Genomic DNA, 144179 nt, shown 5'->3' with positions numbered 1-144179 from the left:
ATATGGTCACCTTATCTTTGATAAAGGAGGCCAGAATATACAGTGGAGAAAAGACAGCCTCGTCAGTAAGTGGTGATGGGAAAACTGGACAGCTACATGTAAAAGAATGAAATTAGAACACTTCCTAACACCATACACAAAAATAAACTCAAAATGGATTAAAGACCTAAATGTAAGGCCTGAAACTTTAAAACTCTTAGAGGAAAACATAGGCAGAACACTCTATGACATAAATCACAGCAAGATCCTTTTTGACCCACCTGCTAGAGAAATGGAAATAAAAACAAAAATAAACAAATGGGACCTAATGAAACTTAAAAGCTTTTGCACAGTCATGGAAACGGTAAACAAGACAAAAAGACAACCCTCAGAATGGGAGAAAATATTTGCAAAACGAAACACTTGACAAAGGATTAATCTCCAAAGTATACAAGTAGTTCATGCAGCTCAATATCAAAAAAACAAACAACCCAATCCAAAAATGGGCAGAAGATCTAATTAGACATTTCTCCAAAGAAGATATACAGATTGCCAACAAACACATGAAAGGATCCTCAACATCACTAATCATTAGAGAATTGCAAATCAAAACTACAATGAGGTATCACCTCACACCAGTCAGAATGGCCATTATCAAAAAATCTACAAACAATTAATGCTGGTGAAGGTGTGGCTAGAAGGGAACACTCTTGCACTGTTGGTGGGAATGTAAATTGATACAGCCACTATGGAGAACAGTATGGAGGTTCCTTAAAAAACTAAAATAGAACTACCATACAACCCAGCAATCCCACCATTGGGCATATACCCTGAGCAAACCATAATTCAAAAAGAGTCATGTACCACAATGTTCATTGCAGCTCTATTTACAATAGCCAGGACATGGGAGCAACCTAAGTGTCCATTGACAGATGAATGGATAAAGAAGATGTGGCACATATATACAATGGAATACTACTCAGCCATAAAGTAAATGAAATTGAGTTATTTTTAGTGAGGTGGATAGACCTAGAGTGTGTCATACAGAGTGAAGTAAGTCAGAAAGGGAAAAACAAATACTGTATGCTAACACGTATATATTGGATCTAAAAAAAAAAAAGGTTATGAAGAACCTAGTGGCAGGACAGGAATAAAGATGCAGACGTGTAGAATGTACTTGAGGACACTGGGTGGGGAAAGTGTAGGCTGGGACAAAGTGAGAGAGTAGCATTGATATATATACACTACCAAATGTAAAATAGATAGCTAGTAGAAGCAGCTACATAGCACAGGGAGATCAGCTCGGTGCTTTGTGACCACTTAGAGGGGTGGGATAGGGAGGTGGGAGGGAGATGCAAGAGGGAGGGGATATGGGGATATATCTATACATATAGGTGATTCATTTTGTTATACAGCAGAAACTAACACAGTATTTTAAGGCAATCATACTTCAATAAACATGTTTTTTTAAAAAAAAAGAACCTACTGTATAGCACAGGGAACTCTGCTCAGTACTCTGAAAAGCTGCTTTTTATGACTTTACACGTCTGGTTGAGTGAATAGGCTTTTATTAGGGTCTTGGTCTCAGTGGGTAGTACCATATCAACAAAGATATACTAATATATGTCTTTGAAATTTTTTGCTAGACTTTGTAATGGCCCTGTAACTATGCTTCTTCTCCAAGCCTTGCCTCCCTATAAATGTAGCTTCTTCAAAGATGCAGAATGCTGTTTCTAAAACAGGTTTGGTAGTTTCACTCCTGTGTTGAGCTTTCATCATCTTGTATAGCAAAGACAATTCTTTACAATTTGGTCTTCACTCACTTCTTTGATCTCAATGTTTGCTGCTGTTCCCTTACATGAATCCTGCATTCTAGCCATGCATAAATCTTTTTTACTTTAGAATATATTTTTGTTTTTACTTTTTACTTTGGAATAAAATTAGATTTACAGAAACTTTGCGAAGATTGAGTAGAATTTAAATATACCCCCACCAGCTTTTCCTATACTTAGCATCTTACACTACCGTGGTATATCTGTCAAAACTAAGAAACAAATATTGTTACATTACTGATAAACTTTATGCTTCATGTATAGATTTGCAGCAGCTTCTCCATTAATGTCCTTTTTATCTTCTAGGGTCCCATCGAGGATACCGCATTGCATTTAATCATAACATCTCCTTAGTCTCCTCTGGTAAGTAACCATTTCTCAGATTTTTCTCATTTTTATGACCTTGAGAATTTTGAGGAGTACTGGTATTCTGTAGAATGTCTGTCAATTTGGGTTTGTTTGATGTTTTTCCTCATGGTTAGACTGGAGTTATAGGGTTTTGTAAAGAATACCACAGAGGTGACAAGCCCTGCTCATCACATCATATCAAGGGGAACATACTATCAACATAACTTATCACTGTGATGTTAACCTGGACCTCTTGCTTAAGGTAGCGTTTGTCAGGTTTCTTCACTGTAAAGTTACTAATGTCCTCTTTCTATACTCTGTTCTTTGCAAGTGAGTCACTAAGTCAGCCTACACTCAAGGGTGAGGGAAAGATTAAGCTCCACCTCCTGGAGGCAACAGTATACCATTTATTATTTGGAATTCCTCTGTAAAGGCAATTTATCTTCTTTCCCTTATTTATTTATTTATTTGTTTATTTGTTTGTTTGTTTATTGGCTTAGTCAATAAAGTATTTATATCAGCATGATCTTATGAATATTCAGCTTCTACTTTGGATTATAATCCAATACTACATTATTTATTTTATTGCTCAGTGTGTTCCAGCTTTGGCCACTGGGAGCTTGAAATCGTTGGCTCAAACTTTCGAATAGCTGGATTAATAAAGACTGGCGTTTTACCAGTAATGAAACCAGCTCAGGCCTGCCTAAGCCAAAAAAGAAATTTGTTAGACATAGGAGCATCCCCAGAACCTTTGAGCTAGAATACACCTAGGTCTCTGAAAGACTGAAATGGATATTTAGAAGGCAGTCAGAACCCCTACTTCTCCCTTCTACTTTATTCGCCATGTCTAATTCATTTTTTTCTCCCTTTGCAACCTCAGACCACATGGTGGGACACAGCTGCTACTACAGAGCTACTGACTTCATGTGTTTAAGTTACAGTTACATAAGGAGAGTGATATGCCTTTTTTAAGGCCCCACATCAAATTATTTGGAAAAGAAATTGTATTGCCTAACTTAGTTTAAATGTGCACTTTTGGTCCAAGAAGCTGTGGCCGGGAGTATGGTGTGGGTCATGAAGTCCAAACTTGTCTCTAGGGATCCACACCTGTGTCAGTGTCATAGATTAGGCAGGCCTTTCCTAAGTAAGGGTGTATTGTTTTGAGCTTTCCAGGCACCAATAAAGGGTCCACTGTAAACATATGTGGCCTTAGAATGCTGCTTCCTCTACCTTAAATTCACTTTTACCTTTGATTTGCACAGAAGGCTCCCATCAATCATTAGTTCTAGGATATCATCTCTGTCCAACTATTTCTCATAGTTATACTCATGTGATCACCTACAAAATTTTATTATTAATAAATATATTTATTATTTATTATACAGTACCTATGTACATATTTTTTCTCAAGATTCTAAGCCTCTTGAGGAAGCTTTCATGTGTAGTTCATTTTAACATCTCTAAGACCTAATATAGCCTTTAGAATATTATAGGTTCAATAAATGGTTTTTGAATGAATAAATGACCAAGTATTAGTAAGATATGTATTAAACTATGGTAAGGCTGAAGACACTGAAACTAAAGTGCAAAATTAATGAGCTTTAGTTAAAAATATATTAATATTTGCTGATAAAACAGTTAAAGAGACAATTTTCTCTCTACCACTCCTCACAAAGAAACCTTAGAAAATAGGATGCCTTAAAAGAAAACCGCAGCTCTTCAGTAATGGGAAGAATTGGGAAGATTCAAAGGCAAGTGAGTGGAACACATTTTTAAGAGACAAGTGGAAGTGAAAGAAAGTAAAAAACAGAGTATTAATTTGCAGGGCCCAATTCAATCAGCAAGAAAAGATTTCTCGAATGTATTTGTAGGAGACATATGGTAAAGAGAAAATTGGTTTGCTGAAAAATGAGAATGGGGAATTAGAGACATAGGCTAAGCAAAGGGAAATTTGTTCAACAGCTGTATTTTGCTTTGGTCTTTACAGATCTAAGAGGAGTTAAGGGATCACTTAGAATAGAAACTGTTGCTCTTCTTTTAAAGTAGACAAGCCACAGCTGAGGGCGGATAAATGTCTAAGAAGAGGGCAGTTGAAAGAAACACATTCAAACTCTACCAAGTCTGTCTAGACTCATTGAATTCATGATGGTGGCCCTCATCTCAGGCACTCATCCTTGGTCTTATCTGGTTTCTTGACTTTTCAGTCACCTATCAATAATCCACTGTGGTTTTAGGAACCCCACTTGGAATTCTCAACCTGCTGTATTTTACCTAGGACCATAATGTTGTACTGGAAAGAGTACAGACTGATGAGTTAGAGGAACTGAAATTCTAGCCTTGAGTTGGAGATAGGAATTTGGATTACAGTAGCATGTCATTTTATGTTAAAACATTGACAGTAGAAAAGGTTAGCTAACAAATCTTAGGTAGTAAAATGAGCAATAGGCCAAGGGAGAATTAAGGGGAATACTGGCACTTTAGGATCAGGAAGAGGGAGAGGGCATCAAAGTAAGGAGATTAGAAAAGAATGGTTTGGGACATAAGAGGAGAATAAGAATGTGTTATCACAGACAAAGAGGGACGAGAGAGTCTCAAGTAAGAGAAAGTATTCAACAGAATCAAATGCTGTAAAAGGATTAGGTGAATTCATTTTTAAAAGGTCCATTATATTGAATACTGTTATATCCATTTTGAGGGTATTATTTTGGGTTATCTTTTTTATGAGACCCATGACTTTGCTTTGATTTTATTTTTATTTTTATTGAAACAACCTATTTTTCCAAGACCCAGACAACAATATTTTTGGTGTGGAGTTGCTCTGATAACATTACCTTATATTCTTAATTGTTGTAACGTATTTTTGCTACTTTAATTTTCCTTAATATCACTACCAACCACTTCTTAAGAAGATAAGCTGGTGCTGTTTATATTATGATTCTATTCCCCATCCCTACTCCAGAAACCATTATTGGTGGTGATTTTGTTTTCTAGGAGGATGACTTTTGAACTAGGGAAGAAATTTGGATTTTGAATAGAGAAAAGTCTCAATTTAAATCTCAGTTCTGTCATTTCACATTTGCATGTTCTTGGTCATGGCATTTAATCTATCAGAGGCTTATTTTTCTCATTTGTACACCTATAAAAGGCATCTAATATCTATGTCATAGAATGCTTTTGAAGATATATGTGAACATAAGTTTACAACTGAAAATATTACTTTCTTTGTTGTAGTGTAAATTTATTTAATTATGTTCAGTTCAAATGAGATGTCTTTTGAACAGATTAATTTTCTCTAGGTTAAAAGGTAAGGTTCAGCCTGTGGTTCTAGAGGAAGTCAAAGTCTTTTCATATTCTTACATTAGCCCAGGGCAGTCGTGTAGTGAAACACTTGTCTTGGGCAAATACCAGCTTATGGTCATCTTCTCATTTTGTGCATGGTCTCTAGGGGAATACCACAGATAAAATTTTGTATTTCCAATTACACTTACATGAATACCTTAGGCGCCTCCAATTAAGCAGTCTCTTCTTTCACAGTTTGTCTACTGAAAACACTGAACACCAGAAATTGAAATGTCTTTGAATTGTCATTTCTCCAAGATTCCCTAGAAACAGTACATGGAAGGGGTTGTTCAGGCACATAAATATGACCTGATTTCCATTGCCTCAGGCTTTGCTTTCACCGTCTATCACTGACTATCAGAATAAACTTGTCCATCATCTTCTTCAAGAGAGGGAACGTCAAAAAACATGTGCTTCAGGCAGCACCTTGATTATATTAATACATACCTGAGCCTTAATCACTGACTTCCTAACTCCATATTCACACCAGATCAGAATGTTGACTGTGGTGAGGAATGAATTTCTTTATTTTACAGCTTCAGATTTGGCAACCTATTACCTGCAGGACTGCAAGTTCCTTTATAGTAATATCTCCTACAGAAAACCTTCTCTGACCTAATTACTCATCTCTGCTCCTCTCCCACCCAGAAAACTTGGTTAGTGCCTTTGCATCTCTTGGCATACCTTATCAAGGCACTTATGCATCCATTGTACTTCATATGTTTCCATGACTCTCCCTTTGCTAGCCTTGAGAGAAGGTGTTGCCTTTTTAACCTATGTCTATATCCCTATGTCCAAAATTCCTATGATGGAGGAATTAAATATCATTAAATATCAGTTGGATGACTCAGCAAATGGACTGAGTCTTTATTTGACTTCTGATCCTATGATATTTAATATTTCTATGATTCCACAAATTCTCTTTTTTGATCCAGACATCAACAGAAATACTTCACCCTCAATCTGTTGGTTCAACGGTAACCTTCTTTTTTCCTGTTTTCAGCATACATTGAAAACACATGCTCATTTTCATATTACTCTGAAACCTTTTTAGGATACTTGTGCTGGAAACATTAAGGGGTTTGTCAAGCTTCTAAAATAATTCACTTGGGAACGGGATATCTGAAGGTTGAAGATCAAGATCAAATATTATCTTCTTTTAAGAAATTTTCTTGACTTTCCAAGGAATGTTAGACCCCTAGAACTTGATTCATTCCCTCTTATAGAACTCAACTTGTCATGGTTTCATGTATCCATTTATAGGGAAGACACAGACTGGGAGCTCCCTCAAGACAATATCTTTGTTTCTCACTCATTTTTTGTTCCTTATGCCTGGTTGAGTATCATTTTCTAAAACTTTGCACACATTTTTCCCTCTGAATAGAACACTCTCTTCAAAACCCTCTACCATTGCCACCTCCTATCCTATTCCAGTATCAATACAAACACACATACTTCTCTGGGTAACCCCTAAATATCCTTTAAATTTCAGCTTTTACCTACTTTCAAAAATGTCCTATGGCTGCCCCCACCTCTCACTCCACATGGTTGTATTTATCGTATTGTTTTTAAATGGTTCACTTTATTTTCCATACTAACCTGCAAGCTCTTTAAGGTCAAGAACTGTGTCTTGTTCTCCTTTTTGTGTCCCATGTCCAGTCTAAGCCTGAACATAGTAAGTGATGAGCACAAATATTTTAAAAATAAGTGTACCACTCTGCCAGTCTTCTGCGCAAGTATCTAATCAATTATTGGCCAAGTAGTAAATCCTTCATTCACTTTGCATACTGGTGCTCTTCTCATACCTATACCTAAACTTCATTAAGTGAGCTCATTCCTATGGAGATTTCTGGAAAGGCTTTATAGATATTATTTGGGATTACAGTTCAGTGAGTAACAACAGTGAGTAACATGACAGTTACATGTTATATGACTATTATTGATCGGATTTCAAGAGAAAGTCCATTAACCCTAGCATTTCCTTTGGTGGAAGAGCTGCTTTGTAGATTGGTCTTTCTGTGGTGGAATGAGATGGCTCAGAAATTTAGTTCCAGAAAGTACATGTAAAAAAGTGAAATTGTAAAGTGCAAAGCAGGCTGGGTCTACTGTCTCAGTGATTCTTCTGGTGACAGCCAGAGGTGACTAAGGGCCTCCTGAGAATTATGAAATATAATCTGTGATATGAGCGGAAGCTTTGAAAGAACAATTATAAGTGTTTCTTATTTTCTGTTTCCTTATAATCAAGCATTCCACCAAACAACTCAAACCAAGGTGCCATTATGTTCAGTTGCTGATTGATTATTATTGTTTAGATGAGACCTTCAGGGCATATATTAGGTAGTGGTTGTTCAAAATTGGGAACTAAGAAGCATTGTTGACTCAGTGTAGTTGTGAGTGAATGTACTTTCCATGACACATTTTCTATGCCTGCTTACCTTAAGCTCTCCCCTTTTATTCCTTCCTTCCTCCCTCCTGCACTTTATTCTTCCTTTTCACCTATCTTTGTTGAGTTTCTATTATATGTAGGCCTTTGACTTAAATAAATGAGCAATTTCAACATAGCTCAAAAATTTTGACAAAGATATGTACAGAATATCTGAGGATGAGAAAATAATTCAATCCATCTGAGGAGAGATCAACAACATCCCTCACCAAAAAACCCACATACAAACAAACAAAACCAAGGCTTCTTAGTGGACGTGATCAAATAGTAGTTCACTAGGGTTAAAGAAATAGGACATCTCAGGAAGGAATCACGTTTCTCTAGAGGGAATCACAGAGGTTTTCAAGGAGAGTATAGATCTGTGCTATCCAATATGGTGGCCAAAAAGCACATGTGGTTATTTAAATTTAAATGAATTAATATTAAATTAAATTTAAAAATTACTTTCTCGGTTACACAAGCCACTTTCTAAATGCTCCATATCTACATGGCTGTCATATTGAACAATGTACATAGACAGCATTTCTAACATCACAGAAAATTCTGTCAGCGCTAAATTTTAATAATTGTGTTAGGGGAAGAGGGTGCATTTTGGAGGAATGACTCATAATTCAGTTAGCTTAGTGAGAAAGAAAATAAGATAAATTATAATAATTAAATTAATAGCTATCATTGATTAAATACCTACTGTGTTTCATATTGCTTATATCTGATACTCATAGGTATTACTCTTATAAAAGTGGAGACTGAAGTTTGGAGAAGTACCTTTTCCAAGGTCACTTAGCTACTGAATGGTTTAAAGCAGAAGACAAAGGAGAATGGATATCTAAGAAGTTTGGATTGTGTACATTAGACTGTGGGGCACAAATGAATGTTCTAAGCAAGAAAGTGATATGATGGGAGCTACACTTGAAGAAAAGTATTCCTGATTGATGGATGATGTATTTTTGGTCAGTGGAATAGCTTTCATCAGATGTCTGAGGTTAAACCTCAGAGTATTTTAGAGTTCAGTGAGTTCTCTATAAAACCCAGCCTTGGAGTATCTCCCTTTGCCTAGGTTTTATCAAAAGAAAAGCTGGGTGGGCATAGCAGGAAAATGTTGTAGATTATCACAAAGGCAGGAGTGTTTTTTAAGGTACAAACAACTCATGTCTAAGAAAATGTAGTCATCCAAGACATTGATGTTTGTAAAATTATTCATGTAAAATGTTATTCAGGCATACTTCATTTTATTGTGCTTTGCTTTATTGTACTTCACAGATAGTGCGTTTTTTAAAAATTGAAATTTTACGACAATCTTGCATCGAACAAGCTTATCGGAGCCATTTTTCCAAGAGCATTGGCTCGCTGTGTGTCTCTGTACCACATTTTGGTGGTAATTCTCACATATTTCTAACTTCTAAATTATTACTATATTTTTTTATGGTGATCTGTGATCAGTGATCTTTTTTTTTTTTAATTTCTTTTTTATTTATTTATTTTTGGCGGTGTTGGGTCTTTGTTTCTGTGCGAGGGCTTTCTCTAGTTGCAGCAAGTGGGGGCCACTCTTCATCGCGGTGCGCAGCCTCTCACTATCGCGGCCTCTCTCGTTGCGGGGCACAGGCTCCAGACGCGCAGGCTCAGTAGTTGTGGCTCACGGGCCCAGTTGCTCCGTGGCATGTGGGATCTTCCCAGACCAGGGCTCGAACCCGTGTCCCCTGCATTGGCAGGCAGACTCTCAACCACTGCGCCACCAGGGAAGCCCCGATCAGTGATCTTTGATGTTACTATTGCAAAAAATTATAATACACTGAAGGCTCAGAAGAGGGTTAGCATTTTTTAGCAATTCTCATTTTTTAATTAAGGTATAGACATTGTTTTTTTAGACATAATGCAATTGCACACTTAATGATTTCAGTATAGTATAAACATGACTTTTATATGCCCTGGGAAATCAAAAAATTCATGTGACTCTACTTATTGCGATACTCACTTTATTGCAGTGGTCTGGAACTGAACATCCAATATCTCCGAGATATGCCTGTATATTTATAATTATCATATCCATATCCACACACTCACACCCACACACCTCCATTTATACACACACACACACACACACACACACATACACATACATTCTCATAACAGTCACTACTGTTGAAAAACAGAGGTTTTATTTTAACATGTAAATTCAGTGGAGCTTTAGTATTCTTAGTTTTATCTTTTCAATAATTATTCAACAAATGTTAATGAAAACCTACTGTAGTAGGTACTAGAGATGCAATGACAATTTAGTTTATGATCTAGTAGAAGATACGGAAAAGAAATCATGTAATTACAGTGCTTGATGAGTGCTACCATGACAATTTGTTCCCTTGCTGAAGCACAAACCTGAATGCTGAGCTGTGAATTACTAAGATAGTGAATGATGTTAGTCTGTCACATCCCAATGCAGCTGGGTTGTTCTCTCCTTATATACTTATAAATTCTCCTAAGGTTGTAAAAATGTTTTATTTATGAAATATTGCTGACAAGGGAGAGATAAAACTTTAGTAAATGTAGAAAACTGTAGTTAAAATTTGAAGCGATGCCAGGGAACTCATTACTCAACAGAAATATAATTTGAGGTAAAGAAGAGAACCTGAAAAATAATCCATTTATAAATTTAGGAGTTCACAAAGTTTCCAGGGTATAAGTATGATGACTACCAAGACAGTGTCCAGGGTCTACTGTAAGAAAGGCAAATAAACAGCCACTCTTTTTTATCTTCTAAAAACAAGTCACCCATGAGATCACAGTAGAAAAACTTTAATGAAGTTGATGGATTTTACTCTTGAGGGTGTCCAGGCAGTATTGGCCTAAAATATACTACAGTGCCTGACGATTTCTTTTCTGAGTTTTGCCAGCTATTTGGATATTTAGCCAAAGAAGTGGGTACAGGTACCTTCTGATAGTATTCATTGAATTTTTGAGGATATTGTTACAAAGCAATAATAAATTGAAATACATTTTTAGTACAATTAATAACTCTTGCTCTGATTCTGCTATTCACATATTACGTAAGATTCTGGTAAAGCCAGTACCTACTGTTAGATCAACCCTTCTGCAAATAACAAGTACTAACTCTGGAAAAAATTTAAAACAAGAAAAAGAAAAAGATATGTAGGAACTTGAGAACAACCCAAAGCAGACACATACCAGAGCAGTATCTGCCCTTGGAAGAAAGGGACAGCCTTGGACGAATTTCACATTTTTTATGGCTATTCTCCTGAGAGCATGCCTCATTGTGTGTCATGTGGGAACAACAAAAACCTAGTCTTACTTGCTTCAGGAACCAGAAGACAGAGTTCAGGGCCATCACAGTTACTAGGAAGTGAGGGAGAATCCTGGAAAGGAGAGAACCAGAGAGTAGAGACCACAGTTTGGTGTATAGACACTGCACAAATCTCTATCTGACCCCTGAAGCAGATACATGTAAAGCAGACTACAAAAACCCTAGTTAACTCTAAAAGCACAATGGCCTACAAAAAAAAGAAGACAAAGTTTGCAGTTTGAGTCCAGCCAGGTTAGTTGGCTGCTAAGACACAAGCACACACACGTGCACACACACACACACGCACGCAACAACACTCTTCAGAGACTATAACAGAAAAGTCTTACAACATATTATTCATAATTCCAGAATACAATCTGAAATCACCTGACATTTTAAAAGGTAGTAAGACATGGTTTATTCTGAAGAGAAAAAAACCAACTAGTCAATACTCTGAGATGACACAGATATTGTGATTAGCAAAGATTTCAAAATAGGAGTTCCAGAAAGAGAGGAGAGAGAGGATGGGACAGAAACAATATCTGAAGAAACAACAGTTGATAATTTCTTATATTTGATGAAAGGCATAGGAGAAGCTCAATGAATCTATCATGATAAATAAAAAACTGATGAAAATAAAATGTAAAGAAAACATTTCGAAAACAACTGGAGAAGAAAAATTACACATAACATGCAGGGGAACAATGAATCAAATGATGACTGACTTCTCATCAGAAACAATGGATGCCATAAGACAGTAGGAAACTATCTTTAACTGACTGGGAGAAAGGAAAATAATAAAGATCAACCTAGACTATATCATTGATAATATTCTTCATGAATAAAAGCAAATAAATACGTTTTCAGATAAAAAAAAGACTAAGAGAATTTGTTGTCATTAGTCCAGCACTAAAAGAAATGTTAAAGGAATGTCTTCAGGAGAATTATGAAAGGAGAATTATGCTGAACTGTTGGCCTATGAAATATATAAATGTAATATATACAAAAGCTATAACATAAAGGATGAGGAGGTTGTAAATAAAACTATATGTTAGAAGTTTTCTAAATTTGATGTAAAATGACACAAAATTAACTCTAAATAAAATGTGAAAAGTTAAGGATGAATAATCTCTAGAGCAATCATTACAGAATAATGCAAATAAGTATAGCTAAAGTCAACAGATAAGTTAAAATTCTAAAAAAAAATTAAATAAGGCAACAAAGCAATAAAAGTGGGAAAATAACAGCAACAAAGAAAACAGAGAAAATAAATAGAAAATCATGAGTAAATCAAACCATACCAAAATACATTGAGTGCAACAATGGGCTAAACACACCAATAAAATGGCAGGGATTATCAGAGTAGGTAAAAAAGCAAGACCTAACTATATGCTATCCACAAGAAATACACTTTAAACACAGAGATACATACAATAGGTTAAAGTAAATGGAAGGAAAAAGATATATACCTTGAAAACAGTAAGCTTAAGAAGGCTAAAGTGGCTATATTACTACCACATCCAGTAGACTCGAAATAAAGTGTATTACCAGAGATCAAGGGAGGTATATCATAATGATAAAAGAGAATTCATGTCAGGAAGATGTAACAGTTGTAAAAGTGTATGCGCCTTACAACAGAACTTTGAAATGCATGAAGCAAACATTTTCAGAATTAAGAAAAACAGACAATTTTCGCAATCATTATTAGATATTGTAACACCCTGTCCTCAGCAGTTGATGGAATAATTATACCAAAATAATCAGTGGTCCATACACCAAAATGGACCTTATGACAGGCCATAAAAAGTCTCAATACGTTTAAAAATATATAGATACCACAAAATAAATTACATCAGTAACAAAAAGATATTCCAAAAATCCCTAAGTATTGGCATATTAACCAGTGTACTTATAAATAACTCATGGATTAAAGAAGAAATCACAAGGGAAATTACAAAATAGTTTGAACTGAATGGTAGTAAAAATACAGTATATCAAGTTCTGTGGTATGTAACTAATCAGGCTTTAGAGGGAATTTTAAATTTAAATGCTTATGTTAGCAATTTGGAGAGAAATCTATAGTTTTAAATGCTATGTGCCTTAAAAAGATCTATAATAAAAGACCTAAAGTTCCACCTTAAGCTAGGAAAAAAAGGGCAAAGTAAATTCCAAATAGGTAGGGAGAAGGAAATAATAAGGGTAAGAGCAGAAATAATGAAATATAAAACACATAATGTATATGTATAACTGAATCACGTTGCTGTACACCTGAAACTAACACAACATTGTAAGTCAACTATAGTCCAATATAAAATATAAATTTAAAAAAGAAGTAAAATAAAAACAGTTGAGATTAAAAACCCACAATAGATAAAATAAAGTTGAATCTTCTGCATGGTTAAAATTTAACCATGCAATCCTGCTGGCACTAGAATCTGGGAAGAGAAGCTTTCTAGGCTCCCAGAATCTGTGGACCAGAGAGCTTAGAAGGGCAGAAATGGTGCTGAGTACAGACAGATACATATATCCAGAGAACAGCCATTTCAGTGACCAACTCCAGACTGGTACACACTCAAGCAGCTCAGGGACTCTCTTTTGAAATTTATAATTTCTTCAGCTTCTAGTGCTTTCTTAGGCACATAGAAATCAGTGACTACTTAATTAATGAATGGTGAGATAATAATAAGGAGGGTTATTTCCATCAAATTCTCTTGGATATGTCTTTCTGGGTTAAAGGAACAAAAGTCATGGGCCTGGGAACCAGTGTGTGTGCGTGTGTGTGTGTGTGTGTGGCTTTAACTGATTATGGGTTTCAAACTTTGAACTTCTGTTCTCTCCTAATGTTCTTGCCTTAACAGTGGTTGATATAATTTAACAGGAGATGTGACATTTCTATTACCAAGAAATGTTAAGTAGAAAGATATTCTAGGAAATAGACTCTCCATAGGTAATCAAAATTACATGAAGCCTGATGTCCAAGTTGCTAATTATATAATTATTATGAAATATAATTTGATTCAAATATATTACTTTGTAATGGGAAAATACAGTCTTATTAAGTTTCAGACAGTAAAATCTTCCTACTTTTTAAGATGATGTATCCATGGAACAGTCATTTGTAACAATTTTCATTATGACTTTTTCATTTTCCAGAAAGCTTCTCACCACAAAATAATAGGTTTTCAGTTTCATCAGGGAAAGATTTCAATTGTAATAGGACATGTGTTATGTTGTATAAGTTGGGGACATTGAGAGAAAGCAAAGTGACATGTGCTTTCAGCCTTAAAAAAATTATTGGTCAGAATGCTTAACATGAGATCTATCATCTTAACAAATCTTTAAGTGTATAATACAATATTGTTAATTATAGGTACAATGTAGTACAGCAGATTTCTAGAACTTACTCATCTTCCATAATTGAGACTTCATGCTTTTGATTAGCAACTCCTCATTTCTCCCCTCCTCCAATGACACTGGCCTTAGCAATAATTTCATTTGATATAACACCGAAAACATAGGCAACAAAATCCAAAATAGACAAGTGGGACTACTTCAAACTGAAAAGCTTCTTCACAGCAGCCTATGGAATGGGAGAAAGGGCAGCCTATGGAATGGGAGAAAATATTAGCAAACCATATATAAGATAAAGGATTAATTTCCAAAAAATATAGGGAACTATTACAACTCAATCCAAAAAAATAACCTGATTTTAAAATGGGCTAAATGCTTGAATATACATTTACCCAAAGAAGATGTATTGTCAACAGGTTCATGGAAAGATGCTCAACATAACTAATCACCAGGGAAATGCAAATCAAGACCACAATGAGATATAACCTCATACCTGTTAGGATGACTATTATCAACCAAAAAAAATACAACAAGTATTGGTGAGGTTTTGGAGAAATCGGAACCCTTGTACCTTGCTGGTAGAAAAGCGAAATGGTCCAGTTGTGGTGGAAAACAGTAAGGAGGTTCCTCAAAACATTAAAAATAGAACTACAATATTTTTCAGGCTTTTAAAAAATTTAACATTTCATTTTAAGATAATTATAAATTCACAGTTGTATGCAATAATATAGAGAGTTCCTATGTACCCTTACTCAGTTTCCCCCAGTGGTAACAACTTGCAAAACTGTACTATCATATCACAACCAGTATATTGGCATTGGTATGGTCAAGAGACAGAATACTTTCATCACTACAGGGATTCCTCATGTTGCTGTTTTATAGCCAGATTTACTTCTCTTGAGCCCTCCATCCTTTTAAACACTGGTAACCACTTTCATCATTTCTGTAACTTTGTCATTTCAAGAATTATATAAATGGATTAATACAGTATGTAACCTTTTGGGATTAGCTTTTTCACTCAGCATAATTCACTGGAAATTCTTCCAGGTTGTATATGTCAATAGTTAATTTCTTTTCACTGCTGAGTAGTATTCCACGGTATGGATATACCGCTGTTTAATCAGTCACCCATTGAAGGACACCTGAGTTTTTTCCATTTGGGGGCTATTATAAATAAAGCTGCTTTAAACATTTATGGACAGGTTTTTGTGTGAAGATAATTCTTAATTCCTATGGGATAGATTCCCAGGGATGTAATTTCTGGTTTATATGGTACTTGCATATTTAGGTTTTTAAGAAACTGTCAAACTGTATTCTAGGATGGCTAAACTATTTCATATTCTCATCAACAGTGGCTCAATAATCCAGTTTCTCTGCATCCCACGAATGTTTGTTGTTGTCACTGTTTTTTGGTTTAGCTCTTCTGATATTTACATAGTGCCATTTCATTTTGGTTTGACTTTGCATTTTTTTAATGGCTAATCATGTTGAACATCTTTCATGTGCTTATTTGCTATCTGCATGTTCTCTTTTTTGAAATGTCTGTACATGTCATTTGCCCATTTTCTAATCTGACATTTTTTTTACTGTTGAGTTTTGAGTGTTCTTTATATATTCTAGATTTTATCCTTTTTAAATATGTGGTTTGCAAATATTTTCTCCCAGTCAGTAACTTGTATTTTAAGCTTCTTAACAGACTCTCTCACAGAGCAAAAGAGTTTAATTTTAATGATGTTCAGTTTTTCATTTCCTTTTATAGATCGTACTTTTGGTGTGAAGCATAAGAATTCTTTGTCTAGCACTTCGTACCTAGCACTAAATCTTGACGATTTTCTTGTATTTTTTTCTATAAGTTTTATTTTTATGTTTTCCATTTATGGTTATGCTACATTTTGAGTTAATATTTAGATAAGGCTGGAGATTTATACAAAAGCCTATTTCATCCTCGCACAAGTAGAGATTCAATTTCACACTTTAAAGAACACATGAGAAGATGGAAGGAAGATGACAGTGCTTACCTAGGGAGCACAGCATCATGCAGAAAACACAGGCCCTGGCTTTTTGATTATACAACTTAAGGTTCTATGGTTAATGTAAGATTCATATAAAATTTCTTGCTTTTCAGGCTTTTTTGAGCATCAAATATATAACTGATGAAAGAGATTTGTCAGTTGCACAGTTAGTGTAAATTTAAATTATTTTCATGACTGGGTGCAGCAGATCACAAGAAGGAAAGCTGGAATGGGGTGAAGAGTATAGGCTGTATAGAGGTTACAGTTTATTTTGCATTTTTATCTATCTCTCCATATTGCAGAAATCTGTGTTCCTCATCCACCTAGTATCTGGCTCTGTATATTTGAAAACAAGATAATAGACATTTTTTTGGAAATTTTTTCCTGCTTGTTCTGGCAGTTTCCTAGATAATCTTAATATGCACCATCAAAGGAGAGCTGATCAATGGCTAACTGTCTGCTTACATTTCCCAATACCTGAAAAGAAGGGACAAAGTGTAATTCCTATTCTTTGGGTGTCAGTAGTAGGCAAAATAATGCCCCTTCCCTAAAGATACCTATACCCTAATCCTTGAAACTTAGAATATATTACATTACATGGCAAGTGGGGATTAGGGTTGCTAATCAGCTGACCTTAAACTAAAGTGATTAGCCTGGGTTAGCTAGTTGTGCCCAGTGTCATCACAGGCATCCTTTAAAGTGGAAGATGCTATACCGCTGGATGTGCAAAGGGGCCACCCTTAAAAGCTGAAAAAGACAATGAAATGGATTCTCCCCTTGGGCCTCAAGAAGGAATTCAGCCTTGCCAACATACTGATTTTAGCCCAGTGGGACCCATTTTGGACTTCATGCTTCCAGAGCCATAAGATAATGAATGTGTGTTGTTTTATGTAACTAAGTTTATGTTAATTTGTTATGACAACAATAGGAAAGTAACTCAAAGTAAAATTATTAAGTAAATAAAATTGATATATTTTTTTATTTCCATTAACTCCCAGAGCACTTTATCTATCCCTGTCTCTATCTACCTTTGGTTTCTTTTGCTTAGTGATGGATCTCCAGCACCTGATAGAGTGCATAGCACTTAGTAGATGCACAAAAATATGCTGATTGTGTGCATGGATACACAAACATCTTCCTCTCATTTTAATTAAATTCAACATAGATTTTATTTATTTATTTTTATTTAGTTGAGCTAAGTTGATTTACAACTTCATATTAGTTTCAGGTGTAAAACATAGTGATTCAAAATTTTTATAAATTATACTCCATTTAAAGTTATAAAATATTGGTTCCATTCCCTATGCTGTACAATATATCCTTGTAGCTTACTTATTTTTTACATAGTAGTTGGTATCTCTTAATCCCCTACCTTTATCTCACCCCTTCCCCTTTCCTTCTCCCTTCTGGTAACCACAAGTTTGTGCTCTATATCTGTGAGTCTGTTTCCATTTTGTTTTATTTATTTGTTTTATTTTTTAGATTCCACATGTAAGTGATAACATACAGTATTTGTCTTTGTCTGACTTATTTCACTAAGCACAGTACCCTCCAGGTCCATCTATGTTGTTGAAAATGGCAAAATTTTATTCTTTTTTATGACTGAGTAATACTCTATTATGTATGGGTGTGTGTGTGTATACCACATCTTCTTTATCCATTCATCTGTTGATGGACACTTAGAGTGCTTCCATATCTTGGCAATTCTAAATGATGTGGCTATGAACATTGGGTTACACTTATCTTTTTTAATTAGTGTTTTTGTATTTTTTCGGTTATATGCTCAGGAGTAGAAGTCCTGCCTCATATTGTAGTTCTATCTTCAGCTTTCTGAGAAACCTCCACTGTTTTCCACAGTGGCTGCACCAATTTACATTTCCACCAACAGTATAGGAAGGCTCCCTTTTCTCCACATTCTCACTAAAATTTGTTATTTGTGTTTTTTTCATGGTAGCCATTCTGACAGGTGTGAAGTGATATCATGATTTCGATTTGCATTTCCCTGATGATTAGCAATGTTGATCATCTTTTCATGAGCCTGTCAGCCATCTGCATTTCCTCTTTGGGAAAATGTCTATTCAGTTATTCTGTACATTTTTTAATTGGGTTGTTTTTTTGATGTTGAGTTGTATGAACTTCTTATATATGTTGGATATTAACCCCTTATCAGTCATATCATTTGCAAATATTTTCTCCCATTCAGTAGATTGTCTTTTCGTTTTATGGTTTCCTTTGCTATGCAAAAGCTTTTAAGTTTAATTAGGTCTCATTTGTTTATTTTTGCTCTTATTTCCCGTTTTAGAAGACAGATCTAAAAAATATTGCTATGATTTATGTCAGAGTGCTCTGCCTATGTTTTCCTCTAGGAGTTTTATGGCTTTTGGTCCTACATTTAAGTCTTTAATCCATTTTGAGTTTTTGTATATGGTGTTAGAGAATGTTACAGAAAGAGAAATTAAGTAAACAATCCCATTTACCATTGCATTGAAAAGAATAAAATATCTAGGAATAAACTTACCTATGGAAGTGAAAGACTTGCCCTTGGAAAACTATGACACTGATGAAAGAAATTGAAGATGATACAAACAGATGGAAAGATACACCATGCTCTTGTATTGGAAGAATTAATATTGTTAAAATGACTTACTACCCAAGGCAATCTACAGATTCAATGCAATCCCTAGGAAAATACCAATGACCTTTTTTACAGAAGTACAGTAAGTCCCTTAGGTACGAACGAGTTTTGTTCTGAGAGCACATTCATAAGTCCAATTTGTTTGTATGTCCAAGTTAGCCTAGATACCCAACTAACACAATTGACTCTATAGTTCTGTACTGTAATAGGTTTATAATACTTTTCACACAAATAATACATTAAAAGCAAACACAAAAAATAAAGAAAACATTTTTAATCTTACACTACGGTACCTTGAAAAGTACAATAGTACAGTACAACTGCTGGCATACAGGGGCTGCCATCAAATGAACAGGCAAGAAGAGTTACTGACTGGAGGAGGGAGAGGAGGTAGGAAATGGTAGAGCTGAAGGATAATCAGCAATAGGAGATAGAGGACAAGCTGCAATTTCACTCATGCCTGACATTGATGGCACATGTTCTGGTTCCTTACTGGATTCAATTCTATCTACCCTCTTTAAAAAATGATCCAGTGATGCATGTTCACATCTTTGAAAATTTGCAACTTGAAGGTTCGTATGTAGGGGACTTAATGTAGAACAAATAATTCTAAAAGTTGTATGGAAACACAAAAGACCTCAAATAGCCAAAGTAATATTGAAAAAGAAGAACAGAGCTGGAGGAATCACACTCCCTGACTTCAGACTATACTACAAATCTACAGTCATCAAAAGAGTATGGTACTGGCGCAAAAACAGAAATATAGATCAATTGAACAGGATAGAAAGCCCAGAACTAAACCCATGCACCTATGTTCAATTAATCTATGACAAAGGAGGCAAGAATATACACTGGAGAAAAGATAGTCTCTTCAATAAGTGGTGCTGGGAAAACTGGACAGCTACATGTAAAAATGAAATTAGAACATTTTCTCATATGGTGTAAAGAAATAAACTCTTCCCATTTTTAAATTAGCTTGTTTTTTTTTGATATTGAGTTGTATGAAGTATTTATGTATTTTGGATATTAAACTCTTATTGGTAACATCATTTGCAAATATTTTCTCCCATTCAGTAGGCTGTCTTTTCATTTTGTCAATGGTTTCCTTTGCTTTGCAAAAGCTTTTAAATTCAATTAGGTCCCATTTTAAAAAATTTTTGCTTTTGTCTCCTTTGTGTCAGGAGACAGATCCAAAAAAATTATTGCTATGACTTATGTCAAAAAGTATTCTGCCTATGTTTTCTTCTAGGAACTTTATAGTTTCCAGTCTTAAATTTAGGTCTTGAATCCATCTTGGGTTTATTTTTGTATATGGTTTGAAAAATATGCATTGGGTAAATAGAATAAGTGAATTTTTTTTCTGTCCAGAAGAGAAGAGTTCTGCAAAGCTTTTGAGTAGAAGTGGCATAGGAGATGAATTCTGAAGGATAATTATGTGGCTTTCATGTAGTATCAGGGGCTTCTAGGTAGAAGGAATAGCATATGCAAAGGCACAAATATGTGAAACTATAAGGCATCTTCAGGAAACAGCTGGTTGTTCAATGTGGGTGTGTGAATATATGTGTGAGGGGAAAAAGACATTAGAGAGGTTTGTGAATAAGCTTGAATTCTGCATAAATTGGATTTTATATTGAAGGCAGTATAGAGGGAGTAATTGCAACATGAAAAGAGATGTGACCAGTTTATTATTTTAGAAATGTAACACTGACCACCATGTGGAGGATGAATTGGATGGAGGCCAAAAGGTGGTTAGAAGGTTGTCACCATAGTCAGGACTCCATGTGATGAGGGCTGAACTGAACAGTCACAAGATTGTGATAGTTTTGCAAGTCGTTTTAGCAGTACGTGTGAGAGTTAAATTGATGACTGATTGGTTTGGGTGGAAGGTGGTAAGGGAAATGGAGATATCAAATATATTCTGAATTGGAGTGGCCTGGCAGATATTAGTCTTGGGATGTATGATACACCCAAGAGAAAGAAGAGTTTGAAGGATCAATGAAAATTAATGTTGGAGATGCTTAGATTGACAACAAGACATGCAGGTAAAGTATGGAGGAGGTAGCTGGATTTTAGGAAAGGTATTAAATCTAGGAATATGGATATGAAAATCTCAGTTATTATTATATTATTGTCTTCTGATTCCATAGTAATATGTAGAAGGTGAGAAGCCTTTGCAATTAGATAGACTTGATCCTAGACCCCAGACATATCACTCATTACTAGGATGAACATAGGCAAATCACACTCACTTTCTTATCTGTTAATTGTTTCTTAGATTCACACATTTTTAATGCTAGGTTTGAGTTGAAGTTGTAGGCAATGCCAAAGTTCATGTTCTTTTCATCATGACATGTTACCTCCCGCTCTTCAAATAAATCCATTCTAACAATTCTAAGGAGCAATCTCCTTGTACACATATAGCATTGTGGAATCTTCTTAAAGGAGTTTGATTTTTGGCAAAAATCTGGCCAAGTACTGTCTAACGCAGCAAATGGCAGGGAGTGCTGCATTTAAGCAGTGCTGTTGTAGCTCAAAGAGGAAGGGAAGGATTTTGGCAATGGTAGGTCTCTAGCTGGGCCTTGGAGAAAGGACAGGATTTGGGTATATGAAAAGGGGAGGTACAGCTTCTGGGTGGGAGTGTCAGTTTAGTCAGATATGAAGTGGATCTTACGTTATCAAGGTTCCAGTTACGGACAATTTGATGCTTTGCAGCTAGTCTTGACTTAAACAAGTCATGGATGGAAAGATCATTGTTTTGTGGTGTTTTCCTCAGGCATATGAAATATATTGTATGCTTGAACATATAGTGTTAACCTTTACCTAGTTCTCAGAAGAAGTTTTCAGATGGTAATAATAAATATTACAAGTACAGGAGGCATTTTCAGTACAACAAATAACATTTCATGTAATATCCAAAAGGATGAAGAAATACAAAGATTTGCACTGATGCTTTAAAAAAATCATATACCTACAAAAAGGACAAAATTAAGTTTTTAGCAGAAAAACTGCAGGGAAAAAAAAAGAAATTAGAGCAAATTGAGGACAATACAACCAAAGTTGCTTCCTATAGTCATTAGAGGTGTGTATAGAAAAAACTATTTCACAGAGATAAGGAAATGGCCTTAGTGTTTTCTGATAGAATCATCCAAATCTATTTAGTTTTTATGGCCAGATAAAGTTTCTGACCTTATAGGAGACTTCAAAGACAGATAAGTGGGTAGATAAAACACCACAATGGAATTTAATTAAAGCCATAATGAACATTGGTTTTGTGTTATCTAGGTGAATTTTCAGTCTCTTGAAATTTGTGTAACATTGGGAGATTTCACTGTAGTCAAGTTCATGCATTTGGCTGTGAGATACTTGCTGATGGTCTGTTCAAGGAACAAAGGAAACATTTAGGTCCACTTATATGTGAAGGTCTTTTTGTTCTTTGAGACCATAGTGGTGAAAAATGAGCTAGAGACAGGTTTACAGAGTCACAAAGGCTGAAAATCATAAGACAGTAGTCTTTTTATAATAACTATAATTTATTGAGTATTTATTATGTGCCAGGAGTATTATATTCATTAACTCATTTATCCTTCATAATAATCCTATGAGGTAAGTAGAGACTATTGTTAACTCTATTTTTCAATGGAGAAACTGAGGTCTAGAGTAGTAATAGCTTATCTAAGTTCACACAACTAGTGGGTGGCAGAGCTGAGACTTTAATCCAAGTTTGGATGACTTGGTAACATGAGCTCTTAACCACTCTGTTATACTGGTCTTAAATTCTATGCTAGATATTATCTAGTTCCATTTGGTAGGCAGCAGTGGAGTAGAGGATAGAGCACTGGCTATAGAGCCATAAGACCTGTACTCAAATTCTAGTTTTGCTATTTGCCAGTTGTGTAACTGTGAGATGCACTGGACCCCATGTCCAAGATGGCTCAAACCCTCGTCTGGTGACTAATGCTGACTCTTACCTGGGAGCTCAAGTAGGGCTTATGCATATGCCTTTTACTTCAAAGATGGTAATTTCTTCCTGAAATGTGAATTCCCCCTGTTCTGTTTGTCAAACTTCTATTTATTCCCTAAAACCTATGTCCTAAGCCTTCATTCCAGAACCATCAGGTTGACTTGATCTCACCATCCTTGTGTTCCTTGAATAAGCTGTTCATGTCTCTGTTAGAGACTCTGATATTGTAGGAATTGAATTAGAGGTCAGTCTACCTCAGTAGACTGTAATCTCAAGTATTAAAACTAAAACTTTGCTTTTTTGCTTCTTCAGAGATTAGGCAGTGTCTCCATAGTAGGTGTCTAATAAATGCTGATGAATGAATGCTATTAGGTCAGGCTTCCACTATAGTATTTTAAATGGTCAAGAGTTTATTTGTATAACAGTTACTGTTTATCCAAGTAAAATCACTTGGTTAGAGAGTGAGTCAAAACACTACAAAATTACCTCATTAAAGCAGAATGGGACTTTATAAGTCTCTTATATTTTACTTTTTCCATTAAGGGACATATTGACGATAATACCATTTATTTGCTTGCATAAACCTATGAAAGCTTAAGAATTATTCCAAATTCACATTATTTTCTTTATCAGAGAGATGCAGCTATATGAATAAGATAAGGCAGCTCAGTAGAATCTCTTATATCAAATATCAAATAGGAGTTGTAAGAATTATTATAGTTAATTAACTATTTTAGAGACAATAGTGTTTTTCTTTAGCCCCCAAATATTTCCTTAAATATACACCTAATAACTGATTCACCATTCATTCATTCATTACAAAAACATTTATTGGACACCTATTTATGTATGTACTAAATCATGAGGGTAGAGATTAAAATTGAATAACACTAATTATTTTCAAAAACACACTGTGGTAATGATTAGTAACCAAATATGTAAAGAAATAGTGGAAAAGTAGGAGATAAATGAAATAACGGAAGTAGGTAGTATAAATGAAATAAATGAATAAATAAATAAATAAATAAATAGAAGACACGGTTGTTTGAATGTTTAAGGGGATGCTTCAGAGAGGATGAAATACTTGAGCTGTGTCTTGAAAAATGAGTAGCGACTACTAGAAAAAATAAGGTTGGAGAGGAACAAGAACATCCCAAAGAGAGTAGACAGCAAGGAGAGACATTGAATCATAGACAAGCTGCTCACGGCACCGCATCTTTAATTTGGGAAGCCATAGGAAGTTTGGGGGAAGGAGAGTGCCATGAGGGCCCCCTCATTCCCCTTAATGGGGGAAGGTCGTTTACAGACGCAATACAGATATATTATGGAAAAACGATCATCGGAGAAACCAGAGCAAGGGGAACAAATTGGAGGTTATTGAGATATTTTAGGGCCATGCGAATGGGGGATATGAATCCAGGCAGGATCTGTGGGAATGGTGAAGTAAGCTTAGGTAACAGATATAGCAAAATGGAATCTTTGCGATTTGTTATCAGACTGTAGAGTGACATGAGAGGGAGTGGGATAAATAGCATACTCTGTGTTAACCTATGAATCTTGGTGATTAGGGAGATAGTAGTGGTATTAGCATAGATTCAACAGGAAGAACAGGGAGAAAGTAAAGATAAGTTCTCTTTTAGAAAGCATGTTTGGGACACACATCAGGAGCCATGATTCTACTGCTGCCAGAGATGTTCCACAGCTTCGCTGAGAGACCAACACTTCCTACCTCCTGCATCCAAACATGCAACATCTTTGGAAACTGGTCCATGAATTTTAGGTAAACCCAGATGTTATGCCAGTAGGAGTATATTACAATAGGAATTGACATTTTATCTTTAACTGACATACCATGGCAGCAAATAACATAATTTGCATTCTGGTAGTGAAGCCAAACCAGTACTGATTTGGAGACAGTAGTTCGGGATCTCTATCTGGACACACAGTCTTTGCTCATACAAATGAGCACAAATGTAGCAGGCAATCTTTAGCGACTAATAATGCCTCCTTTCAAATTCTGAGCAGAGTTTGTTTGCTTGTTCATTGTTTGCTTCTTCACTGAATTTGGCATGTTGCATGGCATTACAACCCCCATTCCAGCTGCAGGAGAATCAAAGCACAGTTAATCAAGTAGAAAATTTACATTCAGGTTCACAAAATAAATCCAAACAGATAGACAAACAAACAAAAACACTGCTATACATGTACCAGGATTTGAAGAAAATGTTTCTCTCCTGGGCTGGAGTGAACTGGCATTGTCCTCCCTTGTATTACTCTGTTAAAAAAACAATAGCACTAAAAAACCAAAAACGAAACCCCACAACTTTACAATGTTATTTCCTAGTATTATAATAACGTAATAAATATGTCTTAATTGTTGAGACTGATAATAGCAATTATAATTTAAATATATACAAATCTACCTTTATGCCATGCTAGGAAATGGCTGCTGAATTTCCCAGTGGTCCCCATCTGGAATCATTGATAATCCCCCCTGCAAATCCGGCTTATCTTGTTCTTGAACTGGTCCTGATCAGTGTGGAGGTAGCTTTTTAGTTGCTCAGCAGCCTCAGACCTTTCTTATGATAGAATATGCAGTTATGGTATTACCCAGAGTTTTGGTAACAGAAGTTTCAAGGGACAAGATCAGAGTGACAAGGAAAGTTGGTTGAGTCCTCATCCTGCCACGCCCTGCACGTTACCTGCTGCCTTGGCTGCTCTGCCTAGCACTCCTTGGGGAGTGTCCCCTGCCTTCCCCACATAGGCATGGCTATGGCTATGGAAATTAGAGCTGAGCCCCAGAGCTGGAGCTGCCTGTGCTTCAGAATCAACCCTGGTTTTCTCCCCACCATCTACTTCGAAGCTCCTCTCATGTGGCTTTGGGTCCTGACAGTGTTTGCCCACCCTATTTGGGATGATGACGCAATTTGTTACCCTTAGAAGTAATGATCGTCTCTTGACTCTACTTTGCTGCTGAGGGCAGTGCCCTGACCTAATTACCACCTGGCCAGGTCTGTGGAGCCTCACTCCCTGATTCACAAAAATGAAGAGCAGCCATACAGAGTCCCTCTCTACCGAGCCCCAGAGTCAAGGATGCCTGTCTTCCTCGTGAGATCTCCCTCTTTCAGGACCTTGGACTCTGCTCTCAAATCATTTCCCTTCTCTCCCCAGTCTGTGTTATGAATGTCTGATACCCTATAAACAAGACACTGTTGCCCATTTACTCTGTCATCAGTTCTGATTTTCTGTGTATAATCAGTTAATTAGATGTAATGCAAAGAGCATTATTCTTTGTAGTCAGAAATACCTGAGTTAAAATTCTAGAATTTTATTTTATATATCCTTGGAAGAATTCTTTGTCTTATCTGAGTAGCAACTTCCTCAACTGTTAAGTGGAAAAATAATATTTCTAGACTAGACCAGCTGGCAGATCATTTTCCCTGAATGACCATATCCTTCACTGGATAAAATAATTGAGCTTATGAGTTGTTTGGTACCATATAGGTCCAGTCTTATTTCCCAATTGTTTACGTACCTCTTTTTCAAACTAAAGTAACAATCCTAGATCTCAGAATTGGAAAGACCTTTAAAGAATATTGCAATTCAAAAGCAATTCAATATGTGACTCCTAGCTTCAGCATCTCTACCAAATGTCTGTCAGCCTTCATGGAAACACTCCCATCATCAGGAAACTCATTGCTTGCAATTTGGAAAGTATTTTTTCATAATGAGTCAAAATCTGCCTCCCTGATTGTAAAATTTTTCTTATTTTTATTTATATTGTTTTTATTAGTTTATTTTAAAAACTCATTTCCATCTAGTTTTTTACTTCTTTTTGTTCATTATATGTGCATTATGCAAACCTAGCTTGGGAATAGAGTTCCCCCCAGAAATCACTCTTGATTGCCTGTTGAGTTTGCTATTTGTATTTTTCACTTTAATAACTATGTGAATCATTCTCAGGGGAGTGGGAAAAAAATCACAAAACCTATGTTTTAAATATTCAGTATACAAAACCATCTGCTATACCCAGAAGAGACAGGATTGATGGATAGGACATAGGGAATTACTCTTTCATAAATGAATCCCCAAAGATTAGACTTCCAACGAGCAAACCACCTTCTCTGCTGATTCCTGATGGGACCTGGCAAGTTTGTATTGCCACAACTATGAGAGCTGAGGGATTTGTTAGGTAGTCATAGAACTTGTCAATCAAAATCTAATACAAATGGTTGATCTTATAGAGAAGGAAAAGGAAAGAGGATAACATTAATAGAATCTTAAAACTCTAGAATATTACATTAGGTATCAGTTATTGGGGTCCAAGTTTAATTTATATATACATAAGCTTTAAAAACAAGTTTTGGTCTCTGCTCTTGGATACTTTCCCCGGCAGGGAACTAATCTCACATATGTAAGTAGATTCACTGCTGAATAACTCTCATTACACGAAAGTTTATCTTTTGTTGAAATGTCATGTAGCTCTCTCTGCTTTCTAGTTTTTAGATCTATTTCTTTATACTAAGACATTCATTCATTCATGCATTATGTATTTTTTTCCTTGAACAAAGTATTTGTAAAGTTCCTGTTCTGTCCAAAGCCCCTCCTAAGCCCTAAGGATGCAATAGTAAACAACATAATAATGGTTTATGCTGAGATAGGACTTAGAATATATCGGCTGAAATTAATAGTGATGGCAAAATCACATAATAGGTATAAAGTTTCATATTGTAATAAGTGCTATTAAGTAAAACAACAGGGGTTTTTTTTTGATTTTTAAAAACAACTTTATTGTAATATAATTGCTTTACAATGTTGTGTTAGTTTCTGCTTTATAACAAAGTGAATCAGCTATACGTATACATGTGTCCCTATATCTCCTCCCTGTTATGTCTCCCTCCCACCCTCCCTATCCCACCCCTCTATTTGGTCACAAAGCACCGAGCTGAGCTGATCTCCCTGTGCTCTGCGACTGCTTCCCACTAGCTATCTATTTTACATTTAGTAGTATATATAAGTCCATGCGACTCCCTCACTTCGTCCCAGCTTAACCTTCCCCCTTCCCGTGTCCTCAAGTCCATTCTCTACACCTGCATCTTTATTCCTGTCCTGCCCCTAGGTTCTTCAGAACCTTTTTTTTAATTTATTAGATTCTATATGTGTTAGCATATGGTATTCATTTTTCTCTTTCTGACTTACTTCGCTCTTTATGACAGACTCTAGGTCCATCCACCTCACTACAAATAACTCAATTTCATTTCTTTTTATGGCTGAGTAATATTCCATTGTATATATGTGCCACATCTTCTTTATCCATTCATCTGTTGATGGACACTTAGGTTGCTTTCATGTCCTGGCTATTGTAAATAGAGCTGCAATGAACATGATGGTACATGACTCTTTTTGAATTATGGTTTTTTCAGGGTATATGCCCAGTAGTGGGATTGCTGGGTCGTATGATAGTTCTATTTTTAGTTTTTTAAGGAACCTCCATACTGTTCTCCATAGTGGCTGTATCAATTTACATTCCCACCAACAGTGCAAGAGGGTTCCCTTTTCTCCACACCCTCTCCAGCATTTATTGTTTGTAAATTTTTGATGATGGCCATTCTGACTGGTGTGAGCTGATACCTCATGGAAGTTTTGATTTGCATTTCTTTAATGATTAGTGATGTTGAGCATTCCTTCATGTGTTTGTTGGCAATCTGTGTATCTTCTTTGGAGAAATGTCTAGGTCTTCTGCCCATTTTTGGACTGGGTTGTTTGTTTTTGTGACATTGAGCTGTGTGAGCTGCTTGTATATTTTGGAGATTAATCCTTTATCAGTTGCTTCATTTGCAAATATTTTCTCCCATTCTGAGGGTTGTCTGTTTGTCTTGTTTATGGTTTCCTCTGCTGTGCAAAATCTTTGAAGTTTCATTAGGTCACATTTGTTTATTTCTGTTTTTATTTCCATTTCTCTAGGAGGCGGGTCAAAAGGATCTTGCTGTGATTTATGTCATAGAGTGTTCTGCTTATGTTTTCCTCTAAGAGTTTTAGTGTCTGGCCTTACATTTAGGTCTTTAATCCATTTTGAGTTTATTTTTGTGTATCGTGTTAGGGAATGTTCTAATTTCATTCTTTTACATGTAGTTGTCCAGTTCTCCCAGCACCACTTATTGAAGACACTGTCTTTTCTCCATTGTATATTCTTGCCTCCTTTATCAAAGATAAGTTGACCATATGTGTGTGGCTTTATCTCTGGGCTTTCTATCCTGTTCCATTGATTTATATTTCTGTTTTTGTGCCAGTACCATACTGTATTGATTACTGTAGCTTTGTAGTATAGTCTGAAGTCAGGGAGCCTGATTCTTCCAGCTTCGTTTTTGTTTCTCAAGATTGCTTTGGCTATTCAGGGTCTTTTGTGTTTCCATACAAATGGTGAAATTTTTTGTTCTAATTCTGTGAAAAATGCCTTTGGTAGTTTGATAGGGATTGCACTGAATCTGTACATTGCTGTGGGTAGCATAGTCATTTTCACAATGCTGATTCTTCCAATCCAAGCACATGGTATATTTCTCCATCTGTTTGTATCATGTTTAATTTCTTTCATCAGTGTCTTACAGTTTTCTGCACACAGGTCTTTTGTCTCCTTAGGTAGGTTTATTCCTAGGTATTTTATTCTTTTTGTTGCATGGGAAATGGGAGTGTTTCCTTAATTTCCCTTTCAGATTTTCATCATTAGTGTATAGGAATGCAAGAGATTTCTGTGCTTTAACTTTGTATTCCTGCTACTCTACCAAATTCATTGATTAGCTCTAATAGTTTTCTGGTAACATCTTTCAGATTCTCTATGTATAGTGTCATGTCATCTGCAAACAGTGACAATGTTACTTCTTCTTTTCCGATTTGGATTCCTTTTATTTCTTTTTCTTCTCTGATTGCTGTGGCTAAAACTTCCAAAACTATGTTGAATAATAGTGGTAAGCGTGAGCAACCTTGTCTTGTTCCTGATCTTAGTGGAAATGGTTTCAGTTTTTCACCATTGAGAATGATGTTGGCTATGGGTTTGTCATATATGGCCTTTAATATGTCCAGGTAAGTTCCCTCTATGCCTACTTTCTGGAGGTTCTTTTTTATCATAAATGGGTGTTGAAAATTGTCAAAAGGTTTTTCTGCATCTATTGAGATGATAACATGGTTTTTCTCCTTTAATTTGTTAATATGGTTTATCACATGGATTGATTTGCATATATTGAAGAATCCTTGCATTCCTGGGATAAACCCCACTTGATCATGGTGTATGTTCCCTTTAATGTGCTATTGGATTCTCTTTGTTAGTATTTTGTTGAGGATTTTTGCATCTAGGTTCATCAGTGATATTGGCCTTTCTTTGTGACATCTCTGTCTGGTTTAGGTATCAGGGTGATGGTGGATTCATAGAATGAGTTTGGGGGTGTTCCTCCTTCTACTATATTTTGGAAGAGTTTGAGAAGGATAGCTGTTAGCTCTTCTCTAAATGTTTGATAGAATTCGCCTGTGAAGCCATCTGGTACTAGGCTTTTGTTTGTTGGAGATTTTTAATCACAGTCTCAATTTCAGAGCTTGTGGTTGGTCTGTTTATATTTCTATTTCTTCCTGGTTCAGTCTCGGAAGGTTGTGCTTTTCTAAGAATTTGTCCATTTCTTCCAGGTTGTCCATTTTATTGGCATATAGTTGCTTGTAGTAATCTCTCATGAACCTCTGTATCTCTGTAGTGTCAGCTGTTACTACTCCTTTTTCATTTCTAATTCTATTGATTTCAGTCTTCTCCCTTTTTTTCTTGATGAGTCTGGCTAATGGTTTATCAATTTGCTTTATCTTCTCAAAGAACCAGCTTTCAGTTTTATTGATCTTTGCTATTTGTTCCTTTATTTCTCTTTCATTTATTTCTGATCTGATCTTTATGATTTCTTTCCTTATGCTAATTTGGGTTTTTTTTTGTTGTTCTTCTTCTTCTTTCTCTAATTGCTGTAGGTGTAAGGTTAGGTTGTTTATGTGAGATGTTTCTTGTTTCTTGAGGCAGGATTGTATTGCTATAAACTTCCCTCTTAGAACTGCTTTTGCTGCATCCCATAGGTTTTGGGTCGTCATGCTTTCATTGTCATTTGTTTCTAGGTATTTTTCAATTTCCTCTTTGATTTTTCAGCAATCTCTTTGTTATTAAGTAGGGTATTGTTTAGCCTCCATGTGTTTGTATTTTTTGCAGATTTTTTCCTGTAATTGATATCTTGTCTCATAGCACTGTGCTCCGAAATGATACTGGATCCGATTTCAGTTTTCTGAAATTTACCAAGGCTTGATTTGTGAACCAAGATATGATCTATCCTGAAAAACGTTCCATGAGCACTTGAGAAGAAAGTGTATTCTGTTGTTTTTGGATGGAATGTCCGTAAATATCATATGTCCATCTTGTTTAATGTGTCATTTAAAGCTTGTATTTCCTTATTTATTTTCATTTTGGTTGATCTGTCCATTGGTGAAAGTGGGGTGTTAAAGTCCCCTACTATGATTGTGTTACTGTCGATTTTCCCTTTTATGGCTGTTAGCATTTGCCTTATGTATTGAGGTGTTCCTGTGTTGGGTGCATAAATATTTACAATTGTTATATCTTCTTCTTGGATTAATCCCTTGATCATTATGTACTGTCCTTCTTTGTCTCTTGTAATAGTCTTTGTTTTAAAGTCTATTTTGTCTGATATGAGAATCGCTACTCCAGCTGTCTTTTGATTTCCATTTGCATGGAATATCTTTTTCCATCCCCTCACTTTCAGTCTGTATGTGTCCCTAGGTTTGAAGTGGGTCTCTTGTAGACAGCATATATATGGGTCTTGTTTTTGTATCCATTCAGCCAGTCTATGTCTTTTGGTTGGAGCATTTAAACTGTTTACATTTAAGGTAATTATTGATATGTATGTTCCTATTACCATTCTCTTAATTGTTTTGGGTTTGTTATTGTAGGTCTTTTCCTTCTCTTGTGTTTCCTGCCTAGAGAAGTTCCTTTAGCATTTTTGTAAAGCTGGTTTGGTGGTGCTGAATTCTCTTAGCTTTTGCTTGTCTGTAAAGGTTTTAATTTCTCTATTGAATCTGAGTGAGATCCTTGCTGGGTAGAGTAATCTTGGTTATAGGTTCTTCCCTTTCATCACTTTAAGTATATCCTGCCACTCCCTTCTGGCTTGCAGAGTTTCTGCTGAAAGTTCAGCTGTTAGCCCTATGGGGTTTCCCTTGTATGTTATTTGTTGTTTTTCCCTTGCTGCTTTTAATATTTTTTCTTTGGTTTTAATTTTTGATAGTTTGATTAATATGTGTCTTGGCGTGTTTCTCCTTGGATTTATTCTGTATGGGACTCTCTGTGCTTCCTGGACTTGATTATTTCCTTTCCCATATTAGGAAAGTTTTCAACTACAATCTCTTCAAATATTTTCTCAGTCCCTTTCTTTTTCTCTTCTTCTTCTGGGACCCCTATAATTCAAATGTTGATGCATTGAATGTTCTCCCAGAGGCCTCTGAGACTGTCCTCAGTTCTTTTCATTCTTTTTTCTTTATTCTGCTCGGCAGTAGTTATTGCCACTATTTTATCTTCCAGGTCACTTATTCTTTCTTCTGCCTCAGTTATTCTGCTCTTGATTCCTTCTAGAGAATTTTTAATTTCATTTATTGTGTTGTTCATCATTGTTTGTTTGTGCTTTAGTTCTTCTAGGCCCTTGTTAAACGTTTCTTGTATTTTCTCCATTGTATTTCCAAGATTTTGGATCATCTTTACTATCATTACTCTGAATTCTTTTTCAGCTAAACTGCCTATTTCCTCTTCATTTGTTAGGTCTTGTGTGTTTTTACCTTGCTTCTTCATCTGCTGTGTGTTTCCCTGTCTTCTCATTTTGCTTAAGTTACTGTGTTTGGGGTCTCCCTTTTGCAGGCTGAATGTTCATAGTTCCCATTGTTTTGATGTCTGTCCCCAGTATGTAATGTTGGTTCAGTGCTTTGTGTAGGCCTCCTGGTGGAGGGGACTGGTTCCTGTGTTCTGGTGGGTGGGGCTGGACCTTGTCTTTCTGGGGGGCAGAGCCGCATCTGGTGGTGTGTTTTGGGGTGTCTGTGAACTTAGTATGAATTTAGGTAGCCTCTCTGTTAATGGGTGGGGTTGTGTTCCTGTCTTACTAGTTGTTTGACATAGGGTGTCCAGCACTGTAGTTTGCTTGTCGTTGAGTGGAGCTGTGTCTTAGGGTTGAAATGGAGATCTCTTGGAGAGCTTTCGCTGGTTTATATTATGTGGAGCTGGGAGGTCTCTGGTGGACCAATGTCCTGAACTCACCTCTCCCACCTCAGAGGCACTGGCCTGACACCTGGCCAGAGCACCGAGACCCTGTCAGTCACATCACTCAGAAAAAAAGGGAGAAAAAAAGAAAGAAAGAAAAAATAAAATAAAATAAATATATTAAAATAAAAAGTAATTATTAAAAATAAAAACAGTTAAAAAGTAGTAAAAAAAAAAAAATAGAAAGAAGAGAGCAAGCAAACCAAAAAACAAATCCACCAGTGATAACAAGTGCTAAAAACTATACTAAAAACAAAAAAAAAAAAAAAAGGAAAGACAGAACCCTAGGACAAATGGTAAAAGCAGAGCTATACAGACAAAATCACAGAAAGGAGCATACACAAACACACTGACAAAAAGAGAAATAGGAAAAAAATGTATATATCTATATATGTATTTAAAAAAAGTAGGAAGAGAGCAACCAAATCAGTAAACAAATCTACCAATGATAATAAACTCTAAATACTAAACTAAGATGACCATAAAGCCAGGAACAAATTAGATGCAGAAAGCAAACCCCAAGTCTACAGTTGCTCCCAAAGTCCACCATCTCAATTTTGGGATGATTCGTTGTCTATTCAGGTATTCCACAGATGCAGGTACATCACGTTGATTGTGGAGCTTTAATCCGCTGCTTCTTAGGCTGCTGGGAGAAATTTCCCTTTCTCTTCTTTGTTTGCACAGCTCCTGGGGTTCAGCTTTGGATTTGGACCTGCCTCTGCGTGTAGGTCGCCTGAGGGCGTCTGTTCTTCACTCAGACAGGACGGGGTTAAAGGAGCAGCTGATTTGGGGGCTCTGGCTCACTCAGGCCGGGGGGAGGGAGGGGCATGGATGCGGGGCGAGCCTGCGGCGGCAGAGGCCGGCGTGATGTTGCAACAGCCTGAGGCACGCCGTGTGTTCTCCCGGGGAAGTTGTCCATGGATCATGGGACCCTGGCAGTGGCGGGCTGCACAGGCTCCTGGGAGGGGAGGTGTGGATAGTGACCTGTGCTCACACACAGGCTTCTTGGTGGCAGCAGCAGCAGCCTTAGCGTCTCATGCCCGTCTCTGGGGTCCGCGCTGATAGCCGCAGCTCGCTCCCGTCTCTGAAGCTCATTTAGGCGGTGGTCTGAATCCCCTTGCCTCACTCACCCCAAAACAATGGTCTCTTGTCTCTTAGGCAGTTCCAGACCTTTTCCCAGACTCCCTCCCGGCTCGCCGTGGTGCACTAGCCCCCTTCAGGCTGTGTTCACTCCGCCAACCCCAGTCCTCTCCCTGGGATCCGACCAAAGCCCGAGCCTCAGCTCCCAGCCCCGGCCGCCCCAGCGGGTGAGCAGACAAGCCTCTCGGGCTGGTGAGTGCTGCTCGGCGCCGAGCCTCCGTGCGGGAATCTCTCCGCTTTGCCCTCCGCACCCCTGTGGCTGCGCTCTCCTCCGTGGCTCCGAAGCTCCCCCCCTCTGCCACCCGCAGTCTCCGCCCATGAAGGGGCTTCCTAGTGTGTGGAAACCTTTCCTCCTTCACAGCTCCCTCCCAGAGGTGCAGGTCCCGTCCCTATTCTTTTGTCTCTGTTTTCTCTTTTTTCTTTTGCCCTACCCAGGTACGTGGGGAGTTTCTTGCCTTTTGGGAAGTCTGAGGTCTTCTGCCAAGTCTGAGGTCTTCTGCCAGCATTCAGTAGGTGTTCTGTAGGAGTTGTTCCACATGTAGTTGTATTTCTGATGTATTTTTGGGGAGGAAGGTGATCTCCACGTCGTACTCCTCCGCCATCTTGAAGGTCTCCCCCCACCAGGTGTCAACAACAGGGGTTTTAAGAGATCATATAAAAGAGCAAACTGACCAATTCTGGCGTTAGTAGTAGTCATTGAGGTGTTGCAGGTGGGCAGGACACTTCCGGAAGAAATGATATTTAAATTGGGAAGTGAAGAGTGAATTGTTCTTAACGAAGAGAGAGGTAGGAGTACTGATAATGAAGAGCTCTTCTGGACAGGCAGTGATCTGTGAGAAGAGTTTGAATTGGGCAAGATGAGGGCAATATTAGGGCTAGGATAATCACCCTGCCCCACGACGGTGCACTGCTACCCTCTCTTAAATCTTCTTGGTTTACATATCTTTGGGTCCTTGAGCCATTTCTCACATGACATGAAATCCAGAATTCTCACCCCTCTTTCTGTTCCCCTTTGGCCATGCTCCAGCTTGTCTTTGTCTCCTTTCCATGTGTCCCTAACAACACAGCAGCAAAGAAGTCATGTAAGTTTGTCAGGAGAAAAATCAATGCCTGTGAATCCCAAACTGAGGATGGAGGAAGGTACAGCTGAAATCCTACAAAAAATATCAGGCAAGCCAAGATTTATTGGAGTGACCCCAGAAATCCTGCTGGGCTGGTGAGACAGGTGCTATCCCCTAAGCTTCTCTACTTCCCCTCCTCATATCAATAATATTTTAAAAGGTGATAAAGGAGCAAAGCTGATGGATTTAGAATCAGTCTTCAAATGACTTTGGCCAACATAAATAGCATTTTGATGTAGGACAAAAGAGAGACAGAACAAAACAGCTCTTTTATCTATTTCTACAAGCTCTACATTATAACAATATCTTTTCTGGTATTTCATCTCTTTTCTCTCAACCTGAAGTTCCTTGGGGCCTGTTTCTCTTCAAAAATAGTTTTCACCCTAGGCTGGAAAATGTCACCGTTGGCGATGGATTCTCCCAGGTAGACGAAGTGCCAGGCGGCTCCCAAAGAGTTCCAGAGGCTTTAGCCTAAAGGATAAAAGGCAATATCTGAAGCGGAGAGAGTTGATCTGTAAATAAATTTGACTGGCATTAAGTATTTAATGTGGTGCTTGGCTCCATGAGGGCAGATCATTAAATGCATAATGGCACAGTACCCATTCGGGCTTTACTGTCAGTCTGACAAGCCCCAACCAGGCTGCATGGCATTAAACTGTAAGTGACAAGTTCTGATAGACCTGTCAGTTTGAGATGGTTTGCTTTAAAGGAAACAGAAAGGGCTGCAGATTCTTTTATTGAAAAAGTAATATTCAGTTGGAGAAGAGAGGGTAGGGAGTATGATATAGTCCAAGGCATAGCGCTTTGGAATCAAACAGACCTTGTTTTGAGTTAGTGGCCCTGTCACTTACTGCTGTATGTTCATTGAGAAAATTCCTTCACCTCTCTGAGTCTCAATTCACTAATGAGTAAAATGGCAATAATGTATATTTCAGGCTTGCTTTAGGTAAGGTTCCCCAGGAAAAAAATCTCTGGGATAGAGATTTATATTCAGGTCATTTATTGGGGAATATTTTTTGGGAAAATAGCTACAGTGGAGTAAGGGAAGGGGGATTGGGCTAAGAGAGAAGTTAGATATTCTTCTTTTCTTCCTTTAACTATCTGCAGTGATAGCCATTAATATGAATTTATAGTTCAGTATTTTTTGTTCATATGAAAAGCAATTATTAAACACATCTATAGAAACCTAGAACTGTCCTGGAAACAGAATCTAAGGTGGAACTTTGAGTGCAAGTGGCTTACTGGGGAATGGTCTTAGGTATATCACCTGTAGAGGCATAAGAGAAGCAGGATTGGTCAGAGCAAGAGACTGATCTGCAGTGTAGTTGCAACAGAGGCCTCAGCTGATCCCAGGAAATGCTGTCACACAAAGATGGCGTTTCATTGGTGTCTCACATTGGAGCAAGGGATCTGGGTCTTTGTTCAACTGCATCGGCAGGTCACTGGATCTGGACTGCCTTTGAGGGTGTAACTCTGGGTAAGGCCGCTCCCTTGAGACAAGTGTAATTTCTAGGGAGGGACTCAGCTGTGAGCTGTAAGCAGACATGTTTGGTAGCCAGGGAGTGAATGCCTTGGTTCTGAATATTTCTACTCCTTGCACCACTTGCATCCACTTGCTTCCTGTAATAAGCTTACACCATCTAGAAACAGCTTTTTCTAGATTCTGTTTGGTCACTTCCTGGGGTACCCAAGGTCCTTACTAGAGGAAGGTTGGTGGAATGAAATATAGCCCCTGCTGCTGCAGATACTCTTCAGGCTACAACTGATAGTCATCATTTTTTCCCCATGACTATCATTCTAGATTTCCTTACCCTTCAGTTAGCATTTCTGCTGATGGTATCTCCCAGACCTTCATCTCTGAGGAATTTTGAGCTCCTGATTATCATGTCTTATTCAGATTATGGCTTCTTCACTTGTTGATGTGCTAACAAAATTGGGCAGAAGACTACGAAGAGGAATTTCACTTGATCACTTGGGTGTCCAATGTATTATTTTCTCCCACATTGTTTAACAGCAGACTTACTTCCTTCTGAATATCAGTGTTAATTATCCCTTCCAGGATGGTAGTTTCCCTTTCTTGATTCCTGAGTCCAACGTGACTGGGTGGTAGCTATAGATAAAGTTTAATGAGGTGAATTTTCCTCTTGGAACCAGGACCTATAGATCCACAGAAACTAGAAGTGCAGGAATGGTCAGTACACATTTACCAGTAGATTACTAGGAATGACCACTTCTGATCCCATCTTTTGTCTCCCAGACCTATATATTCTACTTATTAGGGGTATAGCACTGTATAATAAATATTGGTTTAGGGTATATTCTGCATCCTAAAGGATAGAGTCCCATTATTTCAAAGCTGTGACCTCAACCACACCTTCAAAAGGCTGTTATCTTGCTTGGCCAGGCAGACAGCTTCAGCGTGTATGGCATATGATAGAACCAGTGGATCCATTGGAACTCAGTGGAGTCTTCTACCATGCCTCTTTTGATGTAAAGTGAATCCTTAGTATGATGTGATGTTATGCAAAATCCTGTTGTTGTTAGATCACTTACATATTACATGTGAGCCCTTGAATAGAAGTACTGGCTGAGACACTCTAGGCAAGAAAGGCATACTTATACCCCTCATATGTTTTGATTCTAGTTATAGTGAATTTCTGCTTAGTCCACTTTAGAAGGAGCCCAGTATAATAAATTTGTGACAGAGTGGTCAGTCTCCTCGAGACATGTAGCCATATTGGGGATTCAGCATTAGTTGGTTGATGGCGGTCTGGATGTTTGAAAGGGTTAATTGCATGATTAGCCTTGGCAAGTGAGAGTCTTGGATCTATGGCTTGTCTTTATCCCTGATACTATGCTTACTCTAATCCTGACACCGTCAGTCCATAGAGACTGGCTGATGTCTACTGGCCATAGTTATTCTGTCACCTTGAATAAGGCATAAAGAAGGGTCAGTGAATTTGATGATAGATGAATTGAAAGTATTTACTATGAAGAATAAAGGGAAAAGATTGAAAAAATATCAGACAATACTAAGTAGTCTATCATACATACATACAATTAAAATTGTGGAGGAGGAGATAGAGAGTGGAACAGAAAAGTATTTGAAGAAATAATAATTTTAAAAATGACCAAATATGGTGAAAACATACAATGCCAAAAAGCTCAGCAAAAGGAAAGCAGGAAAAATCAAAACAAATCCCACCTATGCACTTCGTAGTCAAACTGCTGAAAACCAACAATAAAGAGAAAATCTTGAAAGCTGCCAAGAACAATATCATGTTACGGATGGGAAACAGTGATTGAAATGATATTTACTCTCCCTCAGAAACCATGGGGGTCAGAAGAAAATAGATGGCATTTTTTAGAGTGCTGAAAGAAAACATTATAAGCCAATAATTCTATATTCAGTGAAAATATCCTTCACAAATGAGAATGACATAAAGACATTTTCAAATTAAAACGTTTGAGAGACTTTGTTGCCAGCAGATTTTCACTGTGAGAAATGCTAAAGAAAGTTTCAGGATGAAGAGTAATGGTACCACATGGAATTTTTTCTTTACTAGAAGTAACAAAGAACTGTGTGGGTAAATAAGAAAAATATTTTTTTCTTAATTATTTGAAAGGCATATTTAAAGCAGAAGTTGTGAGTTTATAACGTATGTAGATATATATTTATATACATATATGTATGTGTATCACAGCAGCACATAACATGGGGTAGTGGAACCAAGATTCTTACATTCTATGTTAAGTGAAGCCACATTAAATTGATCGTGATAAGTTAATGATGCATGTAGCTAAAAAAGCCAATAGATAGGTTGAAATTAAAAACTGAAAATATTGTATTAACATAAAAGAAAGCTAAAATTAGGAGCAGATGAACACACAGGACAAAAAGAAAACAAATAAATTGAAACATTGTTAATTATCTTAAATGTAAATTGACTAAATCAGGGGTTGCCTATGGGCCAAATCTGGCCTATTTTTATATGGCCCATGAGTTAATAATGGATTTAAAAGTTTCAAATGTTCAAAAAATATCAAAAGATAATAATATTTTGTGATAGAAGAAAATTATGTAAAATTTAAACTTTAAAATTTCAGTATTCCTAACTAAAGTTTTACTGGAACACAGCTATACTCATTAATTTACATATTGCCTAGACTGCTTCCATGTTAAAATGGCAGAATTGAGTAATTATGATATAGAGATTATATGAAATGTGGAACATGAAATATTTACTATCTAGCTGTTTATAGAAAAACAGCTGTTTGCTGACCCCTGGACCAAACAGTCAGATAAAAGGGGAGAGATTATCAGACTAGATTGATAGAAAAAACACAACCATATGCTATTTGCAAAAGACACACATTTAATAAAAAGAAATAGGCTGGGCTTCCCTGGTGGCGCAGTGGTTGAGAATCTGCCTGCCAATGCAGGGGACACGGGTTCGAGCCCTGGTCTGGGAAGATCCCACATGCCGCGGAGCGACTAGGCCCGTGAGCCACAGTTACTGAGCCTGCGCATCTGGAGTCTGTGCTCCGCAACAAGAGAGGCCGCGATAATAAGAGGCCCACGCACCGCGATGAAGAGTGGCCCCCACTTGCCGCAACTAGAGAAAGCCCTCGCACAGAAACGAAGATCCAACACAGCCATAAATAAATAAATTAATTAATTAAAAAAAAAGAAAGAAAGAAATAGGCTGAAATTAAAAGGACAGAAAAAATATTATACAAAAAAAAAATCCCATAAGTAGGCTAGAGTAGATATATTCAAATCAAACACAATAGAATTCAAGACAAGAAATACTTTTAAAGAGTGATATTTTATAATAATAAGTGGAGTATTTAATCAAGAAGACCTATTACAATAAATAAATATTTATGTACCTAATAACAGTTTTAAAAACCTGGAGCAAAAATGTACAGAATTCAAAGGGAAAAATAGATAAAGCTATAAAAATAGATAAATCTGTAGAAATAGTTATTCCATGAGTAACTGACAGAACAGTTGGTCCCTACATAATTGACAGAGCAATTAGTCAAATATTAACTAAGAATATAGAAAATCTTAATAATCCTATTAAACAGCTTGACCTAATTGATGTTTATAGATCACTACAGTCAAAGAAAGCAGAGCACACATTCTTTTCAGGTCCACACAAAAACTTCACAAAAATAATCCATGTAAAGGACCATAAAATAAGTTTTAAGACATGTAAAATATTGAGAGCATATAGAATATATTACCAAAACACAAAAGAATTAAGTTAGAAATCAATAACAATAAGATACGTTAAAACAATAATGCATATGAAACACCTAAATATTTAAAATTAACAACATACTCATAAATAACAAAGTTTAAATATAAAAATCACAAGGAAAATTAAAAGATATTGATGTAAATGATAAGGAAAATGTAAAAATTTATGGAATACAGCCTAATTTGTGCTGAGTAAAATTTATAACTTTAAATGCTTATATTAGAAAATAAGTGCTTAAACAAACAATGATATAATTTTCCATCTAAGTTAATGGAAAACATTAGGCCCAAGTAAGTAAAGATAAGAAAATGCAATAAATATAAGAGCAGAAATCAATGAAATAAAAACACACAAAGGTAAAGAAAATTAATAAAACCCAAATTTAGTTCACTGAAAAAATAAAAAATCAATAAAAATCCCTCACAAAGTGATTAGGAATGAAAGGGAAACATCAGGGTTGCCAACGTCAGGAATGAAAGAGGGAGTTACTTTAGAGATCCTACCAACTTTAAAAGATAAAAACTTAGTCAACTTCAACGAAGTGTTTATATTTCTGGAAAAACACAACTCACCAGAGTTTATACAAGATAAAATAGACAGTATGAATTAAAGAAATTATTTATCAGAAACCATGACATAAAGAAAGTGTCAGGTGTAAATGTCTTCACTGGGCAATTCTATACAACATGTGAGGAATCAAAAACAGCAATATTACAAATATTCTTTCAGGAAAATAGTAGGAAGGAAAAAGTCTCAACTTGTTTTTTTTAAATCTCAGGAGTATTTATTTATTTATTTATTTATTTATTTATGGCTGTGTTGGGTCTTCGTTTCTGTGCGAGGGCTTTCTCCAGTTGTGGCAAGCGGGGGCCACTCTTCATCACCGTGTGCTGGCCTCTCACTATCGTGGCCTCTCTTGTTGTGGAGCACAGGCTCCAGACGCGCAGGCTCAGTAATTGTGGCTCACAGGCCCAGCTGCTCCGCGGCATGTGGGATCTTCCCAGACCAGGGCTCGAACCCGTGTCCCCTGCATTGGCAGGCAGATTCTCAACCACTGCACCACCAGGGAAGCCCTCTCGACTTGTTTTTTAAGGCCATCATAATTGTCATACCAAAACCTTAAAAATACATTAAAAGAAGAAGTGTTTTTATAGAAAAATACTTCTTATAAATATAGATGAAAAGATCCATAGTAGAATGTTAACAACTTGCATTCAATAACCTATCATGGCCAAGGGAAACTTATCTTGGGAACGCAAGTCTGATTTATCATTTGGAAATTAGTCAGTGTAACATACTGTATTAACAAAAGAGGCAGAAAAAAATATGATCATTTTACTAGATGCAGAAAGGGTATTTAACAAAATTCAATGCCTATTTTGATGAAAACTCTAGGCAATCTAGAAATACCAGAAAACTTTCTCAGTCTAGTAAGGGACATCTAGACGTAAAACAAACAAATAAAAACTATTCTTTATACTTAACAGTGAAATACTGAACACTTTATCCCAGAGATACTTTCAAGGCAAGAGGTTTTCACCATTCCTATTCAACATTGTACTGGAGGCCTAACCATTATAATAAGGCAAGATAAAAAGGCCAAAATATTAACAAGGAAAAAGGAAAACTATCTCTATTCAGAAATGACATAATTTTTTTGTAGAAAATCCTGAAGGAATACAAAACAACTACAAGTCCTGAAAAGTAAATTTAGCAAGTTTTATAGATATGAGGTTATTATAAAAAATATATTTCTGTGTACTTGTAACAATAACTTGGAAAACAAAATTTTTAAAAATCCATTTAATGTAGCATTTAATGGAAAGAAATAGATGACTATTTATATGTTTAATTGATTTTAAATGAAGAGTTGAAAGCAATTCAATGGGGAAAATATCAACAATTGATGCAGTAACAGCTAGATGGCCATAAGGAAAAGGATGTGAACTTCAAACCCTATCTCACAGGAAATAAAAATTTATTTGAGACCAAAAGTTAAAACTATAAAACTTCCAGAAAGAAACATAACTCCTATGATTCAATACCAAAAACACAATCATCCCAATTACCAAAAAAAAAAAAAAAAAAAGTGTTAAAGACTTCACATTTCACAAAGGATGATCTATAAACACCATTAATCTCATCAAAAAATGTGCTCAATATTTTGTCATCCAGGATACATGAATTAAAATCACAAAGAAATATCTCTACATACCCACCAAAATGTCTAAATTTTAAAAACTTGCAATACCAAATGTTGAAGAGTAAGGAAAACTCTCCTCCCTGTTGCTAGGAGTATCAAATTGTACAGCCACTTGGGATAAATGTTTGGCAGTTTTTAAAAAATAAAGTTAAGCATACACTTTCTCTTTGCCTTAGCAATTCTGTTCCTAGGTGCTAATCAAGAGAGAGAAAAAAATGTCCAAAAGATTTTTACAAGAATATACATAGCAATGTTATTAATAATAACTCCAAAGTGGAAACATGTCCATCAACAGGAAAACTGAAAAATACCTCGTAGTGTATTCACAACATGGAATAGTACTCAGCAATGGAAAAGAAAAAAATCACACAACAATCTCATAGGCATTATGCTGAGGAAATCATACCACACACAAAAGAACACATACTCTTTGATTTTATTTACATAGTGCAGGCAGAACTAAGATATGGTGGAAGAAAAATTTTAAAAGCTGTTGTGTCTGCAGTGGTAACAAACTCTTTTTTCTTGCTGCCTCACTTTTATTTGTACAGAATTGATAAGAAGAAGGCTGTAGGACATAAGGCATTGCTAGTGTGCTGAAACTATGATAAATTGGAACCTATATTACCTGATGCCTGCATGGTATTACTGTTTACAGAGTGTCTTTAGTTAACAGCAAAACTATTAATAAATTGCCACTTGTTTCAATTACAGGTGGTTGGAATGATAAATTTTGATAACCTAGAGCCACATGGTCTGTAGGTGTGGTCAGATATTAAGAATAAGAATGAATAGAGAAACCTGATTGTTCAAATGTACTCTTTAAATTTGATTATTTTCACTAAGTCACACTGCTTTCTAGATAGGATGGGCATCTTTGTTTATATCTTTCTCATTGTTGAAGTCATGCTCTAATAAATTAAGTGGATTAAATTATGTGTTGTGAGCAGAGGAGGAACTCTTTCACTCAGAATATTACTTAGTGTACAATAGGACTAAGTGAGGGGGGAAGCAACTATCATTTGTTAGTCCTACTGTGTGCCAGGTTCTCATGTGTGTTCTCAAATTACCTTGTCCCATCTAATTCCCATAGCCACCTTGTGAAATTAAAAAAAAAATTACATTTAATTTAATGTGGACACAAGAGCCTTTAAACTTATTAGTATAACCTCAAGAATGTTTTATTCAAACTCAGTTCTATCCATATCTGAAATCTTATCCTTATCTCTCATCACTGTACTTTCTTCATATTTTGTGCAGTATTTATAAACTGTGATATTTTTTTCTTTTTCATTATTAGAAAACATGGCACCACAGCACAGATGCAATGCTTAGCTGGTCGTATTTGCAAATAGGCCTAACTTCATAAGTTGGTTGAGTGGGCATGAATTACAAGACACAAATAGATAATATTATTTTCCTTGGTTACTCTGCTATGGTTTAAGAACATTTTTATTTTGATAAACTCTGATCTCTTGCTCTCTTTCTCTCTCTCTCCCCCCTTATTTTGCTTCAGTCTGTTTATTTATTGAGCAAACTTTCTTTTGAGTGCCTACTCTTGACAGGAATTGTTCCAGGCACTGGGACTTCAGTGATGAAGAAAACAGACAAGGCTGATGCTTTCATGTAGCTTGTACTCTGTTGAGGGGATATGGAAAATAAGTAAATAAACAAATAAATAAATGCATTTTTAAGTTCTGATAAGTTTTAAGGAAAAAATGCTATAGATGACCACATAGTGGAGATGTGGGATTGGGGGCAGCTTCCTTAGTCTGGATGAACAGTTTTTCTGGGGAATAAAGTTTGAATTGAGACCTGAATGATAAGTGAGATTAATGATGCAGAGATCAGTCTGTTCCAGACTCTGGGAGAAGCAAGTGCAAATGTCTTGTGGTAGGAGTGAATGTGTCGAGGAATCCTTTGAAGCCCAATGTGACTGGAGCCCATTGCAGGGGGAGAATTGATAAGAGGTGAGATCAGGAATATAGGAAACATACAAATCATTGCTTGGAAGCATTGGAGTGCTTTAAGCATGTGGGTAACATCAGCTGATTTACTTACTTGAAAACATTCCTCTAGTTATTGAAAAGCATGAGTAAGGAGAACAACTTAGGAGATTACTGACATAGTCCAGGTAGAAGATAATCATGGCTTTAGCTAATGTTGTTGAAATCCAAAATGGAGTTCAACACATTTTAGAAGTAGAACTGACAGCCCTTGCTGATGATTGGAACAAAGAAAGTATATTTTCTAAATCATGGACCACAATTATTTAATATCATTTAATTTAATAAATAGTGACTAAAGGTCTAGTCTGTACTAAATGTCTCCCGTTTGAGTTGGTGTTCTAGAAGAAAAATGGCACACTCCCCCCGCCTAAAAAATCGCGAGACTTCACTTCAGACTTACTGACTTAATCTCAGAGTTATTGAATTTCAGGGGTAAACCTGAGAATCTGAATTTAAAGTAGTATGAGAGTCACTGGTGTAGCCAAAGATGCACCTGTTTTCCCAATGTAGAAGTGGAAAAGAAAATTAGAAATTGCAGCTCAGTTAGAATTGTCCTCCCAAGAGTGAGACAAGCCTAGAGGAGAGAGTAATTAGATTGAAGAATGAGTACTTATATTAAGACTAAATACTTGCAGAGACTGTACTTAGGTTGAAGGCCAAATACAGAGTGGAACAAAAAGAGCTCTATGCAAAGTAATTTGAGAAAGAGTTACTCATATCAAGAGGCAGATACTGGGGGAGAGCAGCCAGATTACACTTGAAAAGAAAATAGCATGTGTCACGTTTACAGAGCAAGAAAAATAAAGGAAAGGGAAAAGAGGGAATGTTAAGAAGAATTGGGAAAATTGTAGACTGAATTCCCGAGTGGATTGTGTGGTTCAGGAAATAATATAGTAATTGGGAATATAAATGTTACTATTATTTTTGGTGACCAAAATTTGCTAAGCATGAGGAGATAATAGTTTAAGTAGTCATATCAAACTGAATGGCTCTTAATGATTATTTTTATAACTTGGGCAAGACTGATTGTAAGGCGTAATGGAAAGGGTACTGATTCAGGAAAAGGATTTTTGGGGGCTGGAAAAAATGGTTAGGTCTCAGTACCTTGTGCAGTTCTAAAATGAACAGTAAAATTGGGCTGAGTTCTGCTTAAGTTGCTGTATTAAACAGGAGTTCTGAAGGGGGACAATGCTTTTGAAAGGAAACAAATAACTTATTTGGTGGATTATTTGTTGGATTGCTGTAGGGTGGGTGGTTAAAGCTTGGACAGTGACAGACCCCTAGAAAAAAAAATAATAAAAGACCAAAATTGAGAGGAGGAGTTTCTGTTTCTGGTAATTACAGAGTAACTTGTATTTGATTAATTTCATGCACACAATAATTATAAACACTCAGTTAAAATTTATTCTAAAAATGCTATTTGAAAGCATTGGAGAGCAACCTAAAGTAGGTTGTGATGGCTCTTATGATTCTAACATCCATATTGAAGTGCAAAAAAAAGCAAAAACCAAAAGCTAAAATAGCCAAAATCATCATGAAAAACAGCAAAGAACTCAAATTATCTAAGATATAATATAAATCTACAGTAATCAAGACCCTGTTATACTGGCATGAAGATATATATTTAGATTAGTGGTATAGATTTTAGTTTACAGAACATACTTGTACATAGTTTGAGCCAGCTAGGATCATGGAAAATATGCAGAGCTCACAGCAACCAGGTTTTGGGAACTCAAAAAATGGATGCAGTTTCTATCAACCACCTTGTAGACTGAAGCAAGATGCTCACTCATGAACCTCACAGAATACTTAACCTGCAGATCCCCCAAATAGCCCACATATGTCCCCAGCACTCCACATACTACTTCCTCCAGGAATCAGCAGCCTGCGTGCACCCCTGTAGATAGGCAAGCCTCTGCAGATCACACATAAGCAGATGTAGATAGCTGGCTTGATTCTGCTGGATTAGGAAAAGGCACATAACCCTGAACACTTTAGGGTAATGCCCTAAGAAAAATAAACAGGAGGCTCTCAGCCTCTGGCCTGACTTATGGAATTGAGAGAAGGCATACAAACCTAAAACTTCCCCAAACAAAAGGAATAGAGTGGGTACATCCATAAAAACATCTGTGAGATGCCTAGAATTTCTAGTTGGGCTGACTGGTAAAGGCCTTTTTCTTCTGGAGCCAGTCAAGGTTTGAGGAGGTAACAACTTCTTTATATGCAAAGAGAGCAACTTAAAACTTCAAGGAACATGAAAAATCAGGGAAGCATGCCAGCACCAAAAGAACACAATTTCCCAGCAACTTAGCCCAAATAAATGGAGATCTATGAATTGCCTGACAAAAAATTCAAAATAATTTGTTTAAAGAAGCTCAGCAAACTACAAGAGAGCACAGATGGACAACTCAATGAAATCAGAAAGACAATACATGAACAAAACAAGAAGTTCAAAAAAAAATAGAAATCATAAAGAACAAAGCAGAAATCCTGGAGCTGAAGAATACAATGAATTAAATTAAAAATTCAGTAGAGGGCTTCAACAGCAGACTCAATCAAGCCGAAGAAAAGATCTATAAACTCAAGAACTCAAGGATAGCTCATTTGAAATTATCCAGTCCCAGGAGAAAAAGAGCAAAAAGAATGCTTAAGAGTGAAGAAAGCCTACGTGATTTATAGGATACCAACAAGGCAAATAATTTACACATTATGGAAGTCTGAGAAGGTGAGGAGAGAGAGAAAGGGGCAGAAAGTTTATTTAAAGAAATAATGGCTGAAAACTTACCAAATTGTGGGAGGGATATAGACATCTAGGTTCACAAAGCTCAAGGTCCTTAAACAGATTCAACCTAAAGAAGGTTACACTGAGACACATTATAATCAAATTCTCAAAAGTCAAAGACAAAGAATCTTGGGAACAACAAGGGAAAGGCAATTTCACATAGAAGGGAGCACTCATAAGGCTGTCAGTCGGATTTCTCAGCAGAAGTTTTGTAGTCGGGGAGAGAGTGGGATGGTATATTCAAAGTGCTGAAAGAAGAAAAAAAACCCTGCCAACCAAGAATACTATACAAGGCAAAGTTGTCCTTCACAAATGAAGAAGAGACAAAGACTTTCACAGAAAAACAAAAGCTGAGAGAGTTCATCACCACTTGACTTGCTTTACAAGAAATGCTAAACAGAGTTCTTTAAGTTGAAACAAAAGGACACTATTGAGTAAGATGAAAACACATGAAAGTGTAAAACTCACTGGTAAAGTTATATCAAAATTTTGAATACTGTTATGGTGGTATGTAAATCACTTTAAACTCTACTATAAAGTAAAAGGAGGGAAGTATTAAAAGTAACTATAGCTACTATAGAATGCTATACTATTTGTTGATAGAAACAAAATATAGAAAGATGTAAACTTTGACATTAATAAGATAAAATGTGTTGGTAGGTAAATGTGTAATTTTTCAGTGAGGAAAAGTAAAATGTTAAATTTTGATGCAACTGAAGTTAAGCAATTATCAGGTTAAAATAGACTGTTATAACTACAAAAGGTTTTATGCAAGCCTCATGGCAACCACAAAAAACTAACTTTTAACAGCTACACAAAAGGTAAGGAGAAAGGAATCAAAGCATACCTATACAAAAAAATCATTAAATCACAAAGGAAGAGAACAGAAAGGAATAAAAGTATAAAGGAACCACAAAACAGAAAAACAATGAACAAAATTGCAAGAGTAAATCCCTACATATCAATAATTACTTTAAAATTAAATGGATTAAATTCTCCAGTCAAAGTTATAACGGATTAAAACAAAGAAGATCCAATAGTATACTGCCTACAAGAGATTCACTTTAGTTTTAAGGACACACATAGGCTGAAAGTGAGGGGATGGAAAAAGATACTCCATGCACATAACCAAAAGAGAGCAGGAATAGCTACTTACCCCAGACAAAATAAACTTTAAGTCAAAAACAGTCACATGAGACAAAAAAGGTCATTATGTAATCCAAAAGGAGTCAATTCATTAAGAGGATATAACAATTATAAATATACATGTACTCAACATCATAGTACCTAAATATATTAAACAAATATTGATAGAGCTGAAGGGAGAAATAGACAGCAATACAATAATAGTAGGGTACTTTAATACCTCACTTTCTATAATGGATATCTCGTCATGACAGAAAATCAGTAAGGAAACAGTGGACTCAGATAACACCACAGATGAAACGAATCTAACTGACACACACAGAACATTCCATTTGATAGTAACACCAGTACACATTCTTCTCAAGTGCTCATGGAGCATTCTCCAGGATACATCATATGTTGACCACAAAACAAGTCTTAACAAATTTAAGAAGATTGAAATCATGCCAAGTATTTTTTTCTGACCACAATGGTATGAAACTAGAAACCCATAACAGAAAGAAAGTTGGAAAATTCATAAGTATATGAAAATTAAATAATATACTCCTAAGCAACCAAAGGGTCCAAGAAAAATCAAAATGGAAATCAAAAAATATTTGAGACAAATGAAAATGGAAATACAACATGCCAAATCTTATGGGATGCAGCAAAAACACTTCTAAGAGAGAAGTTTATGGTGATAAATGCCTCCATTAGGAAAAAAGAAAGCTCTCAAATAAACAACCTATTTACACCTCAAGTAACAACGACAACAAAAAAGAACAAACTAGACTCAAAGTTAGCAAAATAAATGAAATAATAAAGACTGGAGTAGAATAAGTAAAATGGAGACTAAGAAAGCAATAGAAAAGATCAACAGAATGAAGAGTTAGTGTTTTAAAAAGATAAACTACATTGACAAACCTGTAGCTAGACTAAGAACAAAAAGACTCAAATAAATAAAATTATAAACAAAAGCAGAGACTTACAGCTGATGCCACAGAAATACAAAGGATCATAAGTGACTATTGTCAGTAATTGTATGTCAACAAACTGGATAACCTAGAGGAAAGAAAAATTTCTAGAAAGTTGCAACCTACAAAGACTGAATCATGAAGAAACAGAAACTCTCAATAGACCAATAACAAATACGGAGATTGAAGCAGTAAATAAAAACTTTTCCATAAAGAAAAGTCCAAGAACAGATGGCTTCACTGGTGAATTTCATCCAACATTTAAAGAAGAATTAATACCAAACCTTCTCATACTCTTCCAAAATATTGAAGAGAAGGGAACATTTCCAAATTTTATGTGGACAGCATACCCTGATACCAAAGCCAGACAAGAGTACTATAAGAAAAGAAAATTGTAGGCCAATATGCCAGATGAACATAGATGCAAATATCCCCAACAAAATGCTAGCAATCCAAATTCAACAGAATGTTAAAAGGACCATACACCATGATCAAGTGGGATTTATCCCTGAAATGCAGAACAGTTCCCATAGGCAAGTCAATCAATGTGATATACGACACTGGATAAAAATCATACAATTATCAGAATAGATGCAGAAAAAGCATCTGACAAAATATAACATCACTTCATTACAAAAAAATCTAAATAAATTATGTATTGAAAGAATGTACCTCAACATAGTAAAGGCCATATGACAAGCCAGTAACTAACATCATACTCAGTGGTGAGACACTAAAAGTTTTCCTGTAAGACCAGGAATAAGCAAGGATGTCTGCTCTCACCATTTCTATTCAACATAGTACTAGAAGTCTTAGCCAGAACAATTAGGCAAAAAAAGAGAAATAAAAGATATCCAGATCAGAAAGGAAGAAGTAAAATTGTCTCTTTTTGCAAATGTCCTGATAATATGTATAGAAAACACTGTAGATTCCACCAAAAAACTATTAGAACTAATAAACAAATTCAGTAAAGTTGCAGGATGTAAAATCAACATACAAAAACTTGCTATGTTTCTGTACACTAACAGTCAACTATTTGAAAAAGAAATTAAGAAAGTAACCCCATTTACAATAGCATTAAAGTCAGTGAAATACTTATGAATAAATTTAACTAAAGAGTTGAAAAATGAGGAGGAGCTTCAAGATGGCGGAAGAGTAAGATGTGGAGATCACCTTCCTCCCCACAAATACATCAGAAATACATCTGCATGTGGAACAATTCCTACAGAACACCTACTGAACACTGGCAGAAGACGTCAGACCTCCCAAAAGGCAAGAAACTCCCCACATACCTGGGTAGGGCAAAAGAAAAAGGAAAAAACAGAGACAAAAGAATAGGGATGGGACCTGCACCAGTGGGAGGGAGCTGTGAAGGAGGAAAGGTTTCCACACACTAGGAAGGCCCTTCGCGGGCAGAGACTGCAGGTGGCGGGGGGGGAAGCTTCGGAGCCACGGAGCAGAGCGCAGCCACAGGGGTGCGGAGGGCAAAGTGGAGAGATTGCGGCACAGAGGATCAGTGCTGACCAGCATTCACCAGCCCGAAAGGCTTGTCTGCTCACCCGCTGGGGCGGGCGGGGTCTGGGAGCTGAGGCTCGGGCTTCGGAAGTCAGATCCCAGGGAGAGGACTGGGGTTGGCTGCGTGAACACAGCCTGAGAGGGGCTAGTGCACCACAGCTAACCAGGAGGGAGTCCAGGAAAAAGTCTGGACCTGCCTAAGAGGCAAAAGACCATTGTTTCGGGGTGCGTGAGGAGAGGGGATTCAGAGCACTGCATAAATGAGCTTCACAGACGGGCGTGAGCCGCGGCTATCAGTGCAGACCCCAGAGACGGGCATGAGACGCTAAGGCTGCTGCTGCCGCCACCAAGAAGCCTGTGTGCAAGCACAGGTCACTCTCCACACCTCCCCTCCCGGGAGCCTGTGCAGTCCACCACTGCCAGGGTCCCATGATCCAGGAAAAACTTCCCCAGGAGAACACACGTTGCGCTTCAGGCTGGTGCAACGTCACGCCGGCCTCTGCCGCCGCAGGCTCACCCCTCACTCCGTACCCCTCCCTCATCCCGGCCTGAGTGAGCCAGAGCCACCGAAGCAGCTGCTCCTTTAACCCCGTCCTATCTGAGTGAAGAACAGACGCCCTCAGGCAACCTACACGCAGAGGCAGGTCCAAATCCAAAGTTGAACCTCAGGAGCTGTGTGAACAAAGAGGAGAAAGGGAAATTACTCCCAGCAGCCTCAGAAGCAGCGAATTAAAGCTCCACAATCAACTTGATGTACCCTGCATCTGTAGAATACCTGAAGAGACAACGAATCACCCCAAATTAAGGAGGTGGACTTTTGGAGCAATGATATATATATATTATTTTCCCTTTTTCTCTTTTTGTGAGTGTGTATGTGTATGCTTCTGTGTGTGATTTTGTCTGTACAGATTTGCTTTTACCATTTGTCCTAGGGTTCTGTCTGTCCATTGTTTTTTTTCTTTAGCATAGTTTTTAGCACTTGTTATCATTGGTGGATTTGAGTTTTGGTTTGCTTGCACTCTTCTTTCTTTCTTTTTTTTATTACTTTAAAAAAAAATTTTTTTTTTAAATTTATTTATATTTATTTTTGGCTGTGTTGGGTCTTCGTTTCTGTGCGAGGGCTTTCTCCAGCTGTGGAGAGCGGGGGCCACTCCTCATCGCGGTGCGTGGGCCTTTCACTGTTGTGGCCTCTCCCGTTGCGGAGCACAGGCTCCAGACGCACAGCTCAGTAGTTGTGGCTCACGGGCTTAGTTGCTCCGCGGCATGTGGAATCTTCCCAGACCAGGGCTTGAACCCGTGTTCCCTGCATTGGCAGGCAGATTCTTAACCACTGAGCCACCAGGGAAGCCCTAAAAAAATTTTTTTTAATAATTATTTTTTATTTTAATAACTTTATTTTATTTTACTTTATTTTATTTTATTAAATTTTATTTTATCTTCTTCTTTCTTTCTTTCTTTTTTTCTCCCTTTTATTCTCAACTGTGTGGATGACAGGCTCTTGGTGCTCCAGCCAGGTGTCAGGGAAGTGCCTCAGGGTGGGAGAGCCAAGTTCAGGACACTGGTCCACAAGAGGCCTCCCAGCTCAGCGCAATATCAAATGGTGAAAATCTCCCAGAGACCTCCATCTCAACGACAACACCCAGCTCCTCTCAACGACCGGCAAGCTACAGTGCTGGACACCCTATGCCAAACAACTAGCAAGACAGGAACACAACCCCATCCATTAGCACAGGGGCTGCCTAAAATCATCATAAGGCCACAGACACCCCAGAACACACCACCAGACATGGACCTGCCCACCAGAAAGACAAGATCCAGCCTCATCCACCAGAACACAGGCACTAGTCCCCTCCACCAGGAAGCCTACACAACCCACTGAACCAACCTTAGCCACTAGGGACAGATACCAAAAACAACAGGAACTATGAACCTGCAGCCTGTGAAAAGGAGACCCCAAACACAGTAAGATAAGCAAAATGAGAAGACAGAAAAACACACAGCAGATGAAGGAGCAAGGTAAAAACACACCAGACCTAACAAATGAAGAGGAAATAGGCAGTCTACCTGAAAAATAATTCAGAATAATGATAGTAAAGATGATGCAAAATCTTGGAAATAGAATAGACAAAATGCAAGAAACATTTAACAAGGACATAGAAGAACTACAGAGGAACCAAGCAACGATGAAAAACACAATAAATGAAATTAAAAATACTCTAGAAGGGATGAATAGCAGAATAACTGAAGCAGAAGAACGGATAAGTGACCTGGAAGATAAAATGGTGGAAATAACTACTGCAGAGCAGAATAAAGAAAAAAGAATGAAAAGAACTGAGGACAGTCTCAGAGACCTCTGGGACAACATTAAACGCACCAACATTCGAATTATAGGGGTCCCAGAAGAAGAAGAGAAAAAGAAAGGGACTGAGAAAATATTTGAAGAGATTATAGTTGAAAACTTCCCTAATATGGGAAAGTAAATAGTTAATCAAGTCCAGGAAGCACAGAGAGTCCCATCCAGGATAAATCCAAGGAGAAACAAGCCAAGACACATATTAATCAAACTATCAAAAATTAAATATAAAGAAAACATATTAAAAGCAGCAAGGGAGGGCTTCCCTGGTGGCGCAGTGGTTGGGAGTCTGCCTGCTAGTGCAGGGGGCGCGGGTTCGAGCCCTGGTCTGGGAGGATCCCACGTGCCGCGGAGCGGCTGGGCCTGTGGGCCACAATTGCTGAGCCTGCGCGTCTGGAGCCTGTGCCCCGCAACGGGAGGGGCCGCGGTGGTGAGAGGCCCACGCACCGCGATGAAGAGCGGTCCCCGCACCGCGATGAAGAGTGGCCCCCACTTGCCGCAGCTGGAGAAAGCCCTCGCACGAACCGAAGACCCAACACAGCCAAAAATAAATAAATAAATAAATAAATAAATAAATAAAGTAGCTATAAAATTAAAAAAAAAAAAAAAAAAAAAAAAGCAGCAAGGGAAAAACAACAAATAACACCCAAGGGAATCTCCATAAGGTTAACAGCTGATCTTTCTGCAGAAACTCTGTAAGCCAGAAGGGTGTGGCAGGACATATTTAAAGTGATGAAGGAGAAAAACCTACAACCAAGATTACTCTACCCAGCAAGGATCTCATTCAGATTTGATAGAGAAATTAAAACCTTTACAGACAAGCAAAAGCTAAGAGAATTCAGCACCACAAAAGCAGCTTTACAACAAATGTTAAAGGAACTTCTCTAGGCAGGAAACACAAGAGAAGGAAAAGACCTACAATAACAAACCCAAAACAATTAAGAAAATGGTAATAGTATCATACATACATATCGATAATTACCTTAAATGTAAATGGATTAAATGCTCTAACCAAAAGACATAGACTGGCTGAATGGATACAAAAACAAGACCTGTATATATGTTGTCTACAAGAGACCCACTTCAGACCTAGGGACACATACAGACTGAAAGTGAGGGGATGGAAAAAGATACTCCATGCAAATGGAAATCAAAAGAAAGCTGGAGTAGCAATTCTCATATCAGACAAAATGGACTTTAAAACAAAGACTATTACAAGAGACAAAGAAGGACACTACATAATGATTAAGGGATCAATCCAAGAAGAAGATATAACAATTGTAAATATTTATGCACCCAACATAGGAGCACCTCAATACATAAGGCAAATACTAACAGCCATAAACGGGGAAATCGACAGTAACACAATCATAGTAGGGGACTTTAACACCCCACTTTCCCCAATGGACAGATCATCCAAAATGAAAATAAATAAGGAAACACAAGCTTTAAATGATACATTAAACAAGAAGGACTTAATTGATATTTATAGGACACTCCATCCAAGAACTATAATTATATTATAATATTATATTATATATATATTAATATATATTAAAAATATATATATAGTTTAAATATATATATTATAATATATAATTAATATAGTTTTAATATAGTTTTATATAATATAGAATTATATTATTATATATAATTTATAATTATATTATTTATAATTGAATGCAAAATCATAGTAGTTTAGTCAAAATATGGCAGAATTAATCATAAGTAGAATTGCATAAAACAAACTATTAAAACTTATCTTTCAGGTAAGGATATAATGATCCTTTATGTATGCTCAGAGATGTAGTAGAAAATGAAGACCATCAGAAAGTGTGACTATGTGGATGAAGCTAAATTGAAGTTTAAAATATATATGTGTGTATATACACACACACACACACACACACACACACACACACACACATATGGAATTGAACTACTTTGGAAAAAAGCATACATATTGGGAGGAAGATAACTGGCATTATGTTCTAAGATTCTTATCTAAATTAGATTATATTTTAATATATCAATAATGTGTGTTCCAAACTCTAGGGTAAAAACTAAAATAATTAAAAATGCTTATATATCTCTTCTATAATATGATGGAAGATGAATGAAATTATAATTCAAAGTGAGGAAAAAAGGAGAAAGAAAACCATAAAATAGGAGTAATGAATAGAAAGAAAATACTAGTTTGATGGTATATTTAAAGATAAGTACACTGGTAATTTTTTATTTGAAAATGATTTATTAATGGGTATTAAAAGCAAAGATGTTCACAACTGGATTAAAAAGAAAAACAACAAAAATAAAAACAATTGGCTGCTTACTAAAAAACCTACCTTACATAGCTTGTAGGTCATTTAAAGTAGAAATAAGAGAATAGTTTCAACTGAATGATGATGAAAACACTCTTAATCAAAAACTTATAGGGTGAAAGTAAAATAAAACTTATAGGGGGATTTTAAAATGCATATATAATGAAATGAAAAAGGTTGAGAATCAATTATCTACTCATTGTAAGGAATTATCAAAAGGATAATAAAAATCCAAAAAAGCCAAAAAAAAAGAAAAAGAAAAAGAAAAAGCATTAATTAAGTGAAACTGAAAACAGACATTTAGTACAGAAGATTAACCAAATCTGAAGTTGATTCTTTGAGTAGACCAAAATAAATTATTAACCTTTGGCAAAGAAGAATTAATAAATAAAGAAGAGAAGGTATAAATAATATCAGGAATTAAAAGTGGACATCAGTACAGAAAAATGAATATTACTACAGAAGTGATAGGCATTAAGATAATAATTAGATATTATGAATAGATTATTATATGCAGATAAAATTCATATAAACTGAGTAAATTCTGAGGAAAGCACAGTTCTTCAAACTGACATAAATTTACAAAAAAAAACCCAAGTCTGGATAATCCTATAAATATTAAATAAATTATTCCTATAATTAGAAAATTTTTCACTAGGAAAATTCCAGCCCTTATGAATGCATGAAACTGTGGTTTTAGAAATCAGGATAGTGGTGTTTTGGGCAGAAAAAAATGAGGTATAAGTTGGAAGAGAGAATTAGGGGCCATCTGGACTGCTGGTAATGTTCTATTTCCTGAGTTGTATAGTAATTACATGACTGTGTTACTTTGTGATAATTCCATCATGATTTGATACTTGCCTTTATGTAATTTACATTTCAATAAAAAAGGTTCCATAAGGAACATGAATATGCTCATGTCAACAATATGTAGTGTATATAGATACATTCATATCTAAAAGCTATAGTTAGCACCTTAATGTGGGTATCCAGTGGTGAGAGAGGAAATGCGTATGGAAAACTGGAATTTAAGAACAAAAAAAAAACAGAAAAAAACAATTTAAAGGTCATACTGAGAACAATGGTTATAATATGCCATAAATTATGGACTATGAGTAACTTTATATCTGCAGTCAAAAAAAAGAAAGCAGGGAATAATCTCCCCAGGTAAATCAGGAAATGTGTGAACATCTCTTCCAGGAATGATGTTCTGACATTTTTATAGCATGGTCCTTAACATGATCCTTAAAACTAGTTGGGATGGATGAGTCACGAAATATATTAGTTTAGATTAAATGATGGTAGATCACCACTTCAGTTCATATCATGTCACCCAGGAAGCAAGCACATTTGTGCCTCAAAAATCTCATGAGTCTTCTCATGTACATGGCACCTAATAGGTACAGCACTCACTTGTGAGTTTTTGAGCACCTCTGGAAAGTAATTGCTGTAAATCAATTACAGATGCAGGTAAATATGTCAGATATAGGCAGCTCCAGTTTTTGAACTGCCTTTTTTTTTTTTTTTTAAATCTTGGAAAAGGCAGCTGTCATTGTCTTAGTGTTTGTATCTATAAAGTTAATGGTGATATGAGGGGGTTAGATCAGTATCTCTTAACATTTGTATCACTTTTCCAACCCCATAGTTTGAAAGAATATCCCTGTAGGATGAAATATATTAATTAGTAATTATTTACATTTATATCAACCATAGCATAAATTTTTACATATTGCCACTGCAAGTTTTTTTAATTTTTAAAATTTATTTATTTATTTATCTATCTATCTATCTATCTATCTTGGCTGTGTTGGGTCTTTGTTACTGCGCTCGGGCTTTCTCTAGTTGTGGTGATCGGGGGCTACTCTTCGTTGTGGTGCGTGGGCTTCCCATTGCAGTGGCTTCTCTTGTTGCGGAGCACGGGCTCTAGGCGTGCGGGCTTCAGTAGTTGAAGCGTGCGGGCTCAGTAGTTGTGGGATGCGGGCTTAGTAGTTGTGGCACATGGGCTTAGTTGCTCTGTGGCATGTGGGATCTTCCCGGACCAAGGATCAAACCTCTGTCCCCTGCATTGGCAGGTGGATTCTTAACCACTGCACCACAAGGGAAGTCCTGTCACTGTAAGTTGATATAAATTTACCTTGATTTTTTTTTAGACTTATGGACTTTAGATGAAGTAAATATACTACTTTCATGATTTCTTTTGAAAATTTGAAAATTACTTCCAGAATACTAGTACTAACAAAGGATCACTAGAAATATGGGACTACAACACTGGAAACCAGTGGACTAATTTGTATCTGAAATATTTCTAATTTTAAGAATTTATGAATCTTGTGTTCTCACTATGAGTGAAAATTTTCAGAATGCAAAAATTTGGTTGAAGAGAGCTATGAATCTTATGTGTCATTATAAGTCTCCATAGTCATTGTACAAAAACAATGTAAATGTTTTACTATACCGGTATTTAGATAGATAGATAGCAGTGTATACCCTTGCAGTATTATAGATTTTAGAGATGAATGCAAAGTTTATAACTCAGGAGAATGATTTTGCTGGTATTACATTTTCCAAAGTAACATTTGTATAATTATTTAGCCAAATGCAGTGTATGTTTAGCAATTCAGAAACATGTTGAAGTAGGCAAGAGGAAATGAATGACTTGGCTGGCTTTCAGTATAGCAAAAGAAATAGAAAGGGCAATGTCTGTAAGGTTTGATTTTGGTTTAACTAGGTTATGTTGAAAAATTGTCATTCAGTCAACTACTTCATGCAGGTAGATGCAATTTTCAGCTGTATTACAAGGGTCCCTGGTGCACTTTTTACCTAATCTGCCATAGATTGAACTTCAACAACTTGCTGACTAACTGAATACCAAAGATTAAAAAAAAATACCTTTTGAGTTTTTCTCAGGCATGTTTTCTATGGTGATTTAGAAAAAAAGTATGTTGTACCCCCAGAGAGACACAGAGTACAAAATAGTCTATCAAGAAAATATAATATATATAAAAAGTTCAGGATCAGAAAGAGGACATGGGTTTCAATGACATGTTGGCACACACCAGTTGCATGAACTTGGGGAAATGATCACTCTTTCTCAGCCTCATATTCTTCAGAAAAAAATGGAGGGGGTAATAAAGTGGGCACTCTCTTAATGGACCTCCACTTAAGTAACTTATTCAGTTAACCATCTATCTCCATATCCTCTGTAAAACACACTAATTGATGACCAAACCCTCTCAACTCATGGTGCTGGTTCACCACTTTCTAGCATGTCCATACATTTATTTGCTGCAAGAAAAGGGAGGTAAGGGGATAAATTAGGAGTATAGGATTAACAGATACATATTACTATATATAAAATAGGTAAACAAAAAGGATTCACTATATAGCACAGGAAACTATATTCAACATCTTGTAATAAGCTATAATGGAAAATAATCTGAAAAAAATATATATGTATCTGAATCTCTTTGCTGTACTCCTGAAACTAATATAATATTGTAAATCAACTATACTTCAATAATAAAAAAAAATTAAAATCACTGGAACATCAAAAAGCAGATGGAACCAGGAAAAGAGTTTACTATTGGAAAACTTCAGCAACAGTTAAGAACTATGAGTTTGTGGCTTTTTTTCCCCTGAGTAATACACAGTCTCTTGATAATGGCAGCAGAAAACCACAGCCCAATCAGCTTGAGGGGACAAGGGCAGAGATCAGGGCTGGATGATGCCCTAGAAATAAGACAAATATAGAAGGAGGGGGAAAAAACCCATATCTGTGTTGCCCAATATCATAGCTGCAATAATAGTGGCTAAACTAAAAGGTTAGCCCGGCCTGTTCTATTTTTTCATAAATTCCGTTTCATTTGTCTGTGATTATTCAGAATATAGTCTCATATGTAAGATTTCTTCTTCAGTTCTACAGAGATGATTACAGAGACCATTTAATTGCAATAACCTTAATGTCTTCATTAAAATTTTGTTATATTCTAGTCAAATATTCCTGTGTTTTCTAGTTATTAATGTTTTTAGGCTGTCAAGTTCCCATGGGATCTGTGGAAAACATTTAATGAAGATGTAACTGTTCCAGAATATGTTAATTTTTACTTTCTTAAGTGTTTATTAGCGTAGATCTTCTGTTAAATCCCTCCCACCTTTTTTTTTTTTTTTTTTTTCTGAAGTGTTAAATTGTTTTGTTTTCATTATCTGGTAGGAAGTGTCATTTTTTGGTTTACAACTTAAAATTTTATCTGGGCACTCCCTAGGAAATGGTGCCACACCTAGGAATAAAAAAGGAACAAAGAAAGGGAATCCTTCTCTTCTGCTGTTTGCACTGGGAGAATTATTTCAATACTCTAATACATTACTTGAAATATGTTCCACATATAGAAAAGAAAGTTTCATGGGCAACTACACTGGGACACAGTGACTATAACACTCTCCCTTTTAATATTTCTAATGTACATATTGAAGCTCTGAGAAGAACCCTACTAAGAAATTTGGTCAATTTTTTAAATACATAATTTAAAGACAAAAAATATCATTTAAAAATGCCCTCAAATAAGTAAAGAGAAAAGTAACCAAACTCATTGTGTGTGAGAATGTGATGGCAGAATAGAAAATCATTTTGTATCCTTTCTAGACAATAATTTTGTTCATAGCAATTAAGTCTAATAATATGATCAGAAATGCAGCCAAACTTTTAAATAATGACTTTATTTTTAATAAAAGTGAAGAAATATAAGTTTCCAAAAAGAAAAAGTACTACATAAATTAGAGTAAAACTACATGATATAAATACTCTGCAGTTATTAAAATATTTTGTTCAAGAATGCTATAGTGTTCTTGAAAGGTATAAAAATGAATGGTATAAACTAACTTAACCAAGTCAGTGTTGGGGAGTAGGGTATTCTAGTTTAGAGGAAACAACATGATTCTTAGATTTCATATGTGCATATAAAACAAATTTTAGATCTATAAGGCCAAGGAAGGAAGAGTTAGAACTAGAACCTATGGATAGATGCCATATAGATCAAAATTTTGCTCTGTATCAGAAAGAATTTGAAGATAGATTATACTATTGTATAGCTAGAGGTATCATTTACCAAGCACACAATATGTGTCAGGCTATTCTAAACTCTTCACACATATTAACTTTTTGAATCCTCACAACAGTCCTCTGAGTTAGTATACTCATTATTTCTGCTTCACAGATGAGAAAACTAAGCATAGAAAGGTTCCCAAGGTCACATAGCTTTCAAGTGGTTGAAACAGTGTTTGAACTCAGATAATATATGGCTTCAAAACCTGTTCCCTTAGCACTTGTAATAGTTGTCCTATGAGGGAGAGAGTTGCTCATCCCCAAGAATATTCAAGCAGAAATTGAAAACCCACTTGCTAGGCATGTCGTAGAAGGGAACACAAGCATGTATAAGAGAAAGTTAGACTCCAAGCCTGAATTTCTGATTCTATAAAATTCCTAAAGTACTAATTTTTCAGGGAAAATAAAAACCAAGTTTAATGATTCTGCATGCTGTTAAACGTCATGGGCTAGAGACTTCACTTCTTAGGGATCCTTCATGATGCTTCAGATAGACCTAGATATGGCATAAGTCAACAATACACACTTGCCAAATTGAGTAAGTTTCAATTCTTTTATATATATCTCATTAAGAAAATTAAGAACCAAGCAGTTGATATTCCACTAAATTCCCTCTGCTGCCGAGCTTATCTTGCTTCCACAGCAATTCTTATCTCTTTTCCTCCAGTTAGATGAGCTCTTTCTCTCTCTCTCTGCACCTATTCAAGGCTAACCTTCTGTATTTTAGTCACTTTCCTCATTCACCTGTATCTATAACCACATCTTATATCTCCTCTTTCCCGTGAACTAACCCCTCCTTCCTTCTCTCCCTCCTTTCCTCCCTCCCTCCATCTTCTTCTCTTACCTCCCCTCATCTCCTTTCTCTTTCTCTCATTTTCTGTTCTCCCTTCCCTTACCCTCCCTTTTTCACATAATGAAATATTCATACAATGAAATATTTTTTGGCCATAAAAGAGAATGAAGTACTGATACATGAGACAACATAGATGGACCTTGAAAACATTATTGAATGTGAAAAATTCAGCTTCAGAGACCACATATTGTAGGATTTCATTCATTAGAAATATCCAGGCCAGGCATACCTAGACAGATGTTAGATTAGTGGATGCTTATGGCTTGGATGGGGTGGGGAAAGTGATGGTTTGGGCAGGTAATGAGGAGTGATTGCTAATGAGTATGGAGTTTCTTTTGGGATAATAAAAGTGTTTCAAAATTAGCGGTGATGGTTGCAAAACTAGTGAACATACTGAAAAACATTGAATTGTACACTTTAAAACAGTGGATTTTATAATATATGAATTATATCTCAATAAAGCTGTTATCTCAATAACAGCTTTATTGAGATGAAAAAACTATATATTTGTTTACACATACACATATATGTGTGCATATATATATACACACACTGATTTATTGATACACTGATTACTTAATTTGTTTTGTAAACCAGTTTCTTCAGGGGTCATGTAGAGCATGATTACATATTTTCTTCATAGATTGTTAATAATAAACAAATTTTCCCAATAAAGTTAGGATACAGCTGTTGTTATTCATTTTTGTCATAAACTTGTCAGAATTTACAAACTAAATAAGTTCGATCATTTAAGGTCTCCCATTTTTTTATGCATCTTTATGTCAAGAATAGTCTTTCTAAGCATTCTCTAAAGCTCTGAGGGAGATTGAATGCTCTTTTGTGCCAGAAATACCTACCTTCTAATTCTGGCTCTGACACTAGAAGTGGGTGTGGCCTTCAACTTTTCTGAATTTTAGTTTATTCAGACATAAAATGAGTATAAAATATTTTTTGTAGAAATTATGTATTTATACAAAGTACTCTTCTTGGTCCTTTATTTAAGTTTTCTGAGCTTCAGTTTGATCATCTATATCCTAAGGCTGATCTACCTCACTGTTTATGTCATTTAAATGAGATATTGCGATTAAATGTCTTAGTGCAGAGCTTGGCACAGTAAGTGGCATCTGTACAAATTATTCTTGTTGTTGTTTTTGTTGTTGTTGTCACAACACGGTTTATCTATTACACATATCCCTCTTACCCTATCTTTGTGTCCTTGTCTTTCTGCCTTCAACTGTTTTTTCCACTTAGTACCTAGTACATACTCAGCTGTATCTTTTAGAAATTGCAGCTGAAAGAACTAAACTGTATGATGTTCCTCTATAGATAAACACTGGTAAGTCTATGTATAAAGTTCTTACTGTGTTAAATTCTGTGTTGTATGGAGTTGTGTGTGTCTTCCTGCAAAAGCCCTATTTTGTTTTGGGGGAATAAGATATGTATAACTATGGGTATAATATAAGTTGGAAAGAGATCAGTACCATGCAGAGGTTAAAAAATTAATGAGAGGGATTTATCTGTAGATGAAGTGTAGGGATAGACATTCTGGATCAGAGAAATTTGTAAAGGAAGAAAGATATGGAAAGCTGAATAATGGCCATCTAAAGATGTCCATGTCCTAATCCCTCTAACATATAAAAATGTTAGTTTGAATGATAAAAAGGAATTTAGGTGGCAGATGGAATTATGGTTGCTAATCAGCTGATCTTAAAATAACTATCCTGGATTATCAAATGGGCCCAATGTAATCATAAGGGTCCTTGAAAGCAGAAAAGAGAGGCAGAAGAGGAGAATTAGCCAGAGGAAGATGTGACTATAGAAGTAGGTACAGAAAGGCACAGTGTTGCCAGGTTTGAAGATTGTGGTGGGCCATGATCCAAGCAAATGGGTGGCCTCTAGAAGCTGGGAAGAGCATGGAAACAGGTTTCCGCTAGGCCTCCAGAAAGCTACACAGCCCTGCCAGCTTTTTGATTTGAGTCCAGTGGTACTCAAAGTCGTACTTCTAACATTCAGAATTGTAAGATATTTTTTTTTCTTAAGCCACTAAGTTTTTGTTAATTTGTTATGGCAGCAATAGAAAACCAATACAAAAGCATATGATGGCATAGTTTTTATCTGTGGAAGTTTGTCTTTTTGATATGAAGATCACTGACTCATTCGTTCATCCATTCGTTGAACAAATAGTTGCTGAGTGATTTTCCAGGCACAATTTCAGAAGCTGAGATATAGCTGTAAGTCAGACAAGATTCCTCCCCTCTGAGAGCTCATAGATTAGTGGGAGACACACAGTAAACATGTAAACATTTAAATCAGAAAATTAAAAATCAGGACAAATACATTATTCATTCCATGAATGCTTATTGAGCACCTAATATGTGCAGACCTTGTGCTAGCCTTAGGGTATAAGTGATAATCATTCAAGGCTGCAAAAGAAAGTTCTTCAAAGCAGAGGCCATGGATCCTCACCATCTAGTTTCCATTCCTATCTTCCTTTATTAGCTCATGACCCTGGGCAAATTATTTAATCTCTGTGAGTCTCAGGTTCCTAATCTGAAAAAGAGAGATAATAGAAGTCGCTAAATCAGAGGGCTGTTATGAGGATTAAATGAGTTTTAATATTTGGAAAACACTTGGTGTAGTGCCTGGCTCATTGTACATAAAGTGCAATTCTTTGATAAATTAAAGAAAATAATGATAAAATCAGCTTGTCAGCAGAGAATTCACAGCCTGGGGTGGAGAGATGAACAAATATACAAAAAACTACATATAGTATGAAAAATATTAGATCCTAACATTCATGTAAGTTGGAGTCTAGAGTACCAGGGACCATGAAAAGTATGTTTTTCCAGAAACATGGAAACTTCGTGCCTTTATTCTTGGAAAAATAGCTTTCTTTTCTTCAACTGAGTCGAACCACTCTGAGGAAGGAGCTGACTTGGCATCTCCCAAGCAGGAGAGGAGGATGAGGTCATGACACAAGTTCTTTGTCATCCTCCACGCGGTCCAGTGTATAAGAAATGGGAAAAAAGACAATTCATTTTTCATAGCTCCTTCATGTATTCTTTGTGTGGGCTGGATTGGCTAATACGTTATTTCTGTCCATTTCCAGCTTTTCTCTAAGATCAGTATTTCAAACTAACAATAGATTCTGATGTGCGTACAGGTTTGAGCACCCTTATGCGTGCATGTGTGCACCTCTGTGTGAATGTGTGTGTGTGTGTGTGTGTGTGTTAGGTTGTGATACTGTGCTCCACTTCTAACTTCTATACTTCTGATATAACAGTGAAAAACAGGAGAGACAGGTCTACAGAACTCCAAAAACAGCAGGTGATTGATAGCAAAGCAAATCCTATTAATTTATAAAGGATGAAACTACATGACGGACAGAAAAAAAAGCTGGTGGAAGAGGAGGAAGAGAAAAATATACCCAAGTGATTGGCCCTGGAGATGCCCAGTAGCTGAATAAGAATCTTCCAAGCCTGCTGAATTTTTTTCTTCTGCTTTTGAAAAAGAAAAGTACAAAAATGCCGTTCAAGGTACAAATGTAAGATGGCCAAGAGCATCACTTCCTTAGACACCACCTCAGCAAAACAACATCTTTCCACTTACCTACCTCTTTGTCTGTCCACCCCATGGAGGGGATGTAAAGTGCCACTGCAGTCAGGGGAGTGAGCAAGAGGTGATTATAACCATGGGAACCCAGTGAATCCATTAGATTGTCCTTCTAGGACTGCAGTGGAAAGTAAAAGGAGAAGAAAGATTGAGGAGCAGATAATTCTGGAGTGATCAGAAAAAAATAACCTGGTAGAATTGTGAATGAGCATTTGGATTCTTAGTATCAATAAGCTTGGGGGTTCATCCAGACCCCTAGTGTGGTCCAGCGTCCAGCCTGCATTGAAGAGTAAGGTGAGGCTGTCATCAGTATCATGCATTCATGATCATTTCTTACTCCACATTTCATTCATCTTCCCCAGACATATCTACCTCTCTGTGTGACATGCTGTCACACCTTCATGTGTTTTTCTCACCTGGAATATCTTTCACCCTTCTTTTCTGGACTTGCTCACACAGCTATCCATTCACTGTCCTTGCAACTCACTCAATCTTTCATTCATCCAGTGATGTAACTGAATGCCTGTCATAACTCACTCTATCATTTGGTCAGGGCTTACTATGTGTCAGGTGCAGGAATCATGCCTTGGTACACCATACGTGGTTTATTCTTGAAAAAGCATTATACGATACACATTTTTATCCCAATTATCTACTAAGATTGCATGATTAGAAAGTGCCGTAGAAGAACTTGGATGTTGTTGAACTCCAAAGCCTATGGCTTAGAGCTTTAACCACTGGGCTCTCTGGCCAGTAGTGCTGGGAATTGGTGCTGGGAATCCTGAACTCAAAGCATCCGGTTCCTCCCAGGAGTGCCTTCAAGCTCACTGCACCGGACAGGGAGACTGATGATTTCTCTACAGTGGAATGAGAACCATGGTTGGGGGAGGGGGTTGGTTTGGAGTACAGGGGAGGAAGAGACTCTTCTTGGTAGGCCATTGAGTATAATCTTAAAAACCAAGTGGAGAGGACCAGAAAATGGTGTCCCTGGCAGAGTTAAGAGAGTATGCTAAGACACACGGTGTTTGGGGAACTGCAAATGTTTCACTGGACTTAGCGAATAGGGGGTAAAGTGGGGAACTTTATGAGGAAATGATGCTAGAAAGTTAGGAGAATGATTATAAAGGACTTCGTATGTGATGCTAAGATTTCTTTAAAAATTTTATCCTGAGGACATCAGGGAGCCATCCATAAAGTGTCTGGTAAAAATCAACCTCTCCTGAAAGAGAAAGAGTAGCAGACAATTAACTAGTTGCAATACAGTGTGATATGTGATGTGTTAGAGGTTTTCAGGACATGCTAAAATAACACAGAGATGGGACGTCTAGAACACTCCTGTGGGGTGAGAGGTCAAGGATGGCATTGAAGAGGGGGTGACCCATGCTTTGTGCTAAAGGGAAAGTGGAAATTCTCAAGGAAAAGGAGGGAGGGAGCGCATTCTAAACAAGGGGTAGAACATGCTTGAAAGCAAAGAGCCATGAAACAGCAAAGGGAAACACTGAATATCTTTTTTTTTTTTAAACATCTTTACTGGAGTATAATTTTTTTTTCAGGAACATATTCATTGCTGTTTTTTATTTTTTATTTTTTATTGATTTATTTTTAACATCTTTATTGGAGTATAATTGCTTTACAATGGTGTGTTAGCTTCTGCTTTATAACAAAGTGAATCAGTTATACATACACATATATCCCCATATCTCTTCCCTCTTGCATCTCCCTCCCTCCCACCCTCCCTATCCCACCCCTCTAGGTGGTCACAAAGCACAGAGCTGATCTCCCTGTGCTATGCGGCTGGTTCCCACTAGCTATCTTTTTATGTTTGGCAGTGTATATATGTCCAAGTCAGAAAGAGAAAACAAATACCGTATGCTAACACATATATATATATAGAATCTAAAAAGAGAAAAAAAAATGGTCAGAAGAACCTAGGGGCAAGACAGGAATAAAGATGCAGACCTCTAGAGAAGGGACTTGAGGATACTGGAGTATAATTGCTTTGAATAGCTTTTTGGAAGATAGGAAACAATGGATACTTGTCAGGGCATGGTGAGAGATGAGAAAAGGTTCAAACTACAAAAGGCTTATATGCTAAGCTAAGCCATTTAAGAGTAGTCCTGTAAGTTGTAATGAGACATTGAAAGATATTAAGCAGGAGACAAAAATGATCAAATTTGGGTTCTCGGACAGTTGCTCTGGCAGCAATTGAGTAAGTGGATTAAAAGGGGAGAGCAACTAGATTTTTGAAAACAAGAAAAACAACTAGGAAACTACGTCACTAATTCAGAAGAAGTGACGAGGACCTCAACTAAAAATATGGTAGTGAATGAGAAGAGGTGAGAGAATTTTTAATGACACATAAAGAAGAAACAAAGATGACTCATATTTCTGGCTTGGGTGACTGAGTAGAATCAGTCATTGAGGTAGGACATTTCAGAACAAATTTGGTTAATAGTGTCTCCATACTAGACATGACCAGTGTGGAATGTGTGTGGAACCTTCAAGTTGAGATATTCAGAAGGTTTCTGAAATCTAGAGCTCAGTTAAGATGTAGGGCACGAGTGTGCATGCCAATAAATGTTGGTTCCCTCATTCCTCTACATTTGGTCCTAATCTGGTTGTTCTTGTTTACCTTTTCTGAACAATTCTGTTTACACATCAGTCCATTAGAGGATTCTTTTTTTTTTTTTTAACATCTTTATTGGAGTATAATTGCTTTACAATGGTGTGTTAGCTTCTGCTTTATAACAAAGTGAATCAGCTATACATATACATATATCCCCATATCCCCTCCCTCTTGCATCTCCCTCCCTCCCACACTCCCTATCCCACCCCTCTAGGTGGTCACAAAGCACTGAGCTGATCTCCCTGTGCTATGCGGCTGCTTCCCACTAGCCATCTATTTTACATTTGGTAGTGTATATAAGTCCATGCCACTCTCTCACTTCGTCCCTGCTTACCCTTCCCCCTCCCCGTGTCCTCAAGTCCATTCTCTATGTCTGCGTCTTTATTCCTGTCCTGCCCCTAGGTTCTTCATAAACACTTTTTTTTTTTTAGATTCCATATATATGTGTTAGCATACGGTATTTGTTTTTCTCTTTCTGATTTACTTCACTCTGTATGACAGTCTCTAGGCCCATCCACCTCACTACAAATAACTCAATTTCGTTTCTTTTTATGGCTGAGTGATATTCCATTGTATATATGTGCCACATCTTCTTTATCTATTCATCTGTCAATGGACATTTAGGTTGCTTCCATGTCCTGGCTATTGTAAATAGAGCTGCAATGAACATTGCGGTACATGACTCTTTTTGAATTATGGTTTTCTCAGGGTATATGCCCATTAGTGGGAATGCTGGGTCGTATGGTAGTTCTATTTTTAGTTTTTTAAGGAGCCTCCATACTGTTCTCCATAGTGGCTGTATCAATTTACATTCCCACCAACAGTGCAAGAGGGTTCCCTTTTCCATTAGAGGATTCTTAATGCCCCATTCTGTATTTAATGAGGAGCTACTTGAGTTTCACAATCTATAAACACTATAACAAAATCTCACGTAGACATTCTAACTTCATGAAGACTTGTGATAGTAAGGAGTGATCCATCTTTTACAAAAACTTCTAATACCCAAACAGAAAACAAATCCTTTATAATTAATTTTATGGTTTCCCACTCTCCATTTTTTTTCTAGTATCATTGGCATCCTATCTGCCCAACTCAAATTCTGACTACAGCCAGGGATATATTTAGATCCCTAAAGAGATTGCTATTATCTCAGAAAACTATTCTCAGTTCTGCATCATGCTGCTTCTACAGCCACTGCAAATGCCCTGGATGAGGAGCCCCTTTCCCAGAGTGCGGCAGGCTGGATAGATGGTGACATGCTCTGGCGCTTGGATAGCACCTTGCAAAGCTGTTTCATATGTAGAGCTGCCTCACGTGCAGAGCTGCTTCACCTGCTCAGTGGCCTCACGTGCTGAGCTGCCTCATGTGCAGAGCTGCCTCACCTGCTGAGCGGCCTCACGTGCTGAGCTGCCTCACGTGCTGAGCTGCCTCACGTGCAGAGCGGCCTCACGTGCTGAGCTGCCTCACCTGCTGAGCGGCCTCACGTGCAGAGCTGCCTCACGTGCTGAGCTGCCTCACGTGCTGAGCTGCCTCACCTGCTGAGCGGCCTCACGTGCAGAGCTGCCTCACGTGCTGAGCTGCCTCACGTGCTGAGCTGCCTCACGTGCAGAGCTGCCTCACGTGCTGAGCTGCCTCACGTGCAGAGCTGCCTCACGTGCTGAGTGGCCTCACCTGCTGAGCGGCCTCACCTGCTGAGCTGCCTCACGTGCAGAGCTGCCTCACGTGCTGAGCTGCCTCACGTGCAGAGCTGCCTCACGTGCAGTGCCTCAGTGCTATCCTCATGACAGACTTCTGGGACAGGGATTGTTGTCACTCCTTTTTAAAAATCTTCTCTAAGACAAGCACTGTGCTAGGCACTGGAGATGTGGAGGTAATACCTACTGTTCAGTAGTTGAAAGTCTAGAGGGGATGACATGCACAGATATTTACAAAACTATGTGGTGATACAAGGACAACCGTGGACGGTGTGCAGTTGGAGGTGAAAGGTGAGTGACTTTAGAAAATCCCTCAAGAAAGACTTCCTGCACCATTTAGAGTTTTTACTGTACTAATGGAGCAAAGTTGTATATCTGACCTTGTTGTAAACCTAGGCAAGGCTGATTAAAAAACTAACCTAAAAACATAAATAACAACAGCAAAGTATTCTTTTTTACCCTGGACCTGGAAATTGTGTAAGTACAGACATCAATTTCGCTTTCTCTAAATGGAAAACTTAATTAGAAACCTTCCACTAGAATGAATGTATAGATTTTAAATATTTTCTTCATTTCTCATATTGCTGTAAAAAATCTAAAGGCCTCTAGAGGTCGCCAATGGGCTAATTTGCAAGTGGGCTGCTTTGTGGTTAAACTTTGCTTAACTTGAACTTTGCCATCTTAAAGGATTGTGTATATATAAAAACCAGTGTGAACAAGAAATCCCCTTTGGCTTTTCTCCATTATTTTAGCCACCCATAGACAGTCATGATCCGCTCCAGTCTAGTGCTCTTTCTGATGGAATCCTCGACAATATAGTTCTGAGGCTGGAACGATCTTCGAGACCTTTGAGAAATCCCTGTCAGTTTATTGTCTTAAATACCTCCTGAGCATCATTGATAAATCACACACTGTGACCCTTAAGAGAATTTAAGTCTAGTAAATTTATTCATTTTCCATATAAGGAACTGAAGCCCAGAGAGAAAATGTGATTTGCCCAAAGTCACTCAAAGGGTTAGTTACAGAGTGTAGATTAGAACTAACATATTCTCATGTCCTCTCTGCTCCATTTTCTTTTCTCCAGTCCAGAGATTTGAACTCTTGAGTTCAGTGCGGTTTAGTTTGATGAACCTTTACCTTCAGCCTAACACATGCCAGCTATATGTTTTGATGGATGCTGAGATGAATTATGGTCTCTGATCTAGTGAGGACATGGACACATACACAGAAAATTATGAAGAGGTTATGTAGTAAGATAGAGGTACCACCTTCTAGGGAACATAGGGTGCTATGGGAACACAAGAAGGGCGCCTGTCCAAACTTGAGCACCTTGTGGGTATTTAGAGATACTTTCCTACATGTGATGTTTCCTGAGCTGATGGAAATATTAGTGAAACTTATCCAGAGAGAGAAGATGGGGATATTGTAGAGGAAGGGTAGATGAGAAGGAGACCCATTCCAGGCAGACTAGAACAGTAGCCTTTGATTGTAAGATTGTGCCTTGGATCAAGGCTGTCTTCCACTTTTTTGTCTTTTTTTTTTTTTTTTTTTGATCCTAGCTTCTTCTGTATGATATGTTTTTAGGCACCAACTCAAATTCCTATTGGGACTAGGCATGTAACTGTAAATCAGTGAAATCAGCCCAATGTAGAAAAATTGCAACCGTGTTAATTATGGGGGGTTGGAGGATGTGACCCTTTATAAAAGAAATTGCTGCTCAATTTATGCCAAGTAATGCTAAAAGGAAGTAGTCTTGCCAGATCTTTCATTTTTTCAGAAGTTCTCCAAATCTGGGTTTTTTATGTGAAATCCTCTAAATTTTTAGCTGTTGGTAATTATATACTTCAACATTAAGACCCTCAGCAGGCTAACAATGCATACCAAATTCCACGAGTTCTCAAGTAATTGCAAGTGTCATTATATGCCCAGATTCTGGGTAACTTTTCTTTGCAAAATAGAACAATAAACATAGCCATACTAGAACAGTCACAGACTAGGAGTTGGGAGACTTGAGTTTTGCCTCTAAGTGATTGTGTATCTTGAACAAGCAACTTAGTGTTCTCAACTGAAAGTCATGAGTTTCCCAGATTAGCTAGTCAAGACATTTAAATACCTATATTTATGAGTTTTTAATCCCAGGGAGGCTCATAACATACCTTCAGATGTGATAGGTTTTACTTCCTTCCCTGTCTTCAACGTCCCATTGTCCAGCTCTCATATTGCTCCATAGGGTGTTTCTACTTCTGAGCCCAGTATGTGATGACTGGGAAGAATATTCAAAAGCACTAAAGACAGGGGCAGCTGTTTCACCCTGTGCCCCTTTCCCTGCCCATGTTACACCCTTCACCACTTATCCAATGTTTGACCTTTGGACAAACCAATGAGCATTCGTTCCAGAAAAGGAGATGGTCATAACATAGCTGCTGGAGAATACAGAGTTAGATGAGAGGCCTGATTGAGATTCCTTCCACAATGGAGATCCAATGAACTCCATCAGCCTTCTGCCACCCGAGATCCTATTTGCACATGGATTCTTTGCTCCTTCTTCCTTCTGTAACAGAGGAATTTTCCTATTTTATAGTGCTAATCCCACCACCTGGACTCTACTTCCATTCCCTCCCACTTTCTCGGAAAATTTAATCCTCCATTCTTTGATATTCCATTGATATCACCCATCCTCTCTTTGCAGGATCCTGCCCACTTATATTTAAAAATATAGACATCTCTCCCAATTATTACAAACAACTATTTAAACAATGTAAAACTCCCCTAGGTTCACGACTCCATATAGCTCTTCTCCTTTACAGACCACATTCATGACTTCAGTTCTCTATTTCCTCACCAGCTGCACACCCCTCACTCCCTTTAATGTGGCTTTCCTACCTACCTCTGCACATCAAAAATCACCATCATTCTTGCTATTAAATCCAAGGCATGTGCTCAATACACAGCTCTTGATTTGGGGGAAGTTCTTTTTTTTTTTTTTTTTTATGACTGTGTTGGGTCTCTTAGTTTTTCGTGTGAGGGCTTTCTCTAGTTGCGGCAAGTGGGGGCCGCTCTTCATCGCGGTGCGCAGGCCTTTTCACTATCACGGCCCCTCCCGCTGCGGGGCACAGGCTCCAGACGCGCAGGCTCAGTAGTTGTGGCTCACGGGCCCAGTTACTCCGCGGCATGTGGGATCTTCCCAGACCAGGGCTCGAACCTGTGTCCCCTGCATTGGCAGGCAGATTCTCAACCACTGCACCACCAGGGAAGCCCCTGGGGGAAGATTTTAACACTATTTGACACACGCTTCTTCTTTAAATTCTCTCTTCCAATGACTTTTAAGACCCTATATTCTCCTCATGTGCTTATTGAATTTTTCCTTTCTTTTTTGATCGTCTTTTTCTAATTTCTCTGTGAGTGGAACTTCCAGAATGGCTGTGTGAGGATCTTGGTAGACCCTCTAGTCATCAAAACAACCATTTCACTGGTGAAAATGATTTTTAACAATTTGTTTTAAGTCTTTGGAAATTGACCTAAAGAATGTACATCAAATGAAGAAAACTTAATACAAGAAAATCTACTAAATCTTGGGAGAAACAGTGAGTTTGTGGCATTTGAACTGTGGCCTGTTCCTACCCCTCTCAACCCAACCCTCAGCTCTATATTATGGAAGCTTTACCACAGATGAGTGTGGCCAAGAAAATGGGTCTCCGTCTTCCTTTAGCTCTCAGTCTAGGCATGTGAGTTTTATCCTTGGAGTTGCAGGTCACCGCATATCTCATTCTCCCTGCCCCCATCTCCGCGTCACAGATCCTCTGGGCTGGGTGAGAGTGGCTGAGACAACTAGGAGTCCCTTCTCCCATCAGCTCTCAGTCTTAAGGTAAGGGCTCTACCCTAAGATACAAAAGGCCAAGAAAATTGCGGTCCTGAATTTTCCTCCACTTGGTTGCTTTTAGGGTTGAGGTTTCATGCCAAGAGGGGCAAGCTGAGAAGACCAGAGGCTACCATTCATTCCAGTGCTCACTTGTAGAGTAGAGGTGTCACTCTAGCAGAAGCAGGCTACTGTCCCTGCCCCCAGCCTTAATACAGTGGGCTGAGGTTCTAACCAAGGTAAAAGGTAGGACTTAAGGACTAACTCCACAGATCTGCCTGATCTGCCTGAAAGCATAGGCTTTACTTGGAGCAGGGCATGGAGAAGTTCATGCCTAAGCCAGGGAAAGAGGTATCTGAGAAAGACTCTTCCGGGTTTGCATTCATGCCTGGCAATCTGGAAAGCTGGGGTAATCAGAGCAGAAAGAGTTGAAAGCATTCTCCATGCTACACAACAAATTCATGAGCAAAGGGCAGAAGTCTTACTATCTTAAGGGATCTAAGCACAACCTTTGACCACAGGCAGGATGAATAATAAGCTACACTGACCCAGGGGTGACTTCAAGGAAGCCAGGTTCAAAAATAAAACTGCACTCATTGCTGGTGGTCTAGAAGGCCATTCATATGCCCAAAGCTATACCCTCTCAGGAGCAACCAGCCAGGGAACTTCCAAGCTATTAGTCCCTGGCTGAGTGCAGGCAAAATTGTAAATTCCCTGAGCTGTGAAAGCCATCTCCAATTCACCCAGAGATCCAATGGTAAAGGCTGAAAAATCTTACTGGCTCAGGTGGCTTAAGTACAACCTTGTTGTATAACATAAATGGTGTATACTGAACCTGGGTGACCCCTAGGAAGTCACCTATGCTAAGGATAATAGCTGACCCCATGCTAAGGATAAAAGCAAAGGGAAAATATCTGAAGTGACATGGGACAGCTATTCAAATCTGCATAAATAAACAAAGAGATCTGGTAAAGGTAAAGACCCAAAAAAGCTTAATTACCTATTCATTTTCCTTTCATCTCTTAACTGATTTACAAAGAAATCTCATAAAACAATACCTATAAAATTATACTGTTTGGACTTTAACATATTAACATACTTGACAATAACAGCACAAAGGGGATTGAATGGGATGAAACTATGCTGGAGCAAGGAAATAACACATGGTAACTCAAATCCATAGGAGTAAATAAAGAGAACCACAAATGATGCATAAGAAGGTTAATATTTCTTTCAAAAGAACCCTATAAATATTATTGAGCCCTCCTTTGTTCTCTTAGCCTCTTTAAAATACATGATTATATAAAGCAATAATTATAACAACAAATTTTGGGGGTTTTTAACAAACATAAGCTTCATATGTATTATAATAATAATAACACAGAAAAGGGGAAGAGAATGGAGCTCTACAGGAGTACTGTTTTTACATCATACTGGAGTTAAGTTAGTGTGAATTTGAAGTAGAATTTGAAGTAGAATCTGATGTTGTGATGTATATTGTAAGGCCTAGAGCAATTGCTAAGAAAATAACTTAAAACGTATCTAAAATTTGTTTAAAAAATTAAAGTAGTATACAAGAAAATCTTCATTCAATGCAAAAGAAGGTGGTAAAGGAAGAACAGAGTTACAAAATAGTCATGAGACATAAAGAGAATGAAAACCACAATGGCAGGTGTAAATCCAAACATATCAATGAAAGCATTTGATATGAATGGCTTAAACAACCCAATAAAATGACAGAGATTGTCAGACTGAATTTTAAAAATCTAACTATATATTGTTTACAGGAGACACACTTTAGATTCAAGTTACAAATAGTTGAAAAGGATGGTAAAAAATACATTGCATAGATATCAACTATCAGAGAGCTGGAGTGGTTGTGCAAATATCAATGTCTGTGGCATCTCTGACTCCTCTGTCAACTTATTTTTCTTTACTGTGCCTTAAATATATCTATATATTTGTATCCCCATGGGCTATTTCATCCCTGTGGATCAATGTGCTATTTTCTGTCAAATATCTAAGGAAACTATCCCTAACTTAGGATTCTAAGTCAGGTTCACTGATAGTCACTCTTAGAGACTATCAGGGAGTCATTCATGATATTAATTACAATTGTAATTAAATGAATAATTATATAACTAATTTGTGATGTATCTTTCATCTGGTAGAACAGAACCCATCAAGAGCAGAGATTGAGTTGACCTTGTTCTTTCTATATTTCCAGCATTTAGCATGGAGTCTGGCATATATTATCTGAGTTTACAGAAATGAATACATAAACAAATATGGAAATTACCCTAGGAACTTATAGGAAATTTACTTCTACTGGAATAATAGGTCCATTGTACCCCCTCTCCTATGGGTCACACAGTGAACAAGTAGGAGTTTCTTATAGCCAGTGTTTCTTAAAGGGTCATTAATTGAATAGTTGTCTTAGGATTAATGGAGACACTGGCAAAATACAGGTTCCCAGGTCCTGTTCTAAGAGTTTATTTTGGTAAGTCAAGATGGATTTATGTATCAGCATTTTAAACAACTCTTCATGTGATTTTGTTTTCAATTTCCCTATACTTTACATTACCATAAATGGTGACATAAATATTTGCTTGATTAATTAAAGTCTTGACTAAAGAATAGATACTAAGGAGACAGAAAACGGGAAGAAAGACATTTAAGCAGAGTTAACAAGTGCAAAGGCACAGCAGCAGGAACTAATCTGGCAGGTTTGGTCAATTGGCGCACAGAGCAGAGTAACACCGGACTGCAAAGATGAAGCAGGGCATGAAAGGAGGCTGCAGAATTAGACATCCTCTGCATCACTAACACTTGGCATGTCATGAGAAGGCATTTACATTTCAACTTACAGATTTCACATAAGAAAACAAAAAAATTCAATCTGATAACCACAAGGCAGAAGGACTAGCTTTCAACTCTGATCATTGATGCACTTAGCCAGGAAGAACTCTAATAAAGAACAATCCAGCTGACTCTCAGATTCTCTGAATCTCATTGCCAAGAGAAGTTTTTGAGCCCAAACGCCTCATTAAGCAGTGAAAGAAACTTTCTTAAAGAGGTGACTTTCCCAGGGTTGAACAATGGCTACGTTTTGGTAGAGCTGGGATTAAACCTATGTCTTTTAGCTCCTAGTTCGGTGCTTTGAATTGTGCATGGAAATTTATAAATAATACTTTGTGTTTATATCTCAACTAACAAAACTTTTGAGCCCTAAGTTCTATAGATCAGATGCTGTCCAATTGTCCTATTCAGTTTTGATTTATATATTTTTTCCAAAATACTTTTGCCTTATGAAATTACCTTAAGTGATTTTTCTGATTTTGGACTTATACTTGCAGGCTTACCCCTGCAAAAGGAAAAATTCTCCTTATATTGAAATAAAATTAAAACCTGCTTAGACTGGATATGTCTGTCATCTAAATATAATATTTAACTTAATGTGTATGTGTGTATGTATACATATTACTAATAAATGCCCTCACTGCTCTAGCAATAATACATCATGTGTGAATTAGTGTCTGAATTAATGTTGTATGGCTGGAGCTAGAGAAAAGGAACCTATTTTATTACATAATAAAATGTTTTTAATTGTTGGAGTAGAACAATTTTATTACATACCATTACTTTTAGAAACAACACCAACCTTTTCATTGATCAGAAAATGTTATCAGTCATAGAAAGACTGAAAATAAACTAAAGAATAATACTCCTGAAGGGGTGAAAGGAAGCGAAGTGACACAAGTATGGGTTGAATACAAAGTGGAACATAATTAAGGATCAGGTTTATAGCAGAGCTTATACACATTTGGCTTTTTGAAGTCAGTTGTTTATACAAGAGCTTTGAAGTGTTAGCTTGTGTTTTTAATTTAGAAATGAGAGCTACTATAAAATTACTAATACAAATTTCAACAAAATAAAGGAGGTTCATTCTCTCTCTCTCTGTGCTTTAATTAAAGATACTTTTTGATGCTAGGCATAAGTCTCACCTTAGGTTTAAAATCAAGGAAGGTTTCTATGTTAACATGTTGGTCTTTTTACAAAAGTTTACATAGATACTTTACATACACATGCATATATGCTTTTGCTTTTTGTTTGTGAATTCCACCATTAATGTTTCATTCTCTCTGTCTGAATGATTATGTCATGAGTCCCTCAACATGAAAGTCTTCCCTATCAAGGAATCAGATATTATCCATTATTTTGGGTTGTAGAGTAAAAGTATAGGCAAAAAGTCTTAGGTTGGGAAATGGTTAGAGATACAGGGAAAGTTGAGCCTAGAGGGAGGAGCTTTTTGTTGAGGATAAGGTATAAACCCCCAAACTCTCTCTGCCCAACTCTTCCTTCATTACTGCATGTTATTAAGAATTAGATAAGTGAAAACCATGTTGAGAATGTGATGTGGGCTTGAACAGGGAGAGATGGGAAAGCCTGAAATGAAAACATAAAGAATATAAAACTCCTTGCCTCCAGGCATGTTGGTGAGAAACTTCTGCCATAGTCTTCAGTTAGAGTGAAAACTCAGTAGAAAGCATTTACCCAAAAGTTCCTTCTGGCAGAAGAAGCTATATAATCGCCCTGGAAAGCTGAAAGAAGATTTGGGGAATGGAATTTATATGGTTCCTGCTGAGTGACATTGATGCATTGGAGAAAGTAAATCAAAGTGTGGGTGATTAATCCAACTGACGACAAACAGTGAAAGCCAGAGGGCCTCTTAGGTAACATATAAGAGACTTTTATCTATTCAAGTCCAGAAAAAGCTAAAGAGCAGTTTAGGGAATTATTATGAGAGTGACAGAACTCCAAGAGGGTTGAATTTTTAGTCCCACCAAGTTTACTGTGTCAAGGTCACAGCCCTGGATAAAAGAGGTGGGGCTCTGAGACTTAGGATGAGGTTATCAGGGTTGATGTACTTGAAAATCTTGAAAATCCACGTCACCCTGAACCCTATGCCTGTGGAAGTTATTCCCTGTTAGAGGCTAGGCCTTCCCAGCTCCCCCCTTGCTTGAAATCAATGCTGATGCCTTCACCTTGCCAATCTGCATGTGTTCCCCTCCTGACTACAAGACTAGGGTCAAGTCACAACATAACCAAATACAGGAAAGTGCTGGGTCTATGAAGGGAGGAAAGGAACAAGGATTTGCAGAGCGTAATTAACTTCTATTAGTAGGTTCCAGGAGTATGCTGGGGCTTGTATTCTGAGACTGTTGGGCTAGGAAGTGGAGTAATAAATATGAATAAGGGAGAGTTATAAAAAAAATTGCTCATGAGAACACTTTTCCATGGTACATTATTTAAAACACTGGGCAAGACCTAGGAAGGTGATATTTGCCCATTGCTAGGATAGCTCTTAAAAGTTTGGAGAAAGTGAAACACAAGTGCCACAACTATTCTATTCTATTCTATTCTAGGAAAAGAGATCAAAAGGTGAAGAGAAGTGAGTATGTCAGAGCAGATGTAACCCACAATTGTTCTATGTTCTTTGGGAGAGCCTAGATGCATCCTGCTTACTAGAGCATAGGCACAAGTGGGGGGGGGGCACCAGCAACACTCAGAAGTCAGAGGTGGAAGTCTGTCGTAGGCCAGGGCTAATAGTAGGATTTGGCAGAACTGGGATTCTTGATAAGAACGACAATGACAGAATCCTGAAAAATAGAGGCTTGGTGGTAGGGTATAGCAAAGTGGCTGTGATTACTGTCATGAATGCTAAGGTTGTAGTGGCAGCTGGAGGGTTTGGGACACTGACTGTTAGAGAGATATGGAGATGGCTAATAGAACACAACCCCATAAGAGCAAGACAGATGGAAAGTTGAAACAGCTATGCTCAAATTATGTCATTAAAATATATCAAGAATGATCAGGAGGCTGAGGGCAGGTGCATCAACAATAAGTTGTAATCCCTTGCTTAGTTTTTGGATCTGAGCTAGTTCAGACTTGAGTGTCCCTGACTACAGAAGAGGCATGAACCCCCAGGAGGAAGGATCCTGAAACAATATGATGTGTGTACATGGTAGTGACTTCCCTATCAGGAATAGTTAGGGCTACTGATATATGATGAGAACAAGGAATAATATATTTGGCACCGAGATAATCCACTGAGGCATCTTTGGGGAATCCCTTACACAATTTAATCAAGGGTAGTGCCCCCAGTCTAAGAGGGACATGGTAATTGAGGGTTAAGAATTCTCAAGGATGAAACATCTCTGTACCAGGTAAGCCATCTAGACTGGTAGAGGTACTAGTATGAGTAACAGAGGGAGAAGATGATGAGAGTGAATTACAGCCTCAAGACCAGCTGCAATGGTGCAATTTGTCTCACTAGTATTTCTCTTAAGCATTTCTCTAGGGAAAGAGACCAACTAGAATCTTGGAAAAATTGTTCCCAGAATTTATTATATAAAGTACATGTGTCCAAATGGCACAAGGGCTAGGCTATAGATGTTATTGTGTTGCGGCACCCTTCAGGACAGAGACACTCACTTCCCCCTGCTCCAGGGAGTATGGTTGCGGCTAGCTCATAGCTGAGTCGATCTCATGAATTGATATTAGCTGAATGGAGCAGCTCTGCCCAGTGTTACTTTCTCTCCAAGAGCAGCCTACATCCAATGACTGGTTAACATAAGTGTATAAAATCCTGGTCATTTTTGCTCAAGGCTGAACAATTTTGAAGGGCAGGGCCGTGCTAGCTTCAGAATTCTTTATAAGATCAGCTGAGACCTTAATTGTAACTGCACTGTAGTTCAGCTTCTCGCTCTGCCCAATCCTACTTACTTCAGTCTCCAAAGGTGTTTATCCCATGGATTTACCCTAATGAACTTCCTACTAATGCTAGTCTCTCTCTCAAAGTCTATTTCCTGAGGAACATGACCTATTTTGCATAAATCGCTACTGCAAAATAGTTGTATTTTATAGTATTGATTTATGATTACAACAAATATATGTGAAAATCAGCTGCACCCATAACCAAACTAAAAGCTCCATGTGAGCAAAAGCAGCATTGGTTTCACTCACCAATATTGCTCCAATATTTGTATCAATAAACAAATATTTGTTGAATGCATACATGGATAAATGCACCCGTGAATGAAAGAGTGAAGTCCCTAGTCTAGTACCTGCAGCATAGTAAGAGATCAGTATGATAATAGTTGTGATTATCATTATATGTTATAATTATTAATGGGATAAAGTATCTTATCCATGACAATTTTATAAGATTAATATTTTGATAGAACATGAGTCTAGTTGGTTAATTGATAAACATATATTGAGTTCCTAACATGGGTCAGAAACTGTTGGACTGTGACGATATGAAGATAAAACAGTTTTTGGTATCAAGCATCTTGCATTTTAATGAAGGATGTTGGAAAGTGACTTAGTTCAATAAGAGTTCATTAGCATGGAAAATAATTGATGTAATATTAAGAGAAAATCTAAGACAAAAATGGATTTAAAATATTTGCAACTAAGTTAAAAATACATAGAAAATTAGAAGAAAACACACCAAAAGGTAATAGTAATAGCTTTTGCATATTACAAGTGTTTTCTTCTTCACAAGTGTTGATATAGTTGATATAGTTGGAACTATGTTACTATGTAAACAAATTCTATGTTGTTAGAAGACACAAGTGTTTCTTTTCTTCTTCTTACATTTTTCAGGATTTTTGAAAGTTTTACCTTATTATTAATGAATGTAATTATTTTTAAAATAATAAGAAGTATAGTGTTTTAGTCAATTTATGTTCTAGATGTATATATGCCCAGACTTTACTGTGCTATATTTGAATTACATTCATGTCATGGTTTGCATTTTGTTTAGAGATATCAAATTCCTGATTTTATTCAGTTGCATTCCTAAAGGGATACTTTAAATATTCTTTCATCTTTCATCCTTCATAGAAACCAAGAAAAGTACAGTACCTATCTTCATCTCCTTGTCATTATGAAGTTTATAATTATGTTGTTAAGTTAGAAAAGGTTACTATTTCTATATTTAAAACCAGAGAACATTTTAAAAATGGTTCCAAATTTATAGTATGCAAAATTCTCTTCAACACACAATTAATTTATGATTCATTGAATAGCTCTGATATTTTGAATACTGATAGATTTATTAAAATGCATGGGCTATAATTTAATGGCTGGTTAGTTGGCACTGTTCCTAGTCCCCCATTGTTGAACTTTAAAAATATGTTTTAATGAACAATTATCATTTTGTATTCAGAAAGCACATGGTTGAGCAAATATCTAGTAAACATTATATTAGCTAGATTAGGTAGATTTTTATATTTTCCTGGTGGTAGAAACTAAGATATTTATCTTCTAAAATTTAGCCCTGTGAGGAGAGTTTATGTTATTTCTGAACTTGTTTACATAGTTCCAACTATATCAAGGACTAGAAGCACATTTTCAGAACCAGTCATGGATCTGTGGGTTTAATTAATTATGTGACTCCTTAATTCTATTTTTCCTAATTCTACTTTATATTCATCTTTTAAATTTAATTAATATGTAAACCTACTGTAACATGACAATCATGGTCAAAATAATTGAATTGCATAAAATGTGAACTCATAGTATTGCAAGGTTAATGACTAAGCTAGGTCCGTGATGCTACTAGACCAGGAGTTTGGTGACATCGCCGTGTAATCCAAATTCACCTTAGTCGTCTATAGTATGGTTCAGCCGGGCTGTAGTTGTTCATTCAAGCTTAAATGTTGATTGAGAAGATGCTGGGTCTCCTGGCTGCTGGTATGTCTAGAATGGAGGGAGCAAACTTCAGGGATTTCACAGGTAGTTGGCCCCTGGTTTCTCCATCCTGATCTAGGGAAGTGGAGGCAAGAGAAAACTGGGAATATTGGGACCCACATCCCAGCTTGGCCTTGCCCTTCAATCCATTTCCTCCTTCCCTACCTCTGAAGATTAAAATATTAGCCTACCACTCTTTAAGAGTGGGAGCTGGACAGAGGAGCCAAATTGCCAATCATATAACATTCTAATTTATAATATTTCTGAGCATGGTATCTCAGGGTTTTAAAGTATTAGCATCCTACAATGTACAAGATGTATTGGCAGGTTTCAAGTTGAACAGAGATAATATGTAGCCCGATATAATGACACATTGGATTACCTTAGTTATTCTTTAAATTATTTATTTTTCCATCAACAAACATTGCCTATTTTGTGCCAGGCACTGTGCTACACCTTAACACACAAAAGTGAAAAGTAAAGCACACCCTTATCCTCATAGAAGTCACTTTCTGATTGTCAAGAAAAGGTTGTAAATCAGCAATTCTGTATTGAGTGATAAGTGCTCTTGTGTCAGCAATAGAAGCTGTAAGAATACAGAGGAATGTCCCATTGTAGGTTGAAAAAAATTAGACTTATGGAACGAGTAAGAGATGGGGCCAGATAGGTTGAATAGTGCCAGTTATATATGTAGTCTGGACCAATCCACAATCTGGGGGAGTACTTTATTATATAGAACTTTCTTGGCATTCTATTCCATATTTTATATAAAGGAAGGTTGTTGGTAGGTGTGTACTTGGCTCTAGAGGAGTTAACAGTTAGATTTGGTTGTTAAGATAGTAGTTAGATTGATAATTTAACCATGGGACCAGCATCAGAGTGCTTTTTGATCAACTATTATTTAGTAGAGTGGATGTGAATTTGTCTTTCTTTTCTCAAACATGTGCCTCATTTTGTGCATGTTCACCCAGAACTTCTCAATTTACTTTGAAAGCACAATAAAGATTTCTCAAGAAGAAAAATTTATATGTGAAATAAGGAATCCAGTCTTCCATACAATTCCAGACCAGGTTTAAAATCCAAAGAACTTTGGCTACCTCTGTAGAAAACCAGTTTTCTAGATCATATTTCTTCTTCCTCTGACCCATTTTGTACAGAAGCCAAACACTATCTTCAAACTAAGGTTAAGAATCTAAGATGCCCTAATGTGTGCATGTGTGCACATTGGAGAACACTGCAATGAGGTTTCAGAGAGAGTGGCATTATGCTTTTTCCATGTATATACCATTAAAAAATAGAAACATTCCTAAAAAATCTGAATTTACGCTTATTGGGTGGATATGTGGATATGCTTTGACAGTAAAGTCAATATCTGCATTTTGAAAAAAGTATATAATATATCATTTAGGATGAGTTCTGACAATATATAATAGAAAAGTCAACACAAAAAAGATAGGAATTTATTCTCTCTCACATAAAATAAGCCCAGAGGCATGTAGGTCAAAGCTGATATAGCAGCTGCAGTAGTCATCAGAGGCCCAGGCTCCTTCTGTTTTTCTTGCTCAACTGTCCTAGTGTTTACCTTCAAGCTTAGGAATACTTCATGTTCAATATGGCTGCTGGAGCTCCAGCCTTTTCAACCTTATTAGGCAGAATGAAGGAGGAAGGAGAGAACTGCAAAAGGCATTTCTTACAGCTGAATCATTTCTCTTGAAACAATCTTCCTAGAAATTCCGTACAACGTTTTTATTCATATATCATTGGCTAGAACTTGTCACATTCAACAGTAGTGGTAAAAGAGGCTGATAAATTTAATAACTAGATGTATCCCAGACTCAAATAAAATGAATTGTCCTACAAAGGAAAAAGGAGAGAATAGATTTTGCATGAAAATGAAAAAATTTACCATAAATTGATACTTTTGTCTGCAAATAGCAGGAAATCTAACTAAAAGTAACTCCAACAATAAAGACTGTTTTGTTATTTCAGGTAACAAATAAATAAACAAATAAATACAAATAGGGTAGTTTAAGGTTCAGCATGGCTGTGTCATCTTTAATGTTGGCATATCTGCTTGGGCAGTTCTCCACATGGTTCCATTTCCAGACTTCATGTGCAGACTGCCATGTCCAGAGGCAAAAAAAGAGATGTTTGCTCTATTTATGAGCTGAGAAGTAAACTCCCCTGCAGCTTCCCAGCAGTTTTCCCATCATGTCTCATTACCCCGCATTGGGTCACATGCCTGTGCCTGCAGGACCAGCTAATTCATTTGCAAGGCCAAAGTGAAAATGAAAGTGCAGGGCTCCTTGCTAAAAGTTAAGAATTTCAAGATGAATGTGACAGAGCACTAAATCAAGCATAAGGCCCTTCTAAATATGCCCATGAAAGTCAGTCATTTCTGCCTCAACAGATCAGCTGGCAAGGAGAGTGAGTTCAGCATGATTGGTTTGAATTACATAGATTCACACCCTGGGGCTAGAAGGCATCTTGTCCTCCATGAAGGATATGTCCTTTGTAAGAGAAAATAAACTCAGGGTTCCAGTGTGAAGGAAAATGGGACCAATGCTTGTTGTATAGACAATCCTGGTTTGTTACCCAGGATGTTATGAATTTGGAGTTTTGTTCTCCTGGAAGCAGCAAACAATGTTGACCCCTGAATATCATAAATCATGTTGAAAAGTATATCTGATTACTTAAATTGCTCATATTTAAATGAAAAAAGTAAGAAAAAAGAACTACTGGCTTTGACTCTTAATTATTCATAAGCAATAGTGATTAAAGAGTATGCTTAGGTGTACTCCTGGTGAACTACATAACTAGGAAGATTACATCCTTACTCCCATCAAGTTTGATGAAAACTACAGCAGGAGTAACAGATGTGGGTTGTGATCAGAGTCTGTTTTTGAGGTGGGCTGCAAGCTTCTATAAACAGGAGTACATTCTAAAGCAGATATAATCGGGTGTTGCCAGTGGACTTTCATATCTATGGACTTTTAGTTTAGTTTTCCCCCAATTAGAAATTGATTCAAATGTGTAATTGTGACCAGGCAAGGAGAAGGAAAGAAGGAAAGATCATCTATTGCATATCTGTTGTCTGCCAGATCCTTCACTTGTGCTATGCTATTCCATGTAACGCATTCAAGAATCTTGTGAAGTAGATCTCATTACTCTCATTTTGTGGACAAGAAATAATCTAAGCACTGTTTCCAAAGTGAGTAACTCAGCTATGTCTGACTCCAAAGACCAAACTCCTACTATACTATATGATTTTTATGGTCCAGACTTATCCTTAGAAATGTTTGATCTGAGAGTGTGGAAAATTATGATCTCATTGGCACATTTGTATCTAAGGCTGGTCTTTCTTTTCAAAACAGTTTTCATCATCATCTTGAGAAACCATGGAAGCTCAGTCTTTGCTACAAGTATGGACAAACTAAGAAAGAAAGAAATACATAAACATATATACCCAAGTGTTTCAGGGAAGATTTTTCAAGAAAGATTACAAGAATACATAAGAAAAATAGACTTAGTTATGGAGAGTGTGATAAACTTTGCATACATTGAATTAGCTACTATAGCATTGGGGTATAAAAATGCAAGCTAAGGGGTATGCTGAGGGAATGAGAGAGGAGCTGAGCATTAGAGAGCTGCTTTGTTATGTAGTTCTTAAAGAATAAAGGATACCTTGCTCCTTCATCTGCTGCTTGTTTCTGTCTTCTCATTTTGTTTAACTTACTTTATTTGGGGTCTCCTTTTCGCAGGCTGCAGGCTGGTAGTTCCCGTTGCTTTTGGTGTCTGCCCCCAGTGGGTAAGGTTGGTTCAGTGGCTTGTGTAGGCTTCCTGGTGGAGGGGACTGGTGCCTGCATTCTGGTGGGTGGGGCTGGATCTTGTCTTGCTGGTGGGCAGGGCCATGTCTGGCGGTGTGTTTTGGGGTGTCTGTGAACTTAGTATGATTTTTAGGAAGGGTCTCTGCTAATGGGTGGGGTTGTGTTCCTGTCTTGCTAGTTGTTTGGCATGGGGCATCCAGCACTGTAGCTTGCTGGCCGTTGGTTGGAGCTGGGTCTTAGTGTTGAGACAGAGATCTGTGGGAGATCTCTTGCCAGTTGATATTACATGGGGCTGGGAGGTCTCTGGTTGTCCAATGTCCTGAACTCGGCTCTCCCACCTTGGAGGCTCAGGCCTGACACCAGGTCGGAGCACCAGGACCCTGTCAGCCACATGGCTGCTAGTGTTGGAGGGTCTCCGGAAGAGGCGGGGGGCAGCTGTGGCTCACTGTGAGGACAAGGGCACTGGCAGCAGAAGTTCTGGGAAGTACTCCTTGGTGTGAGCCCTCCCAGAGTCTGCCATTAGCCCCACCAAAGAGTCTGCAGGCTCCAGTGCTCTATACCTTTTTTTATAGTAATTCGCTTACTCTCATTTTAGAGGAATCCCCAATGTGTAAGGTATTCTTCAGAGATCACAGGTGTAGTTCAGTCAAGCAGAAAGACATCTGATGGCAGAAGGAATCTCTGTCCTGCCTCCGGAGTGGGGAAGATGTGCAGCCCCTCGCTGCCTCTGAGGGAGCATCCCAGCAAATCCCTCACTGCATCACCGGACACTACCAGAGGAAATAGGCAGTCTACCTGAAAAAGAATTCAGAGTAATGATAGTAAAGATGATCCAAAATCTTGGAAATAGAATGGAGAAAACACAAGAAATGTTTAACAATGACCTAGACGAACTAAAGAGCAAACAATGATGAACAACACAATAAATGAAATTAAAAATTCTCTAGAAGGAATCAATAGCAGAATAACTGAGGCAGAAGAACAGATAAGTGACATGGAAGATAAAATAGTGGAAATAACTACTGCAGAGCAGAATAAAGAAAAAAGAATGAAAAGAATTGAGGACAGTCTCAGAGACCTCTGGGACAACATTAAATGCACCAATATTCGAATTATAGGGGTCCCAGAAGAAGAGAAAAAGAAAGGGACTGAGAAAATATTTGAAGAGATTATAGTTGAAAACTTCCCTAATATGGGAAAGGAAATAGTCAATCAAGCCCAGGAAGTGCAGAGAGTCCCATACAGGATAAACCCAGGAGATACACACCATGACACATATTAATCAAACTATCAAAAAATAAATACAAAGACAAATATTAAAAGCAGCAAGGGAAGAGCAACAAATAACATACAAGGGAATCCCCATAAGGTTAACAGCTGATCTTTCAGCAGAAACTGAAAGCCAGAAGGGAGTGGCAGGACATATTTAAAGTGATGAAAGGGAAGAAACTACAACCAAGATTACTCTACCCAGCAAGGATCTCATTCAGATTCGATGGATAAGATAAAACCTTTACAGACAAGCAAAAGTTAAGAGAATTCAGAACCACCAGGTCAGCTTTACAATAAATGCTAAGGGAACTTCTTTAGGCAGGAAACACAAAAGAAGGAAAAGACCTACAAAAACAAACCCAGAACAATTAAGAAAATGGTAATAGGAACATACATAATGATAATTACCTTCAATGTAAATGGATTAAGTGTTTCAACCAAACGACACACACTGGCTGAATGGATACAAAAACAAGACCCATATATATGCTGTCTACAAGAGACCCAATTCAGACCTAGGGACACATATAGACTGAAAGTGAGGGGATGGAAAATGATATTCCATGCAAATGGAAGTCAAAAGAAAGCTGGAGTAACAATTCTCATATCAGACAAAATAGACTTTAAAAGAAAGACTATTAGAAGAGACAAAGAAGGAGACTACATAATGATCAAGGGATCAATCCAAGAAGAAGATATTACAATTGTAAATATTTATGCACCCAACAGAGAAGCACCTCAATACATAAGGCAAATGCTAACAGCCATAAACGGGGAAATCGACAGTAACACAATAATAGTAGGGAACTACTAGAGCTAATCAGTGAATTTGGTAAAGTAGCAGGATACAAAATTAATGCACAGAAATCTCTTGCATTCCTATACACTAATGATGAGAAATCTGGAAGAGAAATTAAGGAAACACTCCTATTTACCCTTGCAACAAACAGAATAAAATACCTAGGAATAAATTTACCTAAGGAGACAAAAGACCTGTATGCAGAAAACTTTAAGACACTGATGAAAGAAATTAAAGATGATACAAACAGATGGAGAGATATACCATGTGCTTGGATTGGAAGAATCAACATTGTGAAAATGACTATACTACCCAAAGCAATCTACAGATTCAATGCAATCCCTATCAAACTACCACTGGCGTTTTTCACAGAACTAGAACCAAAACTTTCACAATTTGTATGGAAACACAAAAGACCCCGAATAGCCAAAGCAATCTTGAGAAAGAAAAACGGAGCTGGAGGAATCAGTCTCCCTGACTTCAGACTGTACTACAAAGCTACAGTAATCAAGAAAGTATGGTACTGGCACAAACACAGAAATATAGATCCATGGAACAGGATAGAAAGCCCAGAGATAAACCCACGCACATATGGTCAACTTATTTTTGATAAAGGAGGCAAGGATATGCAATGGAGAAAAGACAGCCTCTTCAATAAGTGGTGATGGGAAAATTGGACAGTTACATGTAAAAGAATGAAATTAGAACACTCCCTAACACCATACACAAAAATAAACTCAAAATGGATTATAGACCTAAATATAAGGCCAGACACTATAAAACTCTTAGCAGAAAACATAGGCAGAACACTCTATGACATAAATCACAGCAAGATCCTTTTTGACCCACCTCCTACAGAAATGGAAATAAAAACAAAACTAAACAAATGGAACCTAATGAAACTTAAAAGCTTTTGCACACCAAAGGAAACCATGAACAAGACAAAAAGACAATCCTTAGAATGGGAGAAAATATTTGGTAATGAGGCACCTGACAAAGGATTAATCTCCAAAATATACAAGCAGCTCATGCAGCTCAATATCACAAAAACAAACAACCCAATCCAAAAATGGGCAGAAGACCTAAATAGACATTTCTCCAAAGAAGATATACAGATTGCCAACAAACACATGAAAGGATGCTCAACCTCACTAATCATTAGAGAAATGCAAATCAAAACTACAATGAGGTATCACCTCACACCAGTCAGAATGGCCATCATCAAAAAATCTACAAGCAATAAGTGCTGGAGAGGGTGTGGAGAAAAGGCAACCCTCTTACACTGTTGGTGGGAATGTAAATTGATACAGCCACTATAGAGAACAGTAAGGAGGTTCCTTAAAATACTATAAATAGAACTACCATATGACCCAGCAATCCCACTACTGGGCATATACCCTGAGAAAACCGTAATTCAAAAAGAGACATATGCCGCAATGTTCATTGCAGCACTATTTACAATAGCCAGGACATGGGAGCAACCTAAGTGTCCATTAACAGATGAATGGATAAAGAAAATGTGGCACATATGTACAATGGAATATTATTTGGCCATAAAAAGAAATGAAATTAAGTTATTTGTAGTGAGGTGAATGGACCTAGAGTCTGTCATACAGAGTGAAGTAAGTCAGAAAGAGAAATACAAATACAGTATGCTAACATATATATATGGAATCTAAAAGAAACAAAAAACAAAAAAATCGGTTCTGATGAACCTAGGTGCAGGATAGGAATAAAGACGTAGACATAGAGAATGGACTTGGAGACATGGGGAGGCGAAGGGTAAGCTGTGACGAAGTGAGAGGGTGTCATGGACATATATACAATACCAAATATAGAATAGATAGCTAGTGGGAAGCTGCTGCATAGCACAGGGAAATCAGCTCTGTGCTTTGTGACCACCTAGAGGGGTGGGAGGGAGATGCAAGAGGGAGGGGTTATGGGGATATATGTACACATATAGCTGATTCACTTTGTTATACAGCAGAAGCTAACACAACATCGTAAAGCAATTATACTCCAATAAAGATGTTTTAAAAAAAAGAATAATCTTTCCTGAGCATGACGCTTATAAAACTTTTAGACTAGAGCCGTCTGACAGCTATATAGAAAAATCATGTTTAAGATAGAAGACTCTTGAGAATAGTGACTTTCTACACTTTGTTAGGCAGATATGGAGAAGTGGTTAAGGGCATTGTTATGGGTTGAATTGTGTCTCCAGAAATTCAGATGCTGAAGTTCTAAACCCAAGTGCCTAAGAATATGACTCTTTGGACATCAGTTTTTTGCATATGTGATTATAATAGTTAAGATAATAAGGTCATTTGGGTGGGTTCTAATACAATATGACTGAAGTCCTTATAAAAAGAGAAAATTTGGCCACAGCGATAGACATGCATAGAAGGAAGACAATGTAAAGAGATATAGATCAGTACAATAATTATTATTTTTTTCCTGTTGCATTTAATCTGCTTTAAATTTACCCATTGAGTTCTTTGTTTTGGTTACCATATTTTTTCGGTTCTCACATTTCATGTGCCCTCTTTTTCTGATATACTGTCACTGTTTACAGTTTCTAGTTATTTTCTGAAATTTTTATGCTTGTCTTTAACTCCTTGAGCATAACATGCCTAATAGTTTCACAAAATATATCTTCTAATTCCACTATCTGGGTCTATTTCTGTTATTTGTTTACAATATCTGGGTCTATTTCTGTTATTTGTTTACATCTCCCTGCTGGTTTTACCTCACGTTGTTACCTGGCTTGCCTGATTTGCTTTGGTCTTGTATTTAAAAATTTACTTGAAAAATTAATTTGAGCACAGTTTGGTGTTCTCCTGCTCCAGAAAAGGGGAATTATCATGTTTATGTTAGCAGGGTGCCTGAAGACAAGGACAATGTGCAAACAATGTTTCCAAATTCCAGGCTTGAGGTTTTCTTCACGATTTAAACAATGTGAAAAAAGGGGTAGAGTGTGTGAGTTTTCTTGTTTGTTTTCTGGCTTATCTACTTGCAACGCGCTGAGACTTTTCTGGTCCCATCATAAAGCATAGGTTCTTTTTTTTCATTTTTAAAAATTTTTTAACATCTTTATTGGAGTATAATTGCTTTAAAATAGTGTGTTAGTTTCTGCTTTAACAAAGCAGAATCAGCTATACCTATAACAAAGTGAATCAGTTATACATGTACATATGTCCCCATATCTCTTCCCTCTTGTGTCTCCCTCCCTCCCACCCTCCCTATCCCACACCTCTAGGTGGTCACAAAGCACAGAGCTGATCTCCCTGTGCTATGCGGCTGCTTCCCACTAGCTATCTATTTTATGTTTGGAAGTGTATATATGTCCAAAAGCATAGATTCTTTACCAGGTTCTATACCTTTGTCAGGACTGAGATTCCAATTTTTGTCCCCCTGGCCACTCCAGCCAGCCCCAGAGCAGAGAACAACCCCCCAGATGTGTCTCAATAATAAACAAATGCTCTGAGGACTAAAGCAATCTTCAGTGTTCTCCTCCTCCTTTTGGCATCTTGGCATCTCCTGGATCTTGACCTTAATTGTATAGTATTTGGTTAGCTTCTTGATACTTTAATAAAAGATGCAATTTTTATTTCATTCACCTTTGAACAACATTTTAGTGGAAGGGTTGCTCCAAATGACACAGCCTATAATTACCTGAAGCAGAAACCTCAATTTTCTGTCCATTACAAAATGTTCAAAACTTCCATTTATATTTAGTAATAGTGCAAAACAAGAAAGTTTCCAGGTAATTTTACTTTCTGATTTTTTTTAATAATCTTAATTTTCTGTCTTTAAATTATAAATCTCTCATTATTTGAGTTTTTCATCATAATTTTCATGGTTGGCACAGCGCCGAGTGGATGCTTAATAAATGAACTAAATGAAAGAATGAATTGGTAAATGCAATCTATCAGGTCATAATTAAATTATGAAATGCCACCATCCAAAAATGTAGAAAACCAAAGTACGGCAGGTGGTAAAATTATCCTACTTCTACTTTTATTACAAAGATAAAACCCCCAAAGTAAACAAATAACATCAACACATTTGGATGCCAGATGTCTTTTCCTTTCCCTTTGTATCTAGGTAGAACAGTCTCAGTCTGTGATTTTATATACTGTTGAAATAGACTAAGGGTCACTCTAAAATTTCTGACAAATTCCAGAAGTTCTTACGTAATCAAACTCTAGAGTTGAGTTTCTTCCTTCTTTGAACCAATTCACTTGATGCATCATCTCCTCACTCTGGACATGGTCTCTGTCATGTCCACCCAGATTTAGAACTTGGGCCCTTCTGTTTTTTCCTTATCCAAACTCACTTTCTCACTTGCATTTGTGTTTTTACATGATAGATTTGTATCCTGCTGTTTTCTCTCCTAAAAGTTTATTATGAGCTTTTTCTTTTGTCTTGAAACATTATTTGAAAACATGAGCTGTGCATCATATTCTGATATAGATGTACCATATTTTACTTTAATCATTCTTCTATTTTAGGAAATTTAAAGCATTTCCTATTTATTCTGTAACATAAATAGCTGTTCAATAAATACATGGACACATAAATCTTTGTCTAATTTTTATCTGTTTTATTAGTGTGGAATTATTTCTAGGGAAGAAATTACAAGCTAATTATTACATGAACTTGTTAAAGGATCTAAATACATATTCCAAGATACTTCTCCATATGTTGTAAAGATTTACACTCTCTCCAACTGTTAATAATAATGCACATTTTATGCTATAATTGGCAAAATTAATTCTTTTTTTAATTGCTAATCGAGTAGATTAAAACAATACATCATTGTTTGAATGTACATTATTTTGACAACAAATGAAATGTTTTGTTTTGTTTTGGCCTGATAAACTAATCTGTAAATTTGCATTTCACAAAGAATTCTACTAATATGGATAAATCGATAGATTATGGGATATAATGTGTTCCTTTCATAAAGACTTCATTGGCAAAGAAATCTTGGAGAGGGCTTCTTTTTTGTGCCTTAGTGGTGACTGGAAAAATGAAAAGGGCTACTGAATTTGTCTGAAATCCATCTGTCTTACTCAAAACTGTACTATCAGGAGAATCCATCAGAAGACAACAAACATCACATTCAGGATGTGATGAAAATCCAGGTGCACAGGACCATAGAATTTTCTAGAAATAAAAGGGAACAAATACCAGTAGGAATGGTTTCATAAAAGAGTCCAAGGAAAGGATATGTTTGAGATTGCCTAGGCATGGAGATGAAGCTACTCTTTTCCTAATGTCTTCGACCTCAGGCTGATCCAGGTGACATGGCCACTTCTCTCTGAAGCCCTATCATTATCTAAGATTTAACTCTCAGATATGAAATGTACTTGACTGTGATGTGCAAACAGTTAAGCTTTTATGTACCTGCACGTTACATAAAATGTATGTTATATATGTAGTCTGTGACTGTTGATAAATTTTCTTAAACTTTCCTCCCAAAGTTTTCATGTTTTGTTATACTTTTTCCATGGTGTCAACATAGAAATAAATTTGACTTCAGAACAAAAAAAATAGGAAAGAAAGGGAAAATTATATTGAAACCTTAGCTCTGTCACTTTCTTATTATTTTTGATTAGACTGATTCCCATCCTTGCTCTAAGCCTCAGTTTCCATATGTTAAAATGTGGATAATAGCATTCTCCTTGCCTTTCATATAGGATTGCTTTGATGATCAAATGTGACATAGATAAAAGAGTATTTCAAAATTTGACAGTGTTTAAGAAGCTTGAAAAACATAAGATTTTATTTTTCTTCAGTTAGAAAACTCTATTCCTTGGGTAAATGGTAGATTACTATGCTATAATTAAGATCCGACTTATCAAAAACAATTGTACCCTTGCTGGGTATGAAGAGATAACAGTGAAGACTCCAAGCCATTTCACAAAGAAAAAGGCACATAATAGCAAGAGACTGTGCATTCACAGAGCTTGTCTGCTTATTTTTAAATGCCAAGTTTTAAATCCTTTTGAGTTGGGGGTGGGCAGTGCTAGTGATTGGAATAGCACTGACCCATCACTTTGACATGGTGACAGCCCAAAAGGCATTATCACAGGGATGGATAATATTTTAAAATGATCACGTTACCATTAATCTGGCGCTGAGCATTCTCTCTGCCTGGGACAAAGGCTATGCAGCAGCTGGAATTCAGAGCTGAGTCAGGGCATCCAGCAGGTATTTATGACACATCATGTGCCTTTGGAACAGCATGGTCTTTCTTGATAACAGATGATACAAAGGCATCCTTTCTACGCGGAGAGGAGGGGAGAGACAGAGCATCACTAAAAAGGAGAAAAGGCAGATCCCTTCAAAGATAGCTCAGCCTAGCCTTACCCTGATTCCATTTCTTTCAGGAAAAAAAACATTTATCTTCCATATGTTGAATCACCAGAGGTTTGCGTTGTTTCATTGGGTAAAATGCATTTTGTACAATTTCAGTCCTTGGCTATGGGGCTATGAGGATTCAGGGGCAATGTCAGTATTTTAAAACTTTTATTTGAAGAAAAAATATAAACATGATGGTAGTTTCCATTTATTCTACTGAATCCTTTATGATCAAGCATTTGAGAGAGTCCAGCTTAAAACATGCAGATAATATTTTACAACTTTCTTGTTCTTCAGTTAAAAGGTCATCTGTATCATCAACTTTTGTTTTTTTTTTACTCTCTAATCTTTTCATTTGAACTGTTGCTCCAATTTGAACTATTGCTCCTGTTCCTCTTGCCCATTCTTAAGGCTGAAAATGATTCTAATACCCTACATCATAAAAATACTTCCTTTGATTCTACTTCATCTTTAAGTGCTAGAGTAACCTGGTTTAACTATGAGTTTGGAATCTGGCAGACCTAGGTCTGAGTTTCTATATCCATACTTATAATCTGTGTGACTTTATTTAATGCCCCCAAGACTTAGTTTCCTTATCTGTAAAATGAGGGTGATGATGTACAGACTTCAAAGGGTTGTGAGGGTTAAATTACATATGGGATATAAAGGGCTACATACAGTACCTGTCACATTTAAGCACTTTTCTTGATTCACCACAGCAATTCTTCATGAATGTAAGTATTGCATGAGTTCAAGGAAGAGTCTTGTTTGTTTCGTTCACTGCTATACCCACGTTACCTAGAACAGTGTCTGGCACATAATAGGTGCTCAACAAGTGTTTTGTTGAATGAATGAAGAAAATAGATGAATAATCTCCATTACAATCTCCACATCATTTCTTACCCTTCACCCACCCTAGGAAGGGAGAGTACCTAATGTAGTGCTTCGGAGCTAGCCTGCCTGTCTTTGGATCTCACATCCACCATTTACAAGTTGTAAGACCATAGGCAAATTTCTCCATCTCTTTATGCCTCAGTTTCCTGATCTGTAGAATGTGGATGATGACAGTAGTCCCTGTGTCCTAGGGTTGCGAGGATTGAGGAGTTAATACTTGCAAAGCTCTCAGGAAGGCACAGGTTGCATCATAAACACTATGTGAGCATTTTCTGCTATTGTAACCCGACTCATCCATAATTTTGTTCATCATTCTTTTATACCACTTTCTGTCCTGGATGGACTTTTTAACGGTTTTTCATGTCTCTGTGTTATTTACTCTTATTTCCCTAAACTGAACTATGAGGCTGTCATACAGTAACTGTTAAACACATGTGCTTCAGATGAGTATTCCTGCCTGTGGCTTAAAAGCTCTTCAAAAGATGTCCTGGCAACCCTACTCATTCCTTTTGTCCCAGAACCTCCCACATACAGACCCCTCCCTTTGACAACCAATTGTTCATTTCCAATAGCTATCCAGAAAACTTGTTGTATGTACTAATGACCTGCACATAAACCATCCATTCTGTAGATTATCTTATGCCATGTCAGGTACCAATACCACCTCCCTACCCTACACAATAGTTGTCTATAAGATTTTGACTTTGCTATGTTTTCTTTGATTTTGGGCAAATTACTTAATCTCTCTGTGTCTCCATTTCTTTGTAAAAATGGGATACCAATAGGTATCTTCTGCATTTTCTCTGGTTTCTGTATTTTGTGAATCCATTCACGTAACAAGGTGCTTAGAACAAGGCTTATCGCCCAGTAAATGCTCAATAAGCCTGACCTAATATTCTTATTCTAACTGTTGTTGAAATCTAACCTCTCTCAGGCCTAATTCTAGCCTTGGATGATTACGTATGGGTTTAGCACTCAAATAGGTACTTTTTAAAAGTGTGACTATTATACTTTGTAACTTCTGATCATTTCCAACCAGGAAAGACCAAATAAGGAATAATTCTTTCTCTACAAACCCAGATATTGGAGTCTTGGCATATCAGAGTGTACAGGAAAATATTTGATACTTTGAATCCTGATCTGATTAATATGGATGGCTTTCTGCATGTTTAAAAGACTCTTTTCTTCAGTATTTCTCCTATACATAGGCCCTATTTTTTATCCTATCTTATGTTTACCGCATTGATTCTTTGCAGGAGTGTTTCTCTTTTCCTGGAATGACCTGCCACTGATTTCCATTTCATTTTCAAAATCCAAGTCAGATGACATTTCCCTTCTCATTTGTGCTTTACTTGTACATTGCATGTAAATTGCACATATTTATTTTATTATATTTTCAGTATTTACCCAGTGTTTATTTACATCTGTTTTCTTAGACAAAATTTGGTAGCCAATCCATGCTTTAATCATTCGCATATCTGCAGTACACAGCACGTGAGCTCCCATATAATAAGTGCTCAATACATGCTTATTTAATTAAACTGGATTTTCAAGAACACATTCTGTTAATGATAAGGAAAGTTGTTAATGTTCAAGCTCTTTAATTATGGTGCAATTAAAGAGCAGAATTGTTGAAGAATCTAGTGGGGTAATTTTAATACTAGGGTAATTTCTCTATTTTCATGAGCACAAAATTATCTCAAATGGCTGAAACTTGTTTAAGACTGAGAAATGAGGTATAAGGAATCCATGTACTGAAAGGGGGAGGGAAATATTAATTTGATGATTTTGAAGGTTCCCTTAGAGCTTTCATTCTATTAGAGGATATAAGACATAATCACAAATGAACAAATAATCAAATCAAAACTTAATAAGGAATAGATAATAGTAAGTAACATAAAAGAGAAAAGACACTGTGCTATGGGATTTCTTAAGGAGGGTTGATTTGGAGGTAAATCATGTGTTTGTGAAGGGAATTTCTGACACTGATAACCCAATTTGTCTCCTTGGTGCATCAGAAGGGGCAGTGATCCAGATTCACTGGCAGAAGAACCTGTAAAGGCCTTTTCAGTTATACAGTTGAGAACTGCTGGCCACCATCAGAGCGTCAGTGTTTTATGAACCAAAATCAGGACTATGTCTGACAAGTCCTAATCTCCTTGGGAACACTGGGACAGGAAAATTTAAAACAGGATAGTCCCCCAAATGCAGCACATGTTTGTAATCCACACGATGCTTTCTCCTCCCTCTTTCATTCATTTTTCAACCTTGTTCAACATTTAACTCAGTAGTTATGTGGTTCTCAACAAATGCTGCCTAAATAATAATAAAAAAGAGCATAAACATGCTATCACCACGGTTTTTAAAAAATTTTTATTTTATTGAAGTGTAGTTGATTTACAATGTTGTGTTAATTTCTGCTGTACAGAAAAGTGATTCAGTTATACATATATACATTATTTTTCATAATGTTTTCCACTGTGGTTTATCACAGGGTATTGAATATAGTTCCCTGTGCCATACAATAGGACCTTGTTGTTTATCCATTCTATATATACTAGTTTGCATCTGCTAATCCCAAACTCCCAATCAATCCTTCCCCCCATCTCTCCTCCCCCTTGGCAACCACAAGTCTCTTCTCTGTGTCTCTGAGTCTGTTTCTGTTTCATAGATAAGTTCATTTGTATCATATTTTAGATTCCACATATAAGTGATATCATATGGTATTTGTCTTTCTCTTTCTGACTTACTTCATGTAGTATGATAAACTCTGGGTCCATCCATGTTGCTGCAAATGGCATTATTCTTTTTTATGGCTGAGTAATATTCCATTGTATATATATACCACATCTTTATCTACTCATCTGTCGATGGACGTTTAGGTTGTTTCCATGTCTTGGTTATTGTATCACTGCAGTTTTTATGATAATAAGAATTTGAAGAGTGTGAATGTTTTATTTATTCATTCATGAAACATTTATGAATGTTTTATTTAAAAACTAAGTTTTGTAGTTATGAAATTAGTGACTTGGAAGCTACCCTAGATTTTTTTTCTTATTTTTCTCTTCCTAATAACCAAAGTATCACAAAGTCACATCAGTTCTACTGAGTCAATATCTGTCCCATCCCCTTTATTCCCACAATCCTAAGTCATGTACTTACTATCTTATGTCTTGCTGAGTGCAGTAGTGCCTTAATGGTCTTCCTACTTTGAGTCACTCTACCAGCTAAACCACCCATCATATAACTTCTGGAGGGATCCTCATTGGATGTAAATCTGATCACACCACTCTCCTGTATAGACTTCTTCATTAGTTCTTTAAATCACCCTCCTTTTTGTTAGTGTGTCTGGCCCTTCTATGTTAGTATTCTTCTCTGCACTGATAAGCTTTGTCGTTATTGCCATTCCACAGGGCAGAAGCAAAAATCATGCCTTTGTCACTCTCAACCTCATCTCTCTGACTTTTTTTTAATTGACTGTATCTTTTAGAGCATCTTTGGGTTGACAGCAAAATTGAGCAGAAGTACAGAATTTTCCCATGGATCCCTTCCCCAGACATGCATAGCCTCCCCTATTATCAACATCCCTCACCAGAGTGGTTCATTTGTTACAGTTCTTAAACCTACATTGATACATCATTATCATCCAAACATACCGGACTTTTTAGTTTATCATTCTCTCTTTAATGTATTTCTGGGTTCTTTTATAGATAGGTTATTCCCATTTTATATTACATATATGCTTTATTTCATTTAGTTCATTATTTCATTAAATATATGCTTTGTCCAGCAACTACATGAGGTATTGGGAATAAAGTGTTGAGTAGACAGATGCAGTCTCAGGCCTTGGGTGCTTATGTACTAGTTCCTTATCACAGACCTCAGCCTCTGCCAGAATTAGTATACTAATTAGTGATGATTACAAAAGGTTCAAGAAACAGGAGTTCTTACACATGTTCCAGGTATTCTCTGTTTCTTGACATGTTTCCAGAGATGTCTAATGTATCTGCTAAAATGACTAAGGATACTGAGATACACACCACGTCTCCATAGGTTGGACTCACCTCTTAACCTTTGTCCTTGCTTGCCCTGACCCAGCTTGAACTCTTGCCCCACGCTTTATGAAATAGTCCCAATCATCCAAGTTCTCAACATCTTGTTTAGGGCTTCATACCTGATGCTCGGGGGAAAATTCAGACTGGGTGCTTTCTTGTTTATTTCACTGGTTTACTTTATGCACTATAATTGTATCTCCTTAAGACAAAATTGTCATCTTTCTCCTTGGGCATGTGCTTCACCAATTTGGCATACTCTATGGAATTCTATAGATGAGTCTATATGTATTTTTGCCTGTAGTATCCTGTTTTGGTTAACTGTAGCCTCATGCGTAGTTCCAAAACTCTCACTGTGCTTTCCAGACCTTTCCACCACTTTGTTGCTATGGGCAATGTAATATATTTGAAATATGGAGGACAAGCATTTTACCCTTTTCCCTGCCCTTTCTGTTATTAATAATCACTGTGACTTTTCAAAGCCTCCCTCTTCTCCCTCCACCCGCCTCTCCCTGGAAGTGTACTGTCTCCTGTCTAATTAATGACCATAGTTTACAGACAGTGCAGCTGTCTACACATATGGTTCATTACCCTTAAGACAGAAAACGATGTAAGAGTTGAAGGTTTCTTTCTCAGGGTTCTTTGGGCAACTATGAAGGATGAAATCATTAATGTGACTTTTAACTAAAACAGGGCCTTGTGGTATTGCATCATATTATTGTACTTCTAGTGCACACGCTAGAGGCATTATTGCTTTTAAATCAGGGTTTATTCGCTTTTGTTTATAGCCAAATTTGCTTGGCGCCAGAGAGAGCTGAAAAATAATAATAATACACTTTACATTGTAACTGAGTTTTTGAATTGTGTCACACTTGGTGTGAATTACCAAAAGTAAGATGAATTAATTAGAAAAGAGGACTCAGTATTTTCCTAGAAGACAACAGGCTGGTCATCAGAGCAGCTGACATGTTTCAGAGAAGGGTGGCATTTGTCAGCCTGAAGAGAGGGAGCTCTTGGGTGCTTAACAGAGTTGCCTTTATTCATTCATGTGATACATATTCATTCATACTGTTTGCCAGATCTTGTTCCAGGTGCTGGGTACCAGGAAGCAAGAACTAATTTTTGCCCTCTAAGAAATCAGGGGATTACTTGACTCTTTCAGTGCCAATAAGATTTGTATGCCAACTTCTCAGTCCAGCTTCCACCAACTCACAGGAATCCCTGGTAATTGTGACTACTGATGATGGTTTTAAACACCCTCCACCAAGTCCCTCGTTTTAGCTTTTGCCTACCCCAGTCTCTTAAGATGGCCCTTAGTTACTGACATGTGATTCTTCCTGGTTGGTTTCACAGCTGGGCCCTGTGCCATGGCTGCCAAGTCAGGTGGTATAGTTACCCTCATACCCACATACTGGTGAGGAGGGAATTAATGATGGCCCGTGTGCCTGAGGTGGCCTTGAGAAATGGGTGCTGACTAAAAAAGTCATATTGTTTTCCACTATCTTGTTGCTTTTGTCGCCGGTTCTTTGCCCTCCACTCTGTTTTTTGCTGAAGGTCTATTCTAAACTTTTCAATGTGACTAGGACTTTAGCACTTGATGAACTAGAGTTCATGACCCAGGAGATCTTGTCTCTATTCTCTGATAAGAGCTCTTCCTTTTTATCTCTTTCATTTGTTATTTTCTCCCCGCTCATCCTTTAAATGAGGGGTTTGTAATCTGGCTTCTACAGTCCTTAACGGATCTTCAGATAGACGTCATGAAATCCACACCCTGCCCTGGAATTGTATTCACAAATTGATTTATGTGTGCCTGTGTAGTTTTCTGGGAGAGAATTCATGGCTTGCTTCAGATTCTCAAAGAGACCCAAAGATATACTCTAATAACAAATTTGAACCTCTACAGCTTTCACACTACACTTTTGTCTTTTCTCTGAGCAGTCACCATCATGCTTATAGTGTTCAATACCATGTAAGTACCATCCACTCTTAAGTTGTATTTCCATATTAGAATTCTCTTCTACTCAACTTCAAATAACTACAGGATGTCTTCCTCCTAGGAGTGTCAGAGGCTTCTCATGTCCTTGCCTGACTTATTGCCCTACTGTTTTCCTCCCATAACTTATTTTCCTCTTGCTTCCTCTGATTATTTTGGATAGGACTATCCTTAGCCAAGGCAAATAAGACAGAACTCTCAAGCTCCCCTCTTTCCCTCACCACTGTCTTTATACCAGTCTCTGGATACCACATATTGTATGAATTTTTTATATACCACCTAAGTGTCCTAATCACTATGTCCTCTGCTACTGCCTTACTTAAAACCTTAGCACTAAGACTCTTAGCTTCTCTCTGTCTCTATCTTTGATATTGTTCAAAGTATGTTTCACATAGAGATGAAAGGGCTTATCCTCAAATACATATATAATCATGTCATTTCTTTATTTAAAATGCTTTAATGCATCCCTTGTCTACAAGATGAGATGACATGAAAATTCCACAGTGTATCCCATAATCTGGTTCATACCTTCCTCCCCAGCCTCATCACTTGGTTACTTCCCATATATGTTGGTGTCTCCAATGCTTTAATACTTCCTATACTCATGCAGTAAAGTGCCCTGCCACTGAGCATGGGGCTAATGTCTTTACTCCTTGACTCTATGTCCAACCATGTGACATGCTTTGACTAAAGAAATATTAGCAAATATGATGTAAGCAGTGTCTTGAAAACTGCTTGAATGACTGGCCTGATTTGCTCTTGTACTTTTGCCATCACCATGAGAAGGACATGCCTAGTCTATCCTGCTGGTCCTGGGAAAGGATGATGAACAAATGGGACAGAGCTTTTCCAGCTAAATTGCTTTAGCCAGGCACTGAGAAGAGCAGAGTCCTCTGCAAATGAGTGAGCAAGTCCAGACGACATAACCAGAGTCCTGCAACTTATTGTTGTGTGCCTCTGAGTTTTGGGTTTCGTTACACAGCAAAAGCAAACTGATACATTTTCCATAAAGCTTTCTGCATACTGGCCCTATTCAACTGCTCAGTGCTACTCAAAGCCATAAACCTCTACTCTGATGATTCTTTCCTTTGATTCCCTTCAAATTCTTATCTGTCTACTGAATTCTTACTTACAGTTTGAGACTCAAATCAAGCATTTTCTTCCTCAGTGAAGCTTTCTGTGAATCTGACATGAAAGTTGTCATTATCTCCTTTGGGTCATGTAGGACTTTGCACATACTAACTTGTATTTGCAGCTTGTTACATGTCTTTTTCTCCCCTACCAGTCTGAGTACCCAGAGGACAGGGCTGTTTATTAGTTAACTTTAGACAAGGTCAGGGAAGCCTTCACAGAGGAAGACATACCCAAGTTGAACATAGACGGATAAAGATGAATAGGTAAGCAGGAGGTAAATCAGGAAAGCTTGGGTAACCATGAGGCTGACATAACCAGAAATGTTTGTGAATAATAACATTTTTCCTTGATGTTTCTTTGACTTCCCAGGTGTAATGGAGCCTGTTGTTTAGTGCAGTAAGGAAAACTATTCCAAAGGTACAGTCTTGGATATGCCTAGGAACACTGTGATTTTTCTTCCCTTTGGACAGCAAAACCATGTACTGTATGGTCAGCACCTGCTTTTCTTTGGACATTCTGTCCAGCTGTCCAGTCTGTGAGAACGGTGACATTTACAACCATTACAAGGCGACTGTCCTGGCTGCTTGCCACAGTAGTGTTCAGGTCCAAGTGGCTACCATCTGGCAGGACATCTGCTCAGCCACTGGGAGGGCTTTGGATACAGCAACATGCCCACAGAGAAGACAATGCACTCTGCCCTTTGGGGGAAGAGAATACATTGCATTTCCACCCATGCAAGAGATGAACAGTGAGAATAACCCAGAGGGGGGTGCCTTTCCACTATGGCTGTGATCCTTCATAGGCTTCAGGTTTGGGGTCCCTGACAGTATGTACTTGCTGGGAACATGGCATCTCTAGCCAGACTGACGGGGTTCCATCCTGGCTGCATCACTTTACTATGTGACCTTGGGGCAAATTACTTAACCTTTCTGATAGGGCAGAATCCATCCTCAGTAAATGTCAGCTATTTTTATTTTCAAAAGCGCCTTAGGGTTTATCATGTTCTCTGAAACTCTGAGGCTCCCAAGGATATCTGTGCAGTGCCTTTCAATGACAGTCAAGTCCTACCTTAGTTGACATGCACCCTATTCCCCAGTCATGCTGATTTCCTGAAATATGTAATATGAACATTGTGAAAATGACTCTACTACCCAAAGCAATCTACCGATTCAATGCAATCCCTATCAAACTACCACTGGCATTTTTCACAGAACTAGAACAAAAAATTTCACAATTTGTATGGAAACACAAAAGACCCCGAATAGCCAAAGCAATCTTGAGAACGAAAAATGGAGCTGGGGGAATCAGGCTCCCTGACTTCAGACTATATTACAAAGCTACAGTAATCAAGACAGTTTGGTACTGGCACAAAAACAGAAATATAGATCAATGGAACAGGATAGAAAGCCCAGAGATAAACCCACGCACATATGGTCACCTTATCTTTGATAAAGGAGGCAAGCATATACAGTGAATTTGTAATATGCTTTCTGACACCTCTGGGCCTTTGCACACAATGTTTTCTTTGCTGGAAAACTCTTGTTCTCTCTTTATCAAGTTAACTCTTCATCATTTAAGATACCTTTGAGGCATCACTTCTTCCTGGAAGCCATCCGTGATTACCTCCAGGCTATGTATTGCCACATGTCTCTGTGTACTCACCCTAATATTGGATGGATGAAGTGCTTATGTATGTGATCTCTGTTACTCTCATTTAATTAATCCTTAAACAGTCAAATTACATGCTTTATTATCTTCTTGAAAAAACATCTATTTGTACTTGTTTCAAATGCAGATTGTGACCCACAGGGGAGGTAATTGAAACCCAATCCTAAACAATGAGATTGGAACAATTACATGCTACTTTCCCATCTAAATCTCCTCCAGTCTGTAATTGTATACAGCCTAATTGACCAGCTGGAAAGAGCTGATTCAGGGAATTGGTGTTATTGGTCCAATATAGACATTTGTTTGGCTGAATCTAATCATGCTTAAAATTATTTCAGTTAAGTGAAATTGTGTGTACATGCTGTCACTGGATTCAGGAAAAAAGATGAAGCCATTTGGACCCTGGAAATTCTTTATTTTTTGCTATAGCTGAGTCCAACAAGACTCTTAGGCAGACGAATTGTTGTCTACTTTGTGTAATTTGATAAACTCTATGGGGCTTACCTGTCCATAAACAAGTCTCTCTCCAGCCTCAGATCAGATCTGATATTCTTTCCATTTTAGTCAGTCCTTGAATTAAAGTTATATCTCTAGAAAGCTGCTATAGAAACAACCTTGTCACCTGAAATGGGTAGTATCTTAACCAGTACAATTAAGATAATAATAAACATTAACATATTTGTTCATTTAATTAATATTTCTTTGTTATATAACATACACTGAACATTCTTTATTGATACATATTTGGGGCAGATCAGTGAACAAAACAAATACAGATTCCTACCGTCCAGGACCTCAGAATCTGGTAAGGAGGCATGGAAACTAATGAATCAACATAATGTATAAGCAGAATGCAAAGATTATTGGAAGACAATAAATGCTATGAGAAAAATAAAGCCAATTAAGATGCAAACCTTTATACTTTATGTAGCCCTTCCACATACATAGTATCATGTGATCTTTCTACAAACCTTGAGGTAGGCAGGGGATATATTCCCAAATGAAAAGTGGGGCAAAAAGGCAATATAGTGTTAGTTCCTGCCTGGTATTAAGTTCTTCCTTGTATGTGGAAGTATTTGAAAACACTGTTGGCTTAGATTCAACTCAAAACCTAAGGCCAATCCTAGAAATAGAGATTTAAAAATCTTCAAGAAAGTATTCTTGGAGTGAATATCAAATAGCCTTTGTCTTAGTCTGACTCAAATTTGTATACTAGTTCCAACAATCAAGTGCTTCTTACCTTCTAGCTGAAGCTCTAGTTCCTAGTTTGTAGATTAGCTTTAGTGCCTGATTCTTGTCCCTTGTGTCTTCAGCCTCTGTCAGATAATCTTGAGAACTGGAGTTCTGCTAGTGTGCTTGCTAGGCAGCACCCTGGAAGCCCTGATTCTAGAGCTTACAGTCTTCTCTGTGAATCTCAGCCTACTAGGCGTGGCCTTGATAATAATGGCAAATAGAGTCTTGACAGGTGCTCTTGGTGATGGAGCACGGATGAGTGAATTCAAGGTAAGGCCCCCATGAAAGGGGCAGGCAGGGCCAGAGTGAGTGAGTACCCCAAACTAAGGGCCAGACAGGAACTCAGAAACAGGGCAGAGCTATAAAAGTGATAGACGCAGAGGTGGTAGGTAAACAAGTGATATTAAGTAGATGAAAATAAACCAATTTAGAGGAATTATAAAACTTATTCAGGGATTCAAATGATTTTATTAATAAGGAAAAATGACAATATCATTACTAATAATTTACTGTTATTTAGTGTTGCTTTTATTTGTTGGAGACTAGAACATATACTTGATATGTATCATTTAATCCTCCAAAGAACCACTTAAGTTTAAGTAATATGTAGTTTTTTTAAATCTGGAATTTGGTTCAGAGAAATTAAGTGATTTGGCCAATTTCAGGGCTAATAAAAGGATGTTCTAGAGCCAAATTATGGATTTGCATTGAATAGTTTTGACCTTGAGGAAGATTCCTCATATATACAAAATAGAGCTAATAAATTTACCTTAAGGAGTTGTGGGGAAGTTTAAATAAAATTATGCATAAAGGTAACAACCCAGTGCTTAGCATATAGTACATATTCAAGCTTTTTTTGTGATCATGTTTTTTTACTGTGTTCCTCTATCTATGTTTACCTAGCTAGGGCTAGCCCAGACTATAACAGAAGTACGGTGACTCCTCATCGTGAGTTAGCATAAATCAGTGGTTGAACTAATGACTGTAAAATCTTATTGAGTGCAATTCACTAGTAGCTATGGCTAGCTTTACCAAAAAGAGGCTGGCAATACATTAGTATTCATGATGCTATTTATCTTCCTATGTATTAAGAGGTATTTTGAAATTGATGCTTTTAGTTGGTTTCCAATTGTTTCTGTTATGTGCTTTGGTGTCTTTTCAGGCAGGACTTTCATTTCACAGTGACTTTTGTTATTTTTTGGTAAGATATAGAACAACCTCTATACATTGAGGCATGAGACTTCAGTTCCTTACTTGTGGTTCTTATGCTCAACTTACTGTGGGAACTGAAGCAAATCACTTACCCTTGGTTTAGTAGAAATGTTAGGACAAAAAAAAAAAAAGTGAGCAATTCTAGTTCTATCTCCTGCTAGCTGTGTGAACACAAATCACTTAACTTCTCGGAGTAAAAAAAATTATATGAATAACTTATATCTCTCAGGGCTGTAAAGTTAAAAGGAACAATATATTAAAAATAACCAGCACATAGCATAGGTGCTTAGTAAATATCATTTCCCTTCCCTACTACCTGAACTCTGACCCATCAGAGAAATGATGGGATTAAGCAAGAAGTAATCTATCTATCTAGCTAGCTAGCTAGCTATCATCTGTCTATGAATGATGTATTTACCAGAAAACCCTTTCTCACATCTGGAACACCAATGCACAAAATTGATACAATGAAGCTGCTCTGGCAAACCCAATCACACAAGCACTTTTCAAACCTAAAATTCAATGACCAGAGCAAGTCACATGGCTTGTCAGAGGAGCAGAGCTCTACAAGCTTCCACAGCAATTGATGTGGACTTAGTGAAAGTATTAGAGTTGTAAATGTAATCAATTTACCAAAAGTAAATAAATATAGTTCCACAAATTAGTTCATAGACCTTCACTGACACTTGCTCAAGATGACAGAATAAGGACACTCACATATCAAATCCTGGTTCTGCCACTATCTTGATACTTAACCTTTTTATGTCTTATTTCTATAAAACAAGGATAACAGTATTCTCTTTATCATAGAGTTGTCACGGTTGTATGAGTTAATGTACATAAAACAATTAGAACACTGCCTGATACTTAGCAAGTACTACATGTCTTAGCAATTACTAGATATTATTGTTATTATTATTAATATCATTATTATTATCAGTCCCTGAATTCTAGGATATCCTAGGTCTTTTGCTTTTCCATATAAATTTTAGAATCAACTTTACAAGTTCTACCAAAAGCCAGCTCTCATTTTGAATGTGATTACATTGAATGTATGTCAATTTGTGGAAAATTCACATCTTTACAATATTGAATCATATAGTCAAGGGACATGGGCTAGTGTGTTAGTGTTTGCCTGGTATATTTCTTTCCATCTTTTACTATTATGATATCTGTGTCTTTATATTTAAAGTGGTTTTATTATACACAGCATATACTTGAGTTTTACTTATTTATCCAGACTGATAATCTCTATTTTTAATTGAGGTATTTAGACACTTTACATTTAATGTAATTATCTAATTGTTCTTTTTATTTTTTTAAATAAATTTATTTTATTTTATTATATTTATTTTATTTTTGGCTGCGTTGGGTCTTCATTGTTGCACACAGGCATTCTCTAGTTGTGGCGAGCAGGGTCTACTCTTCATTGGGGTGTGCATGCTTCTCATTGAGGTGGCTTCTGTTGTTGTGGAGCACAGGCTCTAGGTGCATGGGCTTCAGTAGTTGTGACTTGCGGGCTCTAGAGCACAGGCTCAGTAGTTATGGCTCATGGGCTTAGCTGCTCCGCTGCATGCGGGATCTTCTCGGACCAGGGATTGAGGCCGTGTCCCCTGCACTGGCAGGTGGATTCTTAACCACTGTGCCACCAGGGAAGTCCTGATTGTTCTTTTTAAATCTACCATCTTTCTATTGGTTTTCTCTTTGCTCTACCTGTTTATTTAAAATTATCTGGTCCTATGGAAGCAACCTGAATGTCCATCGACAGATGAATGGATAAGGAAGATGTGGCACATATAGACAATGGAATATTACTCAGCCATAAAAAAGGAATGAAATTGAGTTATTTGTAATGAGGTAGATGGACCTAGAGTCTGTCATAGAGTGAAGTAAGTCAGAAAGAGAAAAACAAATACTGTATGCTAACACACATACATGGAATCTAAAAAAATGGTACTGATGAACCTAGTGGCAAGGCAGGAATAAAGATGCAGATGTAGAGAATGGACTTGAGGACACGGGGAGGGGGACAGGTAAGCTGGGATGAAGTGAGAGTAGCATTGACATATGTACACTACCAAATGTAAAATAGATGGCTAATGGGAAGCTGCTGCATAGCACAGGGAGATCAGCTCGGTGCTTTGTGACTACCTAGAGGGGTGGGATAGAGAGGGTGGGAGGGAGGCTCAAGAGGGAGCAGATATGAGTATATATGTATGCATATAGCTGATTCATTTTGTTGTACAGCAAAAACTGACACAATATTGTAAAGCAATTACACTCCAATAAAGATAAAAAGAAAATTATCTGGTCCTGTTTTCTTGTTTTCCTGACTGTTTTTAAGCTAATTAAGTATTTTTTATTATTTTATTTATCTCAACCACCAGCATATTTTTTAAAAATTTAAATACTTCATCAAGGATTTATAATACTCACACTTAACATTTCACAGTCTATCTTTAAATAATATTATAGTACTTCATATATAATACATAAACATTAGAATCATATATTTCTATTTTCTCATTCTAACCACTGGTGGTATTGTAGTCTTACATTTTATTTCTACATATGTTTTAAATCCCTCAATACCTTGTCATTATTTTTGCTTCAAAGAGTCAATCATGTGTGAAGTAATTTAAAATGAGATAAAAATGTCTTTCATTTACCCACATAATTACACTGTCCATTGCTCTTTATTAATTTGCAAAGATATGTATTTCCATCTGGAATTTTTTTCTTCTTCCTTTAACATTTCTTGTACACTAAGCCCATTAACAATCAATTTTCACAGATTTTGTTTGTCTGAATTATTTCCTGTTATTTCTTAATGATATTTTTGCCAGATATAAAATTCTAGTTTGGCAGTATTTATTTTTTCCATTCAGTACATTCAAAATGTTGATTTGTTTTCTTCTGACCTGCACAGTTTCTGATAAGCAGTCTTCATCATCCTTATCTTTGTTTCTTTGTACTAAGCCTTTTTTTTTTTTTTTTTTGCTTTATTTTAGGATTTTTCTCTTTAATACTGGGTTTCAGCAACCAGTTTTGATGCCCCTTGTGATGTATGTGTGTGTGTATGTGAGTGCGTGCACATGCATGCAAATGCACATATGTCTTTACCCTGTTTGGAGTGTGTTGAGATTCCTACCTCTATATTTACAGTTTTGTTTGAATTTGGAATTTTAGGTGGCAGTATTTATTCATATATTTTTTCCTGTTCCCCTTCCTGGGACTCCATTTAAACATATGTTATCTAACTCTGTGGTCCAGCACACACATGTTCCTTCCCCCCACAGAGCCTTCGCACAAGCCATTCCCTTAGCCTGAGATGCCTTCCCATCTGCCCCACCTCGTGCTTCTAGTTAATTTCTGTTCATCTTTCAGATCCCAAGGGCCACTTTCTTTGGGAAGCCTTCCCACCCTCCAAATCTGGGTCAGGCTTATTTGTCACAGGCTCCTTTGTGTCAAAGCACTCATCTCAATTTGTAACTAAACATCACTTTGTGTGATTACTTAATTATTGTCTGCTCCTCACCCCACAACTCTAAGCCTATTGAAGCAGTCAGCATATCTGTTTTGGGCCACCTTTATCCAGCCCCAGTGCCTAGTTCTGTGCCAGGTAAATTACAGTTTCTAGGTAATTACATACTGAGTGGAAAGAAAGAATGAATGAATGAGTGAATGAGTAAAAAAAAACCAAAACATATGTTATGTTACTTAATATTATCTCACAGTCATTGAGGCTCTGTTAAAATTTCAGTCCCTTTCTGTCTATGCTTAAGGTGGCTTAAGCTTTTGTTGTTTTGTATTAGAGATCACAAATCTTTTATTCTGCTCTAGTCTTTTATTTTCCATTTCTTTTCTCATTGTGTTCATATTTTCTTTTAAATATATCCACTTACCTATAATGGTTGTCTTAACATTCTTGCCACTAGATCCATCATGTTTGGTCCTTCATGTTTTGTTTCTTTTGACAGAGGTTTTAACTAGTTATAAATAATATTTTCTGCTTTATGTTTTGTCTAGTAATTTTTAATTGCATTCTAGACATTGTAGGTTTACATTACTGAAATTCTCGATATTTTTTTCTTCTTTTTTAAAGAATGTTACACTTGTATGCATTGCGTTGCAGAAGAGTTTGATCCCTTCAATTCCTATTTTTAATTTTTGCTATGTTGAATCTAGTAGAACCATCATTCTCATGATAGTCTGGTCCTACTCCTCCAGTGATTCCTCTGAGCTTTCCACTGATGGCCTTATATGATCACTGAGGCCTCTCCATGCTAAATGATCAAATGCTAAGCCTCTACTTCCCTGGGTAAGCTTGGGATATTGTTCTGCTTATGTTACCCTGGTCGTTCTCTGACTGAAAATGTGGAGTTTCTCTTTATGCATGCATGCCCTAATATTCCTATGTGGATTTCTGGAGTTGTTTTTCAATGTAACCCTCTACTTTGTATGAATGCAACTCTCTATATTTTGTATGAATCTTCCTTACACTTTCCTGCTACATAAGCTTTTTAAACCGTGATTTCCAATTCCTCAGATCAGCAATATGATCAGACTGTTTGGATCTTCTGTCCCTGTCCTTGCCCTCTGCATACTGTTTCCACGTAAAGTTCACAGAAAATGTAGGCTTACTTTGTTCATTTTCCTTCTCTGAAGATCACAGTCCTGAGCTTCCTATTGTTGAATGTCTAAAAGCACTGGTTTCATATATTTAGTCTAATTTTCTCATTCTTTACAGTTGGAGATTATATCCAGTACTGCTAATCCATCTTGACCAGAAGTGGAAACTGCTTTTTCCCCATAGATGTATACAATTGTCTTAGCAACATTTATTGAATAAGCTATCCTTTTGCACAATTAATTCCTTTGGTGTAATTGCTGCAGATCAATTGACTGTATAAATGTGGGTCTCTCTCTGGACTACTGATATATTTATCTTTTATTATCCTAATACAATTATGGTTTTTGTTTGTTTGTTTTTTAATTTTATTGAAGTATAGTTGATTTACAATGTTGTGTTAATTTCTGCTGTACAGCAAAGTGATTCAGTTATACACACACACACACATATATATATATTCTTTTATATATTCTTTTCCATTATGGTTTATCACAGGATATTGAATATAATTCCCTGTGCTATACAGTAGAACCTTGTTGTTTATCCATCCTATATATAAGTTTGCATCTGCTGATACAAAACTCCTACTCTATCCCTTCCCCCACCCTTGGCAACCACAAGTCTGTTCTCTATGTCTGTGAATCTGTTTCTGTTTCATAGATATGTTCACTTGTGTCCTATTTTAGATTCCACATACAAGTGATGTCATTTGGCTGAGTAATATTCCATTGTGTATGTGTGTGTATATATATACACACACACATACATATCACTTCTTCTTTATCCATTCATCTGTTGATGGACATTTAGGTTGTTCCATGTCTTGGCTATTGTAAATAGTGCTGCTGTGAACATAGGGGTGCATGTATCTTTTCAAATTATAGTTTTGTCTGGATATATGTCCAGGAGTGGGATTTCTGGATCATATGGCAACTCTATTTTTAGGTTTTTGAGGAAATTCCATACTGTTCTCCATAGTAGCTGCACCAATTTACATTCCCACCAACAGTGTAGGAGGGTTCCATTTTCTCCATACCCTCTCCAGAATTTGTTTGTAGACTTTTTGATGATGGCCATTCTGACCATTGTGAGGTGATACCTCATTGTATTTTTGATTTGCATTTCTCTAATAATTAGCGAGGATGAGCATCTTCTCATGTCCCTATTAGCCATCTGTATGTCTTCTTTGGAGAAATGTCTATTTAGGCCTAAATGGGTCTTCTGCCTATTTTTTGATTGGGTTGTTTGTTTTTTTTGGTGTTGAGTTGTAGGAGCTCTTTGTATATTTATAATTAAGTCCTCATCAGTCACGTAACTTGCAAATATTTTTTCCCAGTCTGTAGGTTGTCTTTGCATTTTGTTTATGGTTTTCTTGCTATGCAAAAGCTTATAAGTTCGATAAGGTCCCATTTGTTTATTTTTGCTTTTATTTCTATTGCTTTGGGAGACTGACTAAGAAAACATTGGTACGATTTATGTCAGAGAATGTTTTGCCTATGTTCTCTTCTAGCATTTTTATGGTGTCACCTCTTATATTTAAGTCTTTAAGCCATTTGGAATTTATTCTTGTGTATGGTGTAAGGGTGTGTTCTAATTTCATTGATTTACATGTGGCTGTCCAACTTTCCCAACACCACTTGCTGAAGAGACTGTCTTTTCCCCATTGTATATTCTTGCCTCCTTTATTGAAGATTAATTGACCACAGGTGTGTGGGTTTACTTCTGGGCTCTCTATTCTGTTCCATTGATCCATATGTCTATTTTTCTGCCAGTACCATGCTGTTTTGATTACTGTAGCTTTATAGTATTGTCTGAAGTCTGGGAGGGTTATGCCTCCTGCTTTGTTCTTTTTCTTCATATTGCTTTTGCAATTCCTAACACAATTATGTTTTGATTATTGCAGCTTTGTAGTAAATTTTGAAATCAGGTAACATGAGAACTCAACCCATATTTTTCTTTTTTAAGATTGTTTTGGCTACTGGAGATACTTTGCATTTTCATTTAAATTTAATATCAAATTATTATTCCTCAAATTTTTGCAGAGATTCTGATATATATTTTGATAAATCTATATATTAATTTATGGAAAAAGATAATTTTGATCATATTGAATTATCCAAATCATCAAAATTGTATAGTTCTTCATTTTCTTAGGTCCTTTTTTTGGTTTCATTTAGCAATATTTTATAATTTTTCATGTAGAAGTCTTGTACATTTATCATTTCAATTATTCCTATGTATTTGATGTGGTTTTTGATGCTATTATAAATGGCATTATTTAGAATTTTATTTATAAATTGTTTGTTGTTAGTACATAGAAATGTAATAGGTTTTTGTTTATTGATTTTGTATTTCCTCACAGACTGTATCCTATACAATTTAGGGTCTTGCCTCTATGTGATGTGTGCCACTTTAGAAACATCCATCTAACATCCCATTCCTAGATATCTGTCCTTTTTCTCATCTACATCCAAGTGAATGGATGAAAAAAGGAGAAACAGGAGTTCCATTTCTGTCTCCCTGAAGTCCTTTGTGGTTTCCTGTCTAAGCCCATTTCTTTCACAGTGATGAACATAATGATGTAGTGTATTTTTCAAACTGGGACACTTTTTAAATCAAAAGGAATAACCATTAATAATTAAACAGTTGTAAATCAGTGTTGCAGATTGTTTGCAAAGATAGTGAAATTATCCCTTCCATCTTTGTATGCACACCATTTTGTAATATGACATTGCTACTCCTCCCATCAAGAGGTGGAAATAAATAACTTCTCTATGCCTTCAGTCTATCTTCTATCTCTTGAATATGGCCTGATTTTATGGCGTGCATTGACCAATAGAATATGGCAAAGGGATATGTGGAAACTCCAGGCCTAGGCCTCGAGAGGTCTTGCAGCTTCTGTTCTCATCTTCTCTGAATGCTATTCTAAGACCATCATTTGAAGAAGCCTGGTGTAGGATCCTGGAGGATGAAAGGACAGGCATAGCTGAAATAAGCTGGCCCTGGAGCTCCCTGAGAACAACCAGCCAATAGCCAGAAGCAAAGAAACCATCGTAGAACATTCAGCCACACTAAAGCTACCAGATGACTTCAACTGCATGAATAACCCAAAGTGAGACCAGAAGAATTAGAATTGTGTTTTAAACCACTAAATTTTGGAGCAATTAGTTAAATAACACTGGTGTGGCCAGGAATGTTCAGAGCAAACCAAGCCATGTGGTCAGTTTAATAATAATTTATATCAGTCCTTTTTGAGAAAGCATCACTGCTTTCACAAAAGGTTGTGTTCTTTACTATAATCATGTAAATTTAATAAACCGTGTTCTGGGATGTGAGGTACAGTGTGTGTGTGTGTGTGTGTGTGTGTGTGTGTGTGTGTGTGTCTGCATTTCAGAGCAGGAGGTTATAATAATCAGCAGTGACAATAGATATGGAAGAGGAAAAAAGAAGGTAGTTGATTCTGAAAGATCTTCTACACAGGACACTGTAACTTCATCCCTCATAGCAGAAAAATAACAACAAAACAAAACAAAATAAAACAGTCCCTAGAGATTTTTTTCCATGGCTCTGTCTTCAGCATAGTGTTGAAGATACAGCACCAGTTTCAGGCTCTTTTATTGTCCCTCTTCTGTAGGTTGCCATTCCCTTCTCTTCTTCTTTCTCCAGACAGAAAGCAATACATTTGATACCGTTTTGCATACAAACTGACAATATCATTCCAGGATAGTCTTAGTCAAATTAGACCCATATCACCTTGATTGGAGTCTTAGATGTTCCTGCACTCCTCAGACCCTCACTTAGAGATGATCTCTTATTTCTTTCCCCAGCTGACTAATCACATTCACAAAGTATAGATTTTTCTCAGTTAATACTCAGAAGACATTCATATTGTTTTTATGACTGAATGCCTGGTTTTCTCAGTGCCATCTTGGTCTCAGAGAGGAGGAAGGCTGGTCTTTCACTGCCCATGAGTCAGAAGGAAAGGGAAGGAAGTCAACCTGACTGAAGCTTGCTCACTACATCTCTGACAAAGTTTGCAGAGGCTAATCCAGATACAGGTGTTGAATCTGGTGAGAACTACTAGAAGAAGAGGACCATGGTGCAACGGTGATAGAGCTGTTATTAGGCCATCACTAGTTTCAGAGAAGTAAATACAGAGTATTAGGCATTACATTTATCATTTATAATCATAATCAAAGTATGGAATGTAAGAGGTGTAGCTCAGTGACTGATAGAACTTAGTTTCTTTTCTTAATGTTAAGGGCACAATAACAGTAGCACAATTATGTGAGCCTTAAGACCACACACACATACCCCTTCCCTGCAAGGATGGGTTAGATTCAAGGACAAGCACCTTCACTGTACCTGGTGCTAGAATTGAAGCTCTCACTGACTGGAGAAAAGATTAAAGGGTTTTGAGTATGAACAGTAAGCTCTTAGAATTGGCCCTCTCTTGCATGTCATAAGCACTGTTTATTTTTCTCATTCTCTCCTGCTGAGTGATCTATGCTGATTTTTTTTTTAAGGTGTAGAACATGATGATTTAATACATGTATATATTGCAAAATAATTACCACAATAAGGTTAGTTAACACCTTCATTCCTTCATATAATTACCTTTTTTTTTTTTTTTTGGTGGTGGTAACACTTAAGATCTACTCTCTTAAGAACTTTCAACTATATAAGACAGTATAGTTCACTGTAGCCACCAAGCTGTATGTTACATCCCCAGAAATTATCTTATAACGAAGTTTGTACACTTTGACCAACATCTCCGCATTTCTCACACCCCCAGCCTCTGGTAACCACCATTCTACTCTCTGCCTCTATGAATTCCACACGTAAGAGAAGACATGCAGTATGTACTTTCTCTGTCTGACTTATTTCACTTAGCATGATACCCTTGAGGTCCATCCATGTGGTTGCAAAATGCAGAATTTCCTTCTTTTTTTATGGCTGGATAATATTCCATTGCACATATAGCATTTTCTTCATCCATGCATCTGTTGAGGGACACTTAGGTCGTTTCCAGGCCTAGTTTTCCAGGTTGTTTCCAAACTATACAGTAGTTTGCATTTCTTATAATTTTCTATAAATGGAATCAGGCAGTATATACTTTACTTGGCTTCTTTCACTCAGCATAATTACTTTGAGATTCACCCATCTTTTTCATGTCTCAGTAGTTCCTTCCTTGTTATTGCTGGGTAGTATTCCATTATATGGATATACTACAATTTATCTCTTCTCCTGTTGATGGACATTTGGGTTGTTTCCAGGTTTTAGCTATTACAGATGAAACTGCTAAGAACTTTTGTGTACAAATCTTTGTGTAAACATATGCTTTCATCTCCTTTGAGTGAACACTTAAGTGTGGAATGGCGGGATTATATGATAGGCGCACTTTTAACTTTTTAAGAAACTGAGAAACACTTTTCTAACATGGTTGTACCGTTTTTACATTCCTGCCAGCAACGTATCCGAGTGCCAGCTTTTCCACAACTTTACCAATACCTGGTCTGTCTTTTTAATTTTAACTTTTCTAATTGGTGTGCAACATTACCTCATTGTCACTTAAATTTATGTTGACTAATGATGTTGAACATCTTTTCATATGCTTATTTGCAGCCCACATATCTTTTTTGGTGAAAACCTGTTCAAATCTTTTGACCATTAAAAAAAATAGGTCGTTTGTTTTCTTACTATTGAATTTTGAGACTTCTTTATATATTCTGGATACAAGTCCTTTATCAGATATGCATTTTGCAATTTTTTTTCTCATTCTGTCTTATATTTTTCCTTTGCTTAACAATGTCTTTTGAAGAGCAGAAGTTTCAAATTCTGATGAAGTGCAGTTTATGAATTTATTCTTTTATGACTCATGTTTTTGATGTCACATGAAAGAAATCTTTGCTTAACCCAAGGTCTCATATATTTTCTTGTAGAAGTTTTATAGTTTTAGGTTTTACATTTAGGTCTACGATCCATTTTGGGTTAATTTTTGTATAAAAGGAAGGTATGGATTGAAATTCATTTTTTGTGTGTATGTGTATCTACTTGTTCTAGCATCATTTATTAAAAAGACTATCCTTTCTCCAATGAATTGCCTTTACACCTTTGTCAAAAATCAATTGTCCAAATGTGCATGGCCCTGTTGCTGGACTCTATTCTGTTCTCTCGATCTATTTGTTTATTTTGACACCAAAACCACACTGTTTTTATTACTGTATCTTTATAATAATATGAAAATAAGGTAGAGGTAAGCCTAAAACTTAGTTCTTCTTTTTCAAAGTTGTTTGGCTATTTTAGGTTCTTTGCATTTTCATACGAACTTTATTTTATTTTATTTTATTTTTCAGTGGTGAGTCTTTTTTTTTTTTATGCTGATTTTAATATTAGCCTTAGGATAGGGTATAAAATGTGTCTTCATAGGTAATCAGTGGCTTAGACTAACTCATCTGGAAATTGCACTGAAGCTGTATCCCCAGCAAAATGTTAAAGAGTATGAAAAGCATCTGACTGGGTGTACTTTCTGTATTACTTACCTAGAGAACTTGTCAAGGTCCCAACAGAATGAAATTTAGTGATCTAATAGTCCTATTTTTCTCTCTCTTATTCTCTCTTACTGTCTCTGTCTCTCTCTCCCCATCACCACCCCCCATTTCTCTTTTCCTTTTAAATCATTGGCCTAAATCTGATCCAGGAAATACTTTTGCCCTGCCTTTGTCTATCTTCCATTGCTATTTGATTCATAGTGAGTTATATACCCAGGCCTGTCTAAGGGTAACTTGATTTTGGAACTTGAATCTACAGTTGGACTGTTATGAATATGTTGTTGAAATTATTTATTAGTGCTTGTTAAAAATATTAATAATGGATTGAAAATAATGGAAAGAAGTTGAAACTAAAAACATGTTGCATCTACAAAATTCAGTGTGGTCTTGAGGTAGAGAACTCTGCTCTTCTGCTTTATCACTGGTGAACAACGTTACGCTTGGTCAGGAAGTCACAACTCTTGTAAATCTTTATTAGTGTTCAAGATCATTAATAGGAAGCCAAGAGGAAAAAGAAGTAAATATAGAGTGTCAGTTTCAGACAGTTAGAGACAAGTTCATTGAGCTGTAAATTAAATCAAATGCCACAAAATATGCAGATTGTAAAAATGTCCGTTCTCTGCAAAGCTGTTAAACTTTAAAAGGTCTTTTCAATTAAAGTGACTGAGATGAGTATTGTCTCATGTTGCTATGGAAAGGGCTGAAGGACAGTCAGAAGGCACTGGGTACAGGAAAATGGGTGGGGATTTTTTTCAAGTCTATGAAGGGATCCATTAGCAATGAATATTTGCCCACCCTGTCAACTATGTGTTCTAGCTCCCACTCCTTGTTTCCTGGTTAAACTTCTGCACACATTATTAAAATTGTGGGGCTTTCTCACTAATATTTATTTCACACTTGCTCATTTAATGTTACCATCTCCTTTGTGTTAGTCTTGTCCCTGAATCTGAACCCCAGTTTTGAGTCATGAATAAGTACATTACCAATATTGAAAATCTCAGATAAAAAGCATCCTGGCTGAGACTGGGTTATGTGTCCCAGACTCTAATTGTCATAATTAGAGAGACATGGCACTGTATCTTTCTAAAATGACACACAATGGGACATTTCCCCAAAGATCGACTATGTATGGATGCAGAATGGTCAGCGTTAGCAAACATCCACCACAGGTTTAATTTGGCTGCTCAACCAAAAGTGCATATTGTTTTCATTTTTAAGGAAGGAAGGAAGGAGGGAAGGAAGGAAGAAAGAATGAAAAAGTAAGGAAACATCTATTTTCCAGGTTTAAAGCTATAAGCCAATTAGTTATTAGGGGTTGAATTTATTTGCTCAACTAAGAATATCACACCTCAACTGTTGTAAGAATTGGGATTCCTCCTTGATTAAGCAGAAAAAAATATCTACTGTCATTCTCTCAGATCTTTTTTTTCCTGCACTGGTTCAATAGGAAAGTTAAATGAGTTAATGATAAAAATAAATAACTCCCTGTAGCTTTTTTTTTTTTTAATGATACTGGCAAATTATGTAATGGTCTTCTCCTTCTTGGTGCAGTATTGCTTTGTTTTTCTCATTTGGTAGGAAGGGATAGGGAGTCCAAGTGGTGATACTGAAAGTTGCTGTGGATACCCCTCCTAATTATATACTCATACCTAGGAGAAATAACCATGGGAAGGACATAGGTGTCTATGAGGTACTGAATAGTGCCACCCCCTGCCAGAGATGTCTACCTCCTAATTCCCAGTACCTATAAATGCTCTTATGCCTTTTACAGCACAAAAGGACTTTTCAGATGTGATCAAGTTAAGGATATTGAAATGGAAAGATTATCATAAATTTTCCAGATGGGCATGATGTAATAACAAGGGTATCCTGCAAGAAGAATGAGGGAGTAGGTAGAACTAGACAAAAGATGGTGTGATGATGAAGATGGTAGCAGAGGGAGGGAGAAAGGGATTTGAAGGTGCTCCACTGCTGGCTTTGAAGATGGAAAAAAGGGAAATGAGCTAAGGATGTAAATTGCCTTTGGATGGGTAGTATTTGAAGGAGACAATGTGGCTTGCTGTCAGCTTTGGTGCATGACTTTCCACAGTACCCAAGTGTTAGGTGGCCAGTGGATGGTGGTGGGTAAAAGAATTTTAAAAGAAAGGTGAATTGTTTCTGAGGATGGAAGATAGATTCATGAGCAATGTGGTTATTATAATAGGAGCGCCCAAATGGACATGAACTTTGGGGCTGTTCAGATCCAGGCTCTTGTATGATGCCCTGGTACAGATGATAGGACAAGACATGCTTCCACGTTTTTTAATATTGCCAACTACTGAAAAATAAGAATTATTGAATCACGGGTCGAACAAGAAGGGAAAAGTTGTGAAAAAAGTTCAACATTTGCAAAACTGGAATGTAGAGAGGACAGACAGCAGAAGCAAGAAGAACTACAATCCTGCAGCCTGTGGAATAAAAACCACATTCACAGAAAGATAGACAAGATGAAAAGGCAGAGGGCTATGTACCAGATGAAGGAACAAGATAAAACCCCAGAAAAACAACTAAGTGAAGTGGAGATAGGCAACCTTCCAGAAAAAGAATTCAGAATAATGAGAGTGAAGATGATCCAGAACCTCAGAAAAAGAATGAAGGCAAAGATCGAGAAGATGCAAGAAATGTTTAACAAAGACCTAGAAGAATTAAAGGACAAACAAACAGAGAAGAAAAATACAATAACTGAAATGAAAAATACACTAGAAGGAATCAATAGCAGAATAACTGAGGCAGGAGAACAGATAAGTGACCTGGAAGACAGAATGGTGAAATTGACTGCTGTGGAACAGACTAAAGAAAAAAGAATGAAAAGAAATGAAGACAGCCTAAGAGACCTCTGGGACAACATTAAACGCAGCAACATTCACATTATAGGGGTACCAGAAGGAGAAGAGAGAGAGAAAGCACCAGAGAAAATATTTGAAGAGATTATAGTTGAAAACTTCCCTAACATGGGAAAGGAAATAGCCACACAAGTCCAGGAAGTGCAGTGAGTCCCATACAGGATAAACCCAAGAGGAAACACGCCGAGACACATAGTAATCAAATTGGAAAAATTAAAGACAAAGAAAAATTATTGAAAGCAGCAAGGGAAAAAGGACAAATAACATACAAGAGAACTCCCATAAGGTTAACAGCTGATTTCTCAGCAGAAACTCTGCAAGCCAGAAGGGAGTGGCATGATATACTTAAAGTGATGAAAGGGAAGAACCTGCACCCAAGATTACTCTAGCCGGCAAGGATCACATTCAGATACGATGGAGAAATCAAAAACTTTACAGACAAGCAAAAGCTAAGAGAATTCAGCACCACCAGACCAGCTCTACAACAAATGCTAAAGGAACTTCTCTAAGTGGGAAACACAAGAGAAGAAAAGGACCTACAAAAACAAACCCAAAACAATTAAGAAAATGGTCATAGGAACATACATACCGATAATTACCTTAAATGTAAATGGATTAAGTGTTCCAACCAAACGACACACACTAGCTGAATGGATACAAAATCAAGACCCATATATATGCTGTCTACAAGAGACCCACTTCAGACCTAGGGACATATACAGACTGGAAGTGAGGGGATGGAAAAAGATATTCCATGCAAATGGAAATCAAAAGAAAGCTGGAGTAGCAATACTCATATCAGATAAAATAGACTTTAAAATAAAGAATGTTACAAGAGACAAGGAAGGACACTACATAATGATCAAGGGATCAATCCAAGAAGAAGGTACAACAATTATAAATGTATATGCACCCAACATAGGAGCACCTCAATACATAAGGCAATTGCTAACAGCTATAAAAGAGGAAATCGACAGTAACACAATAACAGTGGGGGATTTTAACACCTCACTTACACAAATGGACAGATTATCCAAAATGAAAATAAATAAGGAAACAGAAGCTTTAAATGACACAATAGGCCAGATAGATTTAATTGATATTTATAGGACATTCCATCCAAAAACAGCAGATTACACTTTCTTCTCAAGTGCGCATGGAACATTCTCCAGGATAGATCACATGTTGGGTCACAAATCAAGCCTCAGTAAATTTAAGAAAATTGAAATCATATCAAGCATCTTTTCTGACCACAACACTATGAGATTAGAAATGAATTACAGGGTAAAAAAATACAAACACATGGAGGCTAAAGAATACGTTACTAAATAACCAGGAGATCACTGAAGAAATCAAAGAGGAAATCAAAAAATACCTAGAGACAAATGACAATGAAAGCACGATGATCCAAAATCTATGGGATGCAGCAAAAGCAGTTCTAAGAGGGAAGTTTATAGCTATACAAGCCTACATCAAGAAACAAGAAAAATCTCAAATAAACAATCTAAACTTACACCTGAAGGAACTAGAGAAAGAAGAACAAAACCCAAAGTTAGCAGAAGGAAAGAAATCATAAAGATCAGAGCAGAAATAAATGAAATAGAAACAAAACAAAGCAAAGATCAATAAAACTAAAAGCTGGTTCTTTGAGAAGATAAACAAAATTGATAAACAATTAGCCAGCCTCATCAAGAAAAAGAGGGAGAGGACTCAAATCAATAAAATTAGAAATGAAAAAGGAGAAGTTACAACAGACACTGCAGAAATACAGAGCATCCTAAGAGACTACTACAAGCAACTTTATGCCAATAAAATAGACAACCTGGAAGAAATGGACAAATTCTTAGAAAGGTATAACCTTCCAAAATTGAACCAGGAAGAAACAGAAAATATGAACAGACCAATCACAAGTAATGAAATTGAACCTGTGATTAAATATCTTCCAACAAACAAAAGTCCAGGACCAGATGGCTTCACAGGTGAATGCTATCAAACATTTAGAGAAGAGCTAACACCCATCCTTCTCAAACTCTTCCAAAAAATTGCAGAGGAAGGAACACTCCCAAACTCATTCTATGAGGCCACCATCACCCTGATACCAAAACCAGACAAAGATACTACAAAAAAAAGAAAATTACAGACCAATATCACTGATGAATATAGATGCAAAAATCCTCAACAAATACTAGCAAACAGAATCCAACAACACATTAAAAGGATCATACACCATGATCAAGTGTGATTTAGACTAGAGATGCAAGGATTCTTCAACATATGCAAATCAATCAATGTGATACACCATATTAACAAATTGAAGAAGAAAAACCATATGATCATCTCAATAGATGCAGAAAAAGCTTTTGACAAAATTCAACACCATTTATGATAAAAAGCCTCCATAAATTGTGTATAGAGGGAACCTACCTCAACATAATAAAGGCCTTATATGACAAACCCACAGCAAACATCATTCTCAATGGTGAAAAACTGAAACCATTTCCTCTAAGATCAGGAACAAGACAAGGATGTCCACTCTCACCACTGTTATTCAACATAGTTTTGGAAGTCCTAGCCATGGCAATCAGAGAAGAAAAAGAAATAAAAGGAATACAAATTGGAAAAGAAGAAGTAAAACTGTCACTGTTTGCAGATGACATGATACTATACATAGAGAATCTTAAAGATTCCACCAGAAAACTTCTAGAGCTAATCAATGAATTTGGTAAAGTTGCAGGATACAAAATTAATTCACAGAAATCTCTTGCATTCCTATACACTAATGATGAAAAATCTGAAAGAGAGATTAAGGAAACACTCCCATTTACCATTTCAACAAAAAGAATAAAATACCTAGGAATAAACCTACCTAAGGAGACAAAAGACCTGTATACAGAAAACTATAAGACACTGATGAAAGAAATTAAAGATGATACCAACAGATGGAGAGATATACCATGTTCTTGGATTGGAAGAATCAATATTGTGAAAATGACTATACTACCCAAAGCAATCTACAGATTCAATGCAATCCCTATCAAATTACCAATGGCATTTTGTACAGAACTAGAACAAAAAAATCTTAAAATTTGTATGGAGACACAAAAGACCCCGAATAGCTAAAGCAGTCTTGAGGGAAAAAAACGGAGCTGGAGGAATCAGACTCCCTGACTTCAGACTATACTACAAAGCTACAGTAATCAAGACAATATGGTACTGGCACAAAAACAGAAACATAGATCAATGGAACGAGATAGAAAGCCCAGAGATAAACCCACGCACCTATGGTCAACTAATCTATGAGAAAGGAGGCAAAGATATACAATGGAGAAAAGACAGTCTCTTCAATACGTGGTGCTGGGAAAACTGGACAGCTACATGTAAAAGAATGAAATTAGAACACTCCCTAACACCATACACAAAAATAAGCTCAAAATGGATTTGAGACCTAAATGTAAGACCAGACACTATAAAACTCTTAGAGGAAAACATAAGAAGAGCACTGTTTGACATGAATCACAGCAAGATCTTTTTGGATCCACCTCCTAGAGTAATGGAAATAAAAACAAAAAAAAAACAAATGGGACCTAATGAAACTTCAAAGCTTTTGCACAGCAAAGGAAACCATAAACAAGACGAAAAGACAACCCTCAAAATGGGAGAAAATATTTGCAAACGAATAAACGGACAAAGGATTAATCTCCAAAATATATAAACAGCTCATGCAGCTCAATATTAAAAAAACAAACAGCCCAATCCAAAAATGGGCAGAAGACCTAAATAGACATTTCTCCAAAGAAGACATACAGACGGCCAAGAAGCACATCAAAAGCTGCTCACCATCACTAATTATTAGAGAAATGCAAATCAAAACTACAATGAGGTACCACCTCACACCAGTTAGAATGGGCGTCATCAGATAATCTACAAACAACAAATGGTGGAGAGGGTGTGGAGAAAAGGGAACCCTCTTGCACTGTTGGTGGGAATGTAAATTGATACAGCCACTATGGAGAACAGTATGGAGGTTCCTTAAAAAACTAAAAATAGAACTACCATATGACCCAGCAATCCCACTACTGGGCATACACCCAGAGAAAACCATAATTCAAAAAACACATGCACCCCAGTGTTCATTGCAGCACTATTTACAATAGCCAGGTCATGGAAGCAACCTAAATGCCCATTGACAGACAAATGGATAAAGAAGATGTGGTACATATATACAATGGAATCTTACTCAGCCATAAAAAGGAACGAAACTGGGTCATTTGTTGAGATGTGGATGGATCTATAGACTGTCATACGGAGTGAAATAAGTCAGAAAGAGAAAAACAAATATCGTATATTAACGCATAGATGTGGAACCTAGAAAAATGGTACAGATGAACTAGTTTGCAGGGCAGAAATTGAGACACAGATGTAGAGAACAAATGTATGGACACCAAGGGGGGAAATCGGCAGGGGTTGGGGGTGGTGGTGGGATGAACTGGGAGATTGGGATTGACATGTATACACTGATGTGTATAAAATGGGTGACTAATAAGAACCTGCTGTATAAAAAAATAAATAAAATAAAATTCAAAAACATAAAAAAAAGACAAAACTGGAATGTAGGGCAAGTTTTGAAGTTCTTACATTGAGGTAACAGAATGAGTAAGTCCTGGTGTTTTACTAGAGGTTTGTTTTAATCTGAATAATGTGAGGTTACAAAACGCTGAAAACCGGTAAGTTCACTTTTTGATTGTTTGCCAGAGAAGAGAGAAATGATTCTAACTTTATGACTGTATTAGAATAATTCCAATATAAACTCACATTGATCATTGTTTATTCATGCTGTGATCTGCTTTAGTCCTCAAAAACCTAGGTTCAATGACCCAAGATAATAAGGGACCCTCATGTTGATATTGGGGTTCCCAGAGGTAAGAAAGAAAGGGTATGTCCTAGGTACTGCAGTCAGCCTCATGAGATGCAAAATGCATGCGGCTAATTGACATAGATGCTTTATTTGGGACCAAATCCAGTCCTTCCCATGAGTCATTTATTTACTGGCCCTGACAGGTTGGAGAGCAGCTTTTAGGTACTCACCGGTATGGGCTCTGCACATTAATATCCTATAGGGGAATGCTTTCTATTGCACATGCAGATGGACATGGAGCTGACCTTAAACATTTATGTTTACCATAGTAATTTCCTAGCCCCAGACAAGAGGAGTAGAACTGGAAAGGAAAGCTAATCTGTTTAGTATGATATGTAGGAAGGTGTGCTTCCTCCGTGGTGGTGCCTTTAGCCGTGTAAAAGTGAAGCGGCACTGAAAAAAATGTATGGAGCCGTCCCCACTTGCACAGTGACTTTTCATGAGCATCCTAGGAGGATCACTTTGCCGGAAATAGAAAAATTAAGGGATACTGCAGAAATCTTAATTTAAAGATTTAAATCTTATGTTCCTCAAGTATCATTGATTGTGGCAGGATGAATGTTCCTTGTCTGACATTGAACAAATTAACAAAGATTCAGTGTTCTGGGCTATCTGGCAGAAAGACATTTGTTTTCAGAATAGGTTCTAAAACACTTTTCGTTGTTTTAAAGTTAAGTAATATTTATTGGACAGTCATCATGGATCTTCTGTGAGTCAGTGCCCCCTGGTGGCAGCAATGTACAAAAACAATGACTGTCAGATTTAGATTTCATGGAAAGGAATGATCAGAAACTCATAGCTGAGGACGATAAGGCAAAGACGGTGACAGAGTGCTTTAGGATGTCTCTGGGATTTCCGCCAGTTCTTAATAGGAGAACTGCCTGCCTCTTGAGGTTGATACTCTTATTCCCAATTTACAAATAAAGAAGTTGGTGTCACAGAGGTGAAGGAAGTTGTCCAAGGTCATACTACCGCTATTGACCCATAAACAAGATGGCGTTTATCTAAATATAATTTATAGTCGATCCTCTGTATCCATGGTTCCTCTGCAGCTGGATATTCAAGCAACCACAGACTGTGTAGTACTACAGCATTTAGTTTTGAAAAAGGTTTGAAAAATACACGTGCAATTCAAACACACGTTCAAGAGTCAACTGTAGCTGGTTGCAAGCCCAGAATATAGACCTCAGACTGTCTGGCTTTACTCTGCGACCAATATCCAGCTCTGATGTGATACTTGAGAGTTTCTTTTTTTCTTTCTCAGCATTTTCTTTTCATCAACATGTGCAGTGGTTGTGGTCTCAAAACATTCCTTTTCCACAACCCTCAGAAACATATCCATTGTGTAAGTAGCACGTTGTCAACATTAAAAGCACAAGTAATTGAGGTGCTGCTCTCACAGTGGAAAGAAAAGAACAAGTCAGGGGAAGGCAGTGCACTGAAGGGCAGTGCCTTCAAGGGAAAAATCATTAAATGCTATTGAGGAGTGTCGCAGTCATCCATCCGTAAGTTATCCCAAGTGTTCTTAGCCTCAAAAATGTCTCCTCAGCCCCTCTTCTTGGTCAACAGCTAAACTGTGTTTTTGCCATTTGACCCAAGCCTCCCTGTTTCCAGTTACTTTCTCACCTTAGCGGCAAATTATCTATAGCCTGATTTTAAATCCCCAAAATCAAATCTTCACTTTATTGCTAGTTCAGGAGATTAAAATGTGAACCTCCAGGCAGCAGTTAATAAGTAATTGTTTATTTAGCCATCACATCAAGAGTGAAGTTCACAATCAATTCTCCAGAGGTCGATTTTAGAATTCACTTAAATACTGGTCTTCCAACTCCAAGTGAATAAATTACTCAGTTGTTTCCTGAGTTTAAGGTTATAATGATAATTGTCTACTTCCTCTAATTAGATTGAATCTCCACTTAAGAATTGTACTTACTAATAGGTGTTTCTATCTCATTTTCCATTTACCGAAAGAATTACTAATATTTATCAAATACATACTGTATGCTAGACACTATATTTAAATATATGTTATGAATTACTTGACAAATAATTCCAACATCCCTATTGCATAAGTCCTATTATTATATCCTTTTGTTCAAGTGAGGAAATAAAGGCTTAGAAAAATTTTTAGGTCTGCGGAGATAAGCAGTAGTATATCAAAGCCTCAAGACCCAGGTTTTTACAATTCCAAAGCCCTTGTTCTTAAGTTCTTACTGCATTTGATAGTATTGAGGTAACAGTATGCATGTTTCCTAGTAATCTTCTATATTTATGATTGCTTGAATACAGTTTAAGATTCCTTAAGCATTGTTTGAGGCTTAGATACTGCAGTAGACATTGAAGATGCAAAAATAGTTGAGTTATTGCTCTTATGCTTAGGAGCATAGTCCAGTTCTAGAAGAGAGGTAGGGATATATGAATAAAATTTTAGGAAAAATAGTTTGATAATTATTACTATAGAAATATCAACAAATTACCTTAAAATATGAGAGTGAAAGAGAGCGATTCCAGTGGGTTGTTAACAGAGTTGCTCTTCATGGCTTACTGGAGGAGATGGACTTTTTAGTTATTGCTGTCTTAATGGGTCAGTTCTGCTGCACCCCCATGAAGTATGTCTGTCTCATCATTGCTCAACCAGGCAAGTAAGGCGGTTGTGTGCAAGAAACTTTCACCTTTCATTTCACTGATAGAATAACTTCCTGGTTGTTGTTCTAAAGACTCAAATATAGAATGTCCATAGTTTTCACATGGTCAGGACACTCACCAGAGGAAAATCAATAGTACGTATGGAACTAGACATTGGGAATGAACTCAGGGATCATTTGGTCCACACCTAAGTCCCATTCATTTATAAGTCTGCAGTACTATGCTCACCTTTATTCACACATCCTTTCTTTCTTTCCCTTGGGCCAAAGCATTTGTATAATTTGCAGGATCAGAGAAGTTTCTGCATAAGTCACAAACTATGCCAAGAGTTAACTCTTTCCTCTTACATCTTAGGTCTTGGTGTGTCTGAACTTACCCCTGTCTCGTAGTAAGTTTCCCTACCTCAGCCACTGGTATCTTCTCTTGTCTGCTGACCTAGGCAGCCCATCAAAGATTTTAAGAGATAAGACTGACCTGACAATTCACACATCTTACAAGATGGATAGTTTATTTTCTATAAATATTTAATTTTATTTCAGTAACAAATCTGAAATGCTTCAGATGGGAAGATAATCTCGTTCTAGTAGGTACAGACTTTTCCTCCCAATACCAGTGGTCATGGACTACTGCTCCAGTTTTCCTGGCAGTGATCATCAAGAAGATTCCTCCTGAATTTGCAAGACTATTTGATAATATCTCTGACTCAGCCATCAGGTATATTGTGTCTTAGTTTCTGTTGCTGTCCCGGACTATGACCCAAGGTTGCTCTGTGTTACATTCAGTGCCCTAGATTCTTGACTAGTAAGATTACAAAAACAGGCAAACTTAGTGATAGAACTTGATGTGCATGAAAGGTACAGTTAAATTCCTTCCAATGGTCTGTAATTTCAAACTCTATGTGGTCAACTTTCTGTTTCCAAAACTAAGCCCAGGTTATGGTGCAGGCATTTACTGAGCACCTTTAGTATTTCAGGAAGCATCAAACACAAATGAGTGACAGAAAACTTTTTTTTAAGCAAAGTTTTGGGACAATTAGTTTCCTTATTGAAAAAAAAAACCCCACAATAACTAAAATAAGTCCCAAATTGTCTAAGAGTTACATGAAACAACAAATAAATAACCATAATATAGCTTGAAGAAAATAAAAGAGTACTTTTACCAAAACTCTGGAGGTACAAGAGCTTTCTAATCTTTAAAGCAGCAGAAGAACCCTCAAAGGAAAAAATCAATATGGTTGACTAAATAAAAATTCAAAGCTACTGTATATCAACAAAGAAAAAATTTCAAGCAAACACATAACCGAAAATAAAAGAGAAATAAAAAATGATGGTATGCTGAGTGAAGTACAGCAATCTAAAAAGGGCACATGCTGTGTGTTTCCATCTATATCATGTTTTCAGAATGACACAGTTATGGAGATGGAGAACAGATGAGTGATGGCCAGGGGACAGGGATGGGATGAGGGGATGGATATGACCATAAAAAGTGTAACATAAGAGAGACCTTTGTGGTTCTGGAATGGTTTTGTACCGTGATTTCTCTGCATGAATCTGTGTACACATGTGCTAAAATGGCATAGAACTAAAACACACAAACATTGTGCCAATGTCAATTTTCTGGTTTTGATATTTTACTATAGCTACATAAGGAAGATTGGGTGAAAGGTACACTGAACCCCTCTGTTCTATTTTTGCAACTTCCTGTAAGTCTATAATTATTTTGAAATAAAAATGTTAAAAGTAGTAAATATTAAAAAATACTTTATTATTAAACTTTTTTTTTAAGTGAAAGCAAGTTTATTTAGAGAGATGCAGATTCCATAGACAGAATGGGGATGGTCTCAAGTGAGAGAGGCCTATTATGAAGCTTTTAAAATAGAGCTATCCAAGAGAAGTATAATTTGAACCACAAAACATTTAAAATTTATTTTTTCAGCTATATTTGACATATATATATATAAGTTTGAGGTGTATGTGTTGATTTCATACATTTATATATTGCAATATAGTTGCCACCTTGGCATTAGCTAACAACTCTATCCACAGATGTAATTTAAAATTTTCTAATAGCCACATTAAAAACAGTAAGGCATAGTGGGTAATATAATTGTAATATTTTATTTAACCAATAAATTTTATTAATTTTAATAAAATTAACATTAATTTAAATAAACATTTTATTAATAGCTTAATTTTTATTTTATTTATTGAATATTTTATTCCAAATATTATAATTTCAGCATGTATTCAATAAAAACATTATGGATAAAACATTTATTTTTTTATATTTTTATACTTGAAATTATTGTTTTGAGCCTCCAGGTTGTTAGAAATTCCTTAATTTAATACTTTGCCATGTGCAACTTTGCCTCAGATCCAAGGATCCTAGGATTTACTAAACTCATCGAAATCACTTAAACCTCAAACTCTGGACGCAGTAGAGAATGATCACAGAGACAGAGTTGGGGGTGGGACCCCACCTCAGCTTCCTCCCTCCTCTCCCAGACTTCCTTCACATACCAGGCCCTTCCTCTCCCCCAATCTCAAGGACTTCATGAAGCCCCAAGCACACATGGGAGAGCAGGTCATGTGATACACAAACTCAGATCCCCACAATTCCTCACAGGAAGTCCTTCCTTATGTCTGCCCACTCCCACTCCTGCTTCAGCCTCAGTGTTTTCCCCACTAGAGTTCCAGGTATGTGTGGAAGGTGATCCTAGAACATTCTCCCAATAACTCCGGGGCTCACTACCTCAACTCCCTTAAGACTAAGATCAAATGTCACCTCTTAGGAAAGCCTTTCCAGAGGATAATATTTAAAGTTACAACTGGCTCCCTCATCTTCCCTACCTTCTTTTTCTCTAAATCACTCTACTTTTTGAGACCTCAATAACTTACTTCAATTATTTGAAATTTGTTTCGTGTCCATGTTTTCCATCAACATGTAAGCTCCATAAGGGCAGGGATTTTTGCCTGCTTTGGTTCGATGCATCCTGTAGTGCCTAGATGCTCAATAAATATATGTTAATACATTGAAAATAGTTAAAAGTTGTCAGCGTCTATTATATTTATTGAAGCAGGTATCCGATAATCCTGGATAACAGGCTGTTAGTTTTAGGATGTCCCTTTTCAGTTACGTAGCTGTATTAACCCTCAGTATTTGAGCAAATAGACATATATTTACTTGATTTTGCTTAATAGATTGTGTCCTTTCTCTATGGCAAAAGGCCCAACAAACCTTCAGAAAGAGAGTAAAGTAGATCGGATCTCTTCCATTTAAGGATTCAACATTGTTAAATATCTTTGATGGGCCAAGTTAGTCCTGTCTTAGGTCAACCGGCTGGATGAGAAGGGATAGAAATTCACAAAAAGGGAGGGGAGAGTCAGACATGTTCAACCCCGTTCTAAAGGGTCTGAGGGGAATATTTTTCTCCTGGCACCATCTGTGGCTTATGAAATGTCTTCATGTCCAGCCACTCTGGGCCATGAGGCCAGTGTGTGAAGACATACAAATTAATGGGCATGTGGGGAGCCCAGGCACACACTGGGGATCACAGCAGAGAATAGTACTAGAGAAAGAAATGGTATATTTCTCCCTATTAATCAGAAATAAAAGATGATTGCTAAGCAGCAGTTTTGGAAATGCTTTAACCATGACTGAACTGGACAAGAATTGCATCAAACAGTTGGGACCACATATTTTCAGTAATAATAGCAGAGGATGGATTCTTTCTCAGAATTAGGTAGAGTTTCTAATGTTTCTCTCTGAGAAGCAGGGAAGGACAGGATTGGACTATTGTGCTACCTGAGTTGATAGAATATTTTTATCTTAATAAAGAGAAGAGAATCATGGAAAAATAGAAGATATTCTTTTGATGGAAGTATGGGGAACTCAAAGTCATACTAATTTAGATATTCTTTCCTTTCTTCCTTCTAAAATAAACGGGGAGGGGGGAAGCCTTTACACTAAAAAAGGTATTTAGTTTCAGCGTTAATTACAACGGTAAAAATTGGAAATAATCAAAGTTAGTAATGATTAAGTAGAATATTCTTCATTCTGATATTATATCCATATCACCTAGAACACTATCTGTTACATAGAAGTACACAGTGTATATTACAAAATAATGAATAAATGAACAGCTGATTAAAATGAATTATCTACTCCAGGATTATAAATCCTAGGATTATAAATTATAAATATAAATTATAATTCCAGGATTGTAAATCCTAAGCAGTTACTGAAATGATTGTGTTAATCATGATATTGAAAATGTTAATATGATAATGAGTAAAAAAATATAGAATATAAAATAGCTCTAGAATATAAAATGGTTCTTAGACTTCAGCATGTATCATGTTACCTGGAGGGCTTGTTAAATATAGATTTTTGGGTCTCAACACCAGTTTCTAATTCAGTGGGTCTGGAATGGTGTCCAATCATTTGCATTTCTAGCAAGTTTCTAGGTGATGCCCTTGCTGCTGGCCCCAAGACCATTTTTTGAGGAATACTGATCTAAAGGATGGTAACAATAATGTACAATAAGCAAATAAAATGATATCTGGAAAAAGTATTGAGCAAATAAAAGTATGCCAAGAAAAGGGTTTCAGGATATAGTGTTAATAGTGATTGTCTTTGAGAAATAGAATCATGGCTTATAGATCTCTTCTTTCTACTTTTCTTTGTTTTCCAAATTTTCTTTGTGGTCAACTACTAGTTTCAAATGGAAAATAAAAAAAGGCCAAGCAGTTTAAATGTAAGTACAAAAGCAAAACAAAATACAATGAATACACTATAAAGGGAGATACTAATTTTCTCTAAAGAGATGATAATGAAATCTGGAGTTAAGGGGCTAGTTTAGGTGAGTAGTATGTGCTTGCCTTTCGTATTACTTAATTATCTCTGCTAGAACTCCCTGATACTAAATTGATCCTTCATCTTCTGACACCTAAAGTCATTGTCTTCTAGAAACTTTTCTTTGCTCTTCTAAAGCAGAACACACAGATGCTGATGACAGCTCAGCCCATATTTTATTTGGTTATTCTTTTTGTTCTTGATGGTTAAAGTTTCCTTGAGAACAGGACTCAGGTTGCTGCTTTTTTAACACACCTTTGGCCTGGGTATGTGAAGGTGCTTCAATTTCCCATGTTCAGCTTGAGTATAATTTAAGTTCAGCTGTTGGATATTTTCTTTCTTTCTTTTCTTTTTGTTTCATATATATTTATTTGTTTTCTTTTTTTAAAATGGAAATATAGTTGATTTACAATGTTGTGTTAGTTTTAGGTGTACAGCACTGTGATTCAGTTTTATATACTTTTTCACATTCTTTTCCCTTATAGGTTATTACAAAATATTAAGTATAGTTCCCTGTGCTATACAGTAGGTTCTTGTTGGTTATCTATTTTATATATAGTAGTGTGTATATATTAATCCCAACCTCCTAATTTATCCCTCCACTCCTTTCCGCTTTAGTAACCATAACAGAAAGAGACTCACAGGTATAGTAAACAAGCTCATGGATATTTTCTTTTTGCCCATTTGGGTCCATTACTCTCCATCATTCTGTTTGTTCCAGGAAGTAGACAATTTTGTACCAACAACCTATATATTTATTTTAATATTTGAAGAAAGACCTGCTAAGGATAAACAATGAGATATAAATTTGAACTCCTATTATCAGAGTTTAGCTAAATTGGAGGTACCCTGAGATAAAATCTGGGTTCTCATACATGCAAAGCATGTGATCTACCACTAAAGCTATATCTCCAATTGTAGGTAATTTGAGGCTGCATCAAAAAGCTTGCTTGAGTTCTGGGTTACAGGTGGTTTGACTAGTGAGAAGCACTAAAAGATGGGAGTAGAGTGAGTTCAGTGTATTTTATTCCCCTGACCTCTTTCCTGCTGGACGATGAGTTGGCAGTGGCTGTGTTCTTTCGCTGAAGGCCTTAGCTCCTCTGGGTTTGTCCTCTTCTCCAGCTCTACTTCTCTCTATGGGTTCTGGTTTCTGCTCCCTCCCTTTATCCCTTCAGGTGTAGGATACTAGTTGCTCCTTTGCTGCTAGTTTGATGCTGCTTTTACATTTCTTATTGGTTTCCCGTAATCCTATCTGTACCTTGTACATAATCCTTTATTAAACTCTCCTAAAATTATGCCATTTAAGTAGGCCATCTGCTTCCTGCTGGGACCTTTGCCAGTATACCTCCTTTTCATTTTAATTTTCAGGTCTATGGCTATATGCCTTCATCTCACAGAAAATAAGAAGCAGAAGCTCCCCATGGACTAACATGGAATATAAAGAGCACAGGCTTTACAGCAAACCATATTGGTTCAAATATGAGTTTTGCTATTTCCTTGCTAAATAGCACAGCAAAGTTACTTAAGAGACTCAATTTTTCCCCTCAAAAATGGGGATTATCATTTCTCATTGAGTTGTTGAAAGAGTTAAGTACAAAAACATGTGCAAGTATCTACCATTTTGCACGTATATATGTGCTCTCCAAATTTTATTTCCCCTTCCCTCTCTGTGCTAAAACAAACCATGCCAATAAAAGAGGAAAGTTGTTTTGTTTTCTCACTGTATCTCTGCATTGTTCTAAGCATCCTCTGCTGCAGCTTCAGTCCCTCCCAAATTTATAAACAATTCTTGCCCTTCTGAATAATGCACTTCTATCTCCCATGCATTTCTGTTGCCTGAGCTATACTAGGGGCCATCTAAGTTCTAGAGACTTAGACCTGCTCTCCTGAGGAGGACCCAGCAACAGACAGGGTTTGGTTGCTAGCTTCTCCCCAAAGACATGATGACCTCCTCTTTGTGAGGAAGCAACACATTGCTTGCTTTCTTAAGCGGGGGACATGGACATCTAGAATAGACCTCACTCTTACCAATGACCAAGTTCTCTTTCAGTGGGGATGCTACTTCACAATATCCTGATAAAGCATTTGAATATGGCATGGCAGGTCAGAACGTTTTGTGAGACATAGGACCCGATGATTATGTATTTATGATCTTACTTAGCCTTTGACATAAGACTGTAAGGGTTATGATTTTTCCAGGTGATTAAATTGAGACTTAGAGATGTTCAGTAAATTGTCCCTACTAGAAGGTGGAGGACCTGAGGCAAAACTCAGGTCTATTTCAGGTCAGTTTCTGTTCTTCCCAATATTTTACTCCTCTTTTTGAGTGAAATATTTCTCCCAAAGACAGTAGAGCTTCAGAGGATCACTGGAATAAGTATCTGTGTTTTTGTGAATGTGTTTGGGGTGGTTGGGGGGTGTGACATCAGGATCCCTGAGGACCCACAGATAAAAAGTGCAAGATGTGGAAGCAGAGATCCTACCTCTTAACACAAGCAAGCTCTGTGATTTGGGGAAAAAAATTCTGACTGGTCTCCAGCTTTCTCTTCTGTGAAATGAGATTCTTCCTGCTGCCTGATAGAATGCTTGGCTCATATTAGTAGGCTCAGAGAATTTAATTTTTTTGTTCTGCTTTTGTTCAGGGACCCATTAGCTCTGACCAGTGCTGTTCTTGCAGTCCTCTATTCTAGCCTCTAGTTTAACTTCTATACTTGTTGATGGAGTAATCCTAAAACATGAATCTTATCAACCTAAATACCTGATAAAGAGTCACTTAATTTGGAGACAAGCCAAATCCAAATAGAAAAGGAAGCTTTTTTACTCCTAGAATATACAGATAATAGTGATAATGCTTCACATATTTCTGCAAACATGGACTAATGGTGGTTCAGATGCTCTGCAGACTCTTGCCACCATATATTGTGCAATGTAGACTTTCCCTCAAGCCTTGACTAGTTAACAAAGAGCAAATCCAATAATGTCTCCATTGTTCAAGCAAGATCACATTCTGGAAGTAGTGAAAGTGATTAGATTATATATGTAAGTTAAAGCGAAGAAGAAAAGTGTCTTAGAGAATACATTGGACTTCTAGGCTTGGAGAAGAGTTAAACATTCAAAGTGATTAGAAAAACATATGCATTATCATCATTATCATCAATATTATCACAGCTAACTTTTTACTGTTTACTTACAGATAGAAACATATTATTTGATTCTCAAGGAAGAACTGTGTGGTAATTACAATGATTACATTTGTGTTATAGAAAAGGAAGTTGACTCCTAGGGATGCTGGAAACTTGTCTAGATTTAATCAACTAGGAAAGCCTATTTGATGTGAACTTTTGTGCTGTTGAACACTTGTGAATACATTTTACACATTTAGGTATGAATAAACATTCCTAATTTTGTATTGCTTGAGTACTGGGTGAATGGATGAAAGGGGAAAAGAAAGGACAAAATTCTGTGCCCCATGTATAATTCGATATAAAAGTAAAATTCACTGTATTAGCAGGATGAAACCACCAAAGATGTTTGCCTAGTGAAAGTGCCATGATCAAAACTGAGTCTCAGGTTCACTGTAGTAGATGGATTTGGGATAAAATAAATAAGAGGCTGGGAAACTGGCTAATAGGCTCTTTTACAACCCAAGGGGAGGGGTTATGAGACAATGATTAAGAGTTTAGCAATAAGAAAAGGGATGAAGAGGTTGGATTCAGGAATATGACCAAGATAAACTAAACAGAACTTGTTAATATCCTCATGAGGAAGGATAATGATCAGGTTTCAACTTGGATCAATGGTTTATGAGTTTATTAATAAAGACACAGAATTGTCCATCCCATAGGCATTTGCTTTTAAAAAAAAATCTGTTGGACACATTCACTTTTTTTCAAGTGTAAATGACAAGCTTTATTTTATTTTTTATTGAAGTATAGTGTTAATTTCTGCAGGACACACTCACTTTTATTCATTATGTGGTAACTGTGGTAAAATTTACTCTACCACCTTAAATAAATGTATGAAACAACAGAAAAGGCTGCAGAAGAAGAGAAGGAATAAATATGAAGTGAGCCCTAAGATTGTCTCTCCTTATTTCAGAAGATGAATTTTCAGACTGCAGTGATGTGAGAAAGAACCCAAACAGAACCTGCTGGTCTTAATGAGTGGAGGAGGATTGAACTCTTGAGTCCTAATTCAGACCTAAGGTTAATGTGTTAATTCAGACCTAAGGTTTCATTTAGGAAATAGAGAGAGAGAAATATGGAATAAAGAAAAGCAAATAAGAAGCCTATAAGGATAGACTCAAAATGGAGGCATAGATGTGAAGTCAGGATTTCTAAAATATATGCTTATATATTTCTAAAATATATAAGAAAACTTGTTGGGGTGATGGAAATGTTCTGTATCTTCATCATGGTGGTAGTTACATTACTATATATATTTGTCCAAATTTATCAAATCATATACAAAATTGTACCAATTCGTGAGAATGTTGTATGTAAATTTACCTCAATAAGTCAATTATAAAGTAATCTCTTGAGGGTCATATGTCTAGTGCCTACTCTGTATAATCTTTTAGATTAATTTTGACTTTTGAAATATATCTTGAATTCCCCAGCAATTTATTGGACACAGAGGTGAGAAAAACTGTGAATCTTATGCTTATCCACTCGAGTTGACAAGAGCCATGGTGTTGATGGAGGGATTTGAAGGAGGAGAAATTTTTGTTTGTTATCAAGAGCTCAGATATTCACAGGTAAATTCAAGAAGAGGGCAGAGAGTGATTACCAATTCTTATTCCAAAATAACCATCTTGGTGCCGGAAAATTAGCAGTGGTTTAATTCAGTGATTTGTTAAATTTAGCAAAAAACATGTGAAAGTACACTGACTGGAAAGCTCAATATTTGTGGGGAAAGATATTTTATGGTATATTTGTGGGGTTATAGGGCATAGTGTCATAACTCTTATAGGCAATTTGGAGAATTGTTCTACATTTCCCATGAGAGATCTGAGCCAGAGTCATGTCAGAGACATTTACATTTTTCTAATTTTTTATTAAATATAATGGGATGTTTCTAATAATTGTAGTTTATTATGGTCTTTGCTTTTATCAGTATAAAATTAAGAGGAAAAAAAAAGGAGAGAATTTAGTGGTAAAATCATCCAGATAATCCCTCTCATTTTAAGCTTTTAGTCTTAGAGTATATTACATATTAAAAGGAGGTCGAGGTCCAGGGATTTTTCTTGCTGACTCTCAGTTCATTTACTGATGTGTTTGGCCATATACTGAGTCTCTGAAAAGGGTTTACCCTTGAGGGTACAGAGATATAATGTGAAAAGGGAACTTCTTGCATACTGATAAATATATCTAATGATCAGGCATGTATACAGCAGGCAGGTGTGTCTAATAAGAAGGATGGGAAGAAACAGCTGTATGGTGAACAAAGGCTCATTGGCCACCAAAAAGATAAATAGGGAACAGTTGGTTTTCCACCAGAGCCATACCTCCCATAATTCCCTTGTCCCTGCTTTCCTGCAACATGAATATTCTCCCAGGCTAAAGGGGAAGACACATTTATAGATCACTGAGACAGCTATTGTTGTTTTTAAGGGGGATAATTTGTCCCAGCTTCAGAAATTGCTCTCACTGGTCACCATGGGAGTGAGCCCAGATGCTTTCTGTTATGAAATTCAGTGTCAAACCAATTATGGGTGTACTGATGCATCATGATATCTGAGATGAAGAAACTGCAAATTAGGCTATTTCCTCTTTGTAAATTTAAATTCTGACATTTCATACTGTCATGATTTATACTGACTCCTAGGTAATAGAAAAGTTGTTTGACGGCTTACTCCTTCCACGGGTAGTTATATAATGTCCCAACAGGCAGCAAAGTTCATGAAAATAAAGTTGATTAATCTTTCTATGTCTAGTATTAGTGTAGATAGGTCAGATCTATATGGATGGTTTAAAGCGAGCTTTGATTCTAGTTGGGTACTTGCAGGACCTGCCTGGTTCTACTGGGCAGAACAAAGCTGCAGAAGGTAGGCCATCCTGGGCCTCATCCTGGCCATGGTTTCTGCCTGGGTGACCTTGGAAATGCAACAGGTGGTCTTGGCAAATTATTTAATATCCATTTCTAGCCTGAGTTTTGTTATATGTAAAATGGGGTGAAAACAGTCAGTTAAGACACTCTGCATTTTGGACTGACATTTTTCATTTGAGGTTGCTGCAAAAGCTTCTTGCTGAATAATTAATAATGAAGAGGTAAATATCAGAGACCTGACTGGTTCATAGAATTGAATTTCAAACATGTAAAATTCACATATTCACATGTTAGAAATAAAGCACTATATATAATATATACTCTATATCAGGGGTCCCCAGCCCTCAGGCCGTGGACCAGTACCTGTGGTCTGTTAGGAACTGGGCCGCACAGCAGGTGAGTGTCAGGGGAACAAGCGAAGCTTCATCTGCCGCTCTCCAGAGCTCCCCATCGCTCACATTACTACCTGAACCATCCCGCCCCCCTCCCCCATCCCCCGTCTGTGGAAAAATTGTCTTCCACGAAACCAGTCCATGGTGCCAAAAAGATTGGGGACCGCTTCTCTGTCTATGTGTGTGTATATGTACGTATATGTTATATATAAAAATACGTATATATACACACACATATATAAGTATTTTGGCCTAATTAAAGTTGGATTTTTTTTTGTCACTTGCAACCAAGGATCCTAATATAGACAGAAATTTGACAACTAGGAAAAAGAGAAGAAACTGAGGAAGAAAAGGTGACAGGATGGCTACTGCTTGGAAAACTGGGTTTATGGACTAAAAAACAGCTCTACTGCTGTCTTACTCATACGTATTTTCCTAAGACCTTCAGCATGATGTTTATAGAGGTGGTAGTGTATCTTTATTTTAAAGAGAATGCCTCTAATAGTTTTCATAAGAGCTTGTAGGTACAGAAAAATATATCAAGGAAACTTTCTTCTATTCCTGGTTTATTAAAACTACCTTTTAAAATCACGAATAGTATGGAATGGCATTAATTTTTTTCTCTGTATCTATGATATAATTTTTTTCTTTTGTCAAAATGAAAAATTATATTGAGATTATTTGCCTATTTTTTTTTTATTGGAGTATAGTTGCTTTACAGTATTGTTTTAGCTGATTCAGTATGCTGTACAGTATGAACTATATGTATATATCTATCCCCTCTTTCTTGGGTTTCCTTCTCATTTAGGTCACCACAGAGCACTGAGTAGAGTTCCCTGTGCTATACAGTAGGTTCTCATTAGTTATCTCTATATTTTATACATAGTATCAATAGTGTATATATGTCAATCCCAATCTCCCAATTCATCTCACCACTCCTTTCCCTCTTGGTATCCATATGTTTGTTCTCCATGTCTGTGTCTCTATTTCTGCTTTGTAAGTAAGATCGTCTATACCAATTTTTTCAGATTCCACATATATGTGTTAATATATGATATTTGTTTTTCTCCTTCTGACTTCACTCTGTATGAGAGTTTCTAGGTCCATCCATGTCTCTACGAATGACCCAGTTTCATTCCTTTTTATGGCTGAGTAATATTCCATTGTATATATGTACTATATCTTCTTTATCCATTCCCCTGTTGATGGACATTTAGGCTGCTTCCATGTCCTGGCTATTGTAAATAGTGCTACAATGAACATTGGGGTGCATGTGTCTTTTTGCACTATGGTTTTCTCCACGTATATGCCCATTAGTGGGATTGCTGGGTCATATGGTAGTTCTATTTTTAGTTTTTTAGGGAATCTCCATACTGTTCTCCATAGTGGCTGTATCAATTTACATTCCCACCAACAATGCAAGAGGGTTCCCTTTTCTCCACACCCTCTTCAGCATTTATTGTTTGTAGATTTTTTGATGATGGCTATTATGACCAGTGTGAGATGATACCTCACTGTAGTTCTAATTTGCATTTCTCTAATAATTAGTGATGTTGAGCATCTTTTCATGTATTTGATGGCCATCTGTATGTCTTCTTTGGAGAAATGTCTATTTAGGTCTTCCACCCATCGTTAGATTGGGTTGTTTTTTTTTTTTTTGATACTGAGCTGCATGAGCTGCTTGTAAATTTTGGAGATTAATCCTTTGTCAGTTGCTTCATTTGAAATTATTGTCTCCCATTCTGAGCTTTGTCTTTTCATCTTGTTTATGGTTTCCTTTGCTGTGCAAAAGCTTTTAAGTTTCATTAGGTCCCATTTGTTTATTTATGTTTTTATTCTCATTACTCTAGGAGGTGGGTCAAAAAAAGATCTTGCTGCAATTTATGTCAAGGAGTGTTCTGCCTATGTTTTTCTCTAAGAGTTTTATAGTGTCTGGCCTTATATGTCTTTAATCATTTTGAGTTTATTTTTGTGTATGGTGTTAGGGAGTGTTCTAATTTCATTCTTTTACATGTAGCTGTCCAGTTTTCAAGCACCACTTATTAAAGAGGCTATCTTTGCTCGATTGTATATTCTGGCCTCCTTTGTCATTGACTAGGCGACAGTAGGTGCATGGGTTTATCTCTGGGCTTTCTATCCTGTTCCATTGACCTATATTTCTGTTTTTGTGCCAGTACTATACTGTCTGGATGACTGTAGCTTTGTAATATAGTCTGAAGTCAGGGAACCTGATTCCTCCAGTTCCATTATTCTTTCTCAAGATTGCTTTTGCTATTCGAGGTCTTTTGTGTCTCCATACAAATTGTAAAATTTTTTGTTGTCCTTATGTGAAAAATGGCATTGGTAATTTGATAGGGATTGCACTGAATCTGTAGATTGCTTTGCGTAGTATAGTCATTTTCACAATATTGATTCTTCCCATCCAAAAACATGGTATATCTCTCCATCTGTTTGTGTTGTCTTTGAGTTCTTTCATCAGTATCTTATTGTTTTCTGTGTACAGGTCTTTTGCCTCCTTAAGTAGGTTTATTCCTAGGTATTTTATTCTTTTTGTTGCAATGGTAAACAGGATTGTTTCCTTAATTTCTCTTTCTGATCTTTTGTTGTTAGTGTATAGGAATGCAAGAGATTTCTGTGCATTAATTTTGTATCCTGCAACTTTACCAAATTCATTGATTAGCTCTAGTAGTTTTCTGGTGGCTTCTTTAGAATTTTCTACGTATAGTATCATGTCGTCTGCAAACAGTGACAGTTTTACTTCTTCTTTGACAATTTGGATTCCTTTTATTACTTTTTCTTCTCTGACTGCTGTGGCTAGGACTTCCAAAACCATGTTAAATAATAGTGGTGAGAGTGGGCACCATTGTCTAGGTCACCATCACCCTGATACCAAAACCAGACAAAAAATATCACACAAAAAAGAAAATTACAGACCAATATCACTGATGAACATAGACGGAAAAATCCTCAACAAAATATTAGCAAACCAAATCCAACAACACATTAAAAAGATCACACACCATGATCAAGTGGGATTTATCCCACGGATGCAAGGATTCTTCAGTATACACAAATCAATCAATGTGATACACCATATTAACAAATTGAAGAATAAAGATCATATGATCGTCTCAATAGATGCAGAAAAAGCTTTTGACAAAATTCAGCACCAATTTATGATAAAAACTCTCCAGAAAGTGGGCACAGAGGGAATCTAACTCAATATAGTAAAGGCCTTCTATGACAAACCCACAGCAAACATTATTCTCAATGGTGAAAAACTGAAAGCCTTTCCTCTAAAATCAGGAACAAGAAAAGGGTGCCCACTCTTACCACTATTATTGCTTATTTATTTTTACATTGAGATATAATTGACATATACCATTATAGTAGTTTCAGGTATACAGCATAATGATTTGATATTTTTATATATTGGAAAATGTCCACAGTAAAACTAGTTAACAATGATCACCACACATAGTTTAAAATGTTTTCTAGTTTTGAGAACTTTTATTTTTTTAATTTATTTATTTTATTTATTTTTGGCTGTGTTGGGTCTTTGTTGCTGTGTGTGGGCTTTCTCTAGTTGCGGCGAGGGGGGGCTACTCTTCATTACAGTGTGCAGCCTTCTCATTGCTGTGGCTTCTCTTGTTGTGGAGCATGGGCTCTAGGCACGCGGGCTTCAGTAGTTGCAGCACGTTGGCTCAGTAGTTGTTGCTCACAGGTTCTAGAGCACAGGCTGAGTAGTTGTGGCGCATGGGCTTAGTTGCTCTGCGGCATGTGGGATCTTCCCGGACAGGGGCTCGAACCCACGTCCCTTGCATTGGCAGGCAGATTCTCAACCACTGCACCACCAGGGAAGCCCTTGATGAGAACTTTTAAGATCTACTTTCTTAGCAAACTTAAATATGCAACACATATTTTTAACTAGAGTTGTGCATTACATGTGCATGTAACCATGCTGTACATTA

This window comes from Balaenoptera acutorostrata, chromosome 9 (genome assembly GCF_949987535.1).
Source record: "Balaenoptera acutorostrata chromosome 9, mBalAcu1.1, whole genome shotgun sequence".
Taxonomy (NCBI): Eukaryota; Metazoa; Chordata; class Mammalia; order Artiodactyla; family Balaenopteridae; genus Balaenoptera; species Balaenoptera acutorostrata.
Note: the sequence above shows the minus strand (reverse complement) of the source record.